The sequence below is a fragment of the Miscanthus floridulus genome, chromosome 14 (assembly GCF_019320115.1).
Source record: "Miscanthus floridulus cultivar M001 chromosome 14, ASM1932011v1, whole genome shotgun sequence".
Classification (NCBI taxonomy): Eukaryota; Viridiplantae; Streptophyta; class Magnoliopsida; order Poales; family Poaceae; genus Miscanthus; species Miscanthus floridulus.
In genome coordinates this window covers 75192211-75336389 of record NC_089593.1, presented here as the reverse complement: position 1 = coordinate 75336389, position 144179 = coordinate 75192211, and the positions used below count along the sequence as shown (strand labels likewise).

The following is a 144179-nucleotide window of genomic DNA, read 5'->3' as shown; positions in this document are numbered from 1 at the left end:
TCACTAGAAGGTGTAAGATCCGAAGATCAATTAGCGGATATCTTCACTAAACCGCTAGATGAGGCTACATTTTGTAGATTGCGGAATGAGCTCAATGTACTTGATTTTAGTAACTCACTAAAAATTGAGCTTGTGTTGTCCCTTGCATTCATTGTAATATACAACATGCTTAATCTGTGACAATGCATATAGGGCTTGTCTAACATGGTTAAGATAACTGCCGAAAAGCGTGTGAAGAAGCTTAACCTTGGATCAAACTTGACAAGCAACTAGATTTACTTACAAGTATTGCATATGCATGAATGTTGTTTTGTTGTTTTGTTCCATTTGCCCTCTTATTGCCTATTTTCTTAAAAAGAATTATAGCCTAAGGCAAAATATTTTGAAAATTTTGAGGGTTTGAGAGAGGTCACTCACATCAGTCCCAATTGGTGTTTATTTGGATCTTATTCAAGTTGGGACTTGATTGGGAACAGGCAGCGAGAAGGAAGATTGAAGATTTGCTGGAAAAGGTGCACCGGACGCTGCACCGGACGCTGCTGTCCAGCGTCCGGTCAGTTCACAGGAGGTGAACTGCTGGTGAAGGAGTGACCGGACGCTGCGTCTGTGCATCCTATCAGGAAGGGTTCAGCATCCGGTCGATCGAAGGAAGACCAAGTTGTACTGACCGGACCCTGCCTGCGTCCGGTCATGGACCACCGGACGCGTCCGGTCCCGATTCCAGAGGATTTGGACCTCTCTGGAATCGACCGGACGCTGGGTGGTAGCGTCCGGTTGCTACCACCGGAGCGTCCGGTCAGTGGATCTCGCGCGGCTTCAGGACTCCTTTCTCCGATTCCTTTTCTATCGCGTGTGGGGAACTATTTAACCGCAAGCCATACCCTTGTTCGCCCTCATCCCGCCATGCCCTAGCCTGAGCCGCCGCCAAGTCGCTCCGCCGTAGCCTCACCGAGCCGCCGCCAAGTCACGCCGCCTTTGCCCTAGCCAGCGCCGCCGCCTCCTGTGCCTCCACTGCTCGCCAGCCGCGCGCCGCTGTGCTACTGCCTTGCCGCGCCACCGCAACCCCGCGCCGGCCCGTCGCAGCCACCGAGCCTCCCTTGCCGCCACTGCTCACCCGCGCCAGCACAACTCGCAGCGCCGCCGTGCCTCCCCGCGCGCCACCGTGCGACCGGCCCTCTCTTCACCGTGAAGTGCCGTGTTCCCTAGCCCCATCTCCTCTCGGTAAGGCTAGCCCCTTGTTTCAATTTCAAATTGCGTAGATCAATTTGCAATCCAATGCACTGATTTCACAAATACTAGGGCCACCAGTTCATCATTGCTCCTTGTAACCCTAGCCCTGCCGGGTTCCAAGGAATTCCCCCACGTGTCGCCTTTTCTTTTCTCGGATCACTGATCATCAGGTAGAAAGCCATTCGACTCAAGTTCGCATCTACATTGCTTTCTCTATTAGGGTTTCGCATCTATTAGACATATGGTATTTATTTGTATATCCATCTATTCTATCGTGCAGCGAGTCGGTTCCGTTGAGGTTCTTCTGGCAGTTGGCAGTCAACTCGGAGCCAAGCTCGCGAGTAAGGATCGAGGCCACGCCTCGAAAGCGGCAGTTTGACAGTTGATCTTCATCAGCGGCAGTTCATCATCTTGTCAGTTCAGATGGCCCACACCAAGAACGTTGGTGGTGGCCCAGGTGATGATGATCGGAGGCCCCCGCCTCACTAGCCAGCCGGATCTAAGGGCAAGTCAACCAAGCAGGTGATATCCAAGAAGCGGAAGTACCCTGATGCAGAGACAGTAAGAGCAGCAGCTATTGTAGAGGCCGCAGAGCGTGTCGAGAGAGGTGGTGCCCGCAGCGGAGTTGTCATTGCAGATTTGCCGATTTCACTAGCACTGAGAGCTACGATTGAGGATGTTGAGCGTTGTCACGGTAGTCCAGCTGGGACTGCCACGTTTGCAGGACGATGGGTTGCCATTGAGGAGGGTCCGTCAGCACAGCAGCAGCCCCCACCAGCAGAGCCTCAGCTAGCCTAGGAGACTCAGGAGGGTCAGTAGACTGAGGAGACTGAGCCGGCACCTCAGCTACGCTGCTCGAGTCGTACCAGTGCTGCAGTTCCACCGAGGCCAGCTACACAGCGCAGAGGTTCACGTCCTCTGCCCAGACCACAGGGTCTGCCTCCAGTGGTACACCTCGACTTGAGGGCCGCTACAGCTAGGTAGGTTCAGCAGCTGCGTTTTGTTGAGTTTGAGGTTTGGTTTCCTCCGAGGAGGGATGAGAGAGCAGCTGAGGGTTTCTACACGCCACTGCAGGAGGACTTCTACAATGCTTATCTCAACAGTGGGGCAGTGTTCAGATCGCAGAGAGTCTGCCGCATAGAGTCCATTGTGGCCACAGCCGGAGAGCACATTCGGCCTTACTTATCATATCTGCTAGGGTTGACAGATTTGATTGGACAGACGGGCATATATGTACCATCTTGGGTCCGTTAGTTTTATGCTTCACTCTACATCGATCCACATCACAGGTTTATTCACTTTTCTTTAGAGGCAAAGACTATAGAGTGATGAGTGGCAGGGCCAGAGAGATACTGAGGCTATAGGAGCAGCCCATCAAGATGCATGAGGTTTGTTATGGACAGCAGGGGCCTCCCAGGCGTCCTCATGGAGGGCAGGTGCCCCCTACAGATTTAGTGCGCCATTGCTTCAAGGAGCCCTTTGGTGAGGGGTCGAGCAGGAACCCCAGTGACTTGACTCCTACAGCGAGAGTGCTAGAGGCCATCATCAGGAGGACACTGCTTCCCAGGTTGGGATACAGGGAGGGCTTGACTCGCTTACAGCTCTGGCTTCTCAATGCCATCTTGCAGCAGACAGTATTTGATATCTGGGATCTCCTACTTTCAGAGATGGAGGATAAAATAGCTGAGGGATTCAAGGGTCGCAGGCAGCTTCCCTATGCTCACTGGATCATGTTCCTCATCCGCAGAGTTGTGCTTGATAAGCCCCCTGGCATGATGGATGAGTATACAGGTGCCACCATAGAGTTCCCAGCTTACAACCTGTCACAGAGGATCAGACACACCACTCCTTAGGCACCCAGACAGCCTAGCTGTCGTCCCGACGTGCCAGAGTCCACAGCTCAGCAGGATGAGATTATCAGAGGGATTGCCGCCACAGAGGAGGAGGAGCTAGAGGCACAGCAGGAGGTGAGCGAGTACAGTGACAGCTCTGACGATGACTACCAGCCTATACCTCAGATGCCTCCACGCAGACACGATGCAGAGGCCGGTAGCTCCAGTTCTGCTCCACCTGCTCCGTAGACAGACCCCGCTCTCATTGCTATTCTTGAGCGGATGCAGCAGGACCAGACACGATAGGCACAGGAGACAGCTGCCAACTTCGTGTAGTTTCAGGCTCGTCAGGACGAGTTCCAGCGGCAGCAGCAGCTCCTTCAGCACCAGCAGTTACTAATGCAAGTAGCAGCTCATGGGATTCATGCAGCATGTAGTGACAGCTATTGGGGCCCCACTGCCACAGTCTTCGCCCCAGATTGCTCCGCCTGCCACCACTTCGACGACTCCAGCAGTACAGCCTAGCGGGCTTCAGAGTTAGGGACAGCCTCCAGCTCAGTTTACTTCACCTCTTGTATAGGTGTCCCAGTGGTTAGCCTCACCTGGTGTAGCCCCGCAGTTCACTCCTTATCACACGGGTTTCTCACCAGAGCAGACTTCCTCGCTATTCGTGCCTAAGACGTCAGTCTCCAGGAGTCTTGGAGCATCCTTCAGTGAGTTGACCGGCATGCCTACTCCACCTCATATGCATACCGTTGGTCCATCTATAGCAGCTCCAGCTATCATGACTACTCAGAGGCTCCCCTCGTCTGTCGCCTCGTCAGATCCTACGACAGACATACTAGCAGCTTCACAGGCAGCACCAGCCCCAGCTCAGACCCAGATCGCTTCAGCGACACTTCCTGCTACAGAGGGTCAGTCAGTTCAGAGCTCAGGGTCAGATGATGATGGCGCCCAGTTCCATCTTGCTCCACGTACTTCAGCGCTCGACTCATCCGCTGCAGCCCCGCCGACCGACCCTTAGGTTTTGGTGTTTGACGCCAAAGGGGGAGAGGGTTTGAGTATGTAGACTCAGGGGGAGCGAGTTTTAGGGGGAGCTAGTTATATAGTATTAGCTTATTATATACATTTGGAGTTTTATTTGTGTGATACACTATTACTTATGCATTCGTGTGTTTACTTTCATGCATACTATTATATTTATGTGATAGTGCTATCTACGTGATTGTGATATATGACATGTGTGATTTCTACTTTGCATTATCTATATGTCATATCACTTGTGTTATGCTCATTTGCTTTTGCTTCCACGTTTATACTTTGAAACAAATGAGCTTTGTGATTTGTACTCATGCTTAATTCATATCCTTTGAGTACATTGTGTTGGCTTGGGTCATATAAGCTTGCCTAACTCTTTTGTTCTTATCGACAAAAGCTTATATGAACCAAGCCCGTCAAAAACCTCACTCTTTAACATACTCGAGGTAGTATTGTCATCAATCACCAAAAAGGGGGAGATTGAAAGCATCTAGGCCCCTAGTTGGATTTTGGTGATTAATGTCAATACAAGATTACTATGACTAACGTGTGTTTTGCAGAGGCAATTAAGTTAGGTCATGGTAATGGAGATCGATTGGGCAATCGAGGTTGTCATGCCCCTACGATGGAAATCGTTTCGGTTTTCAAAGGATGGACGACAAGGTTAAGGATAACTAGTTATAAGTGTCGATTGGAGTTGGAGAGACACTTAGAGTAGTTTTGGACTTTGTTTTTCCTTTGGCCGTACTATTAAGGGGGTATGAATGGGTAGCTTGACCTAGTTGAGTCTAGTGAGTTAGGTGTGGTGCACACTTGTTAAAACTAGCTCTAGGTAGCTCCTATGAATGCCTAAGATCCTTTGGAGCAAACTTCATTCACATATGTTCGAAAGTTGGAAGTGAATGGAGGGTCAAATACTGACCGGACACTGGCTCTGGTGCGACCGGACGCTGGCTGCAGGGTCCGGTCAGTTCATTTGACCGAGGAGATCAAGTCTGGTGTGACCGGACGCTGGAAGGTCATTGTGACCGGATGTTGAGGGCTAGCATCCGGTCGACTCCAGTAAGGGTCCAGACTTGAGAAAGAGCGACCGGACGCGTCCGGTCAATACTGACCGGACCCTGAGTATCCAGCATTCGGTCGAGTACAGTAAGCATCCAAGAGCGACCGGATGCGTCCGGTCATTGCTGACCGGACCCTGACAGCGTCCGGTCATCACGTGAAAACTGTTGCGCGGGTTGAACTGACCGGAGCATCCGGTCAAAACGATCGGAGCGTTCGGTCGTCCCGTAGAAGCTTATAACGGTTCGTTTTTCAGGCTGCCTTATAAATAGAAGCTCCACTCATGAGTGGAGTTACTTTTGCTCATTCCAACAGCTGAGAAACACGTTTGTGAGTGCCAAGAAGAGCAAGGTCCTAGTGAGGTGTTTGTGATTTGAGAATCCAAGAGAGTAGCCTCACTAGCAAATCAAGAGTAGCAAAGTGTGCATCCATCTTCTCATTAGGCTTCGCGTGGTCAAGTGAGAGTTTGTGCTTGTTACTCTTGGTGATCGCCATCACCTAGACGGCTTGGTGGTGATTGGGAGTTTGGTGTTCACCCGGCGGAGCTTGTGGGTGACCCAACTCAAGTTGTAAGCGGCTTTGGGTGATTCGCCGCGATGGAGTGTCGAAGAATCAACCCGTAGAGAGCACTTGATCCTTGCGCGGATCAAGGGGGAGCTACACCCTTGCGCGGGTGCTCCAACGAGGACTAGTGGGGAGTGGTGACTCTCCGATACCTCGGCAAAACATCGCCGCGTTCCTTTCTCTCTCTATTTACTTTGAGCACTTACTTTGAGTATTTACCTTGAGCAATTCAATACTTGTTTTACATCCATAGAATTGCTTGCTAGAGTAAGTTTGGAACATAGGTTGCGAGTTCGTTGTGCATTAGTTTGATAGAAACACTTTTCTAGGCACAAGGGGTTAATTGGGCTATCCGTAGGATTTGATTATTGCAAGAGAATTTAGAATTAGCCCAATTCACCCCCCTCTTGGGCATCTTGATCCTTTCACCGCTAGATGAGGCAACATTTTGTAGATTACGGAATGAGCTCAATGTGCTTGATTTTAGTAACTTAACTAAAAATTGAGCTTGTGTTGTCCCTTGCATTGCATTGTAATATACAACATGTTTAATGTTTCGTAATGCATATAGGGCTTGTCTAACATGGTTAAGATAACCACCAAAAAGCATGTGAAGAAGGTTAACCTTGGATCAAACTTGACAAGCAACTAGATTTACTTTCAAGTATTGCATTGCATTTGCATGATTGTTGTTTGTCATTTGTCTTCAAATTGCCCTCGTATTGCCTATTTTCTTAAAAAATTATCGCCTAAGGCAAAATATTTCGAAAAACTTGAGGGGTTGAGAGAGGTCACTCACATCAGTCCCAATTGGTGTTTATTTGGATCTTATTCAAGTTGGGACTTGATTGGGAACAGGCAGCATGAAGGACTTTGAAGATTTGTTGAAGAAAGAGTGACCGGACGCTGCACCGGACTCTAGAGTCCAGCGTCCGGTCAGTTCACAGGAGGTGAACTTGCTGCAAAGGAGTGACCGGACTCTGCATTTCAGCGTCCGTCGTGTGGAAGAAGACGAAGGCTGTATTGACCGGACTCTGGCTGTGTCCGGTCGGTGTCCACCGGACGCGTCCGGTCGTGATTCTAGAGGAATTGGACCTCTCTGGAATCGACCGGACGCTGGGTGGCAGCGTTCGGTCGCTGCCACCGGAGCGTCCGGTCAATGGGGAACGTGCGTTTTCAGGACTCTTTTCTCCTTTCCTATTCTATCACGTCGGGGACCCCTTTTTAACGCGTGCTGCCATGCATTTTTTCCCGCATCGATGCTGTAGCTTCGCCCTAAGCCGCCTACCTAGGCCGCCGTTCTCGTGCGTCGCCTACCATCGTAGATCCATGCACCGCCACTGAGCCGTCGCAGTAGCCACATCCACGCTGTGCCCACGCCCGCTCATCTCGCCATTGCCAAGCCACCATGCCGCCGCGCCGCTGCTCCACTTGCCTGCGGGCCACTGCTCCTATGCCACGCTGTGCCCTAGCCGTGCCTGCACCAGCGCCGCCAAGCTCGCTCGCGTGCCTCCCTATGCCCGTGCTGCCGCAAGTCCCACCGTAGCAAAGCCGCCACGCCTCCACTACCCTAGCTGTCACCGAGATTCACAGAAGTTGCTCCTCCATTGGATCTCCAGTGCCGCTGCCAAACCCTAGCGCCTACATTGCTTCCTCGTCGGAGAGACTCCTACGCTTCGTTAACCCTAACCCTGCCTCACGATTCGGTGGTTCCCCGCACGCCATTCCTCTTCTCACCGTTTCATCGGATTCGCTAGGTAGCTGGCCCCGCGTTTCAATTTCATACCTAATTGCTTGCTCTATTAGGGTTTCATATCTCTAGATGCATAATCTAAGTTATTTGTATATCCTATCTATTCCATAGTGCAACGAGCCGGTTCCGTTGAGGTGTCAGTGGCAGTTGTCAGTTAACTCAGGGCCAAGCTCACGAGTACGGAACGAGGCCAAGCCTCGAAAGTGTCAGTTGATCTTTGTTAGGGGCAGTTGATTCTTCTTTGATCCATCAGATGGCTCATACAAAGAATGTTGGAGGTGGTCCCGGTGATGAGGATCCGAGGCCCCCACCTCGCCAGCCTGCAGAATCAAAAGGGAAGGCGACCAAGAAGTTGGCAGTGAGGAAGCGCAAGTATCCAGATGCAGACACAATGAGAGCTGCCGTAGTTGCTGAGGCCGCAGAGCGTGCCGAGAGAGGAGGTGCTCGCAGTGGAGTCTGGATTGCTAATCCGCTTTCACCAGAGGCGATGGCTTCACTTGAGCGAGTTGAGCGCCTTCATGGTGGTCCAGCTGGGACTCTCATGATTGGAGGACGGCGTGTTGCCATTGACGAGGTTCAGCCTCAGGGGGAGCCACAGCAGCAGCCTCAGCCACCTCAGCAGCAGCCTCAGCCAGCACAGCAGACTCAGGAGCCACAGCCAGCACAACAGTCTTAGGAGGGTAAGCAGGTGCAACAGCTCAGGTTCATGGACTTTGAGGTGTGGTTTCCACCTAGGAGGGATGAGAGAGCATCAGAGGGATTCTATACACCCCTATAGGAGGACTTCTATAATGTCTATCTGAACAGTGGAGCAGTTTTCAGATCACAGAGGGTGTGCAACATCGAGTCTATTGTTGCAGCAGCTGGAGAGCACATTCGCCCCTACCTTGCATATCTGTCGGGGCTGACAGATTTGATTGGACAGACCGGATTATATGTTCTATCTTGGGTTCGTCAGTTCTATGCATGTCTCTGGATTGACCCCCAGCATAGGTTCATACACTTTGCATTCGGTGGCAGAGACTATCGGTTGACGAGCACCAGGGTCAGGGAGATTCTTAGGCTACAGGAGCAGCCAGTCAGGCTCCATGAGGTGTGCTATGGATAGACCGCACCCCCAAGACGCCCTCATGGTGGTATGGTACCTCCTACAGACTTGGTTCATCACTACTTCACATAGCCCTTTGGCGAGGGGTCAAGGAGGAACCCCAGTGATCTCACTCCCACTGCTCGAGTGATTGAGGCTATCAGGAGGAGGACTTTACTTTCGAGGATGGGATACAGAGAGGGATTGACTCGGATATAACTATAGCTTCTCAACTCTCTGATGCAGCAGACAGTCTTTGATATCTGGGATCTTCTTCTGTCAGAGATGGAGGACACTATAGCTGAGGGCTTCAGAGGTCATAGGCAGCTACCCTATGCTCACTGGGTCACATTCCTTATCCACAGAGCAGTTATAGTTAGGTCGCCTGAGATGATTGCTGAGTACAGTGGTGCCACTATAGAGTTTCCTGCTTATAACCTGACTCAGATGATTTGCCATAGTACACCATAGGCACCTAGCCAGCCACGCCATCGTCCAGAGATGCCAAAGACTGTAGCCTAGTAGGATGATATTATCAGGGGTAATGCAGCCACAGAGGAGGAGGAGCTTGCTCAGCAGGAGGGGTTGGTCACTAGCAAGCCCAGTGATAGTTCTAATGATGACTACCAGCCTGTTCCTCAGATGCCTCCACGACGACATGATGCTGAGGCCGGTAGCTCCAGTTCAGCGCCACCTGCCCCGCAGACAGACCCCGCTCTTCTTGCTATACTTGAGCGGATGAGGCAGGACCTGGCACGATAGGCTCAAGAGACAGCTGCTACATTTGCTCAGTTTTAGACTCGGCAGGACGAGTTCCAGCGCCAGCAGCTTGTTATTCAGCAGCAGACATAGGCACTACAGCAGCAGCAGCAGGCTATGCATCAGCAATAGATCCTCATGCAGCAGCAGCTTCTCAGATTTATGCAGCATGTAGTGACAGCGATTGGGGCCCCACCGCCATAGGCTTCGCCCTAGCTTGGTCAGCCTGCCACCACTTCGATGACTCCAGCGTTACAACCTAGTGGGCTTCAGAGTCAGGGACAACCACCAGCATAGTATGCTTCACCGACAAAGCAGGTGTCCCAGTGGTTCGCTTCGCCAGTGGTAGCCCCGCAGTTCACACCACTCTAGATGGGCTTCACACCGGCACAGACGTCGTCGCTGCTTGAGCCAGACACTTTAGTCTCCAGGAGTCTTGGAGCCTTTTTCAGTGAGTTGACAGGGCAGCCCACTCCTCCATACCTACATGTTCCAGGTCCTTCTATGGATGCACCTATCACAACGATGATAGAGACGCTCCCCTCCTCCGTGGCATCATTAGAGCTAGCTGCTTCAGTTATACCAGCTGAGCCTACAGAAGCACCAGTTCCTGATCCAACCCAGACTGCTTTAGCATCACTACCAGCTACAGAGGGTCAGACAGCCTAGAGCTTAGGATCAGACGATGATGGCACCTAGTTCCACCTCGCTCCTCGTACCTCAGCGCCCGGCTCGTCCGCTGCAGCCTCGCCGACTGACCCTTAGGTTTTGGTGTTTGACGCCAAAGGGGGAGAGGGTTCGAGTATGTTAGGCTTAGGGGGAGCTACTTATCTAGGGGATCTTAGTTATTATATTAGCTTATCTATTACATTTGGAGTTTTTATATGTGAGATACACTATTATGCATTTGTGTGTGTGATACATTATGCATTCATGTTTACTACTATATTTATGTGATAGTGATATCTATGTGATCGTGATATATGACATGTGTGCTCTCTACTTTGAATTCTTTATATGTCATATCACTTGTGCTTTGCTCATTTGCCTTTGCTTCCACATTTTACTCCGATGCAAATGAGCTTCATTACTTGTACTCATGCTTATTTCATATCTTTTGAGTACATCATGATGGCTTGGGTCATATAAGCTTGCCTAACACTTTTGTTCTTATTGCCAAAAGCTTATATGAACCAAGCATGTTAAAAACCTCATCTCTTTCACATACTCGAGGTAGTATTGTCATCAATCACCAAAAAGGGGGAGATTGAAAGCATCTAGGCCCCTAGTTGGGTTTCAGTGATTAATGACAATACGTGATTACTGTGACTAACGTATGTTTTGCAGAAACAATTGAGTTAGGTCATGGTAATGGAGATCGATTGGGCAACTATGGTTGTCATGCCCCTACGATGGAAATCATTTCGGTTTTCAAAGGATGGACGACAAGGTTAAGGATGGACTAGTTCTAAGTGTCATTTGGAGTTAGAGAGACACTTAGAGTAGTTTAGGACTTTGTTTTTCCTTTGGCCATACTATTAAGGGGGGTATGAATGGGTAGCTTGACCTAGGTGAGTCTAGTGAGTTAGGTGTGGTGCACACTTGTTAAAACTAGCACTAGGTAGCTCCACAACAGCCCTTTGATCCAATGGAGCAAACTTCATTCACATATGTTCGAGAGTTGGAAGTGAATGGAGGGTCAAATACTGACCGGACGCTGGCTCTGGTGTGACCGGACGCTGGCTTAGGGTCCGGTCAGTTCATTTGACCAAGGTGAAAGCGTCTAGAAGTGACCGGACGCTGCGACGTCATGTCACCGGACGCTGAGGGCCAGCGTCCGGTCGACTCCAGTAAGGTCCTAGAGAGAGAGAATCCTGATCGAACGCGTCCGGTCAATGCTGACCGGACGCTGATCAGGTTCCGGCTACTGACCGGACGCTGCTCAGCAAGTGACCGGACGCTGGTGGTCCAGAGTCCTGTCGACATCAGTAAGGTTCCAGTGAAGGGAAAACGTGACCAGACGCGTCCGGTCAGTGTTCATCGGACGCTGCCAGCGTCCGGTCAATTCTTAACCACTGGAGTTCGGGGTGTACTGACCGGTGCGTCCGGTCAACATGACCGGAGCGTCCGGTCACCCCGCAGAGGCACATAATGGTTTGTTTTTCAGCCGATATTATAAATACAACCTCCGCTCGTGTGTGGGGGTACTTTTGCTCATTCCAACAGCTGAGAAACACTTTAGAGAGTGCCAAGAAGAACAAGGTCCTAGTGAGGTGATTGAGATTTGAGAATCCCAAAGAGAGCCCTCATTAGTGAAGATCAAGAGTAGCAAAGTGTGCATCCACCTTCTCATTAGGCTTGTCGTGGTCAAGTGAGAGTTCGTGCTTGTTACTCTTGGTGATTGCCATCACCTAGATGGCTTGGTGGTGATTGGGAGTTTGGTGATCACCTGGTGGAGCTTGTGGGTGACCCAACTCAAGTTGTGAGCGGTTGTGGGTGATTCACCATGACGGAGTGTCGAAGAATCAACCCATAGAGAGCACTTGATCCTTGCATGGATCAAGGGGGAGCTACACCCTTGCGCGGGTGCTCCAACGAGGACTAGTGGGGAGTGGCGACTCTCCGATACCTCGGCAAAACATCGCCGCGTTCCTCCTTCTCTATTTACTTTGAGCATTTACTTTGAGCAATTCAATTCATGTCTTTATATTCATAGAATTGCCATGCTAGAGTAGGATTGGAATTTAGGTTGCAAGTCTTTTGTGCGGTAGAACAATTAGAAACACTTTCTAGGCACAAGGGGTTAATTGGGCTAACCATAGGATTTATTTATTGCAAAGAAATTTAGAATTAGCCCAATTCACCCCCTCTTGGGCATCTTGATCCTTTCACGGTCAGTGTTGGAGACTACGCAGCCGAGGTCTGAGATGACCAGACACCGGCAAAAGGGAAAAACCGGACACGCAGCTACTAGCAACTATAGCAGTGGGGTTTCGGTGCTGATGCAGGACCAGATGTAGAAGGGTTTGTGATCGGTGTCAGCTGCGTCCGGTCATGTACAGAAAGGGCCTATAAGGAAAATGGACCCTAGGCCCATTTACTTTGGATTTTGGTGTTTGATGACCAACACAACCAAATTGGACTAATGAATTTGCAAGTGTTTGTTTTGTAGTTCAATAGGGTGCAAGACGTGACTTGGACGAAAGGGATGTGATGATCCAAGGATCAACACCAGAAGCAAGAGCTTAGGAGCACAAGAGAAGACCCAAGATATCAAGCAAAGTCTAAGCACGAAGATAGGAACCAAGCTATACGCAAGATCATGAAAAATGAGCTCACAGAAGTGAACGGACGGTGGACCGGACGCTGGAGAAAAGTGACCGGACGCTCCGATCAGTGGCTCGGCATCAGCAAGCAGTGGCCGAACGCTGAACAAGTGAATCGACTAGATGCACCGTTGGCACTGTTCATCAGTCCGACAACACACTCAGCAACTGACCGGACGCTGGTGGCAAAACCGACCGGACGTGGGACAACAGCGTCCGATCGAGTACAGAGAGGTTCCAGAGCGGCGAACTTGCGACCGGACACGTCCGGTGGCAAGTGACCCGACACTGGCAGTGTCTGATGAGTTGTTCGCGGCTCCAACGGTCGGGATGACCGGACGCATCCGATCAGGACGACTCCAGCTTCCGGTCAGTAGCAGAAAAGTGGGATTTTGTCCCCAATGGCTACTTTCTCAGTGGGGCTTATAAATACAACCCCCAACCGGCCATTTGAGTAGTGTGGAGCTGAGGAAACATACCAAGGGTGTTGATACACCATTTTAGAGATGTCCACTTGTATAGTGCTTAGTGTTTTATTAGGTGATTAGCGTAGGTGCTTTGCGAAGTGCTTATGTTGATTAGACCACCGTTTATGCGCTTGCTCTAGGTTTAGGCCTAGTGTTTAGTGAGGTTTGCATACCTCTTATCACTCGGTGCTTGCGCGCACCATTATTGTACATCGAAGGGGCTTGTAGTCTTACAAGATCACACCAACCGCGTTTGTGGTGTGGCCGCCACCGTGTACCGGAGGAAACAAGGCCCGCGACATTTTGGTTGGAAGCTTGATTGTGAAGACGGTGGGGAGCATCCAGGAGAGGCTTGCCAAAAGGCAGATCGAAGACCCACTTGCATGTGGGGAAGGCCCGAGGCTATCCACAAAGTTACCCGACCGGGAGCTTGGCCCTTGCGAGGGGCTCCAACGAGAACTAGGGGGAAGCTTGAGCGCTTCTCGATACCTCGGTAAAAATACCAGAGTCATCGATAGGAGTTTTCATATCTCTACCTTGCTCTTTAGCTTCCACATTTACATTAATTGCATTACTCCTTTTGCGGTAGAGATAGCACCACATTAGCAAAACCATAGTTGCACATTTAGATAGTTTGTCTTTTGCATAGGTTTTGCTAAGGTTAGAAAAAGAGGCCATAGTTTAGAGTTAGAATTTTAAGTTGCCTAATTCACCCCCCCCCCTCTTAGGCGTCACGGTTGAAAGGTCCTAATGGCTAGAGGGGGGGGTGAATAGCCTAATAAAATTTCTACAACAACACTTAACAAAAGGTTAGACAATTATGAGGTGAAGCAAGTGTTGCGCTAGCCTACTCAAAATGCAAGCCACCTACCACAATTCTAGTTTAGATAGTGTCGATTCACACAAGAGGTATGACACTACCCTATGTTAGTGTGCTCTCAAAAAGCTAACTAAAGAGCCACACCAACCAAGCAAGCAAGCTCTCACAACTAGCTACACTAAAGAGCTTGTCAACTAGTTTGCGATAATGTAAAGAGAGTGATTAAGATAGTTATACCGCCGTGTAGATGAAGAACCAATCAATCACAAAGATGAATAGCAATGAAGACCAATCACCTCGGAATCAATGATGAACACAATGATTTTTACCGAGGTTCACTTGCTTGCCGGCAAGCTAGTCCTCGTTGTGGTGATTCACTCACTTGGAGGTTCACGCGCTAATTGGCTTCACACGCCAAACCCTCAATAGGGTGCCGCATAACCAACACAAGATGAGGATCACACAAGCCACGAGCAATTCACTAGAGTACCTTTTGGCGCTCCGCCGGGGAAAGGTACCCCTCATAATCACCACGATCGGAGCCGGAGACAATCACCACTCTCCGCTCGACGACCCTCGCTGCTCCAAGCCGTCTAGGTGGCGGCAACCACCAAGAGTAACAAGCGAAATCCGTAGTGAAACACGAACACCAAGTGCCTCTAGATGCAATCACTCAAGCAATGCACTTGGATCACTCCCAATCTCACTATGATGATGAATCAATGATGGAGATGAGTGGGAGGACTCTGGCTTAGCTCACAAGGTTGCTATGTCAATGAAAATGGCCAAAGATGTGAGCTACAGCCGGCCATGGGGCTTAAATAGAAGCCCCCACGAAATAGAGCCATTGTACCCCTTCACTGGGTACACTGCGCTCTAACCGGACGCTCCGGTCTTTCTGACCGGACCCTGGACTCAGCGTCCGGTCCACTGATGGACGCCACGCGTCACCAGCTTCAAATGTTGTTCGTTAGATTTCAATGGCTATGAACCTGACCGGACGCTCCGGTAGAACTAACCAGACGCTGGAGCCTGTGCGTCCGGTCGAGTACAGTAAGGGTCGAAAACTAGTTTTCCTCGACCGGACGCGTCCGGTCCACCTCGATCGGACACAGCCCAGCGTCCGGTGGTAAACCCTAGCCTCTGTACCACCAGTCAACGCGACCGGACGCAGGCATCAGCGTCCGGTGCTTTTGGATCCAGCGTCCGGTCACTTGACCGACGCTGGCATCACCTCTGTTTTCACTTCTAACTTCTTCACCCTTGCTCCAATGTGCCAACCACTAAGTGTATCACCTTGTGCACATGTGTTAGCATATTTTCACAAATATTATCAAGTGTGTTAGCACTCCACTAGATCCTAAATGCATATGCAATGAGTTAGAGCATCTAGTGGCACTTTGATAACCGCATTCCGATATGAGTTTCACCCCTCTTAATAGTACGGCTATCAAACCTAAATGTGATCACACTCTCTAAGTGTCTTGATCACCAAAACAAAATAGCTCCTATGGTTTATACCTTTGCCTTGAGCTTTTTGTTTTTCTCTTTCTTCTTTTCAAGTTTAAGCCCTTGATCATCGCCATGCCATCACCATTGTCATGCTATGATCTTCATTAGCTTCTCCACTTGAAGTGTGCTACCTATCTCATGATCACTTAATAAACTAGGTTAGCACTTAGGGTTTCATTAATTCACCAAAACCAAACTAGAGCTTTCAATCTCCCCCTTTTTGGTAATTGATGACAACCCTTATACAAAGATATGAATATAAATTCAATTGAATCCATGTTGCTTGCCCAAGCATATTTACCATGTGTAAAAGGATATGGACAAGTTTCATGAACCCTAAGTGGTAGCAATTGCTCCCCCTACATATGTGCTAAGAATTTGGATTGTAGCTTGCACATATGCTTAGATAGGAAATGTAGGAGTCAATGTCTACCATATGATGCTAAGGTATAAAAGATGGACCTTTGAAGCGTGATACCAATCGGAGTGCACCAATATACCATCCTTAGCACCATGGTTAGTTCTATATCACTTGGAAACATATTTTGAAAAGATATCACTTGTAAAGACTTACTTGGAAATGAAAGTTATCTAGTGATTTCATTTCACCATTCAATCTTACAACTAACATCCATCACACAAGCATGGATGTGTAAATTTAAGACTTGTGCTATGCAAGCAAACATATGAGATGCACATTCAAATGCACCATACAAGTTCATGAGCTTGCTCCCCCTACTTATGTGCTCAAAATTTTAGTTGATCTCTTTCCTTTTTCATATCTCTCCCCCTATGTCATATGTCAAGATATCTTTATGTTTGTTTCTCTCCCCTTTATCTTCCCTTATCTTTGTTTCTCTCCCCCTTTGTCATCAATGACCACAAAGGTTTAAATTTAGATGGAATTACTTGTAGGGTCGAGATTATCAATGTCAATCAATGGGGTGAGGGTTATTTTCACAAATTTGGTTCAATTCTAGATTATTTCCCAAAGATATTTAACTCGGTTTGATCCAAGGACAAGCTTCTTCACACCTCCAAATAAGGGTTATCTTGTACCATGTTGAGTTAAACACTTATAGTTCATTTTCTAGATTAAACACTAGGTTTACAAGCCCATAAACATGTCATATGCCATCACTAGATCAAGTCAAACATAGAAGCAATAGTGATACCATATAGACATTTAAAATCATTTGATTTTCATGAATGAGCCTAATAAGATAGAACCACTTGCAAGGTCCTAATAAGATTGAAAACATGACTAGATGCACTAAACATGTCCTTAGCAAGGATGTATGTCATGCCAATCAACTTTTACCTTGGATTGCTCGAAGGAGAGGCATGTCATATGAGTGGGGGTGCATCAACACATATTTGAGAAATCCAATATGTTCAACTCATTCCTTAGCTTGCAAAACCTTTTCTCATCTAATGGCTTGGTGAATATATCGGCAAGTTGATCTTCGGTGCCTACACTCTCAATACAAATGTCCCCTTTTTGTTGGTGATCTCTTATGAAATGGTGGCGGACATCAATGTGCTTTGTTCTTGCATGTTGAACCGGATTGTTTGTCAACTTGATTGCACTCTCATTGTCACATAGCAATGGCACTTTCTTGAACTTGATTCCAAAATCACTCAAAATGGCCTTCATCCAAAGTATTTGTGCACAACAACTACCGGCGGATATGTATTCGGCTTCGGCGGTTGATAATGCAATACTATTTTGCTTCTTTGATGACCATGAAACAAGTGATCTTCCCAACAATTGACATGTGCCCGAGGTGCTCTCCCTTTCAACCTTGCATCCCGCATAATCCGAGTCGGAGTAACCAACTAGCTCAAACTTTGCTCCTTTGGGATACCACAAACCAACATTTGGTGTATGCTTCAAGTACCTCAAAATTCTCTTTGTAGCCTTCAAATGACTTTCTCTTGGTGAGGCTTCAAAATCTTGCACACATGCATACACTAAATATGACATCCGACCTTGATGCGGTCACATAGAGTAGGCTTCCAATCATAGACCGATACAACTTTTGATCTACCATATTTCCACTTGCATCACTATCCAAGTTGCTATTGGTTCCCATTGGTGTGCTAATGACTTTGCTATCAATCATGCCAAACTTTTTGATCATGTCCTTGATGTACTTGCCTTGACTCACAAATGTACCATTCTTTAATTGCTTGATTTGAAGACCAAGGAAGTAACTCAACTCTCCAATCACGGATATCTCAAACTCATTAGCCATCATCTTTCCAAACTCATCACAAAATTCTTGATTGGTTGATCCAAATATGATATCATCAACATAAATTTGCAATACAAATAGATCTTTTCCAATCTTCTTGATGAAAAGTGTGGTGTCAACCTTGCCCATGGTGAACCCTTTAGAGAGGAGGAAGTCCCTCAATCTCTCATACCATGCTCTAGGTGCTTGCTTTAAGCCATACAATGCCTTCTTCAACTTGTACACATGGTTGGGTTTCTTGTCATCTTTAAAACCGGGAGGTTGCTTAACATATACTTCTTTATTGATATAGCCATTGAGAAATGCACTCTTAACATCCATTTGATAGAGCTTGATGTTGTGAGCACAAGCATAGGCTAGCAAGATTCTTATTGCTTCCAATCTAGCAACCGGGGCATATGTTTCTCCAAAGTCAAGACCTTCAACTTGAGTATAGCCTTGTGCTACCAATCTTGCTTTGTTCCTTACTACTATCCCATCTTGATCTTGCTTGTTTCTAAAGACCCATTTGGTTCTAATCACATTGTGTCCCTTTGGTCTTTCTACCATTTCCCATACTTGATTTCTTATGAAGTTGTTTAGCTCTTCATGCATAGCATTGACCCAATCAACATCCTTTAAGGCTTCATCTATCTTCTTTGGTTCAATGGATGACACAAATGAGAAGTGTTCACAAAATGATGCCAATCTTGATCTTGTTTGTACACCTCTTGAAATATCACCAATGATTGTATCCAAAGGATGATCTCTTGCAATACTTGTTGGTTGGAGCAATGGAACTTGATTGCTTGCACTTGCTAGATCATTTGGTTGAGATGATGTACTAGCCACTTGATCTTGATCAATGTCATGAGAGTCACTTGCACTATCTTGATTTGTATCATCTTGCACATTTGAGTTAGAGAGCACTTGCACTTGGTCATCTTCTTCATCATTCACTTGCCTAGGCCTCAATTCACCAACATCCATGTTCTTCATGGCATTTGAAAGTTGAATGCCTCTAACATCTTCCAAGTTCTCATTCTCTTCTTGTGAACCCTTAGTTTCATCAAATTCAACATCATGAACTTCCTCAAGAGTACCACTATCCAAATTCCAAACTCTATATGCTTTGCTTGTAGTGGAATAGCCAAGTAGGAATCCTTCATCACATTTCTTGTCAAACTTGCCCAATCTTGTGCCTTTCTTCAAGATATAACATTTGCAACCAAAGACCCAAAAATATGCAATGTTGGGCTTTCTACCATTCAAGAGCTCATATCGTGTCTTTTCTTTCAATCGGTGACAATAGAGGCGGTTGCTACAATAGCAAGCCGTGTTGATAGATTTGGCCCAAAAGGATTGACTCACATTGTACTCACTAAGCATAGACCTTGCCATATCAATGAGTGTTCTATTCTTCCTCTCAACAAGGCCATTTGATTGTGGAGTGTACTTGGCCGAGAATTGATGTCTAATTCCAAATTCATCACATAACTCATCAATTCTAGTGTTCTTGAACTCACTACCATTGTCACTTCTAACTCTCTTGATGGTTGTTTCAAATTCATTGTGAATGCCTTTGACAAATGATTTGAATGTAGCAAATACATCACTTTTGTCCACTAGAAAGAATACCCATGTGTATCTAGTGTAGTCATCCACTATCACAAAGCCATATTTATTTCCACCGATACTAGTGTATTGTGTTGGCCCAAACAAGTCCATGTGCAATAACTCAAATGCTTTACTAGTGCTCATCATGCTTTTCTTAGGATGAGTGTTTCCAACTTGTTTGCCGGCTTGACAAGAGCTACAAAGCTTATCCTTTTCAAACACAACATCTTTCAAGCCTTTAACTAAGTTATGCTTAATCAATCTATTCAATTGTTTCATTCCAACATGACCAAGCCTTCTATGCCATAACCAACCCATGCTAGACTTAGTGAACAAGCATGTAGACAATCTAGCTTCACTAGCATTGAAATCAACCAAGTATAGATTCTCATATCTAAAGCCTTTGAAGATCAAGTTAGAGCCATCTACACTTATGATCTCTACATCATCTACTCCAAATATGCATTTGAATCCAAGATCACACAATTGAGCCACGGATAGCAAATTGAAGTTCAAGCTCTCTACTAGCAACACATTGGAAATGCTCATGTCATTGGATATTGCAATCTTACCAAGCCCTTTGACCTTGCCTTTCCCATTGTCACCAAATGTGATACTATCATAACCATCATTGCCATTGGTGTTGATTGAGTTGAACATTCTTGCATCACCGGTCATGTGTTGAGTGCACCCACTATCAAGAACCCAATGCCTTCCTCCGGCTTTGTAATTGACCTACAAAAGAAAATCAATTCTTTTTAGGTACCCAAACTTGCTTGGGTCCTTGAAGGTTAGTCACTAGGCTCTTTGGCACCCAAATGGCTTTCTTCTTTGAGCCCATCCATGGTTTACAAATGAACTTAGCCTTTACACCATTTGTACCCTTAGTAAGCATATAGCATGAATCAAGCTTAATAAAGGATACATTAGCATTTTTGTTCTTATTTTTGCATTCTTGCTCTTTGTGACCCACTTACTTGTAACTAGTGCAAAACCGACCATTGTTCTTCACAAAACTTGTCTTGTGAGGAGCAAAGGCCGCTTTGCCTTTCTTGGGGGTATAGCCCAATCCCTCTTTGTAGAGAGAAGCTCTTTGGCTACCCAAGGCCATAAGCAAGTGGTCCTCACCACCATAAGCCTTAGCTAGGTTGTGAGTGAGCTTAGTGACCTCCTTCTTGAGGTTCTCATTCTCAACCACTAGTGAGGCATCACAAGTGAGACCATCACTACTAGATGAGGTAGAAGTGGAAGTGCTACAAGAAGGGTTAGTAGGAGCAACAATAATAGGCATAGATAGTGGTTCATCAATTATGTCACAAGTTAAACCTACATTGCATGTTTCAACATGCTTTTTATTTTGCTCATCAAGCAAAGAGGAATGAGCCTTTTCAAGCTTTTTGTGAGCTTTGCCAAGCTTCTCATTGGCTTCTTCTAGCCTCCCATGAGATGCATTGAGCTCATCAAAGGCTTGCTTAAGGGCTTTTAGTTCCTTACGCAAGCTTTTGCATTCCCTTCTCTTGATATCAAAGTGTTCTCTAGCATCTTCTAGCATGTCAAATAATTCATCCTTAGTGGTTCATCATCATCACTATCACTATCATTTTCATTTTTATGTTCATTATCATCATCATGTTCTTCATCACTTTCATCATCGCAAGATTGTACCTTAGTGGCCTTAGCCATGAAGCATGATGAAGATTCGAAGAGAGAAGGCTTCTCATTGATGGCAATGCTTGCAAGAACCTTCTTCTTGGTGGTCTTGTGATCATCACTATCATCATCATCATCACTTGAGGAAGCATCACTATCCCAAGTGACTACATATGAACCACCCTTCTTCTTCTTGAAGGCCATCTTGTCCTTCTTCTCTCTCTTTTCCTTCTTGTCCTTCTTCTTGTTCTTCTTGTTGTCATCATCATTTTCACTATTGTATGGGCATTTAGCAACAAGATGATCTTTGCTTCCACACTTGAAGCACCTTCTTGACTCTTCTTTGTTCTTGAATGAAGATTTCTTTCTTCTTGCACGATAGCCCTTCTTCACCATGAACTTGCTAAATCTCTTGACAAATAGAGCCATCTTCTCATCATCATCATCATCCCATGATTCATCTTCTTCACTTGATGTTTCTTGCTTAGCTTTGCCCTTGGATGATGTGGCCTTGAATGCCACGCTCTTCTTCTTGTCATCTTTCTTCTCTTCTTTCTTCTCTCTCTTTTCTTCCTTCTCGTCATCATCTCTATAGGCATCATCGGTCATGATATCTCCCAAGACTTGATTTGGTGTCATTGTATCCAAACCGGACCTCACTAGAATAGTGACCAATGTACCAAATCTTGAGGGTAAGCATCTCAAGAACTTATTTGAGAACTCCTTGTCCTCTATCTTCTCACCAAGTGCCTTGAGATCATTTACAATCACTTCCATTCGATGGAACATGTCCGGCACACTTTCATCTTCCTTCATCTTGAAACTAGCAAATTTATCCTTGAGAATGTATGCCTTTGCACCTTTGATTGCCTTGGTGCCCTCAAATGATTCTTCCAATTTCTTCCATGCCTCATGAGCTTTCTCAATGTTCTTGATTTGCTCAAATGTTCTCTCATCCAAAGCATCATGGATGGCACTAAGAGCAATGTCATTGTTTTGGAGTAGCAATTCTTCGGCGGCGGTGGGAGTCTCTTCATCTTCAATCTCAATTTTTGTTTCTACCACCTTCCAAATCTTCCTATTGATTGACTTAATATATGTTGTCGTCTTAGCCTTCCAATAGGGGTAATTTGTGCCATCAAATTGGGGTGGCTTCTTGGTGTTGTTGATTTAAGCTATTTTTACACCAAAGGTTGTTAAGCCTCAAATCACGGTGACCTCGGCTCTGATACCACTTGAAAGGTCCTAATGGCTAGAGGGGGGGTGAATAGCCTAATAAAATTTCTACAATAACACTTAACAAAAGGTTAGACAATTATGAGGCGAAGCAAGTGTTGCGCTAGCCTACTCAAAATGCAAGCCACCTACCACAATTCTAGTTTAGATAGTGTCGATTCACACAAGAGGTATGACACTACCCTATGTTAGTGTGCTCTCAAAAGCTAACTAAAGAGCCACACCAACCAACCAAGCAAGCTCTCACAACTAGCTACACTAAAGAGCTTGTCAACTAGTTTGCGATAATGTAAAGAGAGTGATTAAGATAGTTATACCGCCGTGTAGATGAAGAACCAATCAATCACAAAGATGAATAACAATGAAGACCAATCACCTCGGAATCAATGATGAACACAATGATTTTTACCGAGGTTCACTTGCTTGCCGGCAAGCTAGTCCTCGTTGTGGCGATTCACTCACTTGGAGGTTCACGCGCTAATTGGCTTCACACGCCAAACCCTTAATAGGGTGCCACACAACCAACACAAGATGAGGATCACACAAGCCACGAGCAATTCACTAGAGTACCTTTTGGCGCTCCATCGGGGAAAGGTCAAGAACCCCTCACAATCACCACGATCAGAGCCAGAGACAATCACCACCTCCGCTCGATGATCCTCGCTACTCCAAGCCATCTAGGTGGCGGCAACCACCAAGAGTAACAAGTAAAATCCGCAGCGAAACACGAACACCAAGTGCCTCTAGATGCAATCACTCAAGCAATGCACTTGGATCACTCCCAATCTCACTATGATGATGAATCAATGATGGAGATGAGTGGGAGGACTCTGGCTTAGCTCACAAGGTTGCTATGTCAATGAAAATGGCCAAAGATGTGAGCTACAGCCGGCCATGGGGCTTAAATAGAAGCCCCCATGAAATAGAGCCGTTGTACCCCTTCACTGGGTACACTGCGCTCTGACCAGACGCTCCGATCTTTCTGACCGGACCCTGGACTCAGCGTCCGGTCCACTGATGGACGCCATGCGTCACCAGCTTCAAATGTTGTTCGTCAGATTTCAACGACTATGAACCTGACCAGACGCTCCGGTAGAACTGACCGGACGCTGGAGCCTGTGCGTCCGGTCGAGTACACTAAGGGTCGAAAACTGGTTTTCCTCGACCGGACGTGTCCGGTCCACCTCGACCGGACACAGCCCAGTGTCCGGTGGTAAACCCTAGCCTCTGTACTGCCAGTCAACGTGACTGGACGTAGGCGTCAGCGTCTGGTGCTTTTGGATCCAGCGTCCGGTCACTTGACCGACGCTGGCATCACCTCTATTTTTACTTCTAACTTCTTCACCCTTGCTCCAATGTACCAACCACTAAGTGTATCACCTTGAGCACATGTGTTAGCATATTTTCACAAATATTATCAAGGGTGTTAGCACTCCACTAGATCCTAAATACATATGCAATGAGTTAGAGCATCTAGTGGCACTTTGATAACCGCATTCCGATACGAGTTTCACCCCTCTTAATAGTATGGCTATCAAAACTAAATGTGATCACACTCTCTAAGTGTCTTGATCACCAAAACAAAATAGCTCCTATGGTTTATACCTTTGCCTTGAGCTTTTTGTTTTTCTCTTTCTTCTTTTCAAGTTTAAGCCCTTGATCATCGTCATGCCATCACCATTGTCAGGCTATGATTTTCATTAGCTTCTCCACTTGAAGTGTGCTACCTATCTCATGATCACTTGATAAACTAGGTTAGCACTTAGGGTTTCATCAATTCACCAAAACCAAACTAGAGCTTTCAACGGTCCACTTCAATTGGTATCAGAGCCAGTTGGCTCAAATTGGACCTTTGGCTTAACCGCCGTTGAGCCGACGCTATTTAGAGTGGTTGGGATGGATACCTCTAGGCCTCCGCACTTTGACGGCACACTTCCCCTATTATAAAGCTAGAATGACTTGCTATCTTGAGGCGGTTGATTTGGGAGTTTTGAGAGTCAGATGGGATGAAACCCATTAAGAATCCCGAAAAACCCACAAAGAGTGATGAAAAAGAAATGCATTTCAATGCTAGAGCTAAGAATTGCTTGTTTGAATCATTTATCATGGATGTGTTTAACCAAGTATTCACTTTAAATATGGCACATGAAATTTGGTTAAAACTTCAAGAGCTCCATGATGGCACATCTAATGTCCGTGAGCAAAAACATTGTCTAGCTAAACAAAATTATGATTTCTTTACAATAAATGATAATGAGCTAGTTCATGATATGTATTCTTGTTTGAATCTAATTATCAATGAGCTCCATTCTATAGGATTAACAAAGCTAGATGATGCAGACATCGTGAGGAAGATCATCTCCATGCTACCACAAAAGAAATATGCAAACATCATCACCATCCTTCACAACATGGAGGACTTGAGCACCATGACTTCGGCCATAGTCATTGGCAAGATAGTGGCATTTGAAATGTCATGCAAGATGGGTCAAGAAGAAGCCTCTTCATCAAGCAAAGGCAAAGCTCTTGCATGTGGCAAGAAAAAGAAGATGAAGGTCGAGCAAGTTGAGACAAGCTCAAGCTCAAGCTCCTCAAGTGAAGAAGAAGAAGAAGATGAGGATGATGATGATGATGAAGATGAAGATTCAAGTGATGATGATCAATCTTCCTCCTCCATCTTCGACCTTGATGAAGAATCAATCAAACTTATCAACAAGGTGGAGAAGATGATCCAAAGGCTCAATGTCAAGGGTGTGCCCATCCAAATTCAAGATATCATCTTCCCAATCAAAGAAATGAGCAAAGAAAAAGAGGATGCTATGGATGTGGTGAGTTGGGGCACTTTGTGGAAGTTTGTCCAAACAAGCCCACACCCAAGACAAAGAAGAAGGCGTGCAAGAACCAAGCCCTCACATCAATAAGATCACGGGATGATTCTTCAAGTGAAGAAGAACACCATCACAAGAGGCGAGGGCCCAAGCACTCATCATCAAGCTCTTCACGTGTGTGCCTTATGGCATGAGGTAACGAAAGCTCATCCTCTAGTGAGAATGATAGTGATGATGAAATGCCTTCTTATGAAGAAATTGTGCAACAAAATCTTAATTATGCTAAAGTTTGCACTAGTCAACAAAAGAAGCTCGGGAAAATAAAAGAAAAGCTAGATAGTTTACAAGAAGCATATAAAATTTTGCTTGAACAATATGAGAACTTTGCTAATCTTAATGTTGAACTATCTACTAAAATTGAGCAACTTAAGGCTAGTGCAACAACAAATGCATGCACAATCAATGATGAGCAACTTATAAAGAAAAATGAAAAATTAAAAGAAAAGTTAGCTAGCTCACAAGATGCTTATAAAAGTTTGATTGCTAAAATGGAAACCATGTGCAAACATTGTGATGAGCTAACTAATAAAGTTGCTAATCTTGAAGCCATTAGTACAACCCTCACCAAGGCATCTAAAAAGAAAAGTTCTAACATGTCTAAAAAGGATGCCTCTACTTCTTGTAATGATTTATGTTTAGATTCATCCTTGTGCAACCAAGTTTGTGTTGAGAAAGTTGTTGTAGATACATGCACACAAGAGGTTGCAAAGGAGAATGAGAAACTCAAGCAAGAAGTAGCTCGCCTCACCAAGGACTTGACTCAAGTGAAAGGCAAGGCGAAGCAAGCCCAACTTCATCAAGATAACACCGTCAAGGGAGTGAAGAAGCTTGATGAAGGATAAACCGTGGTTTGCTACGTGTGCCACAAGGAAGGTCACAAGTCCTATGAGTGCAAGGTGAAGAATGGGGGAGGAGCAAAGAAGAAAGAGAAAAAGCAAACAAGCAAGCTCTCCAACACCTACACCAACAAGGTGGACAAGAAGGCCTCCACACCTTATCTCTTGAAGAAGAAGAAAAATGGCAAGGTGGTGGCCATCAAGGTAAACAAGCAAGCCAACAATGGGGTCAAACGCTTTTGGGTGCCAAAGGAAATCATCTCCAACATGAAGAGCACCAAAAAGGTTTGGATCTCGAAAGGGAAGTGAGAAGTCCTATGGACTTCGGAGAATTTGGAGAATTGGCAAAGTATGTGTGTATTTCATGGGGTGCATCATGATGGACAAAATTATTGCCAAGTGGGTTAGTGAATACTATGGACCCAAATTCCCCTTTCCATTTTAGGTAACTAGATTCAATTTACTTCAATTGGTATTAGATTTAAATTTTCCTACAATTGGTATCTTTTAGCATCTAGTTACTCTTCATGCCTAGGTTTGCATTTGCATTCTTATATATTTTGTCATGCATACACTAGGTACTTTATATGGTTGGCTTGCTCCGTTTCATTCTTATTCCTTGGGGCAATCCTACATGGTTTAAAATTATATAGGAGCACGACACATAGCTTGTCCTTCAATTGTTCATCTAATATGTGCCAAAGTCCAAATTGTAGATAATTTCTCCCGAATATCGCCTTCAAAAATGATTCTCACATTCATGTGATGTCATCTTTCAAGTGGTATTTTTTATTTTAAAATCAATGTGCATGTTGCCTACAAGTATTCCATACTTGTGTGCATAAATTTAGGGGGAGATTACTCTACAAATTAGAAGTTTTGAGACTAACACCTTTTCAAGCTTATCATGTGTGTAGTAGTATCATTGCAAGGAAAATGGAGTCCCCGGAGTTAAGCATCATACTTCAAATATCCACCACCGATTGCAAGTAGTAGAAATCAAATTGATTTCTACATGTGGTATTTCTAAACTAATATCATCATGTTGATTTCATTTGGATATTTATATGCTTTCTCTGTGCATTATATAGATTAAATTCCCTTGTGCAATACTTTGCCAATTATGCATATGCTTTGCCTTCTATCATATGTATGCATATATTTAGGGGGAGCTTAGTCTATATAATGTGAGAGTCAAATTTTGTGATCCATTTCACTCTACACACAAAGGATCACAAAGTTTGACCCTCCCTTGTGCTACTAATGTCTTCCTTTTTGGTGTTTGATTCCAAAGGGGGAGAATTTAGAGGACCAAAAACAAGCATTAATTTGTAGTAATGGTCCGAGAAAGAGAGGATAGTAGATTATGGATTAGCCTATGTAATGGGGAGAATTTATAGGAAGAAAGGCTTAAATCCATAATACCACATGGGGACATTTGTAAGGGCAAGATAAGTTTTTATGAAGTCGTACAAGTAGTATCTTTTGGCATCATATAATCTTGCCTCTTGCATTGCATCCTAGCAAGTAGGTAGTTTTAAAATTTTCAAAATTCTATTATTTGCTTGCTTTGGTCACGTTGTCATCAATCACCAAAAAGGGGGAGATTGTAAGGAAAATGGACCCTAGGCCCATTTACTTTGGATTTTGGTGTTTGATGACCAACACAACCAAATTGGAAGCTTGCAAGGGGCTCCAACGAGGACTAGGGGAAAGCTTGCGCGCTTCTCGATACCTCGGTAAAAATATCAGAGTCATCGATGGGAGTTTGCATATCTCTACCTTGCTCTTTAGCTTTCACATTTATATTGATTCCATTACTCCTTTTGCGGTAGAGATAGCAACACATTAGCAAAACCGTAGTTGCACATTTAGATAGTTTGTCTTTGGCATAGGTTTTGCTAAGGTTAGAAAAAGAGGCCATAGTTTAGAGTTAGAATTTTAAGTTGCCTAATTCACCGCCCCTCTTAGGCGTCACGGTCCACTTTAGGGTCCAGAGAGGAAAATCGATGACCTAACACGTCAGGTCAGGGTCAACCGGACCCCGTGTTGAGTTCGGTCACTACAATGGCTCTCTGGCGCATTGTTGTCATTCACCCTGGGTGCTTTTTCACCGAAAACCAAACACCGAACCGAACCGAACCGAAACCAAACCGAATAGTCGGTAGTTTGGTTTTCCGGTTCGGTTTCGGTTTCCAGTTCTGTGAAGTTCGGTGTTCGGCTTCGGTTTCTATGCCATACCAAACCGAAGTACCGAGAAACCGAATAGTCAGTAGTCCTACTGGCTAGAACCTATTTTTTTCCTATTGTTTATCAAAACTGATGGAGTATTATGGTTTATTATCAAGAATGAACTGCAAATTTGTAATATTTGATTTGAGCATTGAATTGTTAAGTTTATAACAGTCTTGAGTCTTCAAATAATATACTGTGCTGTGCAAGTTTGTATTGTGCTGTGCTGTCTGTTCTAAATCATGTCTGATGTTTTCTTGCATCGGTTTATTCGGTTTTAACTGAAAAAATGAACCGAAATTGGTCGGTTTTTGGAATTTTAGCAAACCGATCAGGGGTCATTTTCTGGAAACTGAAATTTTGGAAAACCGAAGAAACCGAACCGAACCGTTGGTTAAAACCGAATACCCAGGCTGAGTTGTTGTTGGATACTGACTAGACGTGTCTGGTCACTTTGACAGGAGCGTCTGGTCACCCTGAATTTGCTGAGTTGGACCCCAACGGGTATGTTTTGAAGTGGTGAGTATAAATACTTCTACTCGTCCAACTTAGCTCTCTTTCCCATTTGTTCAGCTAAGAAAACACTTTGGAGTGCAATGAAGAGCAATAGCCTAGTGGGGTGATTGAGATTTGATAATCCAAGATTAAGGACCTCATTAGTGCATAGGGAGTAGCAAGTGTGTATCTATCTTTCTCATTAGGCTTGTCTTGGTCAAGAGAGAGTTTGTGCTTGTTACTCTTGGTGATCGCCATCACCTAGATGGCTCGGTGGTGATTGGAAGCTTGGTGATCATCCAACAGAGCTTGTGGATGACCCAACTCATGGTGTGAACGGTTGTGGGCAATTCACCGCGATGGAGTGTTGAAGAATCAGCCTGTAGAGAGCACTTGATCTTTGCGCAGATTAAGGGAGAGCTACACCCTTGCGTGGATTCTCCAACAAGTACTAGTGGGGAGTGGCGACTCTCTGATACCTTAGAAAAACATCACAGTGTTCCTCTCCTTCTCTTTACTTTGAGCATTTACTTTTGAGCAATTCAATTCATGTCTTTACATTCTTAAAATTGCCATGCTATAGTAGGATTGGAACCTAGGGTGCAAAACTTTTGTGCAGAAGATCAATAGAGAACACATTTAGGCACTAGGGGTGAAATGGGCTAAGTGTAGGGTTTAATTATTGTAAAAAATTTAGAATTAGCCCAATTCACCGCCCCTTGGGCATCTTGATCCTTTCACACTCCACACAGACTGTATACCTCCCCAAAAAAACACTACATCCTGCCCAAATCTGGAAACCAAAACCCTAGCCCGTAGGTCCAACAATGAACTAACAAAGTAGTCGAGACAAATCAGAATCATAGGGAAGAGGGAGACGAGCATGCTTATGGAGTGCCCTCCGCCATGGCGGCCGTGCACGTGGATGCGAGCGCTGTACTCCTCATCGTCATAAGCATCATCGTCTATCTCTTGGTTGCACAACGACGGGGGCGATCGTGGCTGGTGGCTGTCATCGTTCGCATTGTCCTCATCTACCGACTGATTTCCGAAGAGGTTCTGCATCATCTATTTTCGTGTCTCCTCCATGTGTTACCCTCCCAATGGCAGCTCGCCATGGCTGCTGCCGAGGGAGATGGACGCCATCGATGGAGCTGCTGAGCAGGCATGCGATGAGGAGGGAGCAGGGCGACGCGACTGTAGCCCAGGCATGCACAGTGAGGAGGACTATGCTGGGGAGGTGGCTGCCATCGCTGGAGTTGCTATGTAGGCAAGCGAGGAGGAGGGCGTGAGGTGACAAGACTATGGCCCAGGCATGCACAGTGAGGAGGTGTCCGCGGTGACGTATGGGGAAGCGAGGAGAACCATGCAGGTGAGCACTAGGAGCGGAGGTTGTGGATGTTTCTAGAGCAATGGCGTACGAGAAAGCGAGGATAAGGTTTGTGGGACTATGGGGACCGCAGCCTTGGTGGTTGGAGAAGGCGCACGAAACATGTACACATGAAACTGGCAAAGGAGCAAGGGTAGTGGCAGACCTAGCCGAAAATATGAGCTAGGGCGGATCAGTATGTACAGATACAAAACTTGACCAATATACATGTCTAACTATGTATGTATATCATATCTATATTGTAATGTCACATAACAATTATGTTCTAATATATAATTCAACAAACAAAAGGTACAGAAGAAGTTGGAACATGATTACCTTTCACATGAAGATCACATATGGAGATTTTTTGTTTTATAGTCAACAAATGATCAAAAGAAAAAAGCATAAACAACTTGCAATTAAAATAAATTTAGTAATGAGTAAGTGACAAGTGAGGGAATATGTAAAAAATGTCAAACACCGTAGGACATCGACCCTATAACTCTAAGAACATCGAGGCCGGTTTGGAGGTAAGCTCGTCTTCCGATCTTTCATGAATTGAAATGTGTCCTCTTAATTTTCTTAGGATCAAGTTTTGTAAAAATCTCCTTCTCAATGTAGCACAAAGTCAAGTCCTTAAACCACACATCATTCACTAGTTAGAGATCAATCCCTATCTATTTAATTGACTAACAATTTGTAATAGATAATGGATTAATGGCATCACCTATTTTCTTATACCACTTCTGGCTCAATGGATTTGGAGCTACTAGCCTCCTCGCCATGCTAGATGCATCGCCGGCTCTAGCTTCATCTCTTCCCCTAATCGCTTCATCTCCTCCCACATCCATCTTCTGCTCCTTGCAGGTGACGATGTCCTCAGCCGCCCGGGCGCAGCCACGCGTAGGGCCACTCGTCGCCGCTCACTGGCCACCGGTGTAGAGGGCTAGGGGCTATGGATGGGGTGCCGAGGAGGGGAGGTAGGGAGCTCGGCCATCGGCATAGAGCAGTGGAGTGCCACTGCTAGTTGGATTGGAGTGCCGCCGCCGAGCTCCTGAGCTACGATGCGAGCGATTGAGCGAATGCGCGTGCGCCCCTGGCCCCTATAACTTGCCTTGCGCCAAGCCCTATTTCCATTGGGACACAAAAGGGGCCACAACCATTGAGGACTGGGGTGGGGATGGGCCTTTGAAAGGTCCTTGTTTGGTTTTGGTAATTGAGTGACAACCTAGGTAGACTAATGTATTTAAATGTGAGATACATAGGAAATTAGTCCATAGGTGAATATGTAATGAAGGGAATCATTGCATATGAGTCATGTCATGGAGTCATGTGACTAAAGTGGAGAAGATCAAGATGAGGCTTGGCTTGATGGAACGGTTGCAAGAGTGAAGTACAAGTCGAAGGCTTTGAAACATTAGACCGCGTGGTGGGATGCTTGAGCAAAGACTTGGCGCCGATGGACCGATGTAATGGTGAAGATCAAGTGAGGTCAAGATCAATGAATCAATAAGGTCACATGATGATATGAAGTGGATAATATCATTGTTGATCATGTTGATGCATGTGTTGCATCGACATTGGAGGAGATGGAATGGAATGCGCAAGGCAAAGATATAACCTATAGGGCATTTCATTTCACCAGTCATAGGTGCGTAGAGAAGTTGATGACCGGGTTTAGGATAGATGGCCGTACTATCAAGAGGGGCAAACTTGTTTGCATATCGGTCATCTAGTGCCACTTGAGTGATCTAACTTTGCATCGTTGCTAGGATCGAGTGGCGGGGCAAGAAGAGTGCTAATCCTTTGGAAAAATGTTTGTGAAAAAACTAACATACATGCACAAGGTGGTGTATCACTTGGTGGTGTTAACACATTTGCAAAGGAGAAGAAGTTAGAAGCGAGGAGGAGGTCACAGAGAGCTTGGATTGCTTTCTAGACATTGGCGGATTGTTTGCCCTTTGGTAGTGGACTATCCACGGTCCTCGAACGCTGAGGGTTGGAGGACATCGGACGCGACGCTTGCACTATTCATGGGCTGACAGGTGAATGACGGACTGTCCGTGCCTAGGTGGTGGACTATCCGCCGGCTAAAATCGATGGCATGCAGAGTTGCTGGAAACTCTGTCTAGGCTGTTGGAAATCAACGGCGGATTGTCCAGTCCTATAAGGGTGGACTGTCTGCCGGCTAATTTTTGAGGAACAGATGTTCTGGATAGGTTCTGGACATGTTCTCTGGTTTTAACGGCGGACTGTCCGCCTATAATTTCCGAACTGTCCGTGGTTACTGTTTGGACTCCAATAGCTAGTTTCAGGTGAACGACAAATTGTCTGGGCCCTAAGGGGCGGATTATCCGGGATGACCACTGAAGCACCTAACGGCTAGTTTCAGCATAAGGGTGGACTATCTAGGCCTATAAGGGTGGACTGTCCACAGTACACTTTTCACCACGCGTCCAAACGGCTAGTTTGAGGCCTCCCTCTATAAATAGAGGGGGTGACCGGCCATTTGATGGGCTTGGCACCTTGGGGACTTGGTATCCTTGTGTGAGAGTGCTAGGGAGCCCTCAAACTCACTTGTGATTAGTGCTAATCATATCCGCTAAGTGAGAGAGCGATTCTAGTACGGTGCATGAGAGATTGCAAGTGTTGGCACTAGGTGATCGAGTTGCAAGCCGATGGTGCTTGTTACTCTTAGAGGTTGCTACCTCTTAGACGGCTTGGTAGTGATCTCCATTGAAGCACGCAAAGAAGATTGTGCGGTGCTCCAGAGAAGAGATTGTGAGGGGTATTGTGCTCATCCTGCGGGAGTCGCGAAGAGGAACTCTAGTAGAGCGAGACGCGAAGGGCGACAAGTGGTTCGGCTGGGTCAAGTGCTAGAGCTTGTGGTAAGCACTCCACGTGGGAGAGTGTGACTTGCGGGTCACCACTAGCAAGAGGATCGGCGGCAACCTTGGAGCTTGTCTCAACGTGGACTAGTGTGTTAGCAAACACATGAACCTCGGGATAAAAATCATCGTGTCATCTTCTTCCCATTGGTTTGTGATCCCCATACACAAGCTTATATTTACTTTCATATATATTGTACTTGTGTAGTTGCTCCTGTAATTAGTTAGCTTGTATAGCTTGCTAATTACCTTCTTGCTTGTGTAGCATAGAAGTAGCTCCCTTGCGTGGCTAATTTGGTTTTAGTAACCTTGTTAGTCACATTGCTTAGTTTATGTAGCTAAGTAATTTGAGCTCTCTAATTTGGCTTGTGTAGCCTTGTTATTGAGTATTGCTAGTGAGTTTAGGAGCTTTGTGCTTTTGCTTACTAGAATTGTGCAGGAGCTCCCCCATTGGTTGAATTGCTAGTGCATAGGTTTGTGTGACCTTGCTCTAGAATTGTTTAGGTGAGCTCTAGCTAGTCTGACACCTTTTTTGTCTAATTAGGATCTTGATAAGGTGCTTGTGAACTTAGATAGAGGGGTGTGACTAATTTGGTTTGAGTAACCTTGTTAGTCACATTGCTTAGTTTGTGTAGCTAAGTAATTTGCGCTCTCTAATTTGGTTTGTGTAGCCTTGTTATTGAGCTCTGCTAGTGAGCATTGCTAGTGAGCTTAGGTGGCTTTGTGCTTTTGCTTACTAGATTGTGTAGGTGCTCCCCGGTTTGTTTAAAGTATTAGTTGCATAGATTTGTGTGACCTTACAAGCTAGAATTGGATAGGTGAGCACTAGCTAGCCTGACACCGTTGTTGCCTCTTTAGGATCTTTATAAGGTGCTTATGAACCTAGATAGAGGGGTGTAGTCTTGGCTAGACCTATAGTTTAAATTCCACATTTGTTTTGGTTAGCCAGCGCGTTTAATTTTAGAAAGGACTATTCACCCCCCTCTAGCCCGTCATCTCGACCCTACAACCTTATTTGCCACATGGCCCAGCAGGGCGTATCTTCTTCAACCTCACGCACCTGACGAACTCGCGACTGCGCTCGCTGGCTCGCTCGACGGACGTCGTTGCTGAAAGCCCTAGTTTGGTTTTGGATAATTGATGAAACCTAGCACTAACCTTTGTCATGAGTTATGATATGAGCTAGGTTGGTCCAATCCAAGTGCTTGAGCAAGATGAGGTCCATGGTGATGAAGGTGGACATGAAATGATGATGATCAAGCTCAACTTGGAAAAGAAGAAAGAGAAAAACAAAAACCGAGATGATCAAGGCAAATGTATATGATAGGTTTTTGTTTTGCACTCAAAACACCATAGAGGGTGTGAATGACTTAGGATCGATAGCCGTACTATAAAGAGGGGAAATCTTTGGCTAAATGGTTTATCGAGTGCCACTAGGTGACATGACTTTTGCATATGCATTTAGGAACCTAGTGTGCTAACTTTGACTCTTGTAAAATGCTTTGAAAAATGCTAACACACATGCGCACAAGTTCTACACTTTGTGGTTAGCAAGATGGAAGCAAGGACGAAGTGTTTGAGGAGATAGAAAAAGAAAAGGCGGTGTCGGTCTCTGATCGGACGCTGCACTAGACGCTGGACTTGACTCAGTGTCGCGTCGGTCATAGCGCGTAGCTCTGGCCAAGAAGGCTTACGAGTGATCTGACGCTGGGACTTGATGCAGCGGGCGTGTCCGATTATCTCAAGGAGAGGAGAAGCCGCTCGGTGGCACAATCGGACGCAGGCACGTTGTGGCGATTGGTCACATAGGCTCTGAGTTAGGTGCGTGTTGACGTATCGTGACGTCAGCCTTGGGCGAGCGCGCGCATGAGCGATGCACTGACCGGACGCATGGGCACGTCAAGTCACCTATGACCTGACGCGTCTGGTCAATAGAAAACAGCTCTGGAACCTCCCTAGATTCGACCTGACGATGAGTACTCTAGAGTCCGGTCGTTCCTTCTGTGAGTCCGGTCATGACTTAACCCTAGGGTGCCTGTTCACTTGACCATTAGAGATCGACGTACGAGATTTGAACAAGGGACGCATGGTAGCCATCTAGTGACTAGACTCAGGCGACCTGACGTGGAGTAGCGTCCGGTCAGGTGCGTCCGATCGGCTCACGGCTGGCCAACAACTCTATTTCGAGGGGCGCCTATAAATATGTTTTGGCCGGGCCTAGGCTCACTTTCTTGGTACTTTGACATACTTGACATCCTTGTGAGTCTAAGCAAACACCTCCTACTCATCTCAATCATTAATTCATCATCATAGTGAGACTGTGAGTGATTCCAAGTGTATTTGCTTGAGTGATTGCATTTAGTGGCACTTGAGGATCGTTGTGGCTGTGGTTTTCTTGTTTCTCTTGGTTGCCGCCATCTAGACGGCTTGGAGCAGCGGAGGAGCTTCGGCATGAGCTGGTGATTGTTCGTGGCCGACTCCGGTGATTGTGAGGGGTGTTGCACCTTCCCCGATGGAGAGCCACAAGGTAGCTCTAGTAAATTGCTCGTGTTATTGAGTTACCTCACTTGAGGGTAGATTCTTGCGGTGTCCAAGTGTGTGGACGAGATTCGTGCAACACCTCTTAGCCGTTGAACCACCAAGTGTTGGTCGACACAACGGGGACTAGCGTGCTAGCAAGCATGTGAACCTCGAGAGAAAAATTGGTTGTCTCTTGCCCTTTGGTATTCTCTCGATGATTGAATTGGTATTCATCTTGCGATTGGTTTACTTCTCTATTTGACGGTATAATCACCCTACTCATTTGTTTATATTCCCGCAAACTAGTTGTAGCAAGCTTTTTAGTGTAGCTAGAATTGAGAGCTTGCTTTGTAGCTTAAGATCATCTAGTAGAGCTCTTTAGTGTAGCAAGTGTGAGAGCTCTTAGTGAGTAGTGACTTAGCCATTTATGTGCCTAGTGATTATAGTAACTAGAATTGTTGGATAGGTGGCTTGCAACCCTTGTAGAGCTAGAGCAAATTTACATTTCACTATTTGTCATACTAATCAAATTGCTCTAGTGATCTTGTAGTTTTTTAAATAGGCTATTCACCCCCTTCTAGCCATATTAGGACCTTTCAGTCGTCGGCAGGAGAACGGAGGGGTACTAGTGGATCTCACCCGAGAGGACCTAGGGCGGCCGCCCAAGCTCGCCCTATAGGTCGGTTCGCCTCTGAGTGAGGGAATCTAACGGCTGGGCGGATGATGTACACGTGATCTGACGGACATGGAAAATGAGCGACGTGGCTTCGCAAGTGTGCAGTTTTGGTATACAGGAATAAAGGTAATGGTAGATTAGAATTTAGAAGGTAAGAAAAAACTATATTACTTATATTATACTATTCCTATGTTGCTAAGTGCTACCGACCGGCGATAAACCTACTCTAAATAAGATGGTACAAGCGCTTCAGATCTCTCATAATCTAATGGTAGTTATAGAAGAGAATCAAGTTAGAGAACAAATCAGGTCGAGGAGATGAGATAGTTAATTTTTTTTAGCGAACATTGAGATGCCAGTTTTAAAATGATTCCTATAATTCTATCGTATAGAGAAAAACTTTTATGTTTTGGGTTATTTTGCTCACATGGCACGCCATATCATAGATCTGGATTCTAGATTGACAGGGGTTTGAGAAACAGAAATGCTATACAACACACATGTGTTTTAGCACAAAAACACATGGATTTTTATTGTCCGTCTCTCCCTCCCTCTTTTCAACTATCTTCTCGGCCTTGTGCTCATCGCGGAATAGCATTCCAAGGAGCGGGTCGTCGACGTGACGGAGGCCACGCCGCTCACGCGTTCAGGTCCGACGGACAATGCTCCTCCCTGGTGCTTGCAGTTACCTCTGTTGTCGATTGGGAACCTTTTTTTTGTCTTGTATAGAAAAAAATTGTTTTTTGTGATTTGTGGATCTATGATCTTGTGATTGTCTAAAGGTAGAAGAAGGCTGGAGGTAGAAGGAGGCTGGAGGCTGTTGGATCTTAATTCTATGGTGCAAAAAAATGCATGTGTTGAAACTGCATAAAACACATGCAGCATGTTCGTTTTGGTTGAATTAGCTTATAAGTCATGGCCGAAAGTACTGCTGACTGGTTTGGTATGAGAGAAAAATATTATTCAAGCCATGAATTATAAGTCAGATAAGAGTGAATAAGCCGAAACTAACAGCGGATGGTTGTTGGTAGACAACTCTTGAGAAAAGTCTTTTCTATCCCTTGCCTTATTAGCCAATGAACTTGGTCCATCTTCCTCGCACTTCCTCTCGCGTCCACCGCCTGCCGCCCCGCGCCCCGCCCTCCCCGCGTGCCTCTCGCCCCCGGCCCCCTCGGCCGTGCGTGCGTGCCTGACGCGCCCGCCGCCGGTCCGCGCTCTCGCCCGCTCGCAGCGTCAGGAGTTCAGGCGCGGCGAGCAGGGGGGAAGAAGCAGCCAGCCTCACAAGCCCAGTCGGCAGTCGCCATGGGCATCGGCTACGTAGTGGGCTTCCTCGGCGGCGCCATCCTCGCCCACGCCGCCTACGCCACCATCCAGTGTACGCTCCATCCTTCTTCCATCGCCTCGCCGCGCTCCCATCAAATTTTGTCGTGGATCTCCGTTCCCCGAAGGCGCCTTTGATTTTTCGTCTGATTCTGGGTTGCTGTTCCGTGGTGGGTTCTCGGTTCTTCGGGACCCGCCGCGCTCTCGGATCGAGCCCGCCGTTGAGCCTTTAGTGAATTGGGACGGGGTTTAGATCTGGTTCCCGAGCTTCTGTGATCCTGGTGCTCTCTTCACCGGCCGGGTGCGAGGGCTGCGTGATTGGCTCACGAGGCAGCAGTGCGCCAGTAGAATTGATCCGCGTTTCAGTGCCGGCGAGATTCCTGGACAATTCGCTCGAACTAGATGCTGTTGGTGGCTGGCTAGCTTTGATGGATTGATATTTTGTGTGTTTCTTATTACAGACCGCACGGTGCTCAAGATCACGGAGGAGGAATTCTCGCGGCCGCCCATGGATGTACGTACTCTCAACACCGGGGATTTTTTATTTATCTAAATCTAGTTTCCCTATTTGCGATATACTGGAATCTTTGTGTGTATAGACTTGTCTATCTCTAGCTACCTAGGCAGCTCGGACTGGTAATTTTGCAGAGTGTTGGCTTTTGGTACTGTAGTGTAAGTGTGAACTATGAATTATGCAGTGATGTGATTTGAGAAGTTTGTCATTAGCTACAGTATGTCCAAAGATTTAGGCGTGCAACTAAAACAGAACATGTGGTATTCTGATACGTATGAGGTTATGAGGTGTATATGTATATGCGCATATCCTTCTGTACTGTCTTTTGTGCCAACCATTTTGTTTTAGTTTGCTGTTTTGTTTTATCAACCAAATAAGGAGTGTGTGCTTCCCTTATGGTTTACTTCTAATCGTGCAGGTGGTGATGGAGTTGCTCCTAGGGTTGGCCTTGTGCATGTGGGCGGGTCTTGCTGTTCCAGCGAAATTTCTCTCGGTGCTCCCACATTCTGAGGAGAATAGGTGAGCCTATCTTGTCCTCCGTATATATTTTGTAATTTCTCTCGGTGCTCCCACATTCTGAGGAGAATAGGTGAGCCTATCTTGTCCTCTGTATATATTTTGTAAGCTTGTTACGTGGTAATGTAGCTGATAGTCAGAAGGCCAGGAAGTGAGCCAAGCTCAACTGGTTGGGTGGGAGGTTTGGTCATGCACCCAACCACCCAGGAATTTGGGTGCCTATTTCTCTTCTTAATGAAAATCCGCCTAGTTCCTTCTAGGTTGGATCTCGTTTTTTTTTTCAATCTAAAAAAGTTGAAACTAGTTTCCTTCCTAAGTTGGAATTGCTAAATCCTGGAACAGGAACTAGGAAACCAAATTACAGAAAGTTGGACTCTGTACAGAAATACACTTGTCTAGCTGTGCATGCATCATTAACATGAGTTTATTGCACAGGCATACAATATATTACAGTATCATGCGTGACCTAAAGTACAGAAATACACAACCGTTTGCAGTTCTTTATCCTTCGTTGGTGCTTCTATCGATAGAAAATAATAAAAAAATGCTGAATTCTGCAACATATTCGAAACTTGTAAGTCATAATAAGTTCATTCAAATTGAATATAGTCATTTAGAGTTGGGTTCATTTCATCATAACATTTATGACTGCATAAGAACTTAACGTTATCTAGCCTAGCGATAGCACTTGCAAGTTGTTAGATTGGAAGCGGGAAATTCACTTTTTGTATATATGTGAGACTAGCATAACATCAAGATTTTTTCTCGAACACGCAGGAGAGTTGCGTATCATTATATTAAGAAGAATAAAAAGGGGAAAAGAACCCCAAACAATAACACACACCACACACTCACACCTTGGAAACTAGGAAAAAACTAAATTGCCATTATGTCAATTTAATACTGTACTAGCATGCGACAAACTGAGAATTGGGTATGCATAATTGTTTTCTAAGCTTGTCTTGTCTTGCTATGTGAGTTTGCATACAGTAAATTACAATGTCATGAGCCACTCGACCTAAAATACAAGAATACACAACTGTTCGCTTGTCTTATAATCCGTACTTTTCAGCTTGTTTTTTCAGCCAGAACAGTGTTTTTCTCTCACAACAAATCAGCCGGAACAGTGTTTCGGTTCAGCGAAGCGAACGGGGCCTAATTAGCGCAACATATTTGAAACAAGTAAATTCATTCAAACATCAATTATGGCCATTCAAAATTTGGTTTATTTCATCATACCATATATTGACTGTATAATCACTTAATTTTGTTCAGTGTTGGCAGCCGCCAGTTTGTATATTGGAAGAAGAAAATCTCAATTTTTGTATATGTGGCTATAACATAGCATCAAGATTAAATTGTGTTGCATATTTTGTTGATTTTGTCATTTTATCAATTTGGTACTGTAATAATATATGCCAAATTGAGAATTGAGTATTAGATATGTGTCACTATTTTTGAAATCTCTATTTATTTGGAGTACTGCTACGCTTACAACCATTTGCTACAACTCAGGATCAAATGGTTGAAATACCTATATGGAAAACTCATTGGCACAACCTGTGTGCAAAGTGGTTGTATGTGGAGCATTTCCCATTTATTTCTTAAATTCTTTTCACTCTCGCTATGCGAACCTTTTGACTTTGACTGATTTCAAATATTGTGGTGGACTGGTGGAGGTGTTATTTTGCCATGTCAACTAGTAACTAGTAACTGTCTCAAAAAAAAAGTAACTATTAACAAATATAAACCCCCACCCCTAGTTTAATCTGGCACTTACTCTCTTTTTTTCATTTCCGGGATATGGCTATGATAGTTTAATCTGAAATTTTACCATAGTACTAACCTGAAAGTGACCCAAATGATTCTGAACTCTGGTATGTGCATTGGTCAACAAAATTCTACCATCCTTGCTTTTTCTGAATAAGATTTTACTCTACAATGTGTACTCGAAGTCAAGCATCACTGTTTTACTTGTACCATTACATATAGTTGAACCTACACTAATATGATGAACACTGGCTGTGTACGGGGTCTCCCCTTACGTTAAGGAGTTATGATACACTCATACACAACTTAGTTTTGGATCCTTAGAAAATAATAAAAGAAGGCTAAATAGTGCAACTTGTGAAACTGAGTAAATTCATTGAAATGCTGGTTATAGTTCAAGCAGAGGGTTCATATCATCATAAAATGTTTTGACTGCATGAGTACTTAATTTTATTCAGTGATGGCAGTGTGGCACCTGGCAGTTTGTACATCGGAAGAGGGGGATCTCATATTATGTGTATGTGGGACTATAGCATGACATCAAGATTAGATCCATGTTGCAACATTTTTTATTGTCTTTATATTCAAATGATATTAGTGATATGCTGTACACATAACTATTTTCTAAACCCATATTTGTTAACTGTCATCCTATGTGAATCTATATTGGCATGCACTAATTCCAAATATCTGGAATATCTGTTTATTTGGCCATGGCTACGAAATATCTGGAATATCTGTTTATTTGGCCATGGCTGCTAGTAGCAGTTGAACGACCGGAGTCTTTCTTATTTTTGGTCTACTTTTCTTTGTGGACATTGTGAAATAAGAATACATCTCATTCAGAGTTTAGATTTTGTTCTCCAATGCTTACTCAAGGATCGTTGTTTTACTTGTATTGCGTTATCTATCACAAAGAGTTGAACCTACACCAAGCTTTTTAATGGGTATTTCGGTAGGTGTCTACCCTTACATTGAGAAGTTCTGTTATGGTTCTCTAATCCATTTGTCACTATGCCTGCAGGATCGTCTTGCTCCCAGCTAACCTGGATTTCATGATCTTCAACCACCGCGGAAGAGCACTGCCGTCAGACTCAGACCTGAAGCTCAAGACATAGACATGTCGTTCCAGAATCCAGATCTTGTTCTTTACTTGTAACCTGGAGGAGGTTCCAGTTTTGTGCTCGTTTGTTTAGGGGGAAAAGAACTTTTCCTGAATTCAGACCACAAGTAGCTTATCTACCCTGTAACTCGAGAATTTGTGGCACCTTAATTTCTACAATCTGTGTGGAGGTGATTCGAGCTTCTGTTGTAGTCTGAGCAGATCAATCCTGTGACTAATCGTTATAAAAAATAATCCTGTGACTAATCAGTAGCTTTGTTACCCTTGCTGATATTCCAATTAACGAAAACTAAATGCCAGTGCGCCAGTGGAGAAAATAATCCTATTTGCCCGCTATACATAGCTACCATCAGGAAATAGAATAATCTGCTAAAGTCGTGACGAATCCTATCAATAAAATACTACTCTGTGTTCCAAATTACAAGGCGTTTTGATATTTTTAAATACATAGTTTTTACTATTCATTTAGATTTCTGACATAATAAAGATATGAATATAGAAAAGCCAATTACTATTCATTTAGATTTTTGACATAACGAAAATATGAATCTAGAAAAGCCAAAACTCTTATAATTTAGAATGGAGGAGTACTTTCTTTATTCCAAATTATAAGATATTTTAGCATTTCTAGATACAAGATCTTGAAAAACCAAAATTCTTATAAAGTCCATCTGTTCCCATTCTCCAATGGAAATAAAAAACATCTACCAATTTATTAGAATCTCCTAAGAGCACCTCTAAGAGATTTTTTTATCTAACTTCCTAATTTATAGGAATATATAGTTTTTTTTTAAAAAAACTCTCCAACAATCTCTTTAATTGGATTTCTAAATATAAACATTCTCTATTCTAGAATTTCCGCTAGCAAGATAGAGAGCGAGAATGACTCTTTAAAATACAAACAAGATATAGAAAAATTATTAGAGGATACAAAGTTATAGAAAACGATTTTTTTAAATAACTCTGCAAACGATAATGTAGAGAGTAAATTTAAGAAAGACTCGAGAGATAATTTATCAAATTTATTTTCTCTATGATGAGTTAAAAAGAAAATTGTTAGCGCGTGTTGCGAGTTTGCTAGGAGCAACAAACATCTTATCGGTCACATCACATCCCCGACATCACATCCCGCTAATCCGTTGTCGGAGCAGCCGTGTGGGAGTCGGATCACGGATCGGCTGCTTCTTCAGATGATCAGATCTGAAGAGCAGAAGAGGAGAGAATATTCCAGATGGACTGTTCATGCCGTCTGCCCCGGAAATCCGACGGCTCCGCAGAATCCGCCGCGGCCCCAGACAAAACGTGGGAATTGGAATCCCTCTCGCGCTCCCCTTTCACCAATATCACCACACGGGGCCACGGCTCACGCCGTCCTCTCTCCTTACTCGCGGGCCCCACCGGTCAGGCTCTCGGCGCCCACCCCCAAAAAAAATCGGCCCGGACCCCGTCACCCCGAGCCCGAGCTGGCTGCTTTCCTCCCTTGCCTTCCCCCCCTTTCCGTTCTCGGAGGACGAGCCCGCGACGGCACGCGAAAGCGACGCGGCCGCCTCGCCCAAAACCCTCGCCTCGCCTCGCCTCGCTTCCTCCCTCCCTCCCTCCCATGACGGGCCCGAAACCCGCGCCCGCCGCCTGGCAGAGCCCTAGCGCGGCCCCGCCTCGTCGTCCTCCTCCTCCGCCGCCGCCGCCGCCGGTGGCCGCAGTTGCGAGGGCGCGCGAGGAAGGCGAGCTCTCCTCCGGCGCCGCCGACGACGAGGTGAGCTCTCGCGCCATCTCGACCCCCGCGCGCGCGCTCGCTCAATCGCTTGTCCCGGATCTAGCTGCTTCCGCTCCTGCGCGGCCGCGCTGCAGTTGCTTGCCGTTGACGCTTGGACTCGTCCCGCGGCTAGGGTACCAAGCTTGGATCGGCGGGGCCTGGGTGCTCGCTTAGGTGTTCTGATGAAGCGTGCTTGATTTGCAGCTTGGCGAATTGTTGGGGGATGGACGCGCTGTTGTGGTAGTGCCTCTAAGATCTGGCAGCGACATGAAGAGGGCTTCCAGTATGCGAATGGGACTTGATGCATGCTTAGAAGCTCACTGTTTGGTGTTTAGGAGTTAGGACTACGACTCAGGACACACATATAGGGTTTAAACGCGATCTGATTCTGCGGTTACGGTTGAGCTGCCTTAAGTTGTAGTGCGGCATAATAATTGAATGAAGGTGTAAGAGCAAATAGCTTGCTGATGTGTGCTTTCTGCTAGTTGCCAAGTCGGTGTTGTAGGTTACAGTGTACACGGATGGCGCTTTAAGTGCTGTGAGATTCTGATTGGTGTACCTATGCACTGCATTTATCAACGTATCATATTTAGCACATACACGATTGCATATTTATCACCCCTTTTGTATGATGTATGTATGAACATAATAACGATGCATTTATTGCCGATTCATGTGCTTAGTTTTGCAACGTTTGTCGCTTATCTTGCTCATTAAATTGCTCCGACCAGACTCTGCAAACTCGGGTAGGTGCTACATCCATTCTTGGGAAGTTTGTGGAGGCTGGATCTCAAGTGCCATCAGCAACTCTCCTTGGTAAAGGTACGTTCTGACTTCCGATTAGCGATCCTGCGTTTCATGTTTTATGCCAGTTTCCTTCCCATGGAAAGATAGCCTGCCTCTTTACTGATCCTGCTGCGTTACCTCTTATCCTCTGACTTACCAGGCAGTAACACCTTGATTGTCTCGAATGCTCTGAATCATAAATCGTCTGCTCCAAGTTACAAGATCATGAGGATGAATCAGGGGCAATTCAAACCTGGCACTAATCGGAATCTTTCATGGAAGAAGCCTGTGTCAAGTGATAACCTTGTGATAACTTTCTCAGATGATGATGGTGAGACAGACTCTGGAATGACAAGGCAAGGTAAAGTTAGGAAGGCCAGCTCTCAAGGTACACAGAGAACAGGGAACAGTATGCAAACTAGGATCATGAGAGAGGAAGTATCTCAGCAGAAAACTCTTGGTACAAAAGTAGGTCCTGCACACTTGCCCACTTTTCCATTCACACACAGAAATGTAGGGGCTGGCAGGGGATCAGGTAATACCTTTGTCAGGAAAGAGCCACCTGTCCGCCAAGTTAATCCTCTGAAGTCTAAACAGAAAATTCAAAATGGTATAGGAGTACATTCTGAAGATCATAGGTTAGAAATCTTGCGCCATAAAATAGCTGCTAGAGAAAATGAACTAAAAGGTCAAAAAAGACCTTTCTCTGCCGTTGCTACGAAGAATGCAGATTTTTCTTCCAATCAGCCAAGGCTGCCATCAGAAAAGATAGGGCTTGAAGCTTCCAACAATGGTGAATATTCACGCTTTAATAGTCTGTCTGAACATAATGGAGGACCAAATAAAAGGTTGAAACTCAATCAGCAGCATTCGTACAGCCAATTTCGCGGTGACCTGGTAACATTGGCACCTATTGGTTCTACATCAGGAAAAAACAGTGTGCAATCTTCAGAAGTGACAAATCAGTTTGAAAATGGAATTACTATGAACCTGAATGTCAATGAAACAGATACAACAGTCACAACAACAGAACTTGCAGATCAAATACAACAAGTTGGGGCAACTAAGAACCTTCGTCACCACAAAGATACAGGAGGTGCTGGTAACCATGCTATGCTTGAGTCGCATGATGAGCTTGCAGCACGACCACCATTTACTGACACACAAACTATACCAGAAGATACTAGTGCTTTGGCGCCTGTCACGTCTGCCCAAGCTAGGCAACAGGTACTGCCTGTTGGTACTTCACCTGTGTTAGATGGAATGCCACAATTGCAGCCTGGAAAGGAGGTTAGTTCTGCAGTCTTGTGTGGCTCTACTTATTTTTCTTGTTTAGTAATGCATCTGATTAATTGATGCTCAGTTAATGCTTCTGCTGTGTTGCTAACCTGCTAGCATGCCCCCTTGAATGAACTATTGAGCTTGAATGCAATTGAGACGCATATAGTAGCAATTTGGAGCCACTAGAAATTTTGTACTGATTATACCTGACACTAAACTGAGAGGGGTTCCTTCTGGAAGCATCTATTTCAGCACGTCCATGTTTTGATTTGATTGTTGAACTCATTTTAGTTTCTTTTTCTGGAATTATGTTTTACAGTGTCAAATTTCACAGTGTTAGTCACATTAAATTTTTATTACAGCACAGATAATCTGAATTATGATGCGAATCAGTGTGTAAGGTAAGGTCAATTTCCATTTTCTATTTTTTGCAGAATGCCGGATGTTTGAACTGCAGTGGCCAGATAGGCGTAGACACACGGAACACAACTTTGTTTTCTCTACTTGAGATGGAAGAATTACAAGACAAGGTATTGGAGGAAGCCCAGGAGCATAGACAAAAATGTGAAGCTGAAGAAAGAGAAGCTCTTAGAGCTTATCGCGAAGCACAAAAAGCTTTACTCGAGGCAAATGAAAGATGTGCAATTCTTCGTAGAAAAAGAGAGATTTGCTCTTCACAAGTCCATGGTTTAATTGCAGAGAATTCTTCTTTGGTGCAGTCTTTGAGTATTTGGAATCCTGAAGATGGCCTTGCAATGCCATCACTGCTCAATTCTCAGATTCATGCAGATAGTCAGATGCCTGAAAATCAGGGTGGTAGACACAGGCTACATCCTGAAGAACCTTCTCAGCAGCCAGTTGATAAGCATGAGGCACGGCCACACTATCATGATAAGCTTGCTGCCAGCACAGCTGATCCCAGCTCTGTGACTGCTGTCAATGCTGATAGCGTCCTTTCAGATTACATGGAGGATGATCTTCTGTTCCCCACTAGACAGGCAAGATCAGAATGCGCTTTGGATCTGGAGAATCAAATGGAAGAAACTATACATGCATATGCAGAGGAAAACAGACAAGTTTCTGGTGACAGTGCTCAGGATTATGAACTTTTAGAAGCTTCTTTGAGGTCTAGATTGTTTGAAAGATTTGGGAAGAAATCATGCTTGAATGGCACCATTGATGAAGGCACTGAAGAACTTGCTGTTGGAAAAGTAGCTGCAGAACATGGCAAGCAGTCTACATATGTTGGACATCAGTTACAGGAAGCAGAGCAGAATATTATGACAACTCCTACTCCTGAAGGTTATATCACTTGGGTTTCTATTAATACTTCTAATTCTATACTTATGATCTGTATATGTGTTGAGGCGTCACAGTGTATACTGATTTACCCTGCAAGCATCCATCCATTTGATAAGCTATATCTTCCATCTTTGTGATAAATATGTTTAGGCTCTTTAAAATATATACTACACAATATGAATCATCTTTACTAAATATTGCTGATAGTGAGTTTTATTACTGTAATGCTATCATCTTTTCATCCTTGTGTTAACTTGCATGGAAATATATTAAAATTTGATTCCTATAGGATGAAGTCATTACTATTTAGAGGCGTCGATTCTTTTTTTATGTTGATGGATAACAATGACCTAAAACTATGTCTATGCAGACAATTGGGCATACTCTTGAATATCCTAGTGTGGCTAGAAGTTATGTTTCTCAGTTTGCTCCTTTCCTTTTAGGAAATGGACTCTACACCGGCGCATGTGAACTTCTGTGTAACAATACTTTATTTTGTTGTGCAGGTACAATGGAGCTGGAAAATGATGGTGCTGAAAAAACTGGCGGCCTCTCTAATTCTAGTAGTGGTCCTTCAATGAGCAACTGTGATCCTGAGGACAACATTTCTTCTCTCAAAGAGTTATGCATTCCATTGGCTACGGACACTCTCATTTTTCCTTCTTCAGCTCCACTAAATGCTGCTAGACAAATCAAGTGGGCATTACCTGGGATTTGCAAGGAGCCTTCAGATTACAAAAATGACTATCTGACCAGTGATGCAGCGTCTGAAGTTACAGAAAGTGTACAAGATATGATACATGACCTTGTTGGAGAAAATATGAAGATTCTCCCAACTACCCAAAAGGATAATAATATGGTACACAGTGTGATCGATCCCTTCTGGCCCTTCTGCATGTTTGAGCTTCGAGGAAAATGCAATGACGAAGAGTGCGAGTGGCAACATGTTGAGCATCATGCTTGGAGAAAGCCAAAGCTTACAAAACATTCTATGACCTCTGTTTCAGGTTTGCTATATTTACAATTGCTCTCTTATTGTGTTGATTACTTGAATGTATAATTCCATAATCCATACACATTATGCATTATGATGTTCGACATTTAATTTATTGTAACGGATGATTTTATGCAGGCCAGATTCCTTATGGTTTGTCTCAGCATATTCTTCCTGTGCCAGTGTATCGTGTCGGTTCAAATCTTATTAAAGCTGATCTGAACTTGACACAGTCAGTTTTGGCTAGCAGTTTATGGCAATATTGGCAAAGGGGGTTTTGTGCTTCCTTTCCTTTACCTTTATCTGTTCAAAGAGTTCTTCCATCAGATGCACCATTCTTACAGGCTGGTGATGGTCGGATTGCTGATTTTGATAGGAACAGACAACTATTAAAATTTCGAATGCTGGATAGCAGGAAGGTGGGTAGAGCGCACTGTATTGCAGTTATCATCACATCGCGGAAGTGGCATACATATTGGAGTCTGGTTCTCCACACTAAACTTATTCTTGAAGTTTCCTGCTCTTTCTATTCTCGTGATATTGCATAATGGCATATCAAATATTTTGATTAGGTTATATTAGTACTTGTTAACACTGCACTCTTTTCTTGTGGTTCCAATGCAAAAATGCTCTGAATTTGACAATTGCTTCTGTACTGGACCAAGTATTCACCACTTATGGGGTTTAAACTTTATTAGCATACATTTCATAGTAGTTGTAACATGATGAATTGATATTTTTGGTTTGAATGAATATATTTACTTCATTGATATCTGATCTGCTTGTATTTTGATTATTGCTGTGTAACTTTTTATTCTGTAGAATAAGATTGTACAGGGTCCTGTTGATATTGAGTTATTCTTGGAGGCAGCTCTTGATTTATATTGTGGAAAAGGAAACAAGCCTGAAAGGATCAAGGTGACTTCTGTATTGGATATTGTACCCTTCAGATTAGAACATGTTTTAGCTGCTTCAACACAGTTGAGTTCAGGTTGGATATTGTTGGCCATTAGCTTATCTCTAAATAATGTGTGTTTTGCAGGCTCTTTCATTTCTGGCGCGGTCTATTGAGGCTGATCCAAGTACAGTTATCCTGTGGGTGTTTTATCTCCATATTTACTATCAAAAGGATGAAGGACTTGGAAAAGATGACATGTTTTCTGATGCGGTAAACTATTTACTGGTTGCTCTCTTGCCATTTAGTTTAAGCCTAAAATTTTTATGTTGGAATGCATGAGCTACAGATGCTTTTTCCTTCTTTTTTTCCTTTTTATTACCCTGCTTGTTCTAATGTATCAATTGCTGATCTTATTCATACAAAAGCTAAATTTTGTTCATTTGGTATGGTTTGCTTGATTATGATTGCATCCCTCTAATGCTAGATTGTGCTTCAATCCTAGTGTGGTCCATCTTGTTTTTTACTTTGTTTTTAGGACATGAAAAAACTTTAGATGAGATTGAGGGCATTTCATATTTGTGATTTGCATCCAATTGATGCATGGTTGCTTTATCATTTGTAGATGCTATTGTATGATTATCAACAAACCTTATACTTTGTTTTCTTTCTAGGTGCAACACAATTTTTGTTCCTATGAATTATGGCTTATGTATATAAATAGTAGGTTACGTGTTGATGATCGATTGGATGCTTATAACGATGCTTTGAGCATGCTCTGCCAAATGACAGCTGACAATGACAAGGATCTACAAGAGAGAAGTGCTTTCATACTAGACATCTTCTTACAGATGATTTACTTCCTGTGCATGTCTGGAAATGTAGAGAAGGCAATTTCTAGGATTATTGGAATTCTTCCAACTGCAATGCCTGATAATTCTGGTGACAAGTTGCTTGCTGATGTCATTTCTTGCTTGACCATGTCCGACAGATGCATATTTTGGATTTCGTGCCTATATATCTCAATTTACAGGAACCTTCCAGAGGAAATTATTGATCAGCTAGAGTTCCAGAAAACTTTGCCTCGTGCCTTAATATGGCCTTCTATTGATCCCAGTGTAGATAACAGAGATAAGATTATAGAACTTTTAAATTATGCTGCTTATAAGATGGCTGAAGATATTAGTGAGTGTGTTAAAAACGGGGATCCATCTTACCTGATGTTATCACAATTCCTCGCTGTTAACCACATTAGATGTCTAGCGGCTGTTGAAGGCTTCAAATCTTCTACTGATATGCTGGTGAAGTACATGAAGGAGTACCCAATGTGTCCTCAGATTCTGCTTATCTCAGCTCGGTTAGACAGAAAGCATGGTACATGTCCTGGTCTGAAAAGCTTTGATGAGTTGATCTTGAATTGGCCTAAAGAGGCACAGGGAATTCAATATATGTGGAATCAATATGTTGAGCATGTTCTGGCCACTGATACTGAGTTAGCTGAGAAGGTACTGACTTGCTGGTTTGAAGAACACGGAAAAGATTGTGATATCCAAACCAATTCTGCTATTTGTATAGAACTGAGCAATGAAGAGCCTGGAACATCATCACTTGTATCACCCCAGGAAGTTGGTTCTGGTCCATCTATATCAGAAGATCTCGTCTTTCGGTTATTAAACCTCTCATTGTACAAGATACTGGAGAACAACCTGCAGGAAGCACAAATTGCTGTGGATAAAGCATTGAAATTGGCTCATGGGGAGTGGTATGAGCACTGTATAAGAGAACATGCTGCAATTCATGCACTGGAGCTGGAGAAATCATCGTCTTCGACAGATGCTCAAACTCGGGCTACATTCAGTTTAATCATTGGTTACCTTGCAGATCATCGCAACTTGCCCACTAGGGAGCTGCTGTCACGAAGGTTTTGCCAGAACGTTAAGAAGCATAGGCTTAGGCAGCTTATAGATGACACTATTGGTTCTGTTCCTGCAGATTCTTCTCTGATAAACTCTGTCCTTGAAGTGTGCTTTGGTCCGTCTCTCCTTCCAAAAAGAATTGGCGATGTGAAGTACCTGGTAGATTTTGTTGAAACGGTCATGGAGGCTCTTCCTGCAAACTATCGCCTAGGCTTAGCAGTTGGTGGATTTGTAGCTAAGCACTTCACAGGTTCTGACGCAACCTCCACTGGGACCAGGTTCTGGGCAAGCTCTGTTCTGATCAACGCCATCTTCCGAGCTGTACCTGTCGCACCAGAATCAGTATGGCTAGAAGGTGCAGATCTCCTGCAGAAATTGCATGTCACAGAGATTGTGAAGAGGTTCTACCAGCAGGCAGCATCGGTCTACCCCTTCTCCTTCAAGCTGTGGCACGCGCATCTGAATTACTGCAAAGCCAGTGGGAGCAACACTGAGACAATCGTGGAGAATGCGAGGCAGCGCGGCATCGAGCTGAATCTGACACCAACATAGTGTTTGTCCCTTTGATCCAAAAGCTGCCTGGTGTTTTGCCAGGTGGAGATGTAGGTAGTGTTGTGTTAACTGGTGATGGCGTAGATATATCGGGTGATCATGCTGGTGGTGAGATCATTTTGTTGTTTAGGTGCAGGTTTAGTGGGACATAGGACATAGTCGTCGATAGCTTACAGCATGTGTTTCTGATGGAGTGATGTGGTAAGTAGCAAGTAGTGGTGAAGGATACAGGCATATGGGGGGCATATATACCATACTTTTTGGGCTAGACGGGCTAGAGATGTTTTTTGAGTCCGTTATGTTTACGTTTTCCGTTCTCGTGGTTTTCTCTGTCGTCGATGTATTAGATGCATAACTTGCTACTTATAAACATGATGATCAATGGAGAAATGGAATGAGGATTTTTTGGGTTCACTCTTGCAGTTTCCCAGTGGTGTAGTAGTAGTATTACACCGTATGTTATAATTCAGTGCTTTGTCTTGGTTGAATCTGATTTGGTCGGATGGGTCCCAAAGCTGGTCAGAGGTTGGGGATCAGTACCACCGTTTTCTGGTTAGATTACTGCGCGTGATCGTGGTGTGACAGGCCACAACTACTGGGCTACTGGCACATTCTTCATTCCGTTGTCTCCCAAAATAACTGGCACATTCTCTGTTCCGTTTCAGCTGGCTCAGCTCTCGCCCTCCTTCCTTTCATTTTAGGCTTTGTTTGGATGTCCATGTATTCATCTCAATCCACATATGTTTAAATGGACTGGAGTGGAATTAAACTAAATTGTATTTCATTCCACTCCAACACATATGAATTAAAGTGGATACACATGCATCCAAACAAAGCCTCAGCTGGCTTTGCTCTCGCCCTCCCTCCGGCTTCTCGCCTGCCCCGTTGCTTTGCTTCTCGATTGCCTCGGTGGGGGTGGTTTCTAGCGTGGTCAGGAGGTGTGTAGGAGCAAATTAGGGTAAAAAATTAACTAGTTTCTCACCTCAATCCACTCAATTCATGTGGAATGAGGTGGATACGAGTGCAGCCGAATAAGTTCTAAGAACACCCACAATGTGCATGAAAAGAACATTTTAAACAATAAATGCAAGGCATGGCCACTACCATTTTGCTAACACCAACATCAACATAGCCTTTCAGTGCCAAGCAAGTTGGGGTAGGCTAGAGTTGAAACCCACCAAGAGCCCCAAGTCACGGTTCAGACACTTCAATAGCTGCTTTCAAAGCACTTCTATTCAAACATAGATCTCTAGGTATATCACAAGCTTTCAAATATCTTTTTATTGCCTCCCCCATGTCAGTTTTGATCTTCCTCTATCTCTCCTCATATTATTAGCTTGTCTTAGGACTCCACAATGCACTGGTGCCTCTGGAGGTCTCCTTTGGACATGGCCAAACCACCTCAACCGATGTTGGACAAGCATTTTTTTAATTGGTGCTACCCCAAGGCGATCACGTATATCATCGTTCTGAACTCGGTCCATTCTTGTGTGACCACAAATCCATCGCAACATACGCATTTCTGCAGCACTCAGTTGTTGAACATATCGAATCTTTGTAGGCCAACATTCTGCTCCATACAACATAGCCGGTCTAATCGCCGTTCTATAAAACTTGCCTTTTAACTTTTGTGGCACCCTCTTGTCACAGAGAATGTCAGATGCTTGTCGCCACTTGATCCACTCTGCTTTGATTCTATGGCTAACGTCCGCATCAATATCTCCATCCCTCTGTAGCATCGATCCCATATACCGAAAGGTATCCTTCTTAGGCACTACTTGACCTTCCAAACTCACATCTTCCTCCTCCTGTGCAGCTTCGCCAAAGTCACATATCATGTATTCGGTTTTAGTTCTACTCAATCTAAAACCTTTAGACTCAAGGGTCTGCCGCCATAACTCTAGTTCCCTATTTACTCCCGCCTGGCTTTCGTCCACTAACACTACATCATCAGCGAACAACATATACCAAGGGATATCCCCTTGTATATTCCTGGTAACCTCATCCATTACCACGGCAAAGAGATACGGGCTTAAGGCTGATCCTTGATGAAGTCCAATTTTAATCGGAAAATAATATGTGTTGCCGTCGTTTGTTCGAACACTAGTCACAACATTGTTGTACATGTCCTTGATGAGGGTCACGTACTTTGATGGGACTTTATGTTTGTCCAAAGCCCACCACATAACATTTTTTGGTATCTTGTTGTAAGCCTTCTCCAAGTCAATGAAAACCATGTGGAGGTCCTCCTTCTGCTCTCTAAACCGCTCCATAACTTGTCTTATTAAGAAGATTGCTTTTATGGTTGACCTTCTGGGCATGAAACCAAATTGGTTTGTTGATATCTGTGTCGTTCCTCACAGGCGCTGCTCAATGACTCTCTTGCATAACTTCATAGTGTGGCTCATCAACTTAATTCCCCGATAATTAGTACAACTTTGGATATCTCCCTTGTTCTTGTAGATTGGTATCAATATGCTTCTTCTCCACACCTCAGGCATTTTGTTTGATCGAAAGATATTGTTAAACATCTTGGTTAGCCATACTATAGCTATATCCCCTAGACATCTCCACATCTTGATTGGGATACCATCAGGGCCCATTGCTTTGCCCCCTTTCATCCTTTTCAAGGCTTCTCTGACCTCCGATTCTTGAATTCTCCGCACAAAGCGCCTGGTAGTGTCATCAAACGAGTCGTCCAGCTAAACGGTGGTGTTCTCGTTCTCACTATTGAACCATTTATCAAAATACTCTTGCCATCTATGTCTGATCTCATCCTCCTTCACCAAGAGCTGCTCCCTCTCATCCTTTATGTACTTGACTTAGTTGAAGTCCCTTATCTTCCTATCGCGAGCCCTAGCCATCCTATAAATGTCCTTCTTCCCTTCCTTCGTACTCAAACGTTGGTAAAGGTCCTCATAGGCCTGTCCCTTTGCCTCACTCACCGCTCGTTTTGCAATCTTTTTTGCCACTTTGTACTTCTCTATGTTGTCTGCACACCTGTCATGATACAAGCGCTTATAGCACTCCTTCTTTTCCTTAATAGCCTTTTACACATCTTCATTCCACCACCAAATATCTTTCGAGTCGCATCCGCTCCCTTTGGTCACTCTCCTTAAGGAAAAAAAACGTTAGAGTGCATTGTAGCTTAAGGTGCGGCAACAAGAAATAAAAACATGCCTTCTCGTTGTCAGACACATCGCATGCTGCATAAGCAGAACAGAGTGAGGAGAGAGAACTAGTATATAGACATGAGGATGAAGGAAGGCAAGAATTTCTTTAATCTCGCATGGGTTCCTTCTTCTAAGGTTTACCATTGTGCGGCTAGCTACAACTACTGTCAACTATTGGTGGGTCCGCTCTTATAATGTCATAGTACACTGTAACCATTGTGCATGCCCTAAGTGTTTATTTTGTGTGTTTCATTCTGTCCATTGTGATTGTGGCTCTTTTTCTTTGTAGTTAAGAAAGTTCACACAAATAAGAAATATTAAATGGATGGTAGTGCCATTTAGGAAAGGAAATTTCAACTTGACGTCAGATGAGAAAGTTTAATTTTTCTAGTGTCAAATACGAAAGACTAATTTGTTTAAGTGCCAAATATATAATTCTCTCTAGAAACAAATGCTTGTTTCCTTATGCTTAATGAGTTAGCACTTCTTTTCATATGTTTTAGATGTGAACTGAGTTAGCATCATATTGTGACGCCGTACTCCATTCAAAATAGATATTTGTTTAATATGTTTCATGAGCTCTTCTATTTGTTTTTACATTTTATACATGAATTCAGCCAAGTTAACGTGAAAGTGTGGTGCTATTAAAGCTCCTAAGGCCTTCCGCAGCGTGGTTGTGATGCCACAAAAAAAATGGGCCCCACGTACAGGACCGAGCACCGACACCCATCGAGCTGTAGGGTGAAAAATGTTTGGCACCAATGCCATCTGATATCGTCGAGACCCACGTCGAATAAAAGATCTCTCACTGCCCTTCTCCGTCCGATTCATTCGTGCGAGGAAAAATCCCTCTTCCTCCTTCGGTCCTCCCTGCTCTAGCAAATACTTCCATGGATCTCTCTCGTCCAACTCTGCTCTTCTAGATCCTACTTCTCCTGTCGATCTCAGTGCATTTACCTTGCGGTTCTCTTGTTCATCGCCTCTTTGGTTGGTCCTTCACTGCTTTCCACCAATACTCTAGTGCAAAAGGCCTCTTTTTCTTGGCGGCTCCTTTGTACTCAGCACGAGCTCTTTCCATGACTTGATCATCGGATGCTCTCTTTTTGCCTTTTCATAGCATGCATTGAACTTGGTAATTAAAGGTATAGTCTTGCTCCAATGGTTTTTCAATTGAGTAGTTGTTCTTCTTCGATCTTTGGGCATGTTCAAGTTGTACTCTGCTGCAACATCCTTCCAGTACCTATCTTCTCTTCTATCAACTCCAACAATTGGATCAGTGGAATTTTTCAGCCACTAACCGAAGATTTTCCTGCTCAGTCCAAAATATTCGACCTTCTTTCTTTTCACTTTCTTCTGGGCTGCTGTCATTGTCACTCCAAACCGGTGTGTTTACAGGATCCACACCAATCTGTTGTTGCTCTTGGGAGACGAAGAAGCTGAACCAATAGGGCTGCTCTCATCAACTCGCGAATCAGTCCCTCGGCTACCTTGGAAGAAACCCAAGGATCCAACTGGTGACGCATCACCAACTCCTTGTGGGTATGTCAGAAGTACCTTGATAGCTTCCTTGTGATGAGAATGGGAATTGTGGGTAGTTTGATTGAGATCCAAAGGGATTGAACATGTGTTAATATTGGGGGTGGAAATTGGCAGGAAATTGTGGTGGATAGTTCATGGGGTATTAGGGTGAAGAGAAATGATGTTCTTGCCTAACTGGATTTTGTGGCTCACCACTTGTCATTGCAGAGTTCATCATATTTGTGAAAGATGAAGATGTGTTCTCCATGGCTACGGAGGGAGAGAAATAGAGAGAGATTTGTGTGTTCATGTAAAGATGGTCACTTGTATATAGGGCATGTGGCCAACTCCCAACCAGGCTCCAGAAAGCCACCTGCCCAACTTGGGCTTGTTTGGTTACCTGTTTTGGCCTATTAGCCAGGCCCCAATAGGCCACCGACCACCCTTTAGCCTGGCTACCTGAGAACTCGGTGGGAGTCCGTTTCCAGGGAGCCAGGCTTGGCCAGTGCTCGATGCCGATTCGCTTCACCTCCCGGTGTGTGTGTGTGCTCTCCGGTTCCCGTCAGGCACTGCTCCGCCGAAGATCCCGCCCGTGCTATCGTGGCCACTGTTCCGCCGAAGCCCCGCCCGTGCTCTCGCGGTCACTGCTCTACAGAGGCCCCGCCCTTGCTCTCGCGGCCACTGCTCTACCGAAGCGGATCTCCAGTGACCATACTCCGCGGATCTCCAGTTCCCACTGGCGACATGAGCTCCGACGAGCTCGAGGTTCTCGGGCACCTCCACGGAGAAGCCTTGCGTCGTTGTCGTGCGGGACGCGAGCACGACGCGCCACACGCGGACGCGGCGCGGCGGCGATGTGCTGTCTAGGCCTCGATGCCTTGTGTGTTTAGCCTCTGCCCGTTCCCTGCTCGCTGACACATCTCATGGGCAAGAGGGCCACCTTCTCTTCTACTAGTCCTGGGAGGACAGCGGAGAGGCGCCGATGTTGGCTGAGCCATTGTTGGTATTTATTAACTTGTCACTTGTTGTAGTAGCCACCTAATATATGCCTACATCTCTTAACATTACTTTACCAGGTTATCATCCCTAGTGATGATGCCGGAGATGCTTGTCGGTACTACTTAGCATTATTACTAGAATAATACTAAGTAGTTCTTTATTATTTTATGTGACAAGGAAGAATATATATATATATATATATATATATATATATATATATATATATATATATATATATATATATATATATATATATATATCTATATATATATATATATATATATATATATATATATATATATATATATATATATATATATGAATGAAAGGGATCTGCAAGCGCACATATAATATACTATTGTAGCACTTCACTCGAGAGTATTTCAGGTATCGTTATTTATATTTTTACCACAGGGAAGATCTGGCAAGGACATGTATTGATAACTTATGCTATTGATGGAGAAATAAACCATAACTAATATTCTACTCACAACAGGGGTAAAGTCAAGAGGTAAATGTATATATAAATGGTACATAATAACTAATCATTGATCACTCAGAGCACTCCTTTCTATGGCATTAACATGGTTAAGTAGAGTATTAGAGGAATAATTCCTAAGTTATTCTTAATTACAAGTCAAAGCATACATAGATTAGTGCAATTATACTTATTAATCATGGCTAAGATCAACTTCATATCTACACATAAGGGATATTATTAAGGAAAATTAAGAATAGAGCTTGTCTTCTTTCGTAACTAGATTCTACTTGTAGACCTATATTCGGGGAGTAGACTACATAGGACTTAACAGGACTGTCACATCCACGATCAACCACATGGCCCGGAATATAAGGTGTATCCACAGGCAAACAACATATAAGCACCACGCTTACACAATGTCGACCACTCACCCCGTGTACTTTAGAGCGAGCTCTATACAAACTTATGCTTGAACATGACGATAATCTAGCTATGCTAAGTACATAATCAAAGTAGACGATGAACATGATAACTAGGAACATAAACGATATGAATAATAATGCCATAACAATTATAGCAAACATATAAAAGTAATGAGAGATACAAAAGAGAGGGGGTACAAAGATTATACCAAACCACGCTCTTGATATGATCAGGAATCCGAGCGAAACATGTTTGCCTCCCTCTAGACCTAGCCTAACTAGCTATGCCCTAGAATATGATGGAGCTCTGAGGATGATTAGGGTTTCTATCTTCTCAAATGACTTATTACCTTAGGGGTGGCAGGGACTGGTATATATAGGCCGTAGCGTCAATTCTGAGCCCTCGGATCAAACCGACTTGAATAAACGGCGTAGATGCAATCCTTAAGGCGGTGGAGAACTAACGTAGGGAGCCAGAGGTTGACAGGTGGGGCCCTAGACCGGTCGGCCCCACCTGACGGCCTATCGCCCTCCGCTTTGGTATGGTGTCCTCTGGAACCTTCTAGAGTTATTTATCCTGTGGATAATCACGATTAAGTCTGACATCTAGGTCCACCTTGACGGTTTTCTAGATAAACCTTGCAGAAAATACAGATTCACCAAAACTCGTGGAATTTGTTTGTTTAAACCTCTAAACCTTTGTTGGTGATTATTTTGATACCCTTATACAAGTTATATTGATGGTTTATAATGTTTGTTAACTACCATCAACAAACTCCCCCAAGCTTAACCTTTGCTCGTCCATGAGCAATGCTAAACTCAGTAAATGGATCAGGAGTTTTAAGATTTTTGAAAACACTGAAAGTAACTCCTCAAAAGTAAACATGCGTTCAAATAAGAATTCTTCTTCGGATTAGAATAAATTGATCTGACTTTCAAACTTACCTATATTACCTTCAACCATGGGGCTTCTTAGCCTTCACTTAGGTCTTGAGCAATTGAAAGATAGAACGATCAAGTTAGGCACTATGTCTCAAGTTCTTTGCTCAACCATTGTTCCAGAGTTTTTATAGATTTTCAAAATAAAACTCAGAGCTTCCATTGTATGACACTCTCAAGTCTCTTAATATATGTGGTATTTGTGGATCCTCACAAGGCAATAGTAATGTTATGCCTTTCTTTTCTTCCTATAGCTAATGCTTATATGGAGCTCATAGGTGTGGAAATAGCATGAAAGAGCATACTTGCAATACATATATTGTAAAGTCAAACCTCAGATCCAAAGAGAGTTGAGTCATACAATCAAATCAAGATGTACATGTGTGTGGATGTATATGGTGGATATATATGGTGGCTAACCTAATTCTACTATGCTCCTTAAAAACATCTCTCTTTTGAAATTGAGGAACAACTTTGCAAGAAAACATAGGCTATCTTATTCATCTCTCTCTTTTTTTAGGCGGGCATCTAAGTAACCATTGTATTAAATATCTCGGACACTTGTCTATTTTTTCAACTCTTTTTTTGAATAACTTTTGCATAGCCCAAGCTTCTTTTCTGCAACAAAACTTTTGAGAGATACCAACAAGAACTTGGAGCATTTATTTCGTGGATATCCTATCATGCATATTTTTGGTGTTCACTCTCAGTGTTGGAATAAAATATTTTTGGGTGGATCTATATGGAATGACATGTTGTTGCGCCTATCCCCAGTGTAGTAGTGCATATGTGGGTGATATGTACATGATCTTGATTTTAAGAGCATGACAAACATCTCATAAGGGTTAACAAAACTGGACTAAACTCAATGCAAAACAAATAGCATATATGAGTGGAAGTTTTCCTATTCTAAATATCATATATAGCTCTAGTAAGAATTCAAGCTTTGTCATACATGAACTCATCATGTAGCATTTTTATGTTTTTCAAAAGATAAATCTCCAGAACTTTAGTATCACTTGGAACAAGATAAATAGCAGCTCATACCTTCTCATATCATATCCATCAATTACCTAGACTTAGATAAGCATATGCTACCCATGAGTTTCAAGTTCAGAGTAAATTCTTATATCAAAATAGTCGTATCCAAAACTCAGGAGAATTTAAGGTTAAAAACTAGGTACTTGAAAGGAATTACAACAGAGCAACTGTTCATCATTTCCATTTAAGAGATTATCCTTAGAGTCCATTTATTTATTCAGCTCTTAAAAATCAAACTTAAAGAAAACTTAGACACACACTTTTTATTTTGTTTTTGTTTGTTATACATATTTTTATTTTATTATTATTTTTAGCAACTATATAGCAAACTTAAAAGTAACAAACAGGAAGAAATACTTAGCTAGATATATGGGGATGCTCTTCCCCCAAGCTGGATTGTTGCTATGGTTTTTCTTAGAGTAGTTTTACCAACGGATGTCCTTCTCGTCCAGGGATGGAGTGAGATGAAGACGATCGGGTGAACTTGCTCGTGATCATGTGTATCATCCTGCAAAAATATAAACAAGAACACCAAAACTCATGGAATGGATTAGGATAAGGGGTTAGCGGTCAACCGCCTAGAGATTAGTTGTTCTTGAGATTGGAAATATTTTTGTATTGGTAGAATTTTAGCAAGATGTTCACCTAATATTTTTTTGGATTTTCTTATATAATTGTATGCACAATATTTTTAATTTTTATGCCACCATAGTGAATATTGCCACAAGTATTTACACCATAGATTTATTCATATGGGGCTTAGGATTTTATAATGTGATGATGAAATGTAGTCATGAAACTTTTTATCTTTCTTTTCTAAATGGAATGCTAATGTAGAAAAGTAAATATGCTAAAGTGAAAAGAATCCATGCAATGCTAGAAAGTAAATATGGATAACTACCGCTATTACCTCATGGTGAGGGTTCAGATTTTTAAGTCCTCCGAACAAGACTTGACTGGAGAAAGTCCTTTATTCTTCGGGTGCATTTATCGGTCTCAAAGATGGAGACCTTGATGGTTACACCTCTTGTGATGAGGACTCTGATGATATCATCTTTTCTTTCCATACCTGCTTCGTCTGTAGACTTGACTTTGGCGGAGTAGGTTCATCTTTCACAACTTCTTCATCTTCCTCCTATTCATTCTTTGTGGATTGATTCTTCTGGCATTGGGATGATCAACGTCTCCTCCTAGAGTGGGACTTCTTGGGCTACCCATAAGTGGTATAACTATTGAAATAGCATTGTACCTTTTCTCTAGGGAATTGAAAGTGGACTTGTCCAGATTCGACATAGATGATTGCATTAGTAGTGTTGAGGAACAGTCTTCCAAGGATGATGGTTGTGTCATCTTCTTCTTCTCCCATGTCTAAAACCATGAAGTCGGCAGGGGCATAGTGATCATGTATTCTTACCATGACATCTTTCACTATTCCCTCTGGATTCAGATTGATTGATCTGCCATCTGCAATTGCATATATGTAGGGAACAAAGGTTTGTTACCAAATAAGTATTCATACGTTACATTGGACATTATATTAACACCCGATCTAATATCGCAGAAGGTCTTATGGAATATTCTTTGTCCAATGATACACCGGATCATGGATATGCCTGGATCATCCTTCTTGGTAAGATATGGTGAAGCGAGGAGGTGGTCGTACTTTGATCAGAGTGTGTTGATCATGTTGATTGATTCTTCTAGTGTTTGCCTGACTTTGTTCTTCCTTCTTCTCTGATTGTTCTTCTTCTTGTTCACTGTTGTCTCTTTGGGCAGGTACGATGTCTATGGATGTGTAGGAGATTGCAAGATACGATTCTTGAAAAAAAACTTCTCCTTTTTATCCTTGATTGTAAAGCAGATCTTGGCACTGTTCGCGTAGATAATGGCTTTCGCGGTGACTAATAAAGGTCGGCCCAAGATAATGGGTGCCTTTGCATCTCCACCTGTTTCCAAAACCACAAAGTCTACGGGAACATAGGATTGTCCCACTTGAACAAAGGTGTCTTCAAGAACTCCCTTGGGGTAATAGAGTGACTGATCTGCAAGCTGAAAACATATATTTATGTACAATAAAGTATCTCCATTAATTTTATCTTAGATTACCTTTGGCATAATGTTGACACTTGCTCCAAAGTCACAGACAGCTTCTTGGAATATGCGCGGTCCAATAGCTATGGGGATGACAGGTCTTCCCGGATCACCTTTCTTTTCAGGCAAGGTATAGTCTATCCACCTTCCCTTCGATGGTTGTATACAGTAGTATGCTACATTGTGAATATCGACAAGATTGATAGTTTCTAGATCTTCTGGTTGCCCTAGAATCTTACCTTTGTCGATCGGAGGAACTATGGCAGCCAGCTGAGCTATTTGTGATTCTACTATTTTATTAAAGCTATGTTGGTTCTTAATTGCAGAGGAGAGGTTATCCATTCTATTATTTATATTTTCTAAAACTCTATCATTGGAAGCTAGTTTTCTAGATAAGCCCTCTATTGTTTTAGCTTGACCAGAAATCAACTCTCTCAAGGGTGATTGATTGAAATTATTACCTTTAGGGTTACCTTGGTAATTACCTTGGTAGTTTGGCCTCTGTTGCTTGCTGATTCCATCCTTGATTTTGTTGAGGACGAAAGTAGTTATTGTTGACAAAGTTCACATCCTCATGTGTTTAAGGATAGTTGCTCTATGGAGGCCTAGTGTTTCCACATTCTTCACACGTCATACGGGAATTATGAATGTGCATGACTTCTTGCTTCTCATTAGCTCTATCTTTGAGCTTCTTCATCAGCAGGTCCATCTTGGCAGACAACACGTCTACCTTCTTGAGTTGATGCATACCTCCACCTCTCTTGCGGGTCTAAAGACATTCTTCATTCCAACCTTGGTTGTAGGCCATCTTCTCCACAAGAGTTGTTGCAGCTAGTATGGTGAGTGACATGAATGCACCTTCAATAGTAGCATCCATAGTCTCATGGGTATTGTTGGTTAACCCAAGGTAGAAAGTCTGCATGAGTAGCCTATTCTCCATCCCATGATGAGGACATTCTGCTATGTAGTCTTGAAAGCGTTCCCATGCCTCAGGGATAGATTCATCATGTTGCTGTTGAAAGCTTGAAATTCTCCCATGCAGAGCATTGGTCTTGCCTGTGGGAAAAACTTAGCTAGGAAGGCATTGGAACAGTAATCCCATGTAGTGTTTCTATCTTTGTTGGCGTGGAACCATTGCTTCGTCTTCCCCAAGAGTGAGAATGGGAAGAGGCAAAGTAGTATGTCATCTTTGGTCATTCCTTTGATGGTAAAAGTGTTGTAGATCTCTAGAAAATATTGAAGATGGGCACTCACATCTTCATGTGCCTTTCCACAAAACTGGCTTGTTTGCACCATATTGATGAGAGCTGGTTAGAGCTCAAATCCATTATCTCCAATATCGACTGTTGATCTAGTACGGATGTTGGTTGTAGTTGGAGCAGAGAATTCGTGGAGAGTCTTGTTAACCATGGCTTCTAATTCTAGAGTTGTAACACCCTGGTGTTACGATCTTGTTTAGCATCGAGATTTAGGTCTAAGAAAATTTCTGAAACAATTTCCTCGGATGTTAAAATTTAACTTATGTTTAAAAGTGTCAATTTTGACGAATTATATTGAACAACGGGTTAATTAGTTCCTAGATGTTTTGTTTCTACGAGTTAGTATGACATATGGACTAGTGCTTAAAAACGTCTGATAACAAACAAATGACAAATGGCTCATTTATTTGATTGAGCATGAAAACAATTTTTATAAACTAGCTTCTCACGTCAACAGTAAAAATCAGAAATTATATTTTAAAACATTGTTTGTGGCGATTTGATTTGCGTAAAATAATAACATAACATCTAATGTTTTGTTCCATGGCTTGGTATGGAGTAAGGGCTATCGCGTGAAATGTTTTTTTGATAGGATTTAGATCTTTTGGAGTTACCGGCAGCGTATCGCTGTTCACATCTGAGTCACATCGTCTCACCCACAGGCATGACGCAGCAGAGCCACGCGACGCCCATGTGTTCGGCTGCAGCGTGCTCCCTCATGTATGTACTCTGGCACGCTTTATTGAGTAGGAGCCATGCCGCTGCTGCTTCGTGTGTTAGGCTGTTGTGCCACGCAAAGGGTCGGGCCGAGGTCATGGCTACCGTCGCTAGGTCATCGTGTCGTTCTTCTAGCCTTTTAATTCACCTACCATGGGAGGAACCGCTGTCGTTGCGACAGGTCCGTCTGGCCCCAGGCTCTGCGGTGATGGTGACTTTTCCCTGCAGAGCCTCGCTTTGAATAGCTACCCACTGTGAGTGAGCCCCGCTCGCATCCTTGCTACTGCCCACGCTATATACCTCTATGTGTCTCTGCTCCTCTTTTCCCTCTTCCAGTCGAGCCCTTCTTGAGCTTTCGAAGCACCGCTGCCGCCCATTGTCTCTCCCCTTTCCCCTCTCATGAGCGCGCCCGGGCCCGCTGTGCTCCACCATTGCTGCACCTTCGGCCGTCGCCCAGCCACCGCGTGTGAGCGCCGCCCCTCCCTTCCCTACGCTGGACCGTAGTCCCACAGCGCCCCCGAGACTGCGTTGCCTGTGCCGTGTCACCGTAGCCACCTCTGGCGTGCCGTGGCTGCCGTCGTCGCCTCCCCTGTTGCGGCTGTGTATGGCTACCATGCCGAGCTCCGCCTCAGTCCACGTCATGGCTAGGTGAGCCCGGTTGTGGCCATGCACCTCCCCGCACCGCTCCGTCGTCTATGGCCGTGACGCCACCGCTCCAGCTGCTGATGCCGCCACAAGGCTCAAGGTCGACCGATGTTGTTCCACCGCTCTGCCTCTCCACGCTCGGGCGTCGGCACCATCACCTCCGCCTAGCTAGTGTCATGCCCCATGCGTGCTCATCGTAGCCTGCATCGCTTAGAGCCGCTGCGGCCCCCTGTTTGGGCCATCGTCATGCTGCGCGCATGCTACCGGGCCATTGTGCCCTGCCCCGGCATGAGCAGGGTCTGGCCTAGGGTGCTCCATGTCCACCCAGTGCCTAGGAGCCCACCCTCGCCAGCCATCGTGCCCCATAGCAGCACCACCGTCGCTGCCGCCAGCCACCACACCCACCGCTGCGCATGGTTGTGCCTCTGTGGGACACGACAGGGATTACCTTGGCCATGCCCGTCTGTGCCCTGGTCTACCGCTGCCCCACGGCCGATTTTCCATCGTCGTCGTGCCCTCCTCGGTCGGGATTGACCGCCGGTCGGTGCTCCTCTGCTCCTCCCTTTGTAGAAGAAGAGGAGAAGTTGAGAATGTGTAATTAGAAGCTTTTCGGGGGTTCTAAGTGCATAAACGTGACTCATAGGAATAGTGTATGTGGACTGCGGATCAGTTTATGGTAAACATAGGGTCGTTTTTACAAAATCACCAGGCTAATTTGGGCAGGCCGCGCGCTGGGCCGGCCTATGGTCGCCGCGTCTGGGTCGATCACGTCACGCGCCGTGCCCCACCTGGACCGTGGGTCTGCGTTGGCCGCCGGTCTCCACTGGGCCGCGCGCACGTCTCCCCACCTGAGCCTGCCTGCCGTTGGGCCACTGGCCGCGTGCTCGCCTGGGCCGCCACGCCCTGTACCGCACCGTTGGGTCGCGCCTGGTTAGCAGGCCACGTGCGTGGCTACTAGGCCTGTTTAGTTGCCACCGGCCCTTTTTCATTTTTGAGGTATTTTCTAATTTAATGCTGAAGCAAACTTATAAAATCAATATAAAATTGTGTAAGTGTTAAAAATGGTTAAACTAGTTTTGTTGAGTTCCTAAAATCATGATCTATCTAATAGTGTATTTTGTTCACATAGATTCGGTGTGTTTTTTGGGTTGCTCTAATTATTTTAACATGCTTAATATTGTTAAAAGGTGAACTTGTAGGAATTTCCGTGATAAATCGGTGATAGTGTTGACTCTAAGATTTTTATAGTAACTTACTAATATTATTAGCTGCTCATTATAATTTTTGTAGCTCCAGATTAATTAGTTTGCTAGGTAGATAATGATGCCCTATTTCAAATAATGATTAAATTGATAGAATAGAATAAAGAAACAACTTGAGTTTGTATAACTAAAACAATTATTGGGAAGTAATGCCTTATTCGACAACGTGGATATGTAGCCTAAGTATGGTCGTCGTTAGAACAAGCTCGTTAACTTGAGAGGCGTAAATCGTATTTTACGAGTCACGGTTGCAGTCGATTAATTATGTCTTTGCTTTACATCGCATTGCATATCATAATAGGGATGTCGATGGATCGCAGAGTCATCGGGAGTTGCTATAGAAATGGTGCTTTCAGAGATCGTGTCACCATGATGGAAAGCTAACTTCTGATTATATTTGACCCAGGCAAGCCCTGGTTCGTAACCCCTACTTTACTGCACTTTAAATTATAATTGTGCATTAAGTTTTAAGGAGTTGAATGAAACCCACTTGCATATATATATCTTTATCCTATGAGTCTTAGTAGTATGCCAGGATCGTGTAGATTGCTATGCTACAGGACTCCGATAGAAGTTGAGTGATTGGCTGTCACTCGCGAGAGATAGGAAATGTATTACTGTATTATTATCACTTGGAAAATATAAATAGTGGAAAGGAAAAATGGTGACCGAGCAAGGATATGGTTTGGGTATTGGTGGGTGTAAGGTTGTGTCCTGCGGCCAACGGGCATAGCTTGTTCACACTGTTTTCCCTGTCCGTGTCGATTAAGGACCGACCGTTGCATAAGACTCTAGGTAAGTCACAGACTTATTGTCCCGAGCACATACTTGGGTATGGGCGATTGGAAGACTTGTTACTCTCTTGTTATGGGTTCTGGCTCTTTTCGGACCGACTGTCTGGGACTCAGGGGCGGGGGCTTAGAGTCCCAGTTTGGATGGAGACCTAGACCCCATGACAGGAGGGTAGTGGGTTGGTCCTGCTTCTGCCTAGGGTACAAGCGGGGCGTGTGTTTTCAGGGTACCCAGCTGGGGCATTGATTCGTGAATCGTCGGGCAATCCGGTACGGCTTGTCTGTGGCCTAGCACCGTAGTAAGAACTGGAATATGAAAGATGAAAAAAGGAAATCTAATTGCTTACCACTTGCATGAGAGTAGCATAGGTGCTTACATAGAATGGTTAGTTAATGAACTAATGTATTGCTAATAAAAATCAAATATAAGGACGCACTTTTAGTAATGCTCCTACAGATGCAATAAACCCACAAGCCAGATAGCCTTGCATATCCTTGGAGTCTTTTCTTTCCTCCTGTCGAGTAAGTCTTGCTGAGTACAATTGAGTACTTAGGGTTTTATTTCCCCCTGTTGCAGGTGACAGGTGGATGCTAGAGCTGACTCTTGTGTGTGGATTCCTCCTGGTGGGCTCAGAGATGATTTTCTTTGCGCTGCGATCATAGTTTTTATTTATAACCCTCACTAAAGGTTTTTATAAATGAAAGTTTTATGATCTATTGTCATAGTTTATATATCGATGCTTCATCATGTTATGAATAGATATTTATTTTCGCTGTAATTCTGATCACATGTTTATATTCCGCTGTTAACTTGAATTGTTCATAACTCTAATAATATGATTACATTCCACTATTATAACAGTAAATATTATACTCTGATGTTGTATTAAAAGTGATGTAAGAAATGGTTAAGAATGTTGTAAGCTTTATTCTCTCATTTGTGATCCTGATAGAAAAATGTGGATTTTTGGGTTCTCCCCTAGGGTGTGTCCAACGGAACCGCGTGATTTGGTGTCCTCCCTTGAGTACTTAGTGTCTAATGGAAGACGAGTACTCCGAGAAGGTATTAGATTAGGCGGTTCTGCCATAGGTGGTATCAGAGCGTAAATGAGAAAATAAAGCTTCGAAAACCTTTTCTAAAAGAAAATTTGACAACAAATTCTTTTCGAAAGAATAGGATGTCTTTATGCGAAGTTATATAAGTAGCCCTATTACTATGGTTATGTATCCAGGATAGATGGCACTCTGCTGACTTAGGTAAGCCTAATCAATTTTTCTGCAGGTACACTAACCTCGAGCATAATCCGATGGTAGCGACTAGCTATAGGGAGAGAACGATGTGCCAAAAATCTGAGAACGGTTGCCCTATATGTTGGCAACAGTGGAAGGGCGTATAGGACGTGCATTCATGCATATCCTTTTTGTGCATTGTAGTGTCGTATCGCTTGCAGATACGTCGTCCATAGGTGTCACGCGTGTCGTATTGTGTACGACTGACTCATTTCTGTTCTGGATTTATTTCTGCACTATGGCTTCGTGCTCCGCGTTCGCCCGTGGTTCACGCTGGTCGTGACCCACGTCTCCCCGTACTCTTTTCTACGCTCTTGTTGGACACTTGCCCTGCAGTTGTACTAGTCAGTAATGGCCTCGGACATCGCTCACCTCAAACGCATGAAATTTTGGTCGATTCATTCATAGTGATCCCATGCAGGAACCCTGGTGGACTGCGTCAGGACCACTGTCGCTCTACCTTTATAAGCAGGGCCTGACTTAGCCATTGGTACCACCACTCGACGCACTTTAGCTCGCTTAGCTTTTCCTTTGAGTAAGCTTTTCGCTTAGTCCTTCTTCACAACCATCGTCGGGAATGGCAGGAGCCTGGGTTAGTAGTTACTGCCTAAACGTTGAGGGTTTTTCTAGAATCCTGCATACCACCCTGCAAAAGCTCAGAGTCAAAGATCATCCCGAGTATGAGGGCCGTGAGTATGAGGAGCATGGCACCGAGCGGTGTGAGGTTACCGTCTACATTGGGAAGAGTGAAGAGTTCCTCGACCTCACTGAAGCCTAGAATATGACCGCAACCAGGTTTCGCTTCATCAACACCTACCAGGTTGTGGCCCGTAAAGCCTTGCGGTACCTTTGCTAGATCTATGAAGAGCCCATTGCCCGTACCCCCATGAGGTTCTTTCCACCTTTGGACAAGAATCGGCGGGCATGGAGGGCTCGCATGGAGGCTTTGCAAGGGCAGGATGCGCAAGAAGATAGTCCTACCGTGGTGCACTTGACCATAGACCTACTTGCTCTAGATGAGCAGTTTGATTCAAGCCTCGAAGTTGAGGACGTGCCTTCAGCACGCCGAGGAAGCTGAGATCTTCTCCAGGATGCTCCAGGTGTAGCTTACTGCAGCGCATGCCAGTGCGGCAGCCGTTGGGAGTCGAGAGGCTGTCATATCAGAAGCCTTAAAAGAGGCTGAAGATCAGCATGTTCATCAGCTAGGTGAGGCCTATCTTGTCTCTAGGGCCAAGCGGAGGACGCTGGCTGCTGAATGGCAGGATCCCTTGATCGTGGAGGGGATCCCTGTTCACCCGCCAGAAAGAAGGAGAACCAGTGTTGCAGTACCGTCAGTACCCCCACCCTCGGAAGTGTTAGAAGTAGAACCCTTGGTTCCTCTCACTCAGCCATTACCACGAGAAGATGCAGATCCATAGCCGGGATGGTAGGAGAATCCGCCGAGCCCAGGAATGAAGATGCATGGTATAGAGTAGATTAGTTGCCTTGGATGTTGTACCCGTAGTAGTAGTGCCTTTCATTACTGTCCTCTGGTATTGTACTCTTGATGTTGTTCTTCATCCGTAGTTGTTGAGATCTTTCGACCATAGGTGAATGATGTGCCATCAATGGGAGACTGGATGCCTGTATGATGTACCTGTATAAGACCGTTGGAATGTGCATTTTGTTTATTTCTCTATGTTTATTATGTCCATCTACCCTTAAGTTTCGTTAGACGTGCTTAAAGTTTTCAAGGGCGATATTAAGCGGGTTACAAGAGAAGTTACCATTCAGCTGCTAGCAAACTAGCCGTGATTGGAGAACATTGGACACTATATCGACTAATTATGGATATCCTAGTAGAACACTTGAATCTCTATAAAACAAATCTGTCATTGTATTTGAATTCCTTGTCCCTTATTGTGAAGGGAACCCTTGTTGTTGAATCTTTCCTTGCAATACTCCCCTTACTCTGTGGTCTTTGACCCCACTGCCTTCATTGCATGTAAGTTGGTAGTAGTTGCCTGGTTAATAGCTTATGGTGCCGCGACAAAACCGAGGGCCCCCCTATGGAACAGCTGCCACTTGGTGATGCTGCTCGGCATGCGCTGGTATCGAGGTTGTTGACCAAGTACCTTTACCAAGTTACACTGCTGTACTACTTTTGCTACAAATATTCTTCTTGAAAATATTCGGGTGTTCGAATGGGAAATCCACAACGGGTTGAGGAAATAGTGTTCTCTCAAAGTAAACAAGAGGAGGTGGTTTTGGAGGAAGAACGTATGACATGGTCTTAGTTTACATGAAAGACGGATGTGGTCAAGGAAGGGAAAGAACAAGAAGAAAGGAAAGTTAGCCCGGGGGTAGGTGGGAGCGATTAGAGAAGCCTGAGTGGACGTCATGTCCCAAGCCCTGTGTTTAGTTTGACCGCACTACGCATGCCAGGTTATTTCGCTGCGTGCCTGAAGGGTCGAGATGGCGACTAGAGGGAGGGTGAATAGTCTTTTCTAAAACTTAATCGCGTCGGCTAACCGATACAAATGCGGAATTAAAACTATCGGTCTAGCCAAGACTATACCCCACTATATATGTTCACTAGCACCTTGCAAAGATAACAATTATGCAACAAAGGTGCCGGGCTAGCTAGAGCTCTCCTAAACAATTCTAGGAGCAAGGTTACACAAACCTATGCCACTAGTACTTTAAGCGACAAGGGAGCTCCTACACATGCTAGTAAGCAAAAGCACAAAGCTAACTAAGCTCACTAGCAATGCTCAATAACAAGGCAACCAATGCCTAATTAGAGAGCGCAAATACTTAGTTACACAAACTAAGCAATGTGACTAACAAGGTTACTAAAACCAAATTAGCCACGCAAGGGAGCTACTTCTATGCTACACAAGCAAGAAGGTAATTAGCAAGCTACACAAGCTATCTAATTACTAGAGCAACTACACAAGCTTAATATGTATAAAAGTAATTGCAAGCTTGTGTAATGGGGATGCAAACCAACGGGAAGAATAAGGTTGACACGATGATTTTTCTCCCAAGGTTCACGTGTTTGCCAACACGCTAGTCCCCGTTGTGTCGACCGCTCACTTGGTGGTTCGGCGGCTAATTAGCATCACCCGCTAAGCCCGCACGTCGGGCGCCGCAAGAACCTACCCCTTGAGTGAGGGTAGCTCAATGACACGCTTTACTAGAGTTGCTCTTCGCGGCTCCCGCGGGGCGAGCACAAGTACCCCTCACAAGCACTTCTCCGGAGCGCCGCACCAGCTTCTTGCGGGCTTCCACGGAGACCACCACCAAGCCATCTAGGAGGTGGCAACCTCCAAGAGTAACAAGCACCACCGGCTTGCAACTCGATCACCTAGTGCCACTCGATGCAACCTCATGATGCAATCGTACTAGAATCGCTCACTCACACAATCGAATGATCACTATCAAGTATATGTGTGATGGAGGGCTCCCAAGCACTCACAAGCATGGACACTAAGTCCCTTGAGGTGCTCAGCTCCAGCCATGGCTGAGGGCCACTTCTATTTATAGCCCCAAGGGCTAAACTAGCCGTTACCCCTTCACTGGGCAACGGTCGGGCCGACCGGACGCTCCGGTCATGTTGACCGGATGCTGGACCTCAGCGTCCGGTCGCCCACAGACGACCACGTGTCCGATTCCAACGGTCACTTGACCTGACCGGACGCAGCAGCTTCAACTGACCGGATGCTGGACCCTCAGCGTCCGGTCGTTTCCAGTAAGCTCCCGAGCATGACCGGACGCGTCCGGTCGAACGCGATCGGACGCAGCCAGCGTCCGGTCACATTCCAGCTACTGCGTCACCGTATGTCAGCCTGACTGGACGCAGCCTTCCAGCGTCCGGTGCATTCAGATCCAGCGTCCGGTCAGTTGACCGACGCCAGCATCTTCTCCATTCTCTTCACCCTTGCACCAAAGTGCTAACCACCAGAATTTGCATCCGGCGCAATAGAAAATAGACATTCCATTTTCCCGAAAGCGCCGAATCCCGCCGAACAAGCTCGGCGGGAGGGAGAGAGAGACCCAAACCCATCTCACCCCTGCAAACACCACCTCCTTTGTAAATGTGCCAACACCACCAAGTGTACACCACCATGTGTATGTGTGTTAGCATTTTCACAATCATTTCCCAAAGGATGTTAGCCACTCAACTTGCCACGCCACTCGATCCTAGCGACAATGCAAAGTTAGATCACTCGAGTGGCACTAGATGACCGATATGCAAACAAGTTTGCCCCTCTTGATAGTACGGCCATCTATCCTAAACCCGGTCATAAACTTCTCTACACACCTATGACCGGTGAAATGAAATGCCCTAGGTTATACCTTTGCCTTGCGCATTCCATTCCATCTCCTTCAATGTCGATGCAACACATGCACCAACACGATCAACAATGATATGATCCACTTCATATCATCACGTGATCATATTGGTTCATCGATCTTGACTTCACTTGCTCTTCACCGTTGCCATCGTCCATCGGCGCCAAGTCTTGCTCAAGCTTCACCGCCACGCGGTCCATCACTCCAAAGCCTTTGACTTGCCCTTCACGCTTGCAACCGGTCCATCAAGCCAAGTCTTGTCTTGATCTTCTCCACCTTGATCACATGACTCAATGTCATGTCTCATGTGCAATAAGCTCCTTCATCATCACATGTGTGAGCTTTGCAACATCTCCAAGCCATTTTCACCTTCATGGCATATGTTGCTCACACACATGTACCTGTGGACTAATCACCTGTGTATCTCACATAAACACAATTAGTCCACCTAAGTTGTCACTCAATTACCAAAACCAAACAAGGACCTTTCAGTGCCCTACGGATGTCATCTGTGTCAGGCCCATTAGCGCACCATTCTCATGTAGTCTCGGCATCGTGCCGTACTCGCCGTCTTCGTGCACTGTGCATTTCCCTTTTCCCCAGCATCCGGTCAACTCTCGACCTCCGTGCCTCGTCCCCCATACCGGACCCCCCCTTTTCCCTCTCCTTTATTTCCCCCCTCTACCACTCACGCAGGAAGCACACCATGTTCGATCTTATCTCCACAGCATGACTCATCTGTGTAGTGCATTCACGCCACCTCTACTTCCGGGGTGTTGTGCCCCACCTCCGTTCACCATTATAAAATGCCCTTGATCCTTGCTCTTCTTCTTCATCCCCATTCCCCTTGCATTCAGAGTGGAGCTACGAGATCCAGTCGTTGTTCGTGGAACTAGGTTTGCCAGTCAGAGGTGATTGTGTAATCTGAGAAGAAGAAAGGATCTGGTTTTGAAGAAGTTCAAGTCTACCGTTGGTTAGTTCGATCTTAGGGTTCATGATGTTTGACTTCTCAGTCTCATGTTTCTGGATCTGTTGGACCTATGCCATGTTTTGGATCCTCATTATCTTGTTGTTTCTCCATTGTCCTCGGCTATCTTGACTTCTGGATTATGTCTCGGTTGGATTAGGTTGCTCTTAACCATGTATCTCTAAATCCCTGTGTGGTTTAGCATCTAAAGTCGTGTAATCTTTCGTGTAATCTCTGATCTACGAAATGTAATCGTGTTTTCCCTCTTCTGGTTCTTGCTTTGAATCTCAGGACGAGATTCTTTTTAAGGGGGTTGGTTGTAACACCCTGGTGTTACGATCTTGTTTAGCATCGAGATTTAGGTCTAAGAAAATTTCTGAAATGATTTCCTCAAATGTTAAAATTTAACTTATGTTTAAAAGTGTCAATTTTAGCGAATTACACTGAATAACGGGTTAATTAGTTCCTAGATGTTTTGTTTCTATGAATTAGTATGAGGTATGGACTAGTGCTTAAAAACGTCTGATAGCAAACAAATGACGAATGGCTCGTTTATTTGATTGAGCATGAAAACAATTTTTATAAACCAGCTTCTCATGTCAACAGTAAAAATTTGAAATTATATTTTAAAGCATTGTTTGTGGTGATTTGTTTTGCTTAAAATAATAACATAACATCTAATGTTTTGTTCCATGGCTTGGTATGTAGTATGGGCTATTGCGTGAAATATTTTTTGGTAGGATTTAGATCTTTTGGAGTTACCGGCAGCGTATCGCTGTTCACATCCGTGTCATGTCGTCTCATCCACAGGCACGCAGCAGCAGAGCCACGCGACGCCCATGTGTTCGGCTGCAGCATGCTCCCTCACGTATGTACTCTGGCACACGTTATTGAGTAGGAGTCGTGCCACTGCTGCTTCGTGTGTCAGGCTGCTATGCCGCGCAAAGGGTCGGGCCGAGGTCGTGGCTACCATCGCCAGGTCATCGTGGCGTTCTTCTGGCCTTTTAATTCACCTACCGCGGACAGGAACCACTGCCGCTGCGACAGGGCCGTCTGGCCCTAGGCTATGCGGTGATGGCGACTTTTCCCTATCGAGCCTCACTTTGAATAGCTACCCACCATGAGTGAGCCCCGCTCGCGTCCTTGCTACTACCCACGCTGTACACCTCTGCGTGTCTCTACTCCTCTTTTCCCTCTTCCAGTCAAGCCCTTCTTGAGCTTCCGAAGCACCGTCGCTGCCCGTTGTCTCTCCCCTTTCCCCTCTCGCGAGCGCGTCCGGACCCGTTGTGCTCCACCGTTGCTACGCCTTTGGCCGTCGCTCGGCCACCGCGTGTGAGCACCGCCCCTCCCTTCCCTACGCTGGAGCATAGCCCCACAGCTTCCCGTGACCGTGTTGCCTGCGCCGCATCACCGCAGCCACCTCTGGCGCGCCGTGGCCATCGTCATCACCTCCCCTAGTGGCCGTGTATGGCTGCCATGCCAAGCTCTGCCTTGGTCCGTGCTGTGGCCTAGCGAGCCCGGTTGTGGCCGTGCACCTCCTCGCGCTGCTCCGTCATCCGTGGCCGCGACGCCACCGCTCCTACTACTGATGCCACCGCTCCTACTGCTGATGCCACCGCAAGGCTTGAGCTCATCCACGTTGTTCCACCACTCTGCCTCTCTACGCTTGGACATCGACACCATCTCCTCTGCCTCGCTAGTGCCATGCCCCATGCGTGCTCACCATAGCCGCATCGCCTAGAGCCACCGCGGCCTCCTGTTCACACCATCACCGCGCTGCGCGCATGCAGCCGGGCCATTGCGCCCTGCCCCGACACGAGCAGGGTCTGGCCTAGGGCATGCCACGTCCACTCAGTGTGTGGGACCCACCCTCGCCAGCCACCGCGCCCCGCAGTAGCACCACCACCGCTACCGCCGGCCGTCGGCCGTCGCGCCCGACGCTGCGCGCGATCGTGCCTCTGTGGGCCATAGCAGGGAATACCTTGGCCATGCCCGTGCGCGCCTAGGTCTGCCACTGCCCTGTGGCCGGTTTTCCGCCGTCACCGTGCCCTCCCTGGCCGAGATTGATCGCCGGCCGGTGCTCCTTTGCTCCTCCGTTCGTAGAAGAAGAAGAGAAGGTGAGAATGTGTAATTAGAAGCTTTTTGGGGGTTCTAAGTGCATAAACGTGACTCACAGGAATAGTGTATGTGGACTGAGGATCAATTTATGGTAAATGCAGGGTCATTTTTGCAAAATCACTAGCCTGGTTTGGGCAGGCCACGTGCTGGGCCGGCCTGTGGCCGCCGTGTCCGGGCTGATCGCGCCGTGCGCCACGGCCCGCCTGGGCCGCGCGTCTACGTGGGCTGCCGATCTCTACTGGGCCACGCGCTCGCGTCCCCACCTAAGCCTGCCTGCCGCTGGGCCGCTGGCCGCCCGCTCGCCTGGGCCGCCGCGCCTGGTTAGCAGGCCACGCGCGTGTCTGCTGGGCCAGTTTAGTTGCCGCCGGCCCTTTTTCATTTTGAGGTATTTTCTAATTTAATGCTGAAGCAAACTTTTAAAATCAATATAAAATTGTGTAGGTGTTTAAAAATGGTTAAACTAGTTTTGTTGAGTTTCGAAAATCATGATCTATCTAATAGTGTATTTTGTTCACATAGATTCGGTTTTTAGGGTTGCTCTAATTATTTTAACATGCTTAATATTGTTAAAAGGTGAACTTGTAGGAATTTCTGTGATAAATCGGTGATAGTGTTGACTCTGAGAATTTTACAGTAACTTACTAATATTATTAGCTGCTCATTGTAATTTTTGTAGCTCCAGAATAATTAGTTTGCTCGGTAGATAATGACGTCCTATTTCGAATAATGATTAAATTGATAGAATAGAATAAAGAAACAACTTGAGTTTGTATAACTAAAATAATTATTGGGACGTAACGCCTTATTCGACAACATGGATATGTAGCCTAAGTACGGTCGTCGTTAGAACTAGCTCGTTAACTTGAGAGGCATAAATCGTATTTTACGAGTCACGGTTGCAGTCGATTAATTATGTCTTTGCATTGCATCGCATTGCATATCATAATAGGGACGTCGATGGATCGTGGAGTCATCGGGAGTTGCTGGAGAAATGGTGCTTTTGGAGATCGTGTCGCCATGATGGAAAGCTAACTTCTTATTATATTTTACCTAGGCAAGTCCCGGTGCATAACCCCTACTTTTCTACACTTTAAATTATAATTGTGCATTAAGTTTTAAGGAGTTGAATGAAACCCACTTGCATATATATATATATATCTTTATCCTATGAGTCTTACTTGTATGACAGGATCGTGTATATTGCTATGCTATAGGACTCCGGTAAAAGTCGAGTGATTGCCTGTCACTCGCGAGAGATAGAAAATGTATTACTGTATTATTATCACTTGGAAAATATAAATGGTGGAAAGGAAAAATGGTGACCGGGCAGGGATATGGTTTGTGTATTGGTGGGTGTAAGAGGTTGTGTCCTGCGGCCAACGTGGCATAGCTTGTTTACACTGTTTTCCCTATCTGTGTCGGTTAAGGACCGGCCATTGCATAAGACTCTAGGCAAGTCACAGACTTATTATCCTGAGCACATACTTAGGTATGGGCATTTGAAAGACTTGTTACTCTCTTATCATGGATTCTGGCTCTTTCCGGACCGACTGTCAGGGTGGTTTTTGGGTTAGGAGGTCCTTGCACCGCACTGAGTCCGGGACTCAGGGGTAGGGGCTTAGAGTCCCAGTTTGGATAGGGACTTGGACCCCGTGACAGGAGGGTAGTGGGTTGGTCCTGCTTATGCCTAGGGTACAAGCGGGGCGTGTGTTTTTGGGGTACCCAGCTGGGGGCGTTGATTCGCGAATCGCCGGACAATCCGGTCCGACTTGTCTACGGCCTAGCACTGTAGTAAGAACTAGAGGATGAAAGATGAAAAAAGGAAATATGATTGCTTACCACCTGCTTGAAAGTAGCATAAGTGCTTACATAGAATGGTTAGTTAATGAACTAATGCACTGTTAATAAAAATCAAATATGAGGATGCACTGTTAGTAATGCTCCTGCAGATGCAATAAACCCACAAGCCAGATAGCCTTGTATATCCTTGGAGTCTTTTCTTTTCTCCTGTCGGGTAAGTCTTGCTGAGTATAATTGAGTACTCAAGGTTTTATTTCCCCCTGTTGCAGGTGACAGGTGGATGCTAGAGCTGACTCTTGTGTGTGGATTCCTCCTGGTGGGCTCAGAGATGATTTTCTTTACGATGCGATCATTGTTTTTATTTATAACTCTCACTAAAGGTTTTTATAAATGAAAGTTTTATAATCTGTTGTCACGGTTTATATATCGATGCTTCATCATATCATGAATAGATATTTATTTTCGCTGTAATTCTGATCACATGTTTATATTCCGTTGTTAACTTAAATTGTTCATAACTCTGATAATATGATTATATTCCGCTGTTATAACAATAAATATTATACTCTGATGTTGTATTAAAAGTGATGTAAGAAATGGTTAAGAATGTTGTAAGCTTTATTCTCTTATTTGTGATCCTAATGGAAAAATATAGATTTTCGGGTTCTCTCCTAGGGTGTGCCCGATGGAACCGCGTGATTTAGTGTCCTCCCCTGAGTACTTAGTGTCTAATGGAAGACGAGTACTCCTGAAAGGCATTAGATTAGGCGGTTCTGCCACAGGTGTTAAGCTTCACCTTATTTGGTTGTCTTCCAACTCTAAAGCTGTGACTTTCTTTAGTTTGGCTCTAGTTCTCCTGATTAATGCTTCTGGATCTTCAACGTAGTTTGTTGGAAGGTCAAAACCGGTCATACATTACCCTGCATAAGATATAAAAGTAGACAGAACAAGGGTAAGCCTATTTGAGCAAAGGTCAATGGTTTATCTCGATCACATCAATAAGTATAAGTTTATCAATATTCCTTTGTTTAGCTACCTTCCCCGACAACGGCGCAAAAAATGCTTGTTGGTATTTATTAACTTGTCACTTGTTTTAGTAGCCACCTAATATATGTCTACATCTCTTAACATTACTTTACCAAGTTGTCATCCCTAGTGATGATGTCGAAGATGCTTGTTGGTACTAGTTAGTATTACTACTAGAATAATACTAAGTAGTTCTTTTATTATTTTATGTGACTAGAAAGAATATATATGTATATGAATGAAAGGGATCTGCAAGCGCACAGATAATATACCATTGTAGCACTTCACCCGAGAGTATTCCAGATACCGTTATTTATATTTTTACCACATGAAAGGTCTGACAAGGACATGTATTGATAACTTATGCTATTGATGGAGAAATAAACCATAACCAATATTCTACTCACAACAGGGATAAGTCAAGAGGTAAATGTATATATAAATGGTACATAATAACTAATCATTGACCACTCAGAGTACTCCTTTATATGGCATTAGCATGGTTAAGTGGAGTATTAGAGGAATAATTCCTAAGTCATTCTTAATTACAAGTCAAAGCATACATAGATTAGTGCAATTATACTTATTAATCATGGCTAAGATCAACTTCATATCTACATATAAGGGATATTATTAAGGAAGATTAAGAACAAAGCTTGTCTTCCTTCGTAACTAGATTCTACTTGTAGACCTATATTCGGGGAGTGGACTACAAATGACTTAACGAGAGTGTCACATCCGCGATCAACCACATGGCCCGGAATATAAGGTGTATCCACAGGCAAACAACATATAAGCACCACGCTTACACAATGTCGACCACTCACCCCAGTGTACTTTAGAGCGAGCGCTATACGAACTTATGCTTGAACATGATGATAATCTAGCTATGCTAAACATATAATCAAAGTAGACGATGAACATGATAACTAGGAACATAAACAATATGAATAATAATGTCATAACAATTGTAGCAAACATATAAAAGTAATGAGATACAAAAGAGATGGGATACAAAGATTATACCAAACCACGCTCTTGACACGATCAGGAATCCGAGCGAAACTTGCTTGACTTCCTCTAGACCTAGCCTAACTAGCTATGCCCTAGAATATGATGGTGCTCTGAGGATGATTAGGGTTTCTTTCTTCTCAAATGACTTATTGCCTTAGGGAGTTAGGGGGTGGCAGGGGCTGGTATATATAGGCCGTAGTGTCAATCCTGAGCCCTCGGATCAAGCTGACTTAAATAAACGGCGTAGATGCAATCCTTAAGGCGGTGGAGAACCGACATAGCAAGGCAGAGGCTGACAGGTGGGGCCCCTGATCGGTCGGCCTAAGGGTGGGACTGGCCGGCCCCACCTGGCGGTCTCTCGCCCTCCGCTTCGGTGTGGTGTTCTCTGGAACCTTCTAGAGTTGTTTATCCTGTAGATAATCACGATTAAGTCTGACATCTATGTCTACCTTGATGGTTTTTTGGATAAACCCTGCAGAAAATATAGATTCACCAAAACTCGTAGAATTTGTTAGTTTAAACCCCTAAACATTTGTTGGTGATTATTTTCATACCCTTATATAAGTTATATTGACGGTTTATAATATTTGTTAACTACCGTCAACAGCTATTGACCCATCTCCTCATGTGCGAGAGGGCGACAAGAGGCTAGCAGTAGTACTAGATCATAAGCGGCAAGATTGCAACTTGTATTAAACTATTCCCTTTCTAATTGTCGTTGTTACTTGATGGTTCATCTTTTGCTTTGGTGGAATTGACATGCCGGCCATCTCCCTAGCTCCGATTTGCAGAGAAGTGACGCTCACCACGTGTTAGACGAATTGCTTCAAAGGTGGCGAAGTTATCTGCACAAAGAAGAAGTGACTCTATCCAAGCCAAAGCAGCCAACCAAACAACCTAGATGCTAGCCAGGACTTAGATTGTGTAAACAACCAAACAAGTCCATCTTAGCTTACTGGAGACAGCCTTAGGCTAGCCTGGTTTATTTCCTAGCCAGGCTAGAAGGAAGCCATGTAACCAAACAGACCTATATAGACCTTTGCCAACGGTCATGTGTAGTTTGAAGATCTGTGTGTCCAACGGTCTCAATTGTATGAAATTGGATGGGATGTAACCGTTCTGACCAACTGTCACCTTTTTGCTATAGTGAATTAATATATTTTATAATTTGGACATCGGTGAATCGCTCTATACTTTTGAGGCTTCACTCCCAATAAGCATGGAGTGATGCCAAACACTCTCTCTCTACACTTTTGAGCATCACTCTCATGACACACTGCGGAAGGCCTAATGGTTCGGTGTGCAACCGGTTTGGTTTTGATGGTGTGGTCTTGTCATGGCTAGGCTCTGGTTTAGTGATAATGGGCTGGCTTCCGCCAACGGTTTGGTTTTGAAGTCAAAATGGTCTGGATAAGTTTTGGGTGCATAATGGTTTCAACCCTTGGCTCAAACCCGTTTTTGGCTAATGGGCTGAAGCCCACTCACGTAGCCATCGAGGGCGTCGACACCGCCTCCATCCTCGACCTCCAGCTCTACCGCACCCAGGAGGAGGCCCGAAACCCTACCGCCCCCTGCGCCGTCGCGGCTGCTGCTTCTGGTGGGGAGTTCCGCCGCCCAAGGGTACGCTCCGCACCCCGACCTCGGACCTCCTCAGGGCCAAGAGCTCTGGTGTTGAATCCCGTGTCCACAAGTATGTTTCGTCACCTCTTTGTATAGAATTTGCAGTCAGTTGGTGCAGTTGCAGCATGACCATCTGATTGTAGTTTTGGGTGGAATTGGTTAACATGTGGCGTGCCCTTGATTTAGGAATTCGAAGCCCACAAACATAACCACCGCCAGGGGCCTCGCTCGCTTCGGCGCGTCGCAGCAGCGTCCACGGATCTGCCGGCACGTACAACGGCGACGCAAGGCGTACTCCTTGTATCTGCATTTGTAGCGGCACAACTGCAGTCGCTGTTAGGCAGGTACTGATGCAACTGATGTTACTTTACTACTGATTTACTTGTACAACCACTGCCTAATATTGAATACAGGTACTGAAAATGAGACCTTAACCGTTAAAACAAGATATTTTTTGAACAGTTTAATCAGCATATCTAAATCATACATATGACTTATTCTGTTGCCCTATTGTCCTTATGCACAGGGTGATTACTTGATAGTTGCTAATTTGGACGATTCACATGCTGTCCTTTGCCCTCGGGACAGCAAGGACCGTCTGATCCCCGTCCAGCTCACCACTGACTTGAAGCCAGATCTTCTAAGTGAGCATCCAAACTTCTCATCTCATGGTTATCGGTGCATGCATATGAATACACAGCTTGACTCCATTTTGCATTCCTGCACACTTGCAATAGGTGAACTCACAAGGATTCTGAACTACAAGGGAAGAGTGTTCGCCATAGACGACGAATCAGATATTCCCCTCACTTTTAGTCTGCTGCTGAACTGGATGCAGGTCGGGAATTAAGCTGCTGCAGGCTAGGAGGCTCTGGAGCTGGAAACTCTTTACTGCACTAAGTGGTGCATTCTTTAGTTACATCAGACCTGGTAAAATAGTTCTCGACAAGTGCCACCCTTTTGTATGTTCCTTTATTTGCTGCATAAATGAACTTTTCATAAATTGTTATGATAAAGGTTACATGGTTAGTCAACCTTTGATGAGTATTGTGGCTACTGATATAGAACTTGCGATGCTGTGATTAAGGCTCTGGAGCTGGAATCCCTTTGATGTAGAATTTGCAATGTTGGTCCAATTTGAGAGACTGTTCTGATTCAGGAGTCAGGACCATAAGTATCTTAGTCAGGGTACCACTTTGATTTGACAGCAATCATAGCAACTGAATTTTTCCATGCTTATGTTCTTGCACTACGTGGAAGTTCTTTCATTTTGTGTCTGCAATCAAATTGTGTTGTGTATGTACAACAGTGAAGAGAGGGGAAAGGGTCTGAGAAAACATTGTGTTGGGATTGGAGAAAACATTCTGTGAACTGTTTGTGTGTGGTAAATTGGTTATCACTACTAGCTGTATAATTTGTCTATCAAAAATTTGGTACTACTGATATCACATTAGGTTGCTTTCTTACAGCTTTACTTAGTGTTATATTGCTTGTTAGTACTTAGTGCTAGCTGCTTACCATGCTACTTATTGCTTTAGCAGTCTATTTATTGAGTCACTTGTCACTGCTAGCTAGCTACCTTTTTAGTTATGCAAATTTTGAATTAGATTGCTAGTTAATCTTAAGTCTGGTTACTTCAGAGCTTAAATAATTATAAATTCTCATACCTTTTTCAGGTGAAATGTCTACCAATACATCAGAGGGTTCAGGAACTCATGATAGTGAAGAGGGTCAAACATCTTTGACGCCACGTCGTAAACGGTCCAATGTCTGGGAACATTTTGAGAAAGCCTTGGTTGATGTGGATGGTGAGCTAAAAGCTGTTTGCAAGTACTGTCAACTGAAATTGAGTACCAAGTTTGGTACTAGTAGTCTTAGAGGCCATGTTGCCAATTCTTGCCCATCAATTGAGAGTGATACCAGAAAGAGATTTCAAGCAAGCATGAGCAAACAACCATTAGATGCAAATTTTGTCTTTGATCCCCACCTCTGTCGTCAAGAGATGATCAAGTATTTAATTCATGCTGAGATTCCATTTCTGGAATTCGAAGACTCGTACTTGCAGCCATGGATTAACACAATGCAACCAACTTTCATAGTCAAGGGTCAACCACAACAAACAATCCACAATGATTGCTTCCAGAAATTTGAGGAGCTAAAGAAAGAGCTTTATACTGAACTTCAGAATTTGGATTCTCGTGTTTGCTTGACATCAGATATATGGACATCATCGCAGAACGTAGAATACATGGCTGTAACAGCTCACTACATTGATGCAGAATTTAAGATCAAGAAAAAAATCATTTGGTTTAAAAAACTAGAGTATCCTCACTCCGGCATTGCAATTGAAGAAGTAGTGAGGTGCCTGACAGAATGGGATATAATGGATAAATTGTTTACTTTGACATTAGATAATGCAAGCAATAACACTTCAGCATGTGAGGAGTTGATAACAAATCATAAACATGAGTTATTGTTTGATGGTGAACATCTACATGTTAGATGTTCTGCTCATATTCTCAACATCTTGGTTCAGGATGGGATGACAGTGATCCATACAACAATACAAAAGATCCGTGAGCTGCTGAAGCATATTGATTCTTCTGTCTCAAGACTTCAAGCGTTCAATTCGCTTGCAAATGGGATGGGTTTAGCCTCAAAGTCCGCTATCTACCTTGACATCCCAAACCGATGGAACTCAACCTTCAAAATGCTTAGGGAATCATTAAAATACCAAGCTGTCCTTATTTCCTATGCTCCTAGATATCTTGAAGTTTTACCTACTGAGGAAGAGTGGGCAAAGGCAGCAGCAATTTGTGAATTTCTCAAGGTATTTGAAGAACTTACACTCGCTATGTCAGCTCATAGGAAGCCTACATCACATAAGTTTTTGCCCTTAGTGCTTTCCATCCTCTATGCCTTGAAGGACCCAGCTTGGCAAAGTACCGATCTGCTCAAGGAGTTGGCTGCTTCCATGCATTCCAAGTTTGAGAAATATTGGAATCCTGATGAAGATAACCTGCACAATGTAGTTAAAAAAAAGAGAAAGAAGAAAGAGATTGCATTTAACCTTGTCTTAGTCATTGCCACTATATTAGATCCAAGAAGGAAGGCTGACTACTTAGATTTCTTCTTTCAGAAGGTGTGCAATAATACAAATCAGATTGATATGCATGTGAAGCATGCCTTAGAGTGGATGAGAAAGTACTTCACATTGTATGAGCAACGATGTGCAAGGAAAAGTAGTGTGGATATGATGGCGCCTGCTAATGAAGCCTTTGTTAATGAGGGGTCACTGATTCTTGGAAAAAGAAATCTTGAAGAAGAATTTGCTCAATACAAATCACGACGAAGAGTTGCACGGGCACCGAAATTTGAAATTGATGCATATTTAGAAGAAGAGATCGAGGAGGATAATGAGGATTTTGATATCCTAGCTTGGTGGAAGGGAAAATCAGACAAGTTTCCTGTACTGTCAACTATGGTTCGAGACTTTCTTTCTATTCCCCTTAGCACCGTTTCGTCTGAATCTGCTTTTAGTCTTGGAGGAAGAATTCTTGGAGACCATAGAAGCTCACTAACGCCGGAAATGCTCGAGGCACTTGTTTGTGGGAAAGATTGGCTATTCAAGACCAAAGATCGCACTAGTGAAGGTACAACGGTTTTTCTTTAAACAAATGTTCTGTTTTTTCATTTCTGGTAAACAAAGGTCTTTAAACAAAATTTTATTTTTTAGGTCAAGATCTAGAACCCGAAGAGGGCTAGCAGTAGCAGGTATGTTGATTGCCTTCTCAAATGCCCAGTATTGGAAAACTTTGCAAGTGATGATTTACGTGTGCATGGTAGCATTTCGAAGCTTTCCAGATTCTTAAAGATTCAAGCTTTGTTTGCATTGCACCAACCCTGGTGCTGCTTGTGTCACTAATAGATTACACCACATACATGTCTTTATGATGTAGAGTTATAGATTGAGTAATGCCCAACTGCAAGGCTGTTTAGAAGTCCAGCAGCTGTTGCTGTTACAGCATTGTTGCTGCTGCTTCATGATATTCCTTAGGACCTGTTTGGATCAGCTAGGGCTAGTTACTAGTTGGGGCTAAAAATTAGCCCAAACTAGCTGGAGTTGGCTAAAAAATTAGCCCAACTATTAGCCTCCTGTTTGGATGGGCAAGGGCTAATTTTTAGATAGCTAACAATTAGCCCTTGGTACCCAAACAGGCCCTTAGCTTTAATAAAAGAAATGTTAATAGGACATATTAGACCTTTTTCTCCTTTCAGCAAAGAAACTCCTTAGCCTCTGTCAAGTGCACATCATGGTGGCACCGGGTTTTTCTGCATGGGATCAAAGTGATGCGTTTGAACCAGAGAAATGAGCCGCTCCACATGCATGTCAAGTGCACACTACTTTAGTTCGTTTCTTCCTTACACATTCACATGGCCCAGACCCTGTCATTGATCCACTTCTTCTCTTTACCTGGAATATATAGCTCTTGTGGTTTCAATAGTTGGATTACCAGGGTTAGGGGCATGCTAATGAGCTGTGTGTTTTTTCTGCCTGATCAAATCAGGCAGTCAATTAGTCCTTGCATTCTCAGTTGCATGCATGTGTGGACTGATGTGTGTGTGTGTGTGTGTGTGTTAACCCTTTCAAACTCTTTGGTTTTACCGTTCTGGAAAAAAAGTTCAATCATATGCTTTCTAGAATCCCTTTTTTTAGATTGATTGGTTTAAGCAGTGAAGCTTGACCTCTGGCACTGACTTGTTAGAACTGCGGCTATGCGAAATTTGGCAATGGATCTTGTAAAAGATTTGTGGTGGGCACTGTGTAATTTGGTAATTTATTAACAGTCAACACAGACGAGATTTTGACCTGATGATAGCCAACACTTTCTTTAGAAAGAGAGAATCTCATCTAGTGACCTTCAGTAGCGGACAGCACTCTAGTCAGATTGACTTTGTCCTCGCAAGAAGAAAGGACAAATGAGCATGCTTGGGTTGCAAGGTGATACCAGGGGAGTGTGTTGTTTCTCAACAGAAGCTTTTGGTGGCAGACTTTCGTTTTCAGGTGCGTGCCCGTAGGGATAAACAAGCTAAGATTGAAAGAACAAAGTGGTGGAAATTGAAAGGGGAGACGTCAGAGGTATTCAGGGAAAGGGTTATCAAAGAGGGCTCTTGGAAGGAAGAAGAGGACATAAACAACATGTGGGAGAAGATTGCAACCAACATTCGGAAGGTGGCCTCAGAGGTGTGTGGAGTAACCAAAGGAAGTGGAGGCGAGGCTAAAGATACTTGGTGGTGGAACGAGGAAGTCTAAAGGGCTATTAAGGAGAAGAAAGAATGCTATAGACGCCTGTACCATGATAGGAGTGTGGACAACATAGAGAAGTACAAGGTGGCAAAGAAGACTGCAAAACGAGCTGTAAGTGTGGCAAAGGGTAGAGCGTACGATGATCTTTACCAACATTTGGGTACGAAGGAAGGAGAGAAGGACATTTATAGGATGGCTAGGGTTCGTGAGAGAAAGACAAGGGACTTCAACCAAGTTAAGTGCATTAAGGATGAAAGGGAGCATCTCTTGGTGAAGGAGGATGAGATCCGACATCGATGACAAGAGTATTTTGACAAATTGTTCAATGGTGAGAATACGGACACAACCTTTCAGTTGGATGACTCTTTTGATGACACCAATAGGCGCTTTGTACGGAGAATCCAAGAATATGAGGTCAGAGAGGCGTTGAAAAGGATGAAAGGAGGTAAGGCGATGGGACCAGATGGTATCCCAATCAAGGTGTGGAGATGTCTTGGGGACATAGCTATAGTATGGCTAACCAAGCTGTTCAACCATATTTTTCGATCGAACAAGATACCTGACGAGTGGAGGAGAAGTATATTGGTACCGATCTACAAGAATAAAGGGGATATTCAAAGTTGTACTAATTACCGGGGAATTAAGTTGATGAGCCATACTATGAAATTATGGGAGAGAATTATCGAGCATCGCTTGAGAGCAATAACGCGGGTCTCTATAAACCAATTTGGTTTCATGCCCGGAAGGTCAACCATGGAAGTCATTTTCTTAATAAGACAAGTTATAGAGCGGTATAGGGAGAAGAAGGACCTACACATGGTTTTTATTAACTTGGAGAAGGCTTATGATAAAATACCAAGGAATGTTCACATGGTTTTTATTAACTTGGAGAAGGCTTATGATAAAATACTAAGGAATGTTATGTAGTGGGCTTTGGACAAACATAAAGTCCCAACGAAGTACGTCGGGTTCATTAAGGACATGTACAACAATGTCGTGACTAGTGTTCGAACAAGTGATGGAGACACAGATGACTTCCCGATTAGGATAGGACTACATCAAGGGTCAGCTTTGAGCCCTTATCTGTTTGCCTTAGTGATGGATGAGGTCGCAAGGGACATACAAGGGGACATCCCTGGGTGTATGCTTTTCGCTGACGATGTAGTGCTAGTTGATGAAAGTCGGACAGGAGTGAATCAGAAATTGGAGTTATGGCTGGAGACTTTGGAGTCCAAAGGTTTTAGACTCAGTAGAACTAAAACTGAGTATATGAGATGTGACTTAGGCACTACTACTCGGGAGGAGGAAGATATTAGTTTGGAAGGTCAAGTAGTGTCTAGGAAGGATACCTTTCGATATTTAGGATCAATGCTAATGCTACAGAGATACGGGGATATTGATGAAGATGTTAGCCATATAATCAAAGCAGGGTGGATGAAGTGGCGCCAAGCATCTGGTGTCCTATGTGACAAAAGGGTACCACAGAAGCTAAAAGACAAGTTTTATAGGACGACGATTAGACCTGCTATGTTGTATGGTGCAGAATGTTGGCCTACGAAAAGACGATATGTTCAATAGATAAGTGTCGTGGAAATGCGTATGTTGCGTTGGATTTGCGGTCATACATGAAGGGATCGAGTTCGGAACGATGATATACGTGATAGATTAGGGGTAGCACCAATTGAAGAAAAGCTTGTCCAACACCGGTTGATATGGTTTGGACATGTCCAACGGAGACCTCCAGATGCACTGGTGCGTAGTGGAATCGTAAGCCAGGATAGCAACGTGAAGAGAGGCAGAGGAAGACCGAAGTTGACTTGGGTAGAGACAATAAAAGGAGACTTAAAAGGATGGAATATACCCAAAGACTTAGCCTTAGATAGGAGTGCTTGGAAAGCAGCTATTCACGTGCCTGAACCTTGATTGCTTCTGCTGGGTTTCAACTCTAGCCTACCCCAACTTGTTTGGGACTTAAAGGCTTTATTGTTGTTGTTGTGTCAACAAAGATGAGATTTCCTGTAGTTTAGTTATAAAAGAAATAGCTGACAAACTACCTCTTAGAACTACATGCAACCAACTGAAAAAAAAATGCAATGGCCAAATGTGGCAGTTTTATGTTTGTGTTTTCAACATTTGTTGTTTCCATCCTAGCATGTTTCGTGATCATGGAGATTAAGAGATGGAAGATGAAGTATTTTTTTTAATAAAAAACGGTGGTGAAATACTTAAAATTTTTGTATAATAAAGGCTAAATATCGTGAAGACTTAAATTTTCTGTAATATGGAGTCTAAACAATATGTGATATAATAAAGGCTAAATATCGTGAAGACTTAAATTTTCTGTAATATGGAGTCTAAACAATATGTGATTTTTCTCTTTTGTTAAATGCCTAGTCTAGTTCATAAACTAAATTATTTTATGGTTTTAAGTTCTGTAATTCTTTTGGTCCTTTCAATTTTTTGTTCATTTTATGATTTGCTAAACTTTCCTTATGTTAAAAATGCTACATAGCAAAGAGAGGACAGACCTACTCACTAACAACTAGCGAGGAACAGGGGCATAGAAACCAAGGTAACAGCACGAGCATTGAAACCAAGGTTAGATCCCAAGGTTTTGAAATGGCTTGAGACTGCTTAGAGGAGAATGTGTTCGTTTGGTTTGGGCCCAAGGGAAGGTTTGGATTGGTTTGGTATAAAGAGGTGGGCCAGCGGGGTGGATTGGGTTGGCTAGCTGGTCTTTGATGTAATGGTTTGGTGTGGGTGTGGTCCAGATTTTGGCCCATTAGCAGGTTTAGGTGCTATGCTTCATTCAAAAATAAATGTTGGTTTCTGTATGTTTCACGTGTCTGTCAGCTCCCCTCTCTTTTACACTTCAGATATGCATTTTGTTGAGTTCAAAGAATCAAAATGAGACCCTTGTCAGTTGACATCCTTTTTTTCTTGGTTTTCTAGGAGAATGTCGTCGAATCCAGACGAACCTAAGAGTCGTGCTTGGACAGACTGTTTACTGAACAATGAATTTGAGGTTCAGAAGTCCTGGGATGAAAACAATGTTTTTGAGGCTGATGCTGGAAGTGAGCCTCCAGGTCCCGGAGAAAATTTCTTCTGGAACTTTCCATACCCTTACATGAATGGCTTGCTGCATCTCGGCCATGCCTTCTTGTTGTCCAAGCTTGAGTTCGGTGCTGCATACCACAGGCTCCGTGGCTCCAATGCCATTTTGCCCTTTGCTTTCCACTGCGCTGGAATGCCCATCAAGGCCGCAGCTGCTAAGCTTGCCAGGGAGATCCAACAATTTGGAAATCTCCTGGTAGTGGCGCAGAACGGCAGGAGGGTTCTGGTGCCTGCAGTGGCAGATGCTGTCCAGGCTGATGCTGTTGTGCCAGATAAATTTAAGAGCACAACTGCTGCAAAGGCTGGCGCACATAAGTATCAGTGGGAGCAAGGGCTGCTCTTAATCTTGCATACCAACCAGCTTGTGTGAGCTATCTGGCTATGATTTGATTGGTTTGCCACTAAAATCTCCTCTTGTCTTCAATGAAGCCATATATACTCTTCCAATTCTCATTGTCTTGACAAGGTACTTGCATTGTGACTAGTGTTCCAAGTGATTCACCTAATGATTTCATGGCACTTCAAGATTTAGTCACAAAGCCAGGTTTGAGGGCAAAATATGGCGTGAAATACAAGTGGGTTCTTCCATATGAGATTGTACCAATAATCCACATTCCATATGAGATTGTACCAATGAATGACATATCTGAAGGGATGTACTGATGGAACAATGATTGTAGGTGAGTTCAGCGATAGAAAGGTTCAAGAAGTGAAACCCCTGATTAAAATAAGCTTTTCGATGAAGGCATAGCCGTGTTGTATAGTGAGCCAGAGAAGGTCATGTCTAGATCTTGTGATAAGTGTGTTGTTGCGCTCATTGATCAGTGGTACATAACTTACGGTGAGGCTGAATGGAAGCATGAAGCAGTCAGGTGTTTAGACAACATGAATACATTCTCAGCTGAAACCCGAAATGGTTTGGAGCACACATTGGGCTGGCTGAACCAGTGGGCATGTTCACGTTCTTTTGGCCTGTACTCGAATTCCATGGGATGAGCTGTTTCCTTGTAGACTCTCTTTCTTATTCAACCCTATACATGGCTTATTACACAGTTGTGCATCTTTTTGCAAAATGGCAACATGGGAGGGGAAAAAAATGTCTTCAATAAGGCCAGAAGAAGTTACAGATGATGTCTGGGATTTTGTGTTTTGTGATGGCCCAGCACCAAAAAGTGACATCCCTCCAGCTCTGTTGATCAAAATGAAGCAAGAATTTCAGTATTGGTATCCATTTGATATTCAGGTGTCTGGGAAGGACCTTATTCAAAACCATCTGACATTCTGCATATACAATCACACAACAGTTCAAGATTTGCCTCACCGTGATGGTATGGGTGATGCAAACTTTGTCACTGAAACTGCAAATTCTGCTGTTATGAGGCTGACAAAAGAAATTTCATGGATGGAAGAGGTTACAGCTGCTGAATCTGAATTGAGAACTGGACCGCCCACTACATATGCTGACCAATTTGCAAATGAGATGGGCATTGCAATCAAAGAAACTGAGAAGAGCTACAATGCTTTCATGTTCAGGGACGCCCTGAAATCTGGGTTTTATGACCTCCAATTGGCTAGAGATTACAGGCTCTCGTGTGGCGTAGCAGGCATGAACCATGATCTGTGGTGGCGGTTTATGGATGTCCAGACCAGGCTCATCACCCCCATTTGCCCACACTATGCTGCTGAGTACATGTGGAGAAAGATTATGAAGAAAGAAGGCTTTGCAATAAAAGCTGGCTGGCCAGTCGCAGACACCCCGGATCCTACTCTGCGAATTCCAAACAAATGCAGGATACCATAGTTTTGATGAGGAAGCTGCTTCAGAATCCCAAGAGTCTGGTTCCAAGAAGCCTAAGAAGGGAGCTGTGCCTGCACCTCCACCAGGGGGAAAAAAAGATAAGCATTGGCCAATATATGTCAACGAGTATTACTGTGGCTGGAAAGATCAGTGCTTGAGGGTGCTGCAGTCTAAATTCGACAGCCAAACGCGCTCCTGACCAGGGAATAGCAGAAGCTCTGATGAATTGTGCCATTGGGCAGGAAATGAAACTTGAAGCAAGTTCAGAAGCTCTGTATGCCCATCATCAATTTGAAGAAGGACGAAGCAAGGGAGGTTGGTCCTGAGGCACTGGATTCGAAGCTTCTGTTTGGTGAGATGGATGTTCTCGTGTGAACTTGGAGCTGATCAAGAGGCAGCTGGGGCTTGAGCAAGTCGAGGCGCTGTTACCATCTGATGAAGCCGCTCGCACTGAGGCTGCTGAGCATGTTTTGCTGCTGGAGAAGAAACCCCCCTCCCCTGGTGACCCGGTCGTCATTTTCCTCAGCAAATAGGAGTTTGAGGCTTAAAACTGAGCTTATGTTATTGCTAATTGGAACTTTCTCGTGCTATTCCTGTTATTTTTTTTTTTGCTGGACGTGTGAAAGTTATGCGTGCACTGAGCTACCTCTGTGTTTTGGCGAAAGCTAATTTTTGTAAGATATTGGTCCTCTAACGCAACTGATGTGCTTTTGCTGTTAGCATTTTCAGAGAATACACACACTCGTTATTATTAAACTGTGAATGCAGCAGATTTGACGTGTGTTTTCTGCTACGCCGTTGATCTGCTGTCCTGTCTGGTACATCAGGTATATTTCTGATAGCAGTTGCATACACGGCATTCTGAGGTACGCTCATATGTGTGCAAGTTAACGCCTCCTGTCCTATCACAAATTATGTGACCTTAGTCTGTCTAAAGTAAATATTTTTAGTTTTTTGTAATAAATTACGTTCTATGTGGTAGGTACAGAAAGTTGACATGTTATATGCTTCCTGGAGGAATGAATTTTTGGGTATACTCCCCTGGTTACGTTGACGGGTTTTTTCTGCCCCAATCCAACTTAATCCTTGCTTATCCAAACGAATAAACAAGCATGCATGCATCCACTTTGCCAGCTTTAGTTTGGTTTCGCGGAAACAGCGCGCGTGAGCTCCACTTTATGCCCACTCAGAATTATTCAGACACGTGGACAAGGTGTATGAACAATCGACAATGACCAGTCTTTTTATAATGTGCTGCATAGTTAAGTACTTAAGTGGCCCTCGTGTCGCCGTGCCTCAAACAAAATGCATAGTTTATATTGTTTTGTACCAACAATATATATTTCCTCCACCATGGCCGGCCGGTCCATTGCTTGCTGCTCAATCTAGCTTTAGCTTTAGTTGGCCAGGAAAGAAGTATGAACATTACTACATGCATGTATAAGGCAGCTAGCTTTTGAAGCTTTCGGTGGATGCAATCATGAGTTTGAAACTAATCCCCCCTTCAACGAACATACATACGCGACGCGTCCTAACAACCCACCTCGCTTGGCACATGGTGAATTAGCTATTGTCGAAAGCTCCATTCCTTAACTACCATCATCGCTAGCTTTACCCAATTAATTAATGAGTAAAGTCCGCTGGCGTCCTTCGAACTTGTTCGATTATGTCATCCTGGCCCCTAAACTTGCAAATCCTTCGCCTAAGCCCCCAAATTTGTTCATGTGTGTCATTACAGTAGCTAAACTCGCAAATCACACGTTTATGTCTTCAAACTAGGTAATGATTGTATCATCCCAAGTCCCTAAACTTGTACCTATTTTCATCTTTGAACTTTCAATTGTATCGTCCTGTCTCTAATCTCATAAATTGTCCGTTCAGATCCTCAATCTATGTTCGGATCTTAGAGCCAGTCTAAATGGATCTAGACCTGTGTCCTGTATGCAAGGTACATCTCCACAAGTTCCATGGTAACCACCCCCAAGCCTCCTGTCGTGTCGACCCTAGCTGTGTCGCTACCAGCCCTAGCAATGTCTCCCAAGCCGTGTTGGTTTCGAGATGCGAGCTTACCAGATAAGAGAGGGAGCTCAAGGTATAGAAAGGATGGAGAAGGGAGATGGAGCTGACATGTAGACCCCACATGTTAGCATACCACATCAGCGTACAGACACGAGTCTAGACCCGTTTAGTTTGGCTCTAAGACCCGCACATAGATTGACGATCTAAATGGGCAATTTGCAACTTAATTATAGGGACCGTGATGACACAACTAACCTAAATGAGTGATTTACATGTTTAGGGATGAGGATGGCACAACTGAACAAGTTCGATGATCTAAACGGGCAATTTACGAGTTTAGGAACCAAGATGACACAGATAAATAAGTTTGAGCATCTAAACAGACGATTTGCGAATTTAGGGACTGAGATGACACAACCAAACAACTTCAATATAGCGAGGAATTTCAACATGAGTAAAATTCGCCTGCATCATGCATGAAACGTCATATATATTATTTGTAGTGGCGCGTAAGAATCTTTCCCGCCATCTATATATCTCACCACTACGGAAGTACGGATAGCAGAACAATTGCCACGAGCCCACGAGCATAAGTCCAAGTCCTAGCCACGGGCATGAAGAGCGAGATGCCGGCAATGCTGCTTGCCCTGCTCATCGCCGCACTCCTCTCGCCACGGCAGCCGCTGGTGGCCGCCGCCGGGAAGTGCAGGGAGGAGTGCGGCAGCGTGAAGATCCCGTACCCCTTCGGCATCGGCCGTGGCTGCTACCTCGAGACGGCCGGCGACGGCGGCGGCGACGAGCCATTCAACGTCACCTGCAGCAACCGTTACGCCGAAGGCGCAATGCACCCAGAGCCCATCCCCATGGTCGACGGCGGCCTGCAGGTGCTCGACATCGACGTGGCCGGCGGGAGGATGCGAACCTACACCAGGGTGAGCTCGTGGTGCCGCAACGCCACGTCGCCGTCCACGGTCGACGACAACAGCTGGGTGTACGAGTCGGCGACGTTCCGCGTCTCCAGCACGGAGAACGTGCTCACCGTCGTCGGCTGCGGCGTGCTGGCCTACATCGGCACGCAGGACCGCGGCGTCGAGAACCGCTACGTGGTGGGGTGCAATGCCTCGTGCCCGCACGGTGGTGTGCGGCCGTCGTCGTCGATGGCTGCCGGTGGCGGCGGCGCCGCCTCCTGCGACGGCACGGACGGCTGCTGCCAGACGACGATCCAGCGGGGGATAAGGTCCTTTGTCCCTAGCTTCGTCGCCGACGGTGAGGACAGACCTGACGGCTACGGCTCCGGCGGCAGCCCGTGCAGATACGCCTTTCTGGTGGAGAGCGAAAAGTTCAAGTTCCGGACGTCCTACGTCACCAATAGGGAGCTTGCCGGCGCTGCTGGTAAGCGATTGCCGCTGGTGCTCGACTGGGCAGTGGGCAACAAGAGTTGCCTAGTGGCACAGAAAGACAACGCGACCTATGCCTGCCTCAGCGACAACCACGAGTGTGTCAACTCCACCAACGGCCCAGGGTATCTATGCAAGTGCAAAACTGGGTACCGAGGAAACCCTTACCGCAAGAATGGCTGCGAATGTGAGTTCTCTCTCTTCCTCCTCCTCCTCCCGCTCGTCGTCGTCATCTTGTTATTGTTGTTGTTGCTATTGTTAATTATTATTATTGTTGTTGTTATTGTTATATATTTAATTTAATAGTTTCATCGTTGCTACAACAATAACTGGTTAAATGCTCCTAGACTTGGTATGAGATGCTTGTGTGATATATTAGCGATCCTTTGTAATAAGTCTAGACATTCCACATATACTGGGTCTAAGATTCAAATGAAAAAAAATTAGGACCTAACCGAAATAGGTGAATCTTAGATATCTCGATAATTTTGAACTAGGATTCACTTGTTTTGACTAGTCAAAATGTTCAGATTAGCTAAAATTTGATCAAGTGGCACATAGGTTATTATAGCTTGATAAGTTTGCGCTTTCATATTAAAGGACGAACTTGTGGATTTGTTTAAACTCTGGACTAGACTTAAAGTTCAAATTTGGCCAAAGTTTTTTACAGGCATGTTAGTTCAGGGCCTAATTGAGATATGAGTGAACTTTGTTGAAATTTGGTCATTTTGATTGAATCCAAGAATTTGATATGTAGTCGAAATAGGTCATATAATTATATTTTTTTGATAAAATATTAAGTTGGTGGCTTATTTTGTAATATAGTAAGCTTCTTGAGATATTGTGCATATTTTAGAGCTCGTTTGGAACACAAAAATTTCATAGGAATCATGTAAGATTTTACAGGAATTAGTAAGATTTCACAGAAAAAACGCAGAAACACGAATAATTTCCCGCGTTCCAAACAACCCCTTAGAAGTTTATGTGATGCTAGATGTCTCACAAGAATGATCCGTCGTGCAGTTATTGACACGTGCAAGGAGATGAATCCATGCCCTGCCTCTGCTAAATGTGTCAACAGGGAAGGAGGCCACAAATGCTCATGCCCTCGTGGTAGGCGACCAAAAGCTGACGGTAGTGGTGGATGCGAGATAGATTACTCCATGCCTGCAATCGGTATGCAATCTTCATTCCTTTTCATTTTTCTACGTCTTCGTGTATACACTAGGACGCCACAGACACTGTTTTCGATGAAAGTTCTACGGATTAAAATGTACTTCCTCCTGTTCCTAAGAGATGTTTTGGATATCGACACGGTTTTTAAAGCATAACTTTGACTTTTTATTTTTATAAAAATATTTATTGAAAAGTTATATATGTATATTTTTTTGGAAGTGTATTTCAAGAAAAATTTGTTCATATGATTTTCATATTTTCAAACTCAACAATTTAAAAGTTATTCATGATTTATATTTCCAATGTTTGACCCAAGCCTTATCCAAAACAATATCTTTTAGGAAACTGGAGGGAGTACATTTCTTTGTATGTTAATAATGTACTCACATAAACTTATAGATTTCTTAGATATGCTCCGTTTCATCAACAGAAGAAACCTTCGTTTTTAGCCTAAGTAATAACTTCTTCCTTAGAGTTTGTTTGGTTAGTCTTGAATCCAATTATTCCCTTAGATCAGAAACTGACCGAACAATCCTTGAGTTTGTGCGCTAACATACATATGGCAAGATAGTCATTTTAGTCCCTCAACTATCATCAGAGGTTTAATTTGACTCTTGAACTTTCAAAATTACCATTTCAGTCCTCAAACTTTACTTTTAGGTTTAGTTTCATACTTAAATTACTAAAGTGATTGTTTCAGTGCTCAAACTCTGCATTTTAGGCTCAATTTCTTCTATGAACTATGAAAGTTCAGGGACAAGAATGAAATGCACGTACTTGCTTGATAGTTCATCGATGAAATTGATCCTAAAGTGCATCTTTAGCTTGAGGACTAAAACATTTACTTTGGTAGTCCTAGATTGAAATTGAGCCTAAAGTAAGAAATGGCCAATTTAAAAGCTTAAGGATGAAATTAAACCTTGGATGATAGTTAGAGCATCTTTAGTAGTTTGATATAGTTTACTTGCTAAACTAATAGATCTAGCAAGTTAACAGAAGAAATATCAACATTAATTTTTGTCTTTCTCCAATACTCTCCTATAATAACTTTAAATAATTTTTCATTGAGAACCCTAAACTATTTCTAACCAGCCAAACCTCTTTTAATAATTTTTTTTTGTCTCTTATCGTTTTCTCACCTCCCTTTATTTTCTTAATTTACTCATGCGTCCAATTTACTCTGATCTCCCGATAAAAAGGTCGGATAAGGAGCAGATACGTGGTTCTTCTTGACCCCGGAAACATATGAGTTGAAGAGGATATTTAGCAACTTTTTATTTTCAGGAAGCTCTTTTACCAAACTGTGGGAGGAGATTCTTTTTTTTTTTTGCTAAAATATTAAAGTAGGGAGTTGTTTTACAAAACTCCTTAAGCGTAAAAGTAAGTTTGGCATGGCTTCACTTCACCAGTGAAGCCATTATTTTTGGCTTCAGCTCCATGAACATCTCCATGGATAGAGTTGGAGCTGTTTTGGTAAATCGTTTGGCAAACAACTCCACACGTAGAGCTCCTTAAAATATGCTCTCACAGAATCCATGTAGGGCTCACTAGGACAAGTTGAAGCTGGGTAAAACCACCATTTTGGCTCCATCCTCCATATATTCTTTGTGAAAGCACAATTTAAGAGGCTCTTAGGTGAAACCGTTTAATTTGGTTTTATCCCATTTGGCATAAAATGGCTCCAAACAGCTTTAGGAGCCAGTGAAGCCGTACCTAAGAGAACCTAAGATACTCTTAAGGACCAAAATAACTATTCCGCTTATATATACAGTTGTGTTACATTTGTCTTTTTTTTGCGATTAGTTGTGTTACATTTGTGTGTAACCATATATTCCCACACTACAGGTAGCAGCGTTGGTGTGGTTGTGCTAGCTGTGGTGTTGTCTTGCACCTACGCGGTCCAAGAGAAGAAGCGGCTCGCCGCCATCAAGAAGAGATACTTCCGGCAGCATGGCGGTCTCCTCCTGTTCGAGGAGATGAAGCAATCACGGCAGGGGCAGGGTTCTTCGCCCTTCACGCTCTTCACCGAGAAGGAGCTGGAGCAGGCGACCGACAGATTTGACGAGCGGCAAGTCCTGGGCAAGGGCGGCAACGGCACCGTGTACCGGGGCGACCTCAGGGACGGGAGGGCCGTGGCGATCAAGCGGTGCCGGGTCGCCAACGATGAGCGGCAGCGACGGGAGTTCGGCAAGGAGGTGCTTATCCTGTCGCAGGTGAACCACCGCAACATCGTCAAGCTCTACGGCTGCTGCCTGGAGGTGGCGGTGCCCATGCTGGTGTACCAGTTCATCCCCAACGGCACCCTGTGCGAGCTCCTCCACGGGCACGGCGGCGGCGGTGACCGTGCCCGCGTCTCGCCGTCGTTCGCGATCCGGCTGAAGATCGCGCACGAGGCCGCGGAGGCGTTGGCGTACCTGCACTCGACGGCGTCGCCGCCGATCATCCACGGAGACGTCAAGTCCACCAACATCCTGCTCGACGAGAACTACAACGCCAAGGTGTCGGACTTCGGCGCGTCGGTGCTGGCGCCGTCCGACGAGGCGCACCTGGTGACGCTGGTGCAGGGCACGTGCGGGTACCTTGACCCGGAGTACATGCAGACGTGCCGGCTGACGGACCGGAGCGACGTGTACAGCTTCGGCGTCGTCCTCCTGGAGCTGCTCACGCGCAGGAAGGCGCTGGCCCTGGCGGCGCCCGTGGAGGAGGAGCGCAGCCTTGCGGCGCACTTCCTCTCCTCCGTGAGGGACGGCAGGCTCGACGCGATCCTGGACGCGGGGATCAGGGGCGAGGTCGGCGGCGAGGTGCTCGGGATGGTTGCCGCGCTCGCCAAGCGGTGCCTGGAGATGTCCGGCGAGAAGAGGCCCCCCATGCGCGAGGTCGCGGAGGAGATTGGCAGGGTAACGAAGCTGTGGCGGCAGAGATGTTTCGGTGAAGTTGCTGTGCTTGTAAGTGATAGGTGAAAAGAATACGTGGAGCTAGGAGTAGTTTAGTAGGCCACCAAACTTTGCACTGCTCAAAGTGAGATGAGATGGCCGATGAGCTACTTGTTACTTGCAGTGCTAGGAATATAGGTTTGACGCGACAAATGAAACATGTTGGTTATGACTGCTAATGACACAAGAAGTTGTATTGATCCGCGATAATTTTGTATCAAGTTACAATTAAGTGATTAACCGGTGTGTTCTGTACAAGTTACAGGAAAGAGAAAGGAACGTGCACGTTTCATGCTAGTACTCTCGATCGGTACCATGCCTCGAAGGACGTCTAGCTAGTACTCGTCGTGGCGGCGGCCGATGGCGAGCGCCCTGACGAAGCAGGCGGACGCGCCGACAGCGAGCCCCGCGAACGCCGGCGGCACGAGCAGGTCGATACCGGAGCGCCCGGCCATCCGCGCCGGCACGCAGACGTGGTCCCCTCCGCCGTCGAGCGGCACGCGCACCGCCCCGGCCGCGCACGCCGCCCTGCCGCTGCCGCCTCCCGCGAGCGCCCACACGAAGGCCGCCTCCGGCGCGAACGACGCGACGGACACGGCGAGCGCGAGCGCCCCCGCCCATGCCGCCGCGTGCCGCAGCGCCGGCGCCCAGTGCTGCCGCTCCCCCACGAGCGCCTCCACCAGCGGGTGCATCGTCGAACGTCGTTTCGCCTCGATTGGCCGGCGCCTTGCTGCTGGATCGATCCTGGCCGGCGGTGCGGTTATATGGCTGTGGTGTGGAGTGGAGAGAGCGGAGGTGAAGTGGGTGCGCGCCGCGCGTCGTTTCGAGGTGGAGTACGTGGAGGGGCACCGACCGAGTATTAGGTGAGCTAAGCCGGGAAGTTTTGTGATTTGGGAACCCGGCTTGGAGTTGGAGGGCTGGCTGCTGCCCCGTTGAATTTCTTGGGGCTTGGTTGGTGACCTGCGTAGAGAAATTTGACAATTGACACAGTATCTACCTGTTTGTAGTATCAACATTTCGGTTGTCGAGACGCCTACGTGTATGCATTGCAGGAGCGTGATGGTGGGGCAAACCGATCGACGAGGACATGTCCTGCGAGTTTGATGACTTCAACAGTGATATGTGTAGGAAGAGAGATGACCATGGAACCTATGGGTGTAACCCAATTCATCCAACCCATGTAATAATAATCTATACCTGTGTTTCGATAGAGGGACCAATTGCGTTAGAGTAGGTTGGACCTAGTTTCTTGAGTGCTTGGTAAGCCGCGCGTTTGGGTTACCCGATTTTTTCGGATCGAGTAATACAAAATTTCGGGTAATGAAAAATGATATCCGATATTAGCCTGAAAAAATACTACACATAATTTCGGGTACCGGATAATTTGGGTTCGGGTTCGGGTATACCGGATATACCCGTAATTCCTGAAGTTGTGTGTACCTGTGCGCTCCTCCATGGCCCTCGATCTACAAGTGAGGTGGTGCCGGCGACGGAAGGGGGGCTAGATGCGTGCGCCGCCCAGCTGCTTATGGAGCAATGCTGCTAGCCTGCAGCCTAGGTCGCCGGTAGGTCGAGCTTCGTGGCCGCCTGGGAGGTCGCCGTCGCAGGCTGGACCGCTAGAGCTTGGAGATCTCGTGGAGGAGGAGTAGAGGGCACCTGGAGCAACTGGTGGAGGTTGATGGGCTCCGCTTCTCTGGTTGTCCCGTAGAAGAAGGCTCGGACGGCCCGGCGGTAGGCGGCCTGCGTCCCGTGCACCGTGTCCCAGAACAGGTACTCGTCACGGTCGGCGCACAGGTTTGTGTCCACCGAGCACTCCACCTCACCGTTGAACCTGCCGCTGCCACAGCACGCCGTCTTCACCTCACGCAGCCCTGCTAGCCATAGATAGATCAGTCCAACCAACTAACGCTTAGCATGCAGAAAAATTAAGTTGAGTGTGTTATGATCACTAATAAAACCTTATTAATTAAAATAAAACGTTGGTGCTTACCGGCGAGAGTTGGGTTGGCGATCATGTCGGTGAGCACGTTGTAGAGGCTGGCGATGGAGTACCTCATCGCGGGCACGGAGGTGGTGACGGCTTTCGCCATCTCCACCCGGAGGAGGGAGTTGAAGAGCTCCGACAGGTAGTTCCCGTCGCCGTCGCACTCTCCGTCCACCGTGGTGGCGCGCTGGCTCGGCAGGCATCCGACGGGTAGGACGTCAAGCAGGACCAGCCTCCGAGCTCCTAGCTTGTATAGTTCCTGCACGTGCATGCCACCATTAGAAACTACGTATGTACCTACCATGTCCAGTCGTATGTACGATGATTAGTAAACGGCGATCTACACACGATGCAAGTACGACGTACGTTGATGTAGTTGAGGTAATCGGCGACCATGCCGGTCATGAAGTCCGGCGCCCGGCTCAGGGGGACGCCGCCGGGGTCGACGAAGGCACCGAAGTCGTTGCCGCCGGTGCTGATGACGAACAGGGACCGGCCCAGCAGGCCGTCCAGGCTCTCGCGGCCCACAAGGCCGGCCCGGAGGATCGCCGCCTTGGTCTTGGCGAACAGCGCAACCTGTTCACGCAGGGTGATCGTCCCGTTCCCCTGCATCCATTACATTACATACACATTTTTTTTTTGGCAGATTTGCTTGATTTGCTACTGGATACTCTATAGCTTGATTTTGCTTACGTACAGTGACGTCGAGGATGCCGGAGCCGCCGGAGGCGTAGTTGGTGCCGACTCGACCTCGAAGCAGATCGAGCCATGACAATGGCGTCAGCGAGAGGTAGGCGCGTGGGCTCCTCCTGAATCCCACATGTTGTGCTGTATAAGTAATAACAGGCGATGGTGTCATCAGAGAAAAAAAAAAGAAATACAAGAAGAACCAATTGTGTTGTGCTTATGCCAACTTCAGCTTGTGCAGGCAACCACCAACTAATGAGTAATGACTCCTGCAATTGTTGAAATTTAGACTCAATTTGATTTGACACGTTATTTAAATTAAGACATTGATATCCTAACTGCATTGGTGCTGCTGCCGTTGGGGCCGGCCGGTGATCAGTCACTGGCGCCGACGACGACCTCATATTGGCGCGCAAGCTCGGTTTGGCGAGAGGAGGAATCTAAGGGTGATCCTAACTCGGGAGACGCAGATCAGTAGTTTACCGATGATGTCGGCGAGGTTGTAGGCGTTGGTGAAGCGCCCCGTCCGCCACAGGATGGTGCGCGGGAGGTCGACGCCGTTGGGGGGCATCGCCTTGGGCGCTGGCGCCTGCAGGAAGTCGTTGTTGCCGGCGTCCACGAGCGAGTCGCCGAACACGTACATCGCCGGACCACCACCCAGGGGCGGATCCAGAACGGGGCTACGCCCCGAGCTGAGCTGCTGATTCACGTTCAAAACAGTTTGATCTTGCTTCCTAGACCTCCTTTTGTCTAATTAAGATCATAGTTTTTTAGGCTAAACACCATATATGTTAAAGGGGCTACATGGACTCGCCCCGGACTGCAGCTCGGGCAGCCCGGGGTCCTGGATCCGCCCCTGCCACCACCCGCCCCCGGGTGGTGATGCTCATGCTCCCGGTGCTGGCGATGAGCTCGGCCTCATCACCGGTCGCCGTGGGAGGATCCGGAGCAGACCGCCGTGGCTGCCAGGAGTACCAGCAGAGCGCCGGTGACGGCGGCCGTCGCCGAGCCTGCAGCAGCAGCTGGCCGAATGGCCGCCATGAACAGTGTGGGCTTAATCATTGAGCTGGGGGACAGACTAGTAGGTGTGTTTCGCAGAAGAGCAGACACTGGCCCCGTTCGCTGGTCTGAACTTTGGCTGAACCTGGCTGAAAAACATTGTTCCGGCTGAATTATTGTAAGAGAAAAATACTGTTCCGGCTGAAAAAACAAGTCGAACAAGCCAAATTTAAGACAAGCGAACGGGGCCACTGTGTCATGGGCTGGCGTGCACCGCACAAGTGGTGAAGTAATGTTGGTGCACGGGGAGCCTCCATTTTCCAAATGTGGAGCATGCGTGAACAGAGAGTTACACACTTACAGTACGTTTATACGTGTGGTCCGTTCGGTCTATGCGCTGTTGGTTTGCCTCATAAGCCATGGCTAAAGTACTAGTTAATTTATTATGAGAGAAAAAATACTGTTCGTCGACTGAAAAATATACGATTTATAAGGCAAGCGAATATGATGAGATATAGGAGCTAACTGATAGCTAGCTAAAAATTCAGTAAATCTATTTCTCACCCGAGTGATTCTTGGCGTCCTTCTCACTCGATTTCGCTGCCGTCAGATCTGCCCTGTGACCGCTATGAACGGAAGCGATGGCGAAGTGCAGCAAGTGTCTGTGGGACCAGGGTGGTCGGTTGGTCAGCATGCGTGTCCCGCTCGGTGGAAGTGCATGCATCTGTGATGACAGCAGGTGTGCATGCTGTCGACTGCTATAAGGCTGCTCACCTAGTGCTCTACGCCATATGCATGCAGATTCCCTTGAAAACTAAGCAGGACCACACGCTATCCACTCTGAACCCATGCATGCAAATTTATTAATTTAGCAAGGGCACGGTACGTCTTGTTGAACTATATTTTACTGCTTCTGTTTTGTTGTTAAATTCTATGTTCAATTGCTATAAATTTATTGTTCGCAAATGAGAATGATCATTTGGATTACCCGAAATACTTCTCTAATCTTTTTTCTGGCTCATTTTTGTTTGTCTGTATGATTTATTGTGTTTCTTTGAAATCTTCCGATTTGGCTTCCATAGAAATTATCTGGTTAATTTTCTGCCTTTTTATTTATTGTCTGTATGTTTTATATGTTTTTTCTTTAAATTTCTGCCAATTTGCATTCCATAGTAATTATTTGGTATTTTTTGTTATTTTATTATTTAATTTTATATTTATTTGATATATTTTATTTGCGTCGTTAGATTTGGATCCGGCGGCTATATGAATCAAGTGTTTAGCTAGGATGTGTCACCCAATTACTTTGTTGTTGGGATTCGAGTGTTTTAAGGTGACGTGACACCCGGGTGAGACATGTCCCCCAAACACCCGACCTCAGTGTAGATAGACCCTAAAAATTAGCTAAAATTAATCCTAGTGTATCTAAATAGGTGGGCTTAATAGGTAGGCTAATTGCTATGTGCTTTCGTTGAGGGACCATTTTCCATGTTTGATAAGCTATTAAAATAAACATTTATTCAAATATATACATGTTTACTCGACGATGGAACATAGCATATGCTTAATTTTCTTAGTAAGAGTGTAGAAGTCTGCAATTTAGAAAGATATATATCATACTTTATATATATTAGATTAGTATTTGCATGCAGATTTGAGAGATATTTTTTTTATTTTTGTATAACAACGAAGATAGATACCTTTGATTCAACCTTACTTTATATTATTATCATAATGGCATATATGGGCATTCTAAATGCACGGGGGCTAATATACAGCATCTTTCAAAAAGGTAGACATGGATAGTTTGTAAAAGATATCAGAGGTGTATAGTTTAGTTATAAACTAGGTCATTATTTTGAATCATCTTTCTAATGAAAGAGAAATTTGATCTCTATTGTGTTAATATTTTTATAGAATACTAATATAAATATTTTTCTTATCATTATTCGCTTGTTATAGAGTATGCTCTACTTCAGGGTTGTCATTTGTGTTTGAAGCTCGGAAACAAATGATTATGAAGGCTAATCTCCTTATGAAAAACCATGTAGCCAAAAAAGTACAATAGATAAGAATGATGTTAAACTGTCTTCATCTACACATATCCACAATTTTAATAACTAGTGAGCAAGATAAATCATTACCTTTGGTACTAGAATTGTCTATATCTTTCTTTATCTTCTCCAAAATACTTGCGTAAAAGTACTCTTGTATTTGTTCAAAACTGTGTCTTCATCAAAATGTTGATCAATCATGAATTGGAAAATGTGGTAATAGTAGATGTCCCTACACACAACTGGGGTAAAACAGATGGGAGCAAATAATGAGGGAAAATCAGATCTATCACAAAAGTGCCATAAATGCAATGGCAAGCCATGGATCATTAGCTACATAAATGGGTTAACATGCTTTGCACCAAAAAGAAACTGGAACACCTAATAGAGGTAGATAGCATATACAAAATGATGAATAGATTTTTTTAGGTTATTAGGATGCTGGACATTTCTCCTATCGTGAGGTTTGGTCTATTATTTTGATAAAACAAAAAAATGTCAGCATGCACATAAATGTAAACACACCTCAAAAGATTATCCTAAACTTTCAGGTGTGCAAGTTGACATAAATGTGCAACACACACATACCAAGCAAACTACCCTTGGTCTATGTTCCATCACAAAGGCAAACTATGCTATAGGGTGTAAGCATTGGAATCTTGGTAGCCCTTCCTTATGCATCTATCCATGTGCTACCATAGATCATAGAGGAAACAATCTACTTATGGCCGGGTAGAATGGCCCATGACAGAACAAAGATAAAGAATGGAATGCAGAGCTTCAAAGTAGATTACAAAAAGGGTTCTACAAGAAAGATAAGCATCATAAGAAGAATACTTATCAATTATAGAATATGCAACATTTCTTTGTGACATAATAAACACAACTTAATTGGGCATTAAGAGTGAATGTAGAATAAACTAGAATGGCATAGGACATGATTTTGCAAGGAACAACAACAGATGAAAAGCCAACATGCAATAGGGCATAAAGAAGAATTCTTTCTTACATCTAGCTACAAACAACTTCTGATTTTGACACCTATTATAGAAACAAGAACGACAATTTTGAAAAGCATGAGGCATATGTAACTGAGATAGAACATTTGGAAGATAATGAAAGTGTGCTAGCTGAAGACCTGATCGATGAGAGAGCTTCTTTTAATTGACTCATCAAGGATACCCTCACCACAACTACACTTTCAAGTTGTACAATGCTCTGCTTTAGGGTTGTTTCCTATTATTGAATGCTAGAAATCAATGATGATGTAGGCTAATCACCTTATGAAAAACATGGAGGCCAGAAAAGCAGAACAGATAACAATGGTGTCAAACTATCTTCATCATCAAATATCCACAATGTTAATTACTAGTGAGTAAGATAAATCCTTACTTTGTACTAGCATCGTCTATATTTTTCTTTATCTTCTCCAGAACACTAACATTACTCTTACATTTGTTCAAAGTTGTGTCTTCATCAAAATGTTGATCAAGCACAAATTGGAAAATGTGGCAAGAGTAGATATCCCTGCACACAAATGTGGGAAAACGATATTGATGGGTGAGATGCAGTGGGAAAATCATATCTATCGCAAATGTGCCATTAATGCAATAAGGCATTGGCCGTCAGCTACATGAATGTGTTAACAACTATGCTCTGCACTAAAAAGAAACTATAACACCTAACAGAGCTAGATAGCATATACGAAATATTGAAGGGACTTTTTTTGTTTATTAGGATACTGGACATTTCTCCTATTATGAGGGTTAGTCTATTATGTCGAAAAAATGTAAGCATGCACATAAATTCAGCACCAAAATTTTTGTGACTAAATTAACCACCAATCGACCACTATATCTCAAGGAAATGAACTCATTAGAAAGAACACCAATAAATTCAGCCAAGAAAAGGGTTCCTAGATCATCAACAAAGCAAACCAACTGGTTAACAACTAACCATTCACGCTCCTAGGACCAATTAGCATATTTGCAATTACATAAAACTAGTGCATGAGTCTTAGGTGCATATATACAACACACTTAGGGTAATTCACGGTATATTGTCCTTCCTAAAGTTAGAACATCCCCATCTCTACCTCTGCATTTTAAGAGAGCAACTAATACATCAAAACACCTCTCATACTAAGAGCAGATTTGCAAGTCTAGTATCAGGATTTCGAAAGATAGGATGTAGGTATTGATACCATGATATCAAATAGGACTACAATACCTCATTTTACTACAAACTACAATCACATCATCACCATAGAAAGTGGTACCAAATTATTTGGATACACCTTGCTTAATTACGAGTTATGATATTATAGAAATAAGCCAAAAGCTTATAACAGAAAAAGTTGATCATCAATCAGAGAAGGTTAATTTGGTTAACATGCTCCGCTTCTACCAATTCCCAAATTCTTTAGACTCAATATTGTATATGCTACTTTTAAGTGTCTATTTTGCATACTATGTTGCCACCACCCTCAAATATGTTGAATGTACAAAGCATAAGCAATCACCATACGAAGAACTAGCCACAATATATGGATAATTATAGAATATTTGCCTTAATTTAAGTACATGAATAGGATGACCAACACACTTGTGGTCGCCTTGTGTGTTTTTCACGGGCACGAATGTAACATTTCTATCTATTGGGGTGTGAGTGCGTGTATGTGATGTGTGTGTGGTGTTTGTGGGGTTGTTCGGGCTCTTGCCCTTTCTCTTCATAATATAATGAAGCGCAGCTCTCCTCCATTTTTGAGAAAAATGACCAACACACTTCTTAGCAATATTGTAGGATTTTCTTGGTGATCTTTCCTTCTTTCGTCTACTTGTTTACCTAGAATGGAGAAGCACAAAGAAAATCCTTGTCACTTTTGAGGATGATTTACGAAGCATATAACAATTGTGCTAGAACTAATGATTAGAAAGAAAAATGAGTAAAAAATAAAGTAGAAAGGAAATCAGAAGTTCACTTTCAGTAGATGGAAATACTTATTGTACCAAACAGCCTACTAATCTATACCTTCTGTTGTCCTCTAGAGCTCAATAATTATTTGCAAATTCTATGAGAAATGAATTTAACAGTTAGTGTGATCACGGGGATGGTGAGTCACCTCTTTTATGTTTTGCTACCCACATCAGATGATAGCGTTCTAGTTCTCATAACAAATGACAATGATGATCTAGGTTGTTTTTTCTACCAATTTAGAGTTATTTGGCTGCTTTGATTAGTAGCTCCAACCATAGATGGTTCAATTTGTAGGTCCTTTTTCAAGCAATGATTAGTAGCTCCAACCACAGATGGTTCAATTTGTAGGTTCTCTTTCAAGCTCATGGTTGAATGCTCATGTTCGAGAACCGTATGTTGCATTGAATTTTGGGTGTCCTCAACTTTTGCTCTAGGTAACTTGTTCAATGCCTTTTTAGATTTCACCAAACATTGGTCAACACTCCTTTTTCATTTGCTGACTATTTTGCATTTCTGTTTAGCAAGATCTTGGACTTTGATAATCTTTGGAGTTTGTGTAAACTTTATATGATCCCTTTTAGCATTTCCAGTTGCCCTACATATTTTGTGATCCCTGAGAGATTTCAACAAAAGTTAGTTTATTCGGAGGAGATAGTGTGAAGAAACACAAGGCGATGAAGCAATAATGAACTTACAGACCAAAAATGATAATAATTCCAAGAAGATCCTAAGCACGTTGTTCGATATTACCATACTTTGTTTCGAAGGATATATCCCTAAAACATGCCACTAGATATCATGGCAATAGTCAAATATACAAAGAAATACATACAAACAATAATCCATATGCTCTACAATACCTTGGCAAACATTCTATGTGATACGATTTTGGACAATGTCTACACATAGCAAACTGCATTGCTCTTTGGGTTTTGTTCTCCACTCTTCCACATTCAAAGCATCAATGCATGGGGCATGTAAATGGCATCCCCTCCATAATTTGTTTTTCTAGTTCACCAGATCTATCACTATTAGAGTCACTGGGCTCTAGTAATTTTGCAACACATTTGGGGTGGTTGAAGTGCCCACAAGATGGATTATTACACTTAAACTCCTAAGAGATTGCATGTAACAAATTTAAAGATGATATTAGGAGACTATAAAAAGATACTACAAAATTACATAATCATTTCATGATTAGCATTTTATAAGGGTTTGCTATTGATTCTTATCCTAGCAGAAGTTAATCACTCTCCTAGCATGAAGAAACAATGCTAAAATACAGACGTATAAATGGGTCTCAAAATATAAAGGCAAGTAAGCACCATCTTTGATGGCTAGAAAGCAAGTATTGTCTTCAAATAAAACATCTTCTTAGCAGTCTAAATCTCAACGTATCAAAACCAAAATCGAAAAATGAAAGGTTGTAAATTTGAAGTAAGCAACATCCTTCTTTGTAGGTTACAATTCATGCATTGTCTTCAAATGACAAGTAAACACTAGTAGCCTTCTAGTATGTAGGTCCAAACCTTAGCATTTGGTTCTGCTGACGGCTTAAGCTCTCCACATTTGAAACATTGTGTTGCTTGTATGACCACCTTGTGAAAAACCATGCATTCCCACAAAAGGAGAATAGATAAGAATGATGTCAAACTATCTTCATCAACACATATCCATAATGTTAACAACTAGAGAGCAAGATACATCCTTATCTTTGGTACTAGCATCGTCTACATCTTTTTTTATCTTCTCCAGAACACTAACAGTACTTTTACATTTGTTCAAAGTTTTGTCTTCATCAAAATGTTGATCAAGCATAGACTAGAAAATGTGGTAACAGTGTCCCTGCATAGAATTGTGGGATAACAATATTGATGGCAGCATGTAATGAAGGAAAATTAGATCTATCGCAAAAGTGCCATGACTGCAATGGCAAGCCATGGACCGTTCATTACATGAATGGGTTAACAACTATGCACTACAACCAAAAGAAACTGGAGCACCTAAAGGGGTAGATAGCATATACAAAATAATGAAAAGACTTGTTTAGGTTATTAGGACACTTGGCATTTCTCCTGTGGTGAGGGTTGGTCTATTATTTTGAAAAAACGAAAAACCGTTAGCATTCACATAAATGTAAACACACCTCAAAAGACTGTCCTAAACTTTTTGGTGTGGAAGTTGAAAAAATGTGCAACACACACATACCGAGAAAACCACCTTTGGACTGCCTTCCATCACAAAGGCAAATTAGGCTAGAGGGTTTAAGCATTGGAACCATGTTATGCCTTCCTTATGCATCTGTATGTACATGTGCTGCAATAGATCATAGAGAAAACAATCTACTTATGGGTATAGAATGTCCCATGATAGAATGAAGATAAAAGAATGGAATCCAGAGCTCCAAAGTATACTACAAATAAGGCTTCGACAAGAAAGACAAGCATCATAAGAATAATACTTATCAATCCCATAATATGTAGCATTTCTTTGTGACCTAATACACCCAACTTAATTGGCCATTAAGACTGAATGCACAATAAAATAGATTGTCATAGGGCATGATTTTGCAAGGAACAACTACATATGGAAATCCTACATACAATATGGCATAAAGAATAATTCTCACTTGCATCTTGCTATGTAGAACTTCTGACTTTGACACCTATTATAGAAACAAGAATGACAGTTTTGAAAAGCATGAGGCATATGCAACCGAGATAGAACTTTCGAAAGATAATAAAAAGTGTGCTAGCTCAAGAGTTGTTCAATGAGAGCTTCTTTTAAATGATTCATCAGGGATATACTCACCACATCTATAGTTTCAAGGTGTGCAATGCTCTGCTTCAGGTTTTTTTGTTCTTGAAGGTCAGAAATAAATGAACAAAAAAATAACCCTTGAAAGTACAATAGATAAGAATGGTGTTAAACTATCTTCATCTGCACATATTCACAATGTTAATAACTAGTGAGCAAGTTAAACCCTTACCTTTGGTACTAGCATCGTCTATACCTTTCTTTATCTTCTCCAAAACACTTGCGTAATTGTACTCATACATTTGTACAAAACTGTGCCTTCATCAAAATGTTGATCAATCATGGATTGCAAACTGTGGTAATAGTAGATGTCCCTACACACAATGGGTAAACAATATTGATGGGAGCAAATAATGAAGGAAAATTAGATCTATAGCAGAAGTGCCACGATTGCAATGTTAAGCCGTGAACCATTAGCTACTCAAACTTGGTGGGACGCAAAGGCAGCCAGCTCCTCCGTGGTTAGGTGGGTCGTGCGGTGAGCGGAGCACCACGTTGGCCAGACGGCTGGCAGGCAGTGCACGTGGCGACCGCAGGCCAAGCCGTTCAATGGTGAGTAGTGATGCGCACGAATTTAAAAGCTAAGCAAGTGCTGCGATTGATCGCGATTGAGGCCCAAGCAAGTCCTCCACTCAGAAGTGCACACTACCGTCTATCAAACCAAACAATAGAACCAAAACATCAGGGCATTATTTAACTATTTTGCATTTTAAAAATCACCAAAAAGTGTACTTTCAACACAACTTCGAATTTTATTTAAGTACCAAATTACAAGTTATATTTTATTTTGTTTATAAAAATTGTTTTCATGCTCAATCCAACAGAACAAGCCATTCGCCATTTACTTGTTAGAATCGTTATCGGACATTTTTAAATACTTTTGCGCACTAAGTGAATTAACTCAGATATTTAGTTCAATCCATCAAAGTGAAGCACATAAGACTCGCTCGTCATTCCATGTGTGTTTTAAAACCCAAAAATTTATTGGCTGATTTCTCTTAGGTCTAACCTAGGTGCTAAGTGAGCTCGTAACACCAGAGGTGTTACAACCAACCCCCCTAAAAAGAATCTCATCCCGAGATTCGAAGCAAGAACTGGAAGAGGGGAAACGCGATTACATTTCGTAGATCAGAGAGTACACGAAAGATTACATGACTTCGAATACTAAACCATACGGGGATTTAGAAATACATAGTTAAGAGCAACCTAATACAACCAAGGATTAATCCAGAAGTCGAGATTGACAAGGGCAATGGAGAAACAACAAGATAATGATTATCCAAAACAAGGCGTATGACCAACAGATCCAGAAATAGGAGACTGAGAAGTCAAACATCGTGAACCCTAAGACCAACTAACCAAAGGGAATTTGAACTTCTTCAAAAACCAGATCCTTTCTTCTTCTCGGATTACACAATCACCTTTGACTAACAAACTTGGTTCCTTGAATGATGACTAGATCTCGTAGCTCTGCGTCGGATTCAAGTGGATGATGATGAAGAAGAAGAGCAAGGACCAAGGGCATCTTATAGTGGCGAATGGAGGTGGGCACAACTCACCGAAAGGGGAGATGGCATGGATAGGATAGCTTGATGGTTCACGCTATGGGGATAAAGTCGGCCATGGTGTGCTCCCTGCGCAAGCGAGCGGAGAGGAAACAAAGGAGGGGAAATAAGAGGGTGCCCTCGACGAGGGAGGCGTGTGGGCGACTGTGTCCCCAAAAGGAGAAAAAGAGAGGAAAGGGGGGGTCTGGTACAGGGATGAGAGCATGGGGTCAAGAGCTGACCGGATGCTGGTAAAAAGAGAAACGCACAGTAAACGAAGACGGCGGGTGCGGCACGATGCCGCGCCTACACGAGAATGGGGTGCTAAAGGGCCCGACACAGACGACGTCCGCAGGACACGTAGAGGCGACGACCCGGTGTGCGTAGCGTGGGCGAGCTATGCACAGTGCTAGGGACTTGACATCCACTCAGGCTTTTCCAAGCACTCCCTACTACCCGAGGCTAACTCTTTTCCTGGTGTTCTTCTTTCCTTCCCTTCCTTGTTCACAATATGTACCAACCTCTGTATGAACTGAGATCACGACATACATGCTTCCTCCAAAACCACCTCCTCTTGTTTACCTTGAGAGAACACTATTTCATCAACCCATTGTGGATTTCCCGTTCGAACACCCAAATATTTCTAAGAAAATATTTTGAATCAAAAGCGGTATGGCGGTGTAATTTGGTAAAGGTACTTGGTCAACAACCTCGATACTAGTGCGTGCCAAGCAGCGTCACCATGTGGTAGTTGTTCCATAGGGGCCCTCGGTTTCATCGCGGCACCATAAGCTATTAACCAGGCAACTACTACCAACTTACACGCAATGAAGGCGGTGGGTCATAGACCACAAAATAAGAGGAGTATTACAAGGGAAGATTCAAACAACAAGGGTTCCTTTCGCAACAAGGAACAAGGAATTCAAATCCAACGACAGATTTGATTTAAAGAGATTCAAGTGTTCTGCTGGGACATCCATATTTAGTGATACAGTGTCCTATGTCATCCAATCACGGTTGGTCTACTGGTATCTGCATGGTAACTTCTCTTCTAACCCACTTAACATCGCCATTGAAAACCCTAAGCATGCCTAACAAGACTTAAGGTAGATGGACGCAATAAACACAGCAAAATACACAAAATGCACATTCCAACGGTCTTATACGGGTACAACATAAGGCATTCAGTCTCCTATTCATGACACATCATTCACCTTCCCTACCGGCGGATGATCTCAACAACTACGGATGAAAAACAATGGCAAGAGTACAATACAGGAGGACAGCGATGAAAAACACTACTACTACAGGTACAACATCCCAAGGCAACTAATCTACTCTGGACCATGCATCTTCATTCCTAGGCTCGGTGCATTCTTCTACCGCCCTGGCTATGGGTCTGCCTCCTCTCTTAGCAATGGCTAAGTGAGAGGAATCAAGGGTTCTACTTCTGACACTTCTGAGGGTGGAGGTGCTGGCGGTACTGCAACACTGGTTCTCCTTCTTTCTGGCGGGTGGACAGGGATCCCCTCCATGATCAATGGATCCTACCGTTCAGCAGCCAGCGTCCTCCACTTGGCCCTGGTGACAAGATAGGCTTCTCCCAACTGATGGGTAGCCGATCTTCAGCCTTGTTTAGAGCTTCCGACATGGCAGTCTCCCGACTCTCAGTAGCTACCGCACTGGCATGCGCTTTGGTGAGCTACACCTAGAGCATCCTAGAGAAGGTCTCGGCTTCCTCGGCTCATCGGAGGCACTTCCTCAGCTCTGAGGCTTGTCGGTCATACTGCTCATCTAGAGCAAGCAGGTATATGGTCAAGTGCACCATGGTAGGACTATCTTCTTGCACATCCCGCCCTTGCAAAGCCTCCATGTGAGCCCTCCATGCCCATCGATTCTTTTCCAAAGGTGGAAAGAACCTCATGGAGGTATGGGCAATGGGCTCTTCATAGATCTAGCAAAGGTACCGCAAGGCTTTGTGGGCCACAACCTGGTAGGTGTCGATGAAGCAAAACCCGGTTGCGGTCACATTCCAAGCTTCAGTGATGTCGGGGAACTCTTCACTCTTTTCAATATAGATGGTAGCTTCACACCACTCGGTTCCACGCTTCTCATACTCACGGCCCTCATACTCGGGATGATCTTTGACTCCGAGCTTTTGTAGGGTGGCATGCAGGATTCTGGGGAAACCCTCAACGTTTAGGTAGTAACTACTAACCTAGGCTCCTGCCATTCCTAGCGGTGGTTGCAAGGAAGGACTGAGCGAAAAGCTTGCTCAAAAGAAAAACTAGATGAGCTAAAGTGCGCCAAGTGGTAGTGCTAATTTCTAAGCTAGGCCCTGCTTATAAAGGTGGAGCGTTCAGTGGTCCTGGCGTGGTCCACCAAGGTTCCTACATGGGATCACTATGAAGGATTAGACCAAATTTTTACACATTCGAGGCGAACGATGTCCGAGGCCATTATTGACTGGTACGACTACAGGGCAAGTGTCCGACAAGAGCGCAAAAAAGAGTACGAGGAGACGTGGGTTACGGCAGACGTGAACCACAAGCAAACACGGAGCGTGAAGTCACAGTGCAGAAATAACTCTGGAACAAGGACGGGTCAATCGTGCACAATACGACACGCGTGACACCTATGGATGGCATATCTGTAAGCAATATAGGCACTACAATACACAAACAGGATATGCATGAATGCATGTCCTATACGTCCTTCCACTATTGCCAACATATAGGGCAACCGTTCTAAGATTTTTGGCACATTGTTCTCTCCCTATAGCTAGTCGATACTATCGGACTATGCTCAGGGTCAGTGTACCTATAGAAAAATTGATTAAGCCTACCTAAGTCAGTAGAGTGCCATCTATCCTAGATACATAACCATAGTAATAGGGCTACTTATATAACTTCGCATAAAAACATCATATTCTTTGAAAGAATTTGTTGTCAAGTTTTATTTTTGAAAAGGTTTACGAAGCTTTATTTCCTCATTTATGCTCTGATACCACATGTGGTAGAATCACCTAATCTAATGCCTCCCAGGAGTACTCGTCTTCCATCAGACACTAAGTACCCCGGGGAGGACACCAAATTACGCGGTTCCGTCGAGCACACCCCAAGGGAGAACCCGAAAATCCATATTTTTTCATCAGAATCACAAATGAGAGAATAAAGCTTACATCATTATTAACCATTTCTTATATCACTTTCCATACAACATCAGAGTATAATATTCATTGTTTATAATAGCGGAATATGATCATGTTATCAAAGTTATGAACAATTTAATTTAACAGCGAAAATATAAACATGTGATCAGAATTACAGCGGAAATAAATATCTATTCATGACATGATGAAGCATTGATATATAAACTATGACAGCAGATTATAAAACTTCTATTTATAAAAACATTTAGTGAGAGTTATAAATAAAACTATGATCGCAACGTAAAGGAATCCTTTCTGAGCCCACCAGGAGGGATTCACACAAAAGAGTCAGCTCTAGCATCCACCTGTCACCTGCAACAGGGGGAAATAAAACCCTAAGTACTCAATTGTACTCAGCAAAACTTACCCGACAGGAGGAAAGAAAAGACTCTAAGGATATGCAAGGCTATCTGGCTTGTGGGTTTATTGCATCTGCAGGAGCATTACTAAAAGTGCATCCTTATATTCAATTTTATTAGCAGTCAACATTGGTTCATTAACTAACCATTCTATGTAAGCACCTATGCTACTTTCATGCAGGTGGTAAGCAATCAGAATCATTTTTCCATCTTTCATCTTTCAGTTCTTACTACGTTGCTAGACTGTAGACAAGCCGTACCGGATCACCCGGCGATTCACGAATCAATGTGCTCAGCTGGGTACCCTGAAACACACGCCCCACTTGTACCCCAGGCACAAGTAGGACCAACATACTACCCTCTTGTCACGGGGTCCAAGTCCCCGTCCAAACTTGGACTCCATGCCCCCGCCCTTGAGTCTCGGACTCAGTGCGGTGCAAGGACCTCCACCCAAAAACCACCCCAAAAGTCAGTCTAAAAAGCGCCATAACCCATGACATGAGAGTAACAAGTCTTCCCTACGCCCATACCCAAGTATGTGCTCGGGATAATAAGTCTGTGACCTGCGTAGAACCCAATGCAACGGCCGGTCCTTAACTAACACAGACAGAGAAAAAGTGTAACCAAGCTATGCCCTGTTGGCCGTAGGACACAACCTCTTACACCCACCAATACCCAAACCATATCCTTGCCCGGTCTCCATTTATCGTTCATATATATATTCCAAGTGATAATAATGTAGTAACAACAATAATATATTTCCTATCTCTCACGAGTGACAGACAATCACTCGACTTCTATCGGGGTCCTGTAGTATAGCAATCTATACGATCCTGTCCTACTAGTAAGACTTATATATATATATGTATATATATATATATATATATATGCAAGTGGGTTTCATTCAACTCCTTAAAACTTAATGCACAAATATAATTTAAAGTGCAGAAAAGTAGGAGTTATGCACCAGGGCTTGCCTGGGTAAAATATAACCAAAAGTTAGTATTCCATCTTTGTAACATGACTCCTAGCACCATCTTTTTAGCTACTCCAGTTGATTCCACGATCCATCATCGTCCCTATTATGGTATGCAATGCGATGCAGAGATGATGCAACAGTTAATTAACAAGGCAACAACAACAACTTTTAAAACAGAGTACATACTGCGAACTAGCAAGCTAGCTCTAATGACTAACGTACTAATCTAAGTATCAACATCATCGAGAAAGGTGTTATTTTCCAACAAGTGTTTTGGTTATACAAACCCAAATTGTTTCGTTATTCCATTCTATAGATTTAATCTTTATTCGAAATAGGGCATCATTATCTATCTAGCAAACTAATTATTCAGTAGCTACAAAAATTACAGTGAGTAGCTAATAATATTAGTAATTTACTGTAAAATTTTTAGAGTCAACACTATGACCGATTTATCACGGAAATTCCTACAAGTTTACATTTTTAACAATATTAAACATTTTAAAATAATTAGAGCAACCCTGGAAATATTTTAAAACTAGATGAACCAAATACGCTAATAGATAGATCATGATTTTAGGAGCCTAACAAAATTGGTTTCACAATTTTTGGTTATCTTCACAAATTTATTTTGAATTTACACTTTTGCCTTGAAACTAAATTAGAAAATGTTTTATAGAACGGAAAGGGCCGACGACGGCTAAGCGGCCCAGTAGCCCCAACGCGGATGCGTGGCCCAGGCGCGTGCGGCACAAGGCCTGCCCAAGCGGGCGCGCGCCCGGCGGTATTGGGCGCTGGCGTGAGCGGCCCAGGCACGGCAGCGGCAGGTCGGCAGAGCGACTCAGCCCACAGGAACATGCGTGGCCTAGGCGGCAGGCGGACCACAGCCCAGCACGAGCAGGTCGGCCCACGCGCGGACGAGCGTGGCCCCACAAGCTGGCCCACATGGTTAGGGCAAGGCGATGGCGGTATATTTGCGAAGAGGCCCCTGAGCTTTCCTCAAATCAACCCACAGTACTCTAGACCCTATTTATGTGAGTCATAGAAATTACATTGAGAACCCTGAAAAAGCCCCTATTCTAATACTCACCCTTCTCCCTCCCCTGGTGAAGCAGAGGAGCAGAGGACGGTGGCTCCGGCCGATTCCCGCCGGAGGGACGGCGGCGATGGAGGCAGTGCGCAGGAGCAAGGAGGGAGACTGTCGCTCCTGTGGGCATTGGCGGCATGGCCAGGGGCAGCCCGAGGTAGTCTAGCCACGAGCGCTAGCGGCCGGCTGGACGCAACGGCAACAACGGATGACGACGGGGATGCTGCGGGGCACGGCAGCAGCGAGGGCTGGCTCCTTAGCACCGGGCGGACATGGTGCGCCCCTAGCTAGGCCTCTCATGTGCCAGGGCAGGGCGTAGCGGCCTAGCCGCATGCGCAGCACAACGAAGGCCCGAGCAGGGGACGCGGTGGCTCGGGCGACGGTGACGACGCGATGGTGAGGCTGCGGCACCCATTGCGTCCATAGCGCGAAGGCGAGGCGACAGCTGCACAACGGTTAGAGCTCGCGCGACAGTCGGGCAGTGAGGCGGTGCGGAGCTCGGTGCATGGCGAGCGTGAGCCTAGGGCGCACGGCATGGTCGGGGCGCGGGGAGCAGGCCAAGGCGACACGGGCACACGAGAGAGATGGATAGAGGTGGTGGCTCGGGTTGTGAACAGGGAGAAGCATCTCTGGGCGGAGCTCTGCTTCGCTCTCATGGCGGACGTGGCCACGGCGAGCAGTAGCTTGAGAGGGAGAGCAAGGCGTCCTCAAGAAGCAGAGGGTAGGGTGCAGCTGCATGGGCGGGCACGGCCAGAAGGATGAGAGCGGGGCCAACGAGGACCGAGCAGGACGTGGGCTGCTGGGCATGGCGCCCGTATGGGTAGGGCCAGCGAGGGCAGTGGCCATGTGCCAGCATAGGAGCGCACATGGTCGGGCGCAGGACAGCAGTGGCATGGACAAGATGACTAAAACTTGGTGAGACATGAAGGCAGCCAGCTCCTTCGTGGTTAGGTGGGTCGTGTGGTGAGCGGAGCACCACGTCGGCCAGACGGCTGGCAGGCAGTGCACGCGGCGACCGCAGGCCGAGCCGTTCGACGGTGAGTAGTGATGCGCACGAATTTAAAAGCTAAGCAAGTGCTGCGATTGATCACAATTGAGGCCCAAGCAAGTCCTCCAATCAAAAGTCCACACTACCGTCTATCAAACCAAACAATAGAACCAAAACATCAGGGCGTTATTTAACTATTTTGCATTTTAAAAATCTCCAAAAAGTGTACTTTCAACACACCTTCGAATTTTATTTAAGTACCAAATTACAAGTTATATTTTATTTTGTTTATAAAAATTGTTTTCATGCTCAATCTAACAGAACAAGCCATTTGCCATTTACTTGCTAGAATCGTTATCGGACATTTTTAAATACTTTTGCGTACTAAGTGAATTAACTCAGATATTTAGTTTAGTCCATCAAAGTGAAGCACATAAGACTCGCTCGTCATTCCATGTGTGTTTTAAAACCTGAAAATTTATTGGCTAATTTCTCTTAGGTCTAACCTAGGTGCTAAGTGAGCTCGTAACACCAGAGGTGTTACACGACCGGACGCGTCCGATCAACATGCTCGGCAACGGCAGGCGTCGGCAGCAGCGACCGGACGCTGAGGACTTGAAGTGACCAGACACGACGATGACATTGTTCACTATCACGATAATAGCTCAGCATTGACCGGACGCTGGAGGGTAATCGACCGGACGTAGGAACTGCATCATCTGATCAAGTCCAGAGAGGTTCTAGAGCGACGATAGCGCGATCAGATGCATCCGATCAACAGTGACTGGACTCGGCAGTGCGTTCGATCAAGGCGCGCGCTCCAATGGTCAGGACGACCGAACGCGTCCGATCAGGACGACAGTAGCGTCTTGTCAGTAGCAGAAAGCTGGGTTTCTCCCCCAACGGCTACTTTCTCGGTGGGGCTTATAAATAGACCCCCCAACCGGCCATTTGAACTATGGAGAGGTGAGGAAACATACCAAGGGTATTGATACACCATTTTAGTGATCTCCACTTGCATAGTGCTTAGTGATTCATTAGGTGATTAGCGTAGGTGCTTTCGAAGTGATTAGGTTGATTAGACCACCGCTTATGCGCTTGCTCTAGGTTTAGGCCTAGTGTTTAGTGAGGTTGGTGAAAGGACCTAGGATGCCACCTAGAGGGGGGTGAATAGGCGTTTCTGAAAATTAACACCTTTAAATGCGGAAATAATTAGAAAGGGGAGTTTCCAAAATGGAAACTCCAAATCAAGAGTACTACCACCCCTCACAAGTTAGCCACAAAGTAAACAAGGTATAAAGAATATATCTAGAAGCTACAACCCTGCAACACCAAGTTAGAACGGAGAATAAATATTTTCAGTGCAGGCAGGAAATACCGGACGTGTCCGGTATGAATACCGGACGTGTCCGGTATACACGATTTCTGCAGATCAGCCCCGAACTTGCTCCTTTCGATTTCTATCTTCAAACCAAACTGCAGGCACCTAATGGAGATGACAATATACACAGAGAACCTGCAGCACAGCTAGAGCAACACAAATATCAAATGAAATGCGAATTAAGACACGATATTTGTTTTACCGAAGTTCGGACTCGTTCGAGTCCTACTCTCCGTTGAGGGGGCTGTGGGCGACCCAGCGAAGGTCAGCCCTAGAGGGTACCACGAAGGTCACTCTAGCCGGAGTCTTTTCCAACTCCTTTTCCTCCTTCCACTAAATGATTCCGAGGCGGCGGAATCGACCGTTACAAACTTTCCGAAGCAACCACAATCTCTCGGTTGCTCTCCGGCGACGCCTAGCCGTCTAGGACCGAAGAGTCCAAGAGTAACAAATGCGAATCACGAGATTGACAATATGCACAAGTGCTCAAGTGGTGGCTTCCTCTCTTTTTCAAATTCTTTCTCAACCCACAAATTGATTTTGCAATTTGGATCACACACTCACTAAGAGAGGGTTTAGGAGAGTTGGCAAGGCTCAAAAACGTGTGTCTATCTCAGCAGAATCAGCAGCCTCCAAAGGTGGAGGCTTGGGGGTATTTATAGCCCCCTTGAAAAACTAGCCGTTTTATAGCCGTTGCAATACCGGACACGTCCGGTATGCATAGCCAACGGTAACTAAGTTACAGTGAAGTTGTGAGGCGTCGGAACTCCCGAAGAACGCCGGGACTTCCGACCATCGGAACTCCTGACCCAAGTCGGAACCCCCGACCCTCAGTAATTTTGAAAAACATGTAACTGAGTTAAAGTTAGTGAGGTGTCGGAACTCCCGACATATGTCGGAACTCCCGACCGTCACGGCTTTTGAAAACTAGCCGTTGGCTTCTGGTCATCCATACCGGACACGTCCGGTATGCATACCGGACATGTCCGGTATGACCAGGACAGTGAACCCTCCAAGTCGGTCGAAGTGCGCCACGTCGGAACTCCCGACCCATGCCGGGACTCCCGACCGTCGAAACTCCCGACCTACGTCGGAACTCCCGACGAACCAACCCGAGAACAACAGGTTTGCAGCTGCTGGACAAATACCGGACACGTCCGGTATGAATACCGGACACGTCCGGTATTGCCAGACCAGCAAGAAAACCAATTAGCACTTTTGTCGCTCAAATACTCAAAACTCACATGGGTTGGCTTGAGCACTTATGAAACATTATCTATCAACATGATGCATCCCTCTTAATAGTACGGCATACCTATTAAACTCAAGATAAACGGAAATATGAATTTGTACCACTTGAGTTGTTCTTTTTGAATTGATGCCGTCCTTTCCAATCTTCATCAAGTAGGGGTGCTAACATGTTGATGTTGATCTTTTCACTTGAGCATAGCCATCTTGAGCATGTGACTTGATTCCATTCATCAAGTTTGAATAATCCCAAAGGTATCAAGTCACTTCCATCAAAATACTTCATTATAGATTTGATCCTTCACATCAATATGACCATCTAAGCTTGATTAGTACCTCAACTAAATGCAAGTACTTTCTTCTTCACCCTAGCTAGGTTCTTCGGCCGCCAAGCCGTCGCTTGCCCTTCACCCTTGCTTAGTACCTCAAAGCCTTTCCTTGCTATCTTCACCATCTCAAGCCATCAAGTCACATCTTGTGTTGAATCATCCATTCATATGTATTGTTATCTTTTTCATTTTAATTTAGCAAGCTTCAAATATGAGTCCATTCCATATGCAATCCCTCATGTCTCATTAACTAATAATCACAAGCTTGCTTTCACATAGTACATGGAAATCCCACAATAAATAAGCCTTCACATGAATTCCATTTGCATTGTTGTCTTGTGCTTGAACTAGATTGTTTATACAACAACACATCATTTTGGCTTTCATTAAGTGTCTGTGAGATAACCTATTACCTGTCCACACTTAGCAAACGGGTTAGTCCTTTAATCACTTTGTCATTCAATCATCCAAAACCCACTAAAGGGCTAGATGCACTTTCAATCTCCCCCTTTTTGGTGATTGATGACAACTTGATTAAAGCTTACAAAATGATATAAACATTTAAGCTTTTGGGTTCAATGATTTATGAGAGGCTCCCCCTTAATATGTGCTTATGATTAGAATTCACAAAATGACCTCAAATGTCAATTGCACATATTAAAACAAATAGGAGACTCCCCCTAAATCATTGCATCCGTGGGGTGCATGTGTGTGTGACAAAGTGAAACCGTGATGCATATGACAAGATATATCACACAAGAATAAATATAAAAGCATCACATCAAATATTTTCATTCTAGCATGCATAGTCCTTATGAAAATAAATATGACATATGTAATTCACACATAGCACTCATTACAAATTTTCTCAAGTCCAGAAACCACTGATATATATAGATAAAGATCATGTCTCAAGAGATACATAGATAAAGCATAAGTAAGTCTCATCTCTCACATGATACAATCTATCTCAAATCCAAGATACATCAATGAAGCTCAAAAACAAACTACAGCCTACAGTACATATCTTCAGGTACAAAGATAAGCAAATGAAACTATCCTGAAGCATTAATCAGTCTCTCTCCCCCTTTGTCATCTATCACCACAAAGGTCCAACAATGACATACTAAGAACAAAGGGGCTACAAGCTGTCACGGAAAGCTGGGATCACTCATCATCATCATCATCTCGACCAGCATCCTCATCATCTGAGCGTGCAACACCGGCTGGACGAGAACCACCCGCACCAGACGCGTCATAGCCACCAGACCCGTAGAAGCCACCACCACCTGTCAGGTCACTCCACCAATCTGTAGCAGTGTCGTCTGCAGTGCTGGGACGTGGCTGAGAGTGAGTAGGCACACGAGCCTGAAGTGGTAGAGTGTCAGGGTGCTCAGGTGCCTGCTGCTGCTGCTGTCGCTGTATGAACTCAACATACTCTCTATCATATCTAGCCTGCTGCTGCTCCTCAGTCTCAGGCTCACTAGCTGCCTCATCTGATAGAGGAGACCTAGGAGGATCAAGCTCAAGATTAGAAGCAATTTGCTTCAAAGTCCGAGTGTCCTTCCTCCTAGCCTCCCTCTCCTTCTGCTGCCTAGTCTGGATGTCACGGCACATCCCAAATATGGAGCTGAAAAGCCTGCGGATAGGCGAAGGAGGACTGCCACGGCATGAAGTAGAACGTGAAGGAGCACGTGGTGAAGGTGAAGCTCCTGCTGGTGCACCACTCCCAGGTGCATCTGCCTCTGGTGCTGCTGCTGCTCCTCCTGGTCCTGCTGGAGGTAACCCTGTCTCAGGCAAATCTGCAATAATCTTCAGGGCCTTGTGAATCTTATCATACTCAAATGTGTGCCCTGTCACCTGCTCAATCATATGCATGATATAAGGAGCAAAACCACAGCCCTTGAGGGGCCTCTCTCCAACACTCCTGATCTCGGACCAAATAAAGTCAAACACGCTGAAGGGCCGAGCATCAGGTGCCATCCTATGGAGTAGGTTCCTGGAGTAATCAGCAATGGTGCCCTTGTCTCCACCCTTGCAGTCAATAGTCTTCCTGAACATCCTGTCCAGGTACCTGTAGGTAGGGTGAAGACCTAGAACCTTCCCCACAGCTCCTCTCTGACCACTAGGAGGATACATATATGCGAGCTGCTCAGGAGGTAACACCTGCTCGGTGTGGATCCTGTCCCTCTGGAGATCATCCTCAGAGAAGCCAAGCTGGGCGGCAAATACATCATAGTCAACACTGTACCACTGGCCCTCAAGCATCCAGTGCATACGCCGCTCATCCTCCTCAACAAATAGAGTAGCATAGAACTGAGCTACTACCTCTGTGTTCCAGTCATGCTGGAACTCCATGATCTCATAGACCCCAGTGCGCTGGCAAATGGCAATGGCATGATCAACTGAGGCCTTCTGCAACTCTGTAACGTACTACCAGTCAATCCACTGAGACCTGGCAATCACAGGGTTCCTGGTGAGAATCACACTAGAGTAGAAGTCCAGGTGAAAGGCTGTCTGGAAGCGGTGATCGTACTGAACCTTAGGTAAGCCCCTCGGATCAACCCTTCGCTCATCTCTAGCTCTCCTGGTCATACCCTTTCCTCTGTAATCAACTCTGGGAACATAGGAGGGCACATTGGGCAGACGTGTCTCAAGAAGACCATAATGCATCCCCTGACCAGGCTGGTGCTGAACTGGAGGAACTGACTCCTCCTCCTCAATCTCCTGCTCCTCATCTGAGCTGTCACCATCTGATCCTCTATCAGTGCTCTTCCTCTTTCTTTCATCTCTAGACTCCACTCTGAACTCATCAGTATCTGTGTCAGAAGAAGAGCTCCCGGACCCCTCTGCATACTGAGCTGCTGCACTAGTGGCAGCCCTGGTGGACCTCCTGCTGGTCGGCTGAAATCCAGGATGCATATCCTGTCTCGCCTTCTTGTACTTCTCAAGTGCTGGATCATGCCTGTGCTTGGACCTCGGCTCCTGTCGTCCACTCATGGCAGCTGTCCTGTATCCAAAGATTTCCAAAGAATTTTAGATACATGCCCATAGCTTGTAATTAGACATAGATTCTTTCATCCAAGGTTTTACAATCACCTCGACACACCATTGTCACAAGGTTTGCAAAACGTAGATACAAAAGAAACTAAGCCTAACAAACCATTCTAGATAGGATTGAGTCAGAGATCAGCAGGCAGTCTGCTTTGCTGGGCCATACCGGACACGTCCGGTAGCATACCGGACACGTCCGGTATGGGCGACCAGCAACCCTAACCAGGGTTTCTCGATTCAAACCACCACGGATCAATTCCAAATTTTGGGCATTGCTTCTATATTACTAATGCAGCATATTTACCGAAGGAATTTCCAAATCATGCATTAACCATGTAGATCGGACGAGGTCCGTGATTTAGGGTACCTTGAGAGGAGAGAAGAGAGAGCGATGTGAAATCCAAATCCACGGGCCTTCAATCCTTGATCCAAGCCTTCTCCAATGCAATCTCCCTCTCTCTCTTTTCCTTGGTGAAATCCTTGGTCGCCTTAGGGGAGAAGAAGGGCGCTGGCTGGTTGGTTTGGAGGAGGCAAGTCTGTTTGGGCCGAAGGGGTACGCTCTATTTTTATAGTCCCGCTCATACCGGACACGTCCGGTAGCATACCGGACACGTCCGGTATACGCGGGCTGGCCCAAATAATTCCAAAATGTGTTCTCACTCTTCCAAACCCTTTCTCTGTTGTTGCTCAGTCCAAAAAGGTGTATGATCTTGATCCAAACCGAGTACTATCACTTTTCTTATCGAATGCCATCAATTTATTTTCTCTTTTCCAAATAAATGGCATAATCAATAATTTGCTTGCTTGAGAGAGATAAAGTGAGACAAAGTAGATTGTGGACTTAAGAAAGCCATGTCATGTGTGATTAGCCAATCAAACAATCAAGGAGAGCTATAATCATCACATGGCAAGGCTAGGTCACAAAGACCAAGATTCAAATAGTTTTTCAAATTCACACCACCTACACATGCTAGTTGTGGGTTTTGAAAAACATCTCTCCTATGTCACACAAATGCACATTCTAACATGTAAAGGGCCTTAGATGCACTTACAATACATGTATGTAAAAACATACCTTTGCCTTGAGCCCACAAGAATACCACTAAGAAGACACGTGGCATGATAATCTTTATGTTGACCTTGATTGCCAAGTAATCATGCTTGATACAAATTCAATTCTTCATCCAAAGGACTACAAAGAGTGCTAGATAAATTTGTTAGTCCACAATGGTGCAAAATAGAAATTTAGCTCCCCCTAAATAAGTGCTTCAAGTATTTTGAATGACTTTCAACGAGCACTTTTATTCTGATAAGAAATTGAGAGCCAATTTTCATTTTGACCATGAACCAAATAAGATTGCCATATTTAAAAGTGAGCTTAAGAGATGCTCACAATCCACTTAGATTTGATAAAACACAAGCTTCTGAGTATGTTAGGGATATATGAAAAATGTATGGATCGAATACTCAGTTGCAACACAATTAGTGTTCTGGTCCATGCAATACCGGACATGTCCGGTAGTGTACCGGACACGTCCGGAATACACAGAACAGAAACACTGACTTTCTGTCTCTGGTCATACCGGACACGTCCGGAAGTAATACCGGACACGTCCGATAGGTTCAGGACAGAACCAATTAAATCACTGCATGTAATTTTTTTTGTTTAGCTTTATTATTTATTGTATACTAGCATCTCAATAGATAAATTACTCTACTAGAGAACGATCAAAAGCATCATATGGCAAACATGATAAATCTCAAGTGAAATTAATTAGCCACTTTCATTATTTCACAAATGTACCTATTTGTGAACTATAGAACACGAAACAAACAAAGTGGCTATCCTACAAGGTTTAGGTACTTGTTACCAATGTTGAGGATGAAATCTATGATATGTTCATTGAATTATCTTCGGGTCAACCATATAAGAGATTATGTTGAGAATTGGTTGATAGATTGAGTGAATATTGTCAATTTGCTTGCTCAACCACCCCGAAGCTTTCATCTCACCACCAAGTACCTACATCATTAACCTAAGCACACTTTGGTACCCAACTCTTGTTGGGTCCTTTTGAGTTAGTCAATAAGTGCTTAGGCACCCAAATGGCTTTAGCATTAGTTTGTGGTGAACACATCACCTTACTAGTGCTAACTCCATTTGTGGTCTTCCTAAGCATATCATTATAAACAAATGTGTTTGGCTTAGGAGTCATACCATTTGGGCATTCATAGCTTAGATGCCCCTTTCTTCTACAAGCATAGCATATGCGGCCTTTGTGTGCTCTATGCTTGCTTTGCTTGTATGGACATCTATCAACCTTGTGGCCCATCTCATTGCATCCATAGCATCTTCTTGTTGCAACTTGGGCTTTCTTTCTTGCCTCTTTGTACATTTGGCATTTCTTGGTGGAAGCCTTTTGATTTGCGGCTTCAACCTTGTCGGCCCAACTCTTGTGTGGACACATAGCCCACTCATGTCCATACAATCCACAACCATAGCACATCCTTTTTCCATGTTTCTTGCTCTTGGTTGTGTTGGCCTTGCTTGAGATGTGATTCTTTTGTTGGGCTTTGGAGGAAGCAAGGTTTGAACCCTTCTCAAGCTTCTTCACCATGTTATCACGGTTATCTTGAGAAGGTTGTGCTTTCTCCTTACCCTTCAACCGAATCACATCTTTCTTTAATCTTTGCACTTCTTCTTTGAGCTCTATGTTTTCTATAAGATTTAGCTCAATCGAAGATTGGCTTGCTTGAGGAGCACATTCATTAGTACAAGAAATATTTAATTGAGATGGTGTACTAGTGAGCGAATGTGTTAGAGGTTGAGAGAATTTTACCGATGTAATCACAACCTCATGAGCCACCTCAAGCATGATGCTTGATTCTACTACTTCCTCATGAGAGCACTTTAGATGAACATAATTTGCTTGTAGCTCATTATACTTGCTTGATAGTTCATCTAGCCTTGCTTTGAGCTCGAAGTTTTCCTTCTCTAGTTGTGAAACACTAGAAGAGGAGTTAGTAGCTAAAGCATGCTCAATTGACAATTTTTCATACCTCTCATTTATTGCCTTTAGCTCTTGTAATTTGGAGATGAGAAACTTTTCTTGATTTTGAAGCGATTGCTCTTGCTTCTCAATCTCTTCTTCAAGCTCATCATTCTTTTCAACTATCTTCATGATGATGAACTTGTCTTTATGGTTGAGATGATCAAGGTTGTAGTTGTCTTCAACTTCAATGTCACTCTTATCTTGATCATCCACTTGAGCCTTCTCCTTTTCTTGATCTTTCTTGTTATTCTTCTTCTTGCTTTTCTTGGCCATGAGACACAAGTGATGAGTATCATGAGATACTGAGATTGACTCATCACTTGGTTGCCACCGGGCTTGAGCATCGTTGCAAACAGCTGCTTGCTGGTCTGCTGCCTCGGCAATACCGGACACGTCCGGCAGGCATACCGGACACGTCCGGTACATGCAGGCAGACAGCAGGTCATGCGCTGCTTGCGCTTCTTGCTCCGGCTCGGCACTCTTGAGGTCTTGTGAGGCTTCTTCGCTGTATGAAGACACAATGGACACACTTTCCATTGACTCAATCTCAAGTGCATCATCACATTTGGATTTTCCATATAAATCAAAAAGTCTAGTCCAAATGAGATGAGCACTCTCCGGAGGTGGTTGTCCATTGAATATTGCCTCATCTTGAACCTCTACACTTAATGTACTCAAAATGACATTAATAGCTTGAGCATTGAGTTGCACGCATATCTCTTCCTCTTTTGACAAATTTTTGTAGTTGCTCCAATCAACTATAGGAAGAGGTATGCTTGCATCCACAATATGCTCAACAAGAGGACTAATATCTCTAAAAGCATTGAGTACATTAATTGACCAAGGTAGAAAGTTTGAACCATCATTTTGGAGAAGCACCGGCTCCAACTCGACAGGCGTCGACATCCTTTTCTCACGGCGGTGAAGCTTTAGGTGAGAACCTCTCTCTGATACCAATTGAAAGGACCTAGGATGCCGCCTAGAGGGGGGTGAATAGGCGTTTCTGAAAATTAACACCTTTAAATGCGGAAATAATTAGAAAGGGGAGTTTCCAAAATGGAAACTCCAAATCAAGAGTACTACCACCCCTCACAAGTTAGCCACAAAGTAAACAAGGTATAAAGAATATATCTAGAAGCTACAACCCTGCAACACCAAGTTAGAACGGAGAATAAATATTTTCAGTGCAGGCAGGAAATACCGGACGTGTCCGGTATGAATACCGGACGTGTCCGGTATACACGATTTCTGTAGATCAGCCCCGAACTTGCTCCTTTCGATTTCTATCTTCAAACCAAACTACAGGCACCTAATGGAGATGACAATATACACAGAGAACCTGCAGCACAGCTAGAGCAACACAAATATCAAATGAAATGCTAATTAAGACACGATATTTGTTTTACCGAAGTTCGGACTCGTTCGAGTCCTACTCTCCGTTGAGGGGGCTGCGGGCGACCCAGCGAAGGTCAGCCCTAGAGGGTACCACGAAGGTCACTCTAGCCGGAGTCTTTTCCAACTCCTTTTCCTCCTTCCACTAAATAATTCCGAGGCGGCGGAATCGACCGTTACAAACTTTCCGAAGCAACCACAATCTCTCGGTTGCTCTCCGGCGACGCCTAGCCGTCTAGGACCGAAGAGTCCAAGAGTAACAAATGCGAATCACGAGATTGACAATATGCACAAGTGCTCAAGTGGTGGCTTCCTCTCTTTTTCAAATTCTTTCTCAACCCACAAATTGATTTTGCAATTTGGATCACACACTCACTAAGAGAGGGTTTAGGAGAGTTGGCAAGGCTCAACAACGTGTGTCTATCTCAGCAGAATCAGCAGCCTCCAAAGGTGGAGGCTTGGGGGTATTTATAGCCCCCTTGAAAAACTAGCCGTTTTATAGCCGTTGCAATACCGGACACGTCCGGTATGCATACCGGACACGCCCGGTATGACTCATACTGCGCCAACGGTAACTAAGTTACAGTGAAGTTGTGAGGCGTCGGAACTCCCGAAGAACGCCGGGACTTCCGACCATCGGAACTCCTGACCCAAGTCGGAACCCCCGACCCTCAGTAATTTTGAAAAACATGTAACTGAGTTAAAGTTAGTGAGGTGTCGGAACTCCCGACATATGTCGGAACTCCCGACCATCACGGCTTTTGAAAACTAGCCGTTGGCTTCTGGTCATCCATACCGGACACGTCCGGTATGCATACCGGACATGTCCGGTATGACCAGGACAGTGAACCCTCCAAGTCGGTCGAAGTGCGCCACGTCGGAACTCCCGACCCATGCCGGGACTCCCGACCGTCGGAACTCCCGACCTACGTCGGAACTCCCGACGAACCAACCCGAGAACAACAGGTTTGCAGCTGCTGGACAAATACCGGACACGTCCGGTATGAATACCGGACACGTCCGGTATTGCCAGACCAGCAAGAAAACCAATTAGCACTTTTGTCGCTCAAATACTCAAAACTCACATGGGTTGGCTTGAGCACTTATGAAACATTATCTATCAACATGATGCATCCCTCTTAATAGTACGGCATACCTATTAAACTCAAGATAAACGGAAATATGAATTTGTACCACTTGAGTTGTTCTTTTTGAATTGATGCCGTCCTTTCCAATCTTCATCAAGTAGGGGTGCTAACATGTTGATGTTGATCTTTTCACTTGAGCATAGCCATCTTGAGCATGTGACTTGATTCCATTCATCAAGTTTGAATAATCCCAAAGGTATCAAGTCACTTCCATCAAAATACTTCATTATAGATTTGATCCTTCACATCAATATGACCATCTAAGCTTGATTAGTACCTCAACTAAATGCAAGTACTTTCTTCTTCACCCTAGCTAGGTTCTTCGGCCGCCAAGCCGTCGCTTGCCCTTCACCCTTGCTTAGTACCTCGAAGCCTTTCCTTGCTATCTTCACCATCTCAAGCCATCAAGTCACATCTTATGTTGAATCATCCATTCATATGTATTGTTATCTTTTTCATTTTAATTTAGCAAGCTTCAAATATGAGACCATTCCATATGCAATCCCTCATGTCTCATTAACTAATAATCACAAGCTTGCTTTCACATAGTACATGGAAATCCCACAATAAATAAGCCTTCACATGAATTCCATTTGCATTGTTGTCTTGTGCTTGAACTAGATTGTTTATACAACAACACATCATTTTGGCTTTCATTAAGTGTCTGTGAGATAACCTATTACCTGTCCACACTTAGCAAACGGGTTAGTCCTTTAATCACTTTGTCATTCAATCATCCAAAACCCACTAAAGGGCTAGATGCACTTTCAGTTGGCATACCACTTACCACTCGGTGCTTGCGTGCACCATTATTGTACATCGGAGGGCTTGTAGTCTTGCGAGATCACACCAACCACGTTTGTGGTGTGGCCGCCACCGTGTACTTGAGGGAACAAGGCATGCGGCGTTTTGGCCGAAAGCTTGATAGTGAAGATGGCGGGAAGCATCTGGGAGAGGCTTGCCAAAAGCCACGTCGGAGACCCACTTGCGTGTGGGGAAGGCCCGAGGGTATCCACGAAGTGACTCGACCGGTAGCTTGGCCCTTGTGAGGGGCTCCAACGAGGACTAGGGGGAAGCTTGCATGCTTCTCGATACCTCAGTAAAAATACCGGAGTCGTCGATAGGAGTTTGCATATCTCTATCTTACTCTTTAGCTTTTGCATTTACATTGTTTACATAACTCCTTTTGTGGTAGAGATAGCAACACACTAGCAAAATCATAGTTGCACATTTAGATAGTTTATCTTTTTGCTTAGGTTTTGCTAAGGATAGAAAAAGAGGCCATAGTTTGGTGTTAGAGTTTTAAGTTGCCTAATTCACCCCCCTCTTAGGCATCACGGTCCCCTTTCAATTGGTATTAGAGACGGTTGGCTCAATTTCGACCTTTGGCTTCACCGCCGTTGAGCCGACACTATTTAGAGTGGTTGGGATGGATACCTCTAGGTCTCCACACTTTGACGGCACAAACTTTCCCTACTATAAAGCTAGAATGGCTTGTCACCTTGAGGTGGTAGATTTTGGGTGGTTGGAGAGTCACTCGTGATGGGATGAAACCCATTAAGAATACCGATAAACCGACAAAGAGTGAAGAAAAAGAAATTCATTTCAATGCTAGAGCTAAAAATTGCTTGTTTGAATCTTTTAGCATGGATGTGTTTAACCAAGTGTTCACTTTAAATACGGCACATGAAATTTGGTTAAAACTCCATGAGCTCCATGACGGCACAACTAATGTCCATGAGCAAAAACATTATCTAGCTAAACAAAATTATGATTCCTTTAAAATGAATGATGATGAGCTTGTCTGTGATATGTATTCTCGTTTGAATCTAATTATCAATGAGCTCCATTCAATATGATTAACCAAGCTAGATGATGCGGACATCATGAGGAAGATCATCTCCATGCTACCACAAAAAAAATATGCAAGCATCATCACCATCCTTCACAACATGGAGGACTTGAGCACCATGACTCCGGCCAAAGTCATTGGCAAGATAGTGGCATTTGAAATGTCACGCAAGATGGGTCAAGAAGAAGCCTCTTCATCAAGCAAAGGCAAAGCTCTCGCACGTAGTGAGAAAAAGAAGATGAAGGGCAAGCAAGTTGAGACAAGCTCAAGCTCAAGCTCTTCAAGTGAAGATGAAGAAGAAGATGAGGATGATGATGATGATGATGATTCAAGTGATGATGATCAATCTTCCTCCTCCACCTCTGACCTTGATGAAGAATCAATCAAACTTATCAACAAGGTGGAGAAGATGATCCAAAGGCTCAATGTCAAGGGTGTGCCCATCCAAATTTAAGATTTCATCTTCACCAAACAAAGAAATGAGCAAAGAAAGAAAGGATGCTATGGATGCGGCGAGTTGGGGCACTTTGTGGAAGTTTATCCAAACAAGCCCACAACCAAGACAAAGAAGAAGGCGTGCAAGGACAAAGCCCTCACATCAATAAGGTCATGGGATGATTCTTCAAGTGAAGAAGAAGACCATCATACGAAGCGAGACCACAAGCACTCATCATCAAGCTCTTCTCGTGTGTGCCTTATGGCACAAGGTAATGAAAGCTCATCCTCTAGTGAGAGTGATAGTGACGATGAAATGCCTTCTCTTAATGAACTTGTGCAAGAAAATCTTAAATATGCTAAGGCTTGCACTAGCCAACAAATGAAGCTAAAAATGTTGCAAGAAAAGCTAGATAGTTCACAAGAAGCATATAAAACCTTGCTTGAACAATATGAGACATTTGCTAATCTCAATATTAAACTATCTACTAAAGTTGAGCAACTTAAGGCTAGTGCAGCAACAAATGCATGCACAATCAATGATGAGCAACTTGTAAAGAAAAATGAAAAATTAAAAGAAAAGTTAGCTAGCTCACAAGATGCTTATAAAAGTTTGCTTGCTAAAATGGAAACCATGTGCAAACATTGTGATGAGCTAACTAATAAAGTTGCTAATCTTGAAACCGTCGGTACAACCCTCACCAAGGCACCTAAAAAGAAAAGTTCTACCTTTGACATGCCTAAAAAGGATGCTTCTACTTCTTGCATTGATTTATGTTTAGACTCACCCTTGTGCAACCAAGTTTGTGTTGAGAAAGTTGTTGTAGATACATGCACACAAGAGGTTGCAATGGAGAATGAGCAACTCAAGCAAGAAGTGGCTCGCCTTACCAAGGACTTGACTCAAGTAAAAGGCAAAGCGAAGCAAGCCCAACTTCATCAAGATAACACCGTCAAGGGAGCGAAGAAGCTTGATGAAGGACAAATCGTGGTTTGTTATGTATGCCACAAGGAAGGTCACAAGTCCTATGAGTGCAAGGTGAAGAATGGGGGAGGAGCTAAGAAGAAAGAGAAAAACAAAAAGCAAACAAGCAAGCTCACCAACACCTACACCAACAAGGTGGACAAAAAGGCCTCCACACCTTATCTCTTGAAGAAGAAGAAAAATGACAAGGTGGTGGCCATCAAGGTGAACAAGCAAGCCAACAATGGGGGCAAATGCATTTGGGTGCCAAAGGAGATCATTTCCAACATGAAGAGCACCAAGAAAGTTTGGATCCCGAAAGGGAACTGAGAAGTCCGATGGACTTCGGAGAATTTGGAGACTTGGCAAAGTATGGGTGCATTTCATGGGGTGCATCACATTGGATCATGTCAATTGCCAAGTGAGTTAGTGAACACTATGGACCCAAATTCCCCTCCCCATGTTAGGTAACTAGATTTAATTTCTTGCAATTTCAATGAGCATCTAGTTCCTTTTCATGCCTAGGTTTGCATTTGCATGTTTAATCTTTTGTCTTGCATATACTAGGTATATCTTATGGTAGGCTTGCTCGGTTTCATTCTTAACCCTTGGAGCAGACCTACATGGTTTAAATTGTTTAGGAGCACGGCACATAGCTTGTTTTACAATTGTTCATATAATATGTGCCAAAGTCCAAATTGTAGATAATTTATCCCAAATTTCACCTTCGAAAATGATTCTCACATTCATGTGGTATCATCTTTCAAGTGGTATTTTTTATTCTAAAATCAATGTGCATGTCTCCTACAAATATTCCATACTTGTGTGCACAAATTTAGGGGGAGGTTACTCTACAAGTTGGATGCTTTGAGACTAACACCTTTTCAAGCTTATCATGTGTGTAGTAGTCTCATTGCAAGGAAAATAGAGTTCCCGGAGTTAAGCATCATACTTCAAATATCCACCACCTATTGCAAAGTGGTATAAATCAAATTGGTTTCCACATGTGGTATTTCTAAACCGATATCATCATGTTGATTTCACTTTGGTATTTATATGCTTTCTCCATGCATTATATAGATTAAACTCCCTTGAGCATTAATATGCCAATTATGCATAAACTATATTCTCCATCATATGTATGCATATGTTTAGGGGGCGCTTAGTCTATGTAATGTGAGAGTCAAATTTTGTGATCTATTCAACTTCACATACAAAGGCTCACAAAGTTTGACTCTCCCTTGTGCTACTAATGTCTTCCTTTTCGGTGTTTGATTCCAAAGGGGGAGAATTTGTAGGACCAAAAGCAAGCCCGATCATAATAATTTACAAGTGGTAATGGTCCGAGAAAGGAAGGATAGTGGATTGTGGAGTTAGGGGGAGGCTTAAATCCATAATGCCACATGGGGACATTTGCAAGGACAAGATAAGTTTCCAAAAATGTTTACATGTGGTATCTTTCAGCATCATATAACCTTGCCTTTTGCATTGCATCCTAGCAAGTAAATAATCTTTTAAATTCCAAATCTTTTATTATTTGCTTGTTTTGGTCATGTTGTCATCAATCACCAAAAATGGGAGATTGTAAGGAAAATGGACCCTAGGCACCATTCTTGTTTGCATACCTCTTACCACTCGGTGCTTGCGTGCACCATTCTTGTACATTGGATGGGCTTGTAGTCTTCCGATATCACACCAACCACGTTTGTGGTGTGGCCGCCACCGTGTACCGGAGGGAACAAGGCCCACGGCGTTTTGACCGGAAACTTAAAAGTGAAGACGGCGGGAAGCATCTGGGAGAGGCTTGTCGGAAAGCACGTCGGAGACCCACTTGCGCGTGGGGAAGGCCCGAGGCTATCCACGGAGTTACCCGACCGGGAGTTTGGCCCTTGCGAGGGATTCCTTGCGAGGGGCTCCAATGAGGACTAGGGGGGAGCTTGCACGCTTCTCGATACCTCGGTAAAAATACCGAAGTCGTCGACGGGAGTTTGCATATCTCAACCTTACTCTTTAGCTTCCGTATTTATATTGTTTGCATAACTTCTTTTGCGGTAGAGATAGCAACACACTAGCAAAACCGTAGTTGCACATTTAGATAGTTTATCTTTATGCATATGTTTTGCTAAGGATATAAAAAGAGGTCATAGTTTGGAGTTAGAGTTTTAAGTTGCCTAATTCAACCCCCTCCCCCCCCCCCCCCCCCGCCCCGTCTTAGGCGTCACGGTCCCCTTTCACTAATTATTGCCCCCTTGAACATAGTATCAGCATCGTGGAATGGAACACATGATCCTTCTTAGGAGTATGCAGTCCTACTGATCTAGATTGAATAACAAAATAGCAATCCATAGCGATCATCCATAGAATGCACCTGTGATGCCATCTCTTATAAACTGTGCCGTAAAAACGTTTGGTTTCTGCATGTTCGCAAAGCTAGCTACCAAAAAATTCCTATCAGATTTTTTATTGTTAGAAATTTAGGTAAATTCAATACTAATTTAATCGAGAAAAAGATTAACAACATATTTGTGACATCAGAAAGGTGCATGTGTGATCTAATTGTAATTAAGAAAGTTAACAACCATGGTACTAATCATGGATTCATACACAGAAAATATAATAGAAGGCGTGCTGCTACAGTAGCATACCCAGTAGCACCAGAGCTATTTCTGCTAGTCGACATAGCGTTTGTTGATGGTAGCAGTGCCAATCACCACAAATTAAGTCGTTGGGAAGTAGCAGAAGAAGAAGTCGCCAAATCGAGCAGTCGCATCTCCTGGAAGATGCTCCACAAAAACCTGATCAGTGGCCTTCACCTAAGCAGATGAACACAGAAGATGGCTTTGGTTTTGAAGGCCTGCTCTCCCTGTACAACCGACCAGATGAACAAAGAAGATAGCTTTGGTTCCGGAGGCCTGCTCTCTCTGTTCCTGTACTCGTACACGCAGGACCTGAGACGGGATGCTTTTGGTTGCAACAGAAGTCGTGGAATTATGTGCGCAAGAGCGAAGACAAGTGTCGCTATAGTATTCACGTTGATCAAACTTTCTTAAGTTTGATTTGGTTTGTAAAAGAATACTAGCAAGATTTGTATATTCAAATAATTTTATTATAAAAATAGATTCAATGGTCCATATAATCAAACTAATTATGTACTTTAAATATTAATATATTCTTGTATATATTTAGACGGAGGGAGTAGTCACCTATTACAGGGCTTTGTATGCATAGCATGGTATGAACTGATAGACTGGCAAATTCGGTTTGGCGTGGGAGATAGAGAGTAAGATTAATTGGTCCTTGTTGCTTGTCCTTCCTGATACGTACATCACCTCGGATTCCTTGCCCTAAGGCCATCTCCACTTCTCCAGCGAGGCAGTGACCAAAGGAAACCAAAGAATCATTGTACTATCTGTACTCTCTCTGTCTAAAGAAAAAGACAATTCTCATTTTTTCAAGAGTCAAACAATTTAAAGTTTGATTAAATTTATAAAAAGTACTAATATTTAATACAAAATAAGTATTTTAAATTAATTATAAAATGTATCTTTATGTGAAATCTAGTTGGAAACATAAATATTAATACTGTTCACTAAAAAATTGATCAAACTTAAGTCAGTATATATCTCATAGTTATACTTTTTTTTTGAAAGAAGGGAGTACTGATGTATGAGGGCACATGCTAGCGCTTTGTTTCCAAACAACAAGCGTCCACAAATCATCATCAATAAGTGCATATAGAAACCAAAATCAATCGCGTGCATGAACAGGGTACTGACATTTCCATTTTTTTGACCAAAACCAATCGTGCTCGATCAATATATATATATATATATATATATATATATATATATATATATATATATATATATATATATATATATATATATATAGGGTAAGGCTATTCTGCAGCTGGCCATAGAATAACTTATTCTATAGCCACTTTGATTTACGATAATGTTTGCACCAACTTACAATAATACGAATATGCATTTACGATACTCGTGTTACTACAACTCACGGTGATATTTATCATAATGTTATAGTAAATCACTTAGTAAGGAGTTACTGTAGTCTCGTAAATTAGCTATCGTAACTCAGAGTGGCCACAGAATAAGTTATTCTATGGCCAGCTACAGAACAGTATATATATATATATATATATATATATATATATATATATATATATATATATAAACCAAAACCAGTCGTGCTCAATCACAGTATAACGTTTCCATTTTCTATCAGATTATTATTGCATCATGGCCCGCTCGAGACTCATGTCTTCGCCCACCCGCACCAAGACCAACCCTACCCGCGATAATTAGCGCGCCGCATTATCGCGTGGCCCTCGCCCTGCGTCCTCGCCCCGCTGCAAAAGGCTCCTCAACTCCATATAATGGTGCCACCTACTAAACCTATCGGATTCTTTGCTATACAATAAACCTCCAACCTCCCTCGCCGCTAGTATCAACGCGTGCATCGACACCCCTCCCTCAGCGCAACAAGTGGACTGCTGCTCGCAACGTCTCCTGCTTGGGGAGATGACTCCATTGTAGATGAGCCGAGTGGCACCGAAGGAGAACGCCGGGGCCCAGGTCGCCGACGCCATTGTCCGATGAAATATCATCCTTTCTTTCCTTGCTGGTTGTTATTATTTTTAATTTGCAGATTGTAAATTAAATGGATGAGGCGAGACATAACTTTATTATGTCTTGTTACGCATAAGTGTTGTTTTCCTCAAAAAAAAATTGGGTGAAACTTGAACTATGAAAAAAAATATCATGGCATTAGCGCCGGCATAAAATGAACAAGATAGAATGTATTGCATCCCGCTTGATGCCCATCACAGATTTCGTCATGTCTTTTCCATGCCCTAAGGCCATCTCCACTTCTCTAGCTAGGCAGTGACCAAAGTAAACCAAAGCATCATTTGTACTATATGTACTTTTTCTGTCTAAAAAAAGAGGCAATTCTTATTATTTCCAAAGAGTCAAACAGTTTAAAATTTAATTAAAATTATAAAAAGTACTAATATTTAAAATAAAATAAGTATTTTTAAATTAACTACAAAATTTATCTTTTATGTGAAATCTAGTTGAAAACATAAATATTAATACTATTCACTAAAAATTTGATCAAACTTAAACTAGTTTGATCAATATTATCTCGTAGTTTTTTTTTTTAACAAAGCGAGTACTAATGTATGAGTTAATTTAATCGATCACAGGAGCACGTCAGATCATGAAGAAGGAGAGAGAAGAGTCGATGCATTGCATCGGTTCATCAGCTGCGATGAATAATAAAAAGAACAAGATAGAACGTCGTGGATCACGCTTGATGCCCATCACAGATTTCGTCATCTCTTTTCCATCACCGATTTGCCGTGGGCCTGGGCATGCATCCTGTAGAGAAATCTTTGTAATCTAGCACAGAAACTTGAATCACGGACTGCATGCCCGCATACGGCGGACCCAGGGGCAGGGCTGCCCGTGCTGCAGCCCTCGTTCTTGGTGCGCACTGTCCTGTTTGTTTCGGTGAAATTTGGTTTCTACTGGAATGCTGGGAGAGAAAAGCAATATTCGTTCGCAAAAAAATACTGCTGAAGTAGTGCAGCAGAACAGTGTAGCGTTGACTTACATATATTATTTTTATTTTATCAGATCCGGTAAAAAAATTGGTAAGCTAATAGAAGAAAAATCAATAAAATATTTTATCACATGATATAAGAATAGATAATGAAACAAATAGTGTATGCAGATGATATGTACGTTAATAGATTAATAAAAGATTAAATAGCATTACTATAAGTTATATATTCTGTATACTGTATATATATGAATTTGACTTGCATGTTATGTTATTGTATCAGATCTGGTCAAAAATTATATCGGTAAGAAATATCAATAGAATATTTGATTTCATTATAGAAGAATATGTGATGAAATAAATAGCGTATGAAGATGAAGTGTACGTTAATAGATTAAAGATTAAAAGTATTGCACATAGTATTCGAAGGAATAAAGAAGGCCATCTCCAAGAGTTTCTAATAATCCACTCCTAAAATATAGAAGATAATTTTACATTTAAACCCCTATACTGTTTCTAAATTATCCTAACCACTTTTGTATATTCTTTCTCTCTTGTATATTTGCATCAGGAACCATTTCCTGCTCTTTATTCTTTCCACGTCCTTCCACCTTTAGATTAGCCGACAAACACGGGCGGGGAGAGAAGATACACACGACTCGTAAACGCGTAACTTTACGCGGAACATGGTGACTTTTCCCAAGTTCTAAAAGATTAGGAGGATGGATTAGAAGTTGTTGGAGAGGAGTTTTTTTTCTCATCTTGCTAAAAACCAAATATTAGAAAGAGATTTAGGGAACTCTTGGAGATGCTCTTATATCCTAAAGTTATCTTTGAGATCTCCTATAACTAGTAGTTCTATATAGGGGAGAAGCAATACGAGATCTGGTGTCCACAAGATATCCTATATTCTCTCTCCTATAATTAACTATAGGAGATCTCTCAAAAACATTTTAAGGATATAGGACTGCAGCAATGCAGCAGGTTACTCAAATCCCAATCCTTAGTATCTATCCTGACATGTGGTGCCCACGTGTCATAGTGAGATTAAGAATAGAAAGAAGAGGAGGGGCATATGTGCGAGATGTGCTTCTTCGTTGTAACGTCTATACGGATCGTCACCATGGTTGGTTGGCAAATCCTGTATGGGGTCGGCTTGGCCAGTGGGGGAAGGCTCGACCAAGCCTGGGACGGGGCCGGGGATGGCCGTAGGCGGCAGGAGTAGTTGCCGACTTTGGCGAGACGGCTCACGGTGGTGGCGCACTGTCCTACGCGTCATCTTCCAAGGAGCAGATTGGCTAATTTCCCTAACGCACGCACACTCATTTCTATAAAAACACACACTCATAACGCATGTACACTCATTCCTAACGCATGCACACTCATTTCTATAAACACACACATACAAATCAGTAAATCCTCGAGATTGACGAAATCACTGTAGGCGTCTCGCTGTCGACGGGAACGTATTCTACCACTAAAAGCATAACGTCGTTAAATCGTGGAATATTTGCTCCTATGGGGAGTCAAACCCAGGACCTGAGGTACTACTGAGGCTCTCGTAACCATTAGGCTACAACCTCTTTCATGCATGCTTGTGTCCTATCTTTAGATGAGAAGGGAAGAAAATTAGAAGAATTTTCAAAAATATAGGAAAAGAGGATATGATAGGAGATGCGGTCAGGTCTGCCCGCCATGGGCCAGGGGGTCATGGCCTCCAGAACGTAGGATCTAATTGGGATCTTCGGCATGGGAGGGTGTTGACCTCCCCATCGTGAAGGGCTCTTGGATGAAGCCACCGTGGATCGTTCCGTTAGCTTGCTCGCCGATGATGACGAGAGAGGGTGTTGGCCTCCTATGTGGGTGGACTCTAGGATGCAGCCCCCGAGGGTAGTTCTAAGAGTGTGTCCGCCGTGGACCATGGAATCCAGATCTCCAAGGCAGAGGTCCGGGCCGCGGCTGAAGGCAGACGCGGACGTGGGCCCTTTGATGCCGATGAACTCATAGTTTTCATGGCGGATGTGGCTACCGTGGGTCATTCCACGAGCGAGTCCACCGACGGTGCGAGGAGCCATCGCTTCCTTCTCAACAATGGAGAGTGCGCGACTATCCCCTACCTGGCACGTTAGCTGTCGGTGTTTTGTAAATCAGACTAGTAAATTTATACGATTGCCGCACCGCTCTAGAAAGACAATGTTAGCATCCAAAAGACACGATGATTTATACTGGTTTAGGCCAGAGCCCTACGTCCAGTCTCAGAGATGATCGAGTGCGTGTTCCTCGTTTGAATGCTCTGAAGTTCTTACAATGGGGGTGCAAGAATGGTGGAAGAGGTAGGAGACCTAGAACTAGAAGATGGGCTGCCCGAAGGGAAGTTTCACTTGGCCTTCTATGGTGTAAGAATGAGTGAATGAAAGATGGATCCCCAAGAGGGGCGTTCTTGCTTCCCTTATATAGAGTTCGGGGCCAGGGCGTATACAAGGAAGAAGATTCTCCCGACCGAAGGGTCATGAGCCTGAGGGAGGTCCTAGCTAACTTGGCTTGTAAACACGTCTGGGCATGGTTGTCGTCATGGTCTTGCGGCCACGTCGCGGTATGGTGTGACGTGGTGCTGCTGTGCTAGCAGAGGTGGCATTGTAGGCATGGTGTGGTTCGCCAGCCATACTGTGCGAGGTGGTCTCCATCGTGGTCTTCGTCATCGCCTCCTGGTTTTTGAGGGCATCGTACGGGAGTTGGTAGCTTTCCCCCGGTCGTCGATCGTCTTGTTGGCTGGAGGAGTTGAGGGCCACGATCCCAATCGTTAGGGTCGTGGCTCTCACCGGTCTAGATGGCCTCTAAGTCAAGGCCTTCGTCGTGGATCCCATCCCGTAGTGGGTGGAGTCGTACATGCGTCCTGTTGGACCGTATTTGAACGGTGGATTGTCGTGCTGGTTGTCACCACCATGCGGTGATGTCGTGTCTGTGCGGCGTGGCACAGGATGGCGTCTGACCGGACCGAGGTGACCATTGTCCCCTAGGTCCTTGCGGGGTTAGTGCGGCGTGCTTGTTCTTATTCAGAGAAGGCACACTTGGCTGGGCCCGACCTCTCTCCGTTCCCTCCAAGGGTCGTGACGAGGGAGAGGCCGTGAGCCTTTCGAGCACCGTGCGGCTAAGACAAGAGGAAGGGGTCGTGGCTGATCCCGGCCTTAGTGTCCGGCCTGGTTCGCTTGGCTCGACTGGGCCTCGGTCGTTCGGTCCTTCGCTAGCTGAGATATTGCGGGCCGCGTGGCCTGTTATCTAATCGGTGCCTTGAGACCCCCTAGGGTTAGGACCCCGACATGTATGCGTCAACTATGTTGTCCCAAACACGCTAGCTATTGCCCCCATGAACATAGTATCAGCATCATGGAATGGAACGCATGATCCTTCTTAGGATTATGCAGTCCTACTGATCTAGATTGAATAACAAAATAGCAATGCATAGCGATCATCCATAGCATGCACCTGTGATGCCAACGTTTTGTTTCAGCATGTTCGCAAAGCCAGCTACCGAAAAATTCCTATCAGATTTTTTTATTGTTAGAAATTTAGGTAAATTCAATACTAATTTAATCGAGAAAAAGATTAACAATATGTTTGTGACATCAGAAAGGTGCATGTGTGATCTAATCGAAATTAAGCAAGTTAGCAACCATGGTACTAATCATGGATTCATACACAGAAAATATAATAGAAGGCGTTTTGCTACAGTAGCATGCCCAGTAGCACCGGAGCTATTTCTGCTAGTGGACATAGCGTTTGTTGATGGTAGCAGTACCAATCACCACAAATTAAGTCGTTGGGAAGTAGCAGGAAGAAGAAGTCGCCAAATCGAGCAGTTGCATCTCCTGGAAGATGCTCCACAGAAATCTGATCAGTGGCCTTCACCTAAGCAGATGAACACATAAGATGGCTTTGGTTTTGAAGGCCTGCTCTCCCTGTACAACCGACCAGATGAACAAAGAAGATAGCTTTGGTTCCGGAGGCCTGCTCTCTCTGTTCCTGTACACGTACACGCAGGGCCCGAGACGGGATGCTTTTGGTTGCAACAGAAGTCGTGGAATTATGTGCGCAAGAGCGAAGACAAGTGTCGCTATAGTATTCATGTTGATCAAACTTTCTTACGTTTGACTTGGTTTGTAAAAGAATACTAGCAAGATTTGTACACTCAAATAATTTTATTATAAAAATAAATTCAATGGTCCATATAATCATACTAATTACGTACTTTAAATATTAATGTATTATATATATTTAGACGGAGGGAGTAGTCACCTATTACAGGGCTTTGTATGCATAGCCTGGTATGAACTGATAGCCTGGCAAATTCGGTTTGGCGTGGGAGATAGAGAGTAAGATTAATTGGTCCTTGTTGCTTGTCCTTCCTGATACGTACATCACCTCGGATTCCTTGCCCTAAGGCCATCCCCACTTCTCCAGCGAGGCAGTGACCAAAGGAAACCAAAGAATCATTGTACTATCTGTACTCTCTCTGTCTAAAGAAAAAGACAATTCTCATTTTTTCAAGAGTCAAACAATTTAAAGTTTGATTAAATTTATAAAAATTACTAATATTTAATACAAAATAAGTATTTTAAATTAATTATAAAATGTATCTTTATGTGAAATCTAGTTGGAACATAAATATTAATACTGTTCACTAAAAATTTGATCAAACTTAAATCAGTATATATCTCATAGTTATACTTTTTTTTGAAAGAAGGGAGTACTGATGTATGAGGGCACATGCTAGCGCTTTGTTTCCAAACAACAAGCGTCCACAAATCATCATCAATAAGTACATATAGAAACCAAAATCAATCCCGTGCATGAACAGGGTACTGACGTTTCCATTTTTTAGACCAAAACCAATCGTGCTCAATCACAGTATAACATTTCCATTTTCTATCTGATATCAGATTATTATTGCACCATGGCCCGCTCGAGACTCATGTCTTCGCCCACCCGCACCAAGACCAACCCTACCCGCGATAATTAGCGCGCCACGTTATCGCATGGCCCCCGCCCTGCGTCCTCGCCCCGCTGCTAAAGGCTCCTCGACTCCATATAATGGTGCCACCTATGAAACTCATCGGATTCTTTGCTATACAATAAACCTCCAACCTCCCTCGCCGCCAGTATCAACGCGTGAATCGACTCCCCTCCCTCAGCACAACAAGTGGACTGCTGCTCGCAACGTCTCCTGCTTGGGGAGACGACTCCATTGTAGATGAGCCGAGAGGCACCGAAGGAGAACGCCGGGGCCCAGGTTGCCAATGCCATTGTCCGATCAAATATCATCATTTCTTTCCTTGCTGGTTGTTATTATTTTTAATTTGCATATTGTAAATTAAATGGATGAGGCGAGACATAACTTTATTATGCCTTGTTACGCATAAGTGTTGTTTCCCTCAAAAAAATTGGGTGAAACTTGAACTATGAAAAAAAATATCATAGCGTTAGCGCGGGCATAAAATTAACAAGATAGAATGTCGTGCATCCCGCTTGATGCCCATCACAGATTTCGTCATGTCTTTTCCATGCCCTAAGGCCATCTCCACTTCTCTAGCTAGGCAGCGACCAAAGTAAACCAAAGCATCATTTGTACTATATGTACTCTTTCTGTCTAAAAAAGGAGGCAATTCTTATTATTTCCAAAGAGTCAAACAGTTTAAAATTTAATTAAAATTATAAAAGTACTAATATTTAAAATAAAATATGTATTTTTAAATTAACTACAAAATTTATCTTTTATGTGAAATCTAGTTGAAAACATAAATATTAATACTATTCACTAAAAATTTGATCAAACTTAAACTAGTTTGATCAATATTATCTCGTAGTTTTTTTTTGAACAAAGCGAGTACTAATGTATGAGTTAATTTAATCGATCACAGGAGCACGTCAGATCATGAAGAAGGAGAGAGAAGAGTCGATGCATTGCATCGGTTCATCAGCT

The 144179-nt window shown here is 44.1% G+C and overlaps 5 protein-coding genes, 1 non-coding gene and 1 pseudogene across 8 annotated transcripts; 5 read left to right on the top strand and 2 right to left on the bottom strand.

Moving 5' to 3' along the window:
• Positions 1-37188: 37188 nt before the first annotated feature.
• Positions 37189-41586, top strand: LOC136504497 (membrane magnesium transporter-like). Its single transcript, XM_066499436.1, has 4 exons — positions 37189-37472; positions 37879-37931; positions 38350-38450; positions 41242-41586. Exons 1-4 carry the CDS (start codon positions 37400-37402, stop codon positions 41333-41335), a joined length of 321 nt encoding a protein of 106 aa, XP_066355533.1. The 5' UTR covers positions 37189-37399; the 3' UTR covers positions 41336-41586.
• A 1220-nt stretch (positions 41587-42806) lies between these two features.
• Positions 42807-51233, top strand: LOC136505554 (uncharacterized). Of its 2 annotated transcripts, none has more exons than XM_066500728.1 (9): positions 42807-43093; positions 43825-43915; positions 44040-45169; positions 45595-46462; positions 46969-47469; positions 47595-47875; positions 48279-48374; positions 48499-48624; positions 49026-51233. In XM_066500728.1, exons 1-9 carry the CDS (start codon positions 42941-42943, stop codon positions 50817-50819), a joined length of 5040 nt encoding a protein of 1679 aa, XP_066356825.1. In that variant the 5' UTR covers positions 42807-42940; the 3' UTR covers positions 50820-51233. The 2 variants fall into 2 exon arrangements, with proteins under 2 accessions (XP_066356825.1, XP_066356824.1); XM_066500727.1 differs by having other exon boundaries at positions 47595-47941.
• An 11188-nt stretch (positions 51234-62421) lies between these two features.
• Positions 62422-62530, top strand: LOC136506346 (small nucleolar RNA R71). The gene has a single exon (XR_010771554.1). It is a non-coding gene; the product is annotated as a small nucleolar RNA R71 (small nucleolar RNA).
• Positions 62531-88594: 26064 nt separating this feature from the next.
• On the top strand, positions 88595-91244 carry LOC136503767 (leucine--tRNA ligase, cytoplasmic-like; annotated as a pseudogene).
• A 1897-nt stretch (positions 91245-93141) lies between these two features.
• LOC136505408 (wall-associated receptor kinase 3-like) lies at positions 93142-98102 on the top strand. The gene is made up of 3 exons (XM_066500561.1): positions 93142-94153; positions 94990-95142; positions 96988-98102. The coding sequence occupies exons 1-3, from the start codon at positions 93184-93186 to the stop codon at positions 98100-98102; spliced, it is 2238 nt and encodes a 745-aa protein (XP_066356658.1). The 5' UTR covers positions 93142-93183.
• A 152-nt stretch (positions 98103-98254) lies between these two features.
• LOC136505411 (uncharacterized) lies at positions 98255-99255 on the bottom strand. The gene is made up of 2 exons (XM_066500564.1): positions 99113-99255; positions 98255-99035 (listed from the first exon to the last, which is right to left on the bottom strand). Exons 1-2 carry the CDS (start codon positions 99253-99255, stop codon positions 98411-98413), a joined length of 768 nt encoding a protein of 255 aa, XP_066356661.1. The 3' UTR covers positions 98255-98410.
• A 67-nt stretch (positions 99256-99322) lies between these two features.
• LOC136505410 (GDSL esterase/lipase At5g33370-like) lies at positions 99323-101399 on the bottom strand. Of its 2 annotated transcripts, none has more exons than XM_066500562.1 (5): positions 101230-101399; positions 100757-100887; positions 100426-100665; positions 100066-100318; positions 99323-99949 (listed from the first exon to the last, which is right to left on the bottom strand). In XM_066500562.1, exons 1-5 carry the CDS (start codon positions 101387-101389, stop codon positions 99630-99632), a joined length of 1104 nt encoding a protein of 367 aa, XP_066356659.1. In that variant the 5' UTR covers positions 101390-101399; the 3' UTR covers positions 99323-99629. The 2 variants fall into 2 exon arrangements, with proteins under 2 accessions (XP_066356659.1, XP_066356660.1); XM_066500563.1 differs by having other exon boundaries at positions 99325-99946.
• Between the last annotated feature and the right edge of the window lie 42780 nt (positions 101400-144179).

Coding starts and splice junctions, on each gene's coding strand:
- LOC136505410 (XM_066500562.1), bottom strand. CDS start 101,389: ATGTACGTGTTCGGCGACTCGCTCGTGGACGCCGGCAACAACGACTTC. Junction 100,319..100,425: donor ATTACCTCAACTACATCAAC/GTACGTCGTACT, acceptor ATGCACGTGCAG/GAACTATACAAGCTAGGAGC. Junction 99,950..100,065: donor CGCCAACCCAACTCTCGCCG/GTAAGCACCAAC, acceptor ATCTATGGCTAG/CAGGGCTGCGTGAGGTGAAG.
- LOC136505408 (XM_066500561.1), top strand. CDS start 93,184: ATGAAGAGCGAGATGCCGGCAATGCTGCTTGCCCTGCTCATCGCCGCA. Junction 94,154..94,989: donor CCGCAAGAATGGCTGCGAAT/GTGAGTTCTCTC, acceptor TCCGTCGTGCAG/TTATTGACACGTGCAAGGAG. Junction 95,143..96,987: donor TTACTCCATGCCTGCAATCG/GTATGCAATCTT, acceptor CCCACACTACAG/GTAGCAGCGTTGGTGTGGTT.
- LOC136505554 (XM_066500727.1), top strand. CDS start 42,941: ATGACGGGCCCGAAACCCGCGCCCGCCGCCTGGCAGAGCCCTAGCGCG. Junction 43,916..44,039: donor AGCAACTCTCCTTGGTAAAG/GTACGTTCTGAC, acceptor CTGACTTACCAG/GCAGTAACACCTTGATTGTC. Junction 47,942..48,278: donor GGCATACATATTGGAGTCTG/GTTCTCCACACT, acceptor TTTATTCTGTAG/AATAAGATTGTACAGGGTCC.
- LOC136505411 (XM_066500564.1), bottom strand. CDS start 99,255: ATGGGTTGGATGAATTGGGTTACACCCATAGGTTCCATGGTCATCTCT. Junction 99,036..99,112: donor CGCTCCTGCAATGCATACAC/GTAGGCGTCTCG, acceptor TTCTCTACGCAG/GTCACCAACCAAGCCCCAAG.
- LOC136504497 (XM_066499436.1), top strand. CDS start 37,400: ATGGGCATCGGCTACGTAGTGGGCTTCCTCGGCGGCGCCATCCTCGCC. Junction 37,932..38,349: donor TCTCGCGGCCGCCCATGGAT/GTACGTACTCTC, acceptor CTAATCGTGCAG/GTGGTGATGGAGTTGCTCCT. Junction 38,451..41,241: donor CCACATTCTGAGGAGAATAG/GTGAGCCTATCT, acceptor CTATGCCTGCAG/GATCGTCTTGCTCCCAGCTA.